The 144,179-nt window shown below is 37.6% G+C and overlaps 3 protein-coding genes across 3 annotated transcripts in view; all 3 read left to right on the top strand.

The window, feature by feature from the left end:
- The first annotated feature begins 30,226 nt into the window (after positions 1-30,226).
- LOC140243723 (integrin beta-1-like) lies at positions 30,227-116,162 on the top strand. The gene is made up of 24 exons (XM_072323388.1): positions 30,227-30,335; positions 43,688-43,796; positions 46,420-46,499; positions 54,568-54,675; positions 60,502-60,589; positions 67,483-67,614; positions 70,966-71,062; positions 74,230-74,314; positions 83,996-84,082; positions 85,617-85,700; positions 86,937-87,017; positions 87,571-87,666; positions 88,620-88,709; positions 92,033-92,220; positions 98,487-98,571; positions 100,306-100,448; positions 100,822-100,894; positions 104,376-104,457; positions 106,289-106,422; positions 107,223-107,315; positions 108,872-108,998; positions 110,015-110,125; positions 113,556-113,722; positions 116,094-116,162. Exons 2-24 carry the CDS (start codon positions 43,718-43,720, stop codon positions 116,160-116,162), a joined length of 2,379 nt encoding a protein of 792 aa, XP_072179489.1. The 5' UTR covers positions 30,227-30,335; positions 43,688-43,717.
- Positions 116,163-130,793: 14,631 nt separating this feature from the next.
- On the top strand, positions 130,794-136,693 carry LOC140243454 (sulfotransferase 1E1-like). The gene is made up of 7 exons (XM_072323131.1): positions 130,794-130,965; positions 131,616-131,743; positions 132,609-132,725; positions 133,293-133,419; positions 134,683-134,777; positions 135,818-136,001; positions 136,581-136,693. Exons 1-7 carry the CDS (start codon positions 130,872-130,874, stop codon positions 136,691-136,693), a joined length of 858 nt encoding a protein of 285 aa, XP_072179232.1. The 5' UTR covers positions 130,794-130,871.
- A 4,794-nt stretch (positions 136,694-141,487) lies between these two features.
- Positions 141,488-144,179, top strand: part of LOC140243868 (inositol polyphosphate 1-phosphatase-like) — a 12,711-nt gene continuing 10,019 nt past the window's right edge. The window contains exons 1-3 of the mRNA XM_072323540.1: positions 141,488-141,518; positions 142,973-143,211; positions 144,010-144,179. The exon at positions 144,010-144,179 is cut by the window's right edge and continues 95 nt beyond it. Coding sequence (XP_072179641.1) covers positions 143,008-143,211; positions 144,010-144,179 — 374 coding nt within the window. The 5' untranslated portion in view covers positions 141,488-141,518; positions 142,973-143,007. The remainder of the gene's footprint in view (positions 141,519-142,972; positions 143,212-144,009) is intronic.

The raw sequence follows: 144,179 nt of genomic DNA, 5'->3' as shown, positions 1-144,179 counted from the left end.
TGCTACATTTCACTTACTGTTCATCAAAAACAATGTAATAAAATTTTGGCTAAGCGCTAGACCGTTGCAGTAATGTTCTTACCAACCATGTATACATGTTATAAGGCATATGTACATTATTATGTTGCTTGACTTTATCGGTGGACGGAAATATAGGACGGACGGACATAGTTTGTCCAAATGTGTTGATAGTTTTTGGAAGTGGGATTCGTCGGCTAGCTACCGGTGATACTCACCATAATCATATGCAAGACAAATTAGTCACCACTTTCGGAAGACTTAAGCCAGGCTGACACTTGCACGACTCTTGGCCACGATTTTGTCGTGGCAAGCCGTGACCAAAATTTTGAACAATTCAAAATTCTCGTCCCGACATGGCACGCAGGTCACGACGGATCTACGCACACTTCACGCCAGTTTACGACTAGTTTGCGCACTGGCGCGACTCGAGTCGTGCCAATGCGTGCCACAGAATCGTGCAAGTGTCAGCCTGGCTTAACAATTGCACGATTCTGTGGCACGCATAGGCACGACTCGAGTCGTGCCAGTGCGCAAACTAGTCGTAAACTGGCGTGAAGTGTGCGTAAACCCGTCGTGACTGCGTGCCATGTCGGGACGAGAATTTTGAAATGTTCAAAATTTTGGTCACGACAAAATTTCGCGACCGGGTCGTGAACTATGCGCAAACTGTTCGTGAACTCGTCGTGAACTCGTCGGGACGATGCGAGAGGATGCGTGCCAGTGCGTGGCAGTGGGCGCCATGCCACGACTGTCACGAACTGCCACGAATAGTTCACGAACAGCTCACGTCGAGTTCACGAGTAGTTCACGACATGTTCACGAATTGGTGCGCGTCGCAGCGTGGCCGTGCCTTCCCACTGACACGGTCACGTGTACTTCACGCATTGATGGCACGAGCAGTTCACGACTAGTTTACGCACTTCATGAACAGTTTGCGCATGGCACGAATAGTTCACGACGAGTTCATGAGCAGTTCACAAACAGTTCACGAGCAGTTCACGACTACTGCGCGACAGTGGCACTCGCGTCGGTGCGGGGGTATATATAGGGCAAGAAACGCAAGAAAGTCCCCTCACCCCCCCCCCCCCCCAAAAAAAAAAAAAAACGCAATCCTTCGTTTCTTTTCCGTTTCTCTTTCTTTTTGTTTCTCTTTTCATTTACTTCCGTTCTTTCGTTTCTTTTTTCTTTTTTTCTTGAGTGGGGGAGCAGACTTCTTTTCTTTTATTATTCGTTTTCATTTCTCCTTTTCTTTTCCGTTTCTTTTCTTCGTTTCTTCTTTTTTTGTTTCTTTTTCTCTTTTTCGTTTCTTTTTTCTTTTTTTCTTTTGTTTGTTTTTGTTCTTGTTTTTTTTTCGTTTCTTTCTCGTTTATTTTTTTTCATTTCGTTTCGTTTTCATTTCTCTTTAACTTTATTTTAAGGTTAAAAAGAAAAAACAAGTGTTTTGAAATAAGATAATTTATTAACATGAAAACAGCAAACAACAAAGATGTACATGTATCAAGCATGTTGTCTCTTCCACAGCCAATCCAAAAATGACCAGGGGTTGGGGAGGCCCCCTTTTTATATGGCGTGCCCAAGTCGGCACGACACCGTCCGAATTGCGCAAACTCGTCGTGCCATCAATGCGGGAAGTGCGTAAACTATGCGCAAACTATGCGCAAACTATGCGTGAACCAAAGAGGTTCTGTATGTACTAGTAATAGAGCGCGCGCTCGCATACAGAAGCGGGGCCAATTGAACGACCCGCCGCCATTTTCAAAGAGGTCGACTACCAGAAGCCTGAACCCGGAGGTGCCTATAGTAATACACGTAAAGTACAGTTTCGAAGATGGGATTGGGTTGGAAAAATCATTCTAATTTTGAGGAAAATCAATATTTGTCTATATGCCTCCGGATTTTATAAGAGAGATATATTCTCAACACAGTATACGTGTTTTGATGAAAAAAGGACTTGCTCTAATGTGTCAAATATGTGCCTTAACATGAAGCCAAAATTGCCAAACAGGCATTCATGCATTCATACTACATAAACAGATTGCAGAAAGGTACAGTGTATACTCTTTGGTATGGGAGTACTGATTTCACATAATATATGTCACTTAGAAACATTAGACACATATACAACACACACTCCCACACACATACAACACACATTCCACACACACCCACACACATACGCACACACATGCACACACCAAACCACATTTTTTTTTCAAATTCCAACACACACACACACACACACACAAAACACACACACACACAAAACACACTGTGTGTTGTGTGTGTGTGTGTGTGTGTGTATGTGTGTATGTGTGTTGAAAAAAAATGTGGTTTGGTGTGTACGTGTGTGTGTGTTTGTTGTGGGTGTGTGTGGGAGTGTGTGCTGTATGCGTGTGGGAGTGTGTGTTGTATGTGTTTCTGATGTTTCTAAGTGACGTACATGTATATTATGTGAAATCAGTACTCCCATACCAAAGAGTATACACTGTACCTTTCTGCAATCTTTATATGTAGTATGAATGCATGAATGCCTGTTTGGCAATTTTGGCTTCATGTTAAAGGGATCGTATAGTTTTGGTTGAGACCTAATTTCAGGTTTCCAACATTTTTTGGTGTGATAATGAGAAACCTCTTATGAAATATGAAAGAGCATGTAAATCTATGAGGAATTCAATGTTTATTTGATGAAAATTGGTTTTGAAATGGCTGATATCCAAAAAAGAGCGATTCTAATAAAGTGTGGGACCCACACTTTATTACGATCGCTTTGTTTTACTTTGTTTTTGGATGTTTCAGTCATTCCAAACCCGATTTTCATCAAATAAACTTTGAATTCCTCTTAAAATGGTATGCTCTGTACTTTATCATAAGTGTTTTCTTGGTATCTCGCAAAAAGTTAAAAGCCCAATTCTCATCTCCACCAATACTGTACCATCCCTTTAAGGCACATTTATAAAATGGGTTCAAGAATGTAGCCAATTGGAAGCGCTGAAATGAGTCACGTGTGAGTGCATTAATTTCTTAGTAAATGCACGGCCTGACCAGGGAGGTGGAAGAGTCTCTCTTCCACCTCCCTGCCCTGACGTACGTCACAATGTTTACACTAGCAGTGCGCACTCAATCAGTTGTTACAAGTGCGTCACGCGCTACTAAACGCGCTGTCAATCCTGTAAACAACTTCTAGTTCGGGCCGCGGGCTGCCACAACAGCCGGCGGCCTTTCTTGTGCATAACACGTGGCGTACGTATACTCTACGTACAGTACTTATGTGCGGGATTTCCGAGTGCGACGTGCGTAAATGTTTGGGACGAACATCTTCGGACATCTTGACTTTTGAGCGAGTGCTACATGTAGCTGACTGGTATTGACCCACAAAGGTACGTGAATAATGCTGTTAGTTTTCGACCCATTTTATAAAACAAATGATGCACAGGATTATTTCGTGGCGTTAGTGTGCGCCTCGTGCATGTCGCACCATTGTCAATACTCTCGAGCGCGCCGCACCTTCACTAACACACTCTATCCTGTGCATCATTTGTATAATTTGACACATTAGAGCAAGTCCTTTTTTCATCAAAACACGTATACTGTGTTGAGAATGTATCTCACTTATAAAATCCGGAGGCATATGGACAAATATTGATTTTCCTTAAAATTAGAATGATTTTTCTAACCCAACCCTATCTTCGAAGCTGTACTTTACGTGTATTACTATAGGCACTTCCGGGTTCGGGCTTCTGGTAGTCGACCTCTTTCGTGCGCGCGCGCCACTGTTCGTTGAACGCACTGAATGGTGAGCGCTTACTCTATTACATATAGAACCTCTTTGGCGTGAACTCGTCGTGCCAGTTCGTGTCAATTTGGACACTGATGGGCACGTATTCGTGAACTATTCGTGAACTCGTCGTGAACTATGCGTGAACTAGTCGTGAACAGTGCGGGAGCCTCCCAGTTCGTGCCCAAAAATGGCACGACTTGCCACGACAAAAAGTCGTGCAAGTGTCAGCCTAGCATTACGTGACTATTATTTACCGTTGCGAGGAGGTGAAGGCATGTAGTCATCACATTGATTGTGTAGGTCGGTTGTATCACAAAACATCCTACTTTCTATTCCCGGTTTCCCCTGTTCTCCGCACTCTCTATAGTGGTAACCTCTACACCCTCCTTATCTCCCAATTTCCCTTAGAGGTACCCACATGATACAAGCATGGTCTTTTGAGTGGATACCGCAACTTTTCTTCTTCTTTTTTTCGCAGTATGTAAGTTCGACTGTAGGTTTCTTTTTTGTACTGATCATGTAGACATGAACATGTTGTTATCCCTGGTTGGCTGTGTATATTCCCAACGAATCACATGTCAGATTTATCATATTTCTTTGTACATTATGTTGATAAAACGACTGTCTGTTCATACTGAGTTCAGGAGGGTTTAGAAGCGTGGCTGGAGCGCACGTAATGCCCTATTCATAAATGAGGGACTACTCTCAGTCCACCATTGTGAGCGATTGCTAATTCTCAATAACCGATCAATACATCAGATAATCGATTACAATTTGGAAATTACAGTGATTGTTCTTATAGCTAATCATAGAAGGTTTAATAAAAATATGCAAAGCTATTATGCTTTTCTTAAGATAAACCGTTCCTGAATTTCTTACAAATTTTATTTGTTGCTGGATATCACTTACTAGTCATCAAACACAATGTAATAGAATTTTGGCTAAGCGCTAGACCGTTGCATTGATGTCCTTACCAACCATGCATACATGTTATAAGGCATTTGTACATCAACATGTTTCTTCACTTTTATCAATTGACGGAACGGACAGACGCAGGCATCCCTATTAAGTGCCAAAATGTGTCTTATTTTAAACTTTTTAGAAGTGGGATTCATCGGCTAGCTACCGGTGATACTCACCATATTCGTGTGAAAGACATATCAGTGAAGAGTTAATGGAGAGCTATGTGATTAATTTTATCCATTGTGAGAAGGTGAAGCTATGAGTCATCACATTGATACCTATTGTGTTGGTCGGTTATATCAACAAAACATCCTACCACAATTATTTCGCAAATATAAGGAGATACCACTATTTTTCTAAATAAACAAAACCTGTATACGGTTTCTTCTAGAAACAATCTAATCATAACTTTTGTTCGCATTTTTTTTTTTACTTAACAATACTTAACATTGATTATACTGAAAAACATTTTCACATTGATTGTTTCTATCCCTAACTCACATTTAAGAACAATTTCAGTGAGTACACGGAGGGTATTTCATGATGGATCCACGTAACTTTCCACATTATTTGTAAATGTGGCTCCTTTTATATCATTCATAACACATACCATGCATTCTACAATAAAATAGTATGATGAATATCCCATGGTAAACATTCAGGGCAAGTCTCAACTTTTATAGATTGTATTCACACAGACACTTCTAATATGGCTTTATCCCTGTATGGAATACCTTTCTCACAATAAACCAATTAAAAGCAGTACGATTTATTTAAGTGTAAAGGCTTTACATAAAATTCCTTCCTGAAAAAATGTAATTTTTACCTGAAGTCACACGTATGAGTACGCAATGTTTCCTCCTCTCTTCTCTATCCTCTATGCATTTTCTCTTTCTCTTCTCCCTATTTTCTGTTCCCCCTTTTTTCACACTCTTGCTTTCTTTTTTTTTTTCCTATTCCCGACCTGCGAGTTCCCCATTACCGATTTGCCCAGTTTCCTGCACTCTTTGTAGTCGTAAGCTTTTCACCCTCCCCCCTTTTTTTCCCTTTCCCTCAGAGGTACCCACATGATACAAGCATAGTCTTTTGAGTGGGTACCTCCACTTTTTTTTTTCCCCGCAGAGTGTATAAATACGACTGTAGGTATCTTTTTTGTACTGATCATGTAGACATGAACATGTTGTTATCCCTGGCTGGCTGTGTATATTCTCAACGACTCGCATGTCAGATTTATCATATTTCTTTGTACATTGTGATGATAAAAAGTGAAAATAAAGTTTGAATTTAAATTTGAATTAGAATTTGAAATAGAGAGGATCTTTTTTTTATTATTATTTCTAAGGGGACATTTTTAGGATGGGTCGCGTTGCGCCAATACAGCTTTTTTATTTTTTTTTTCATTTATTTATTTTTTATTTTATTTTATTTCATTTATTTATTATTATTATTATTATTATTATTATTTATTTTTTTTTTTTTTTGGGGGGGGGGGGTTCCTTACTTTCATGGTGACCTTCGAGTGCGAGCGCGGAAACTCCTAACAAACAGTTAATGCATGCACAGAGTGCTCACCGCATTCCACTAGTTTTCCGGTGACCATTTGCACAGAATTTACAGCTTTTCAGGAGTGCTCCTGAACCTCGGGAGAAGCATGACAATGCTCGCTCCAAGGCTCGATTGTCTGTTCATACTGAGTTCAGAGGTTTAGAAGCGTGGCTGGAGCGCACGTAATGCCCTATATGTGAGGGACTGCTCTCAGTCCAACATTGTGAGCTATAGCTAATTCTCAATAACCGACCAATCAATAAATCAGATCATCGATTACAGTTTGGAAATTACAGTGATTTGTTGTTATAGCTAATCATAAGGTTTATGAAAATATGCAAGACTCCTATGCCTTTCTTCAGACAAACAGTTCAGGAATTTCTTACAAATTTTATTTGTTGCTACACTTCACTTACTGTTCATCAAAAACAATGTAATAGAATTTTGGCTAAGCGCTAGACCGGTGCATGAATGTCCTTACCAACCATGCATACATGTTATAAGCATATCTACACTATAATGTTTCTTACCCATCACAGGTCGACCTTTGAAACTAAATTATAGCCATAATCGCGTTTTTGGAAGTGAGATTCGTCGGCTAGCTACTGGTGTCTCTCACGATAATTGCATGGAAAATACTAATATCTTGTGGGTGGTATCAACAATACAAGGAAGAGAATATACGAGTCACCATATTTGCTGCGTATATGTGTAGGTCGGTTGTATACCAGAACGCAAAACATCCTACCATATTATAACACTTTCACAATAAAGCCTAAAATATAAGGAGATATCATTATTTCCTCAATAACCATATATGTAGATGGTTTCTCCTAAATTTAGAAGCAATTTCATCATAGAATTGTTCGCAGTTTTTATTCAACAATGCTTAACATTGATTATGCTGACAAACATTTTCACATTTATTTTTTTCTATCCCTAACTCACATTTCAGAACTATATTTTGAAGCTCTAAAGCACGGTTTTTGTTTCATCTGCAGAGGGTAAATAATGCATTTAATGAAAATATGAATACCATTGGGGCAACAATTCGACTTTCTACGTTCAATATTAACTTCTCATTAAATTAAAACAAACAAACAAACAAACAAACAGATAAAATCAGTGTGATTTCACCATAGCACTACGTGCAGCATAAAACAATCTGACATAAGAAGATTGTGACATCTGGGGGGCGTTTCATCAACGAGTTCGTCGGAGATTTCACCGACAAATTTGCTATCAGCCAATCAGACCAAGGATTTCATTAGCTTTTAACAGTTGTCAGTGTAAATCCTTGCGTCTGATTGGCTGATAGCAAATTCGTCGGTGAAAACCTCCGACGAACTCGTTGATGAAACGCCCCCCAGGACGAGAAAGGAAATAGGCCATTGATCTTTCGAGTCCAAACTCCATAGACAAAATAAAAAGAATTAGTCATTGAAAATAATATCACTTATCAATCAAATATAACATTCTGGAATAATTATAAACAGGCACAACGTACAATAACAGGTACTAAGTGTACTTGCAGGTGGGGGGTCAAAACAAAACAATGACAAAACGAAACAATATGGGCATTATGTAACAAACATACCGTACAATCTAATACACAATTTACACAATAGTTCTTGAAATCACCTGTAACTTTTTTTTTTTCTGAATGATGCAAGCGATGGACTTTGTGTTAAATCTATGTTTAAACTGTACCACAGTTTGGTCCCAAAAATCTTATGCTACTTCTTGATATCTTATATTAATGTAATATAACATACATATTGCATGAATTTCGAGTTAAATCATAAATATATTTTTAAAGCTGTTAAATACAAAATAACTGGTATAAATTTCAGGCAACTAACCTTTTGAGTGATTATACATAAAGCTTGTTACTTAACAATTATTTACTTTGAGAGGATGCAACTTCTTAACCCGTTGAGGACGAACTGATTTTGCTACAACACGCATTTCCCATAGACAACTTCCCGAGTATACTCGGGACTCGTCCTAAGTTGTTATTTTTGTTTAAAGAAATGTTTTATCATTCTTCAACATAATTTACAAATTAATCTACAATTTGTCACATTTGCTTCGATGACTCAATCCGATGAATTATTTCATGAAAACTTAAACTGTTAACGTCAACTACTTTCAGCAAAAAAAAAAAAATAAAATAAAATAAAAAAAATACTCACTCAACCTGTTTCCTAAAACAAAACTGTACAACGTACAGTAAGACTAGTGATCTATTCACAAAAAAAAAAACTACCCAGAATTCCACGTGATTTAGCATGTTCATTGAAAGAAATTTTATAACACAAAACTTTTCTCCGCCCCTTCATTAGAATAGAATACATGTATCATAAATACAGACATATTGTGTCCCACATCCCTCTCCCCATACCAAACCCCTTCCCCTATTCCGCTCACCCCCCCCCCCAAAAAAAAGGGGGGCAGGCATTTCAGTTTTCTACAGGAGAAACACGAACTACTTTCAAGTGAGTACAGTAGGGCATTTCATGATGGATCCACCTAACTTCCCACATTACACGTATTTGTAAATTTGGCTCCTTTTATATCATTCATAATACATACCATGCACTCTAAAATAAAGTAATATGATGACTATCCCATCGTAAACATTCAGGGCAAGTCTCAACTTTTATAGATTATATTCACACCCCCTTTTTTGCCTTGAACTTTCATGGTGACCTTCGAGTGCGCGTGCGGAAACTCCTAACAAACTGCATGCACAGAGTGTTCACCGCATTCCATTACTTTTCCGGTGACCGTTTGCACAGAATTTACAACTTCAGGAGCGCTCCTCGGGAGATGCATTACAATGCTCGATCCAAGGCTCGATTGTCTGTTCATCATACTGAGCTCAGAGGTTTAGAAGCGTGGCTGGAGCGCACGTAATGCCCTATTCATAAATGAGGTATAGCCCTCTACTCTCATTCCACCATTATGAGCGATTGCTAATACTCCATAACCGATCAATTAAACAGATAATCGATTACAATTTGGAACGTACAGTGATTGTTCTTATAGCTAATCAAAAGCTTTAGGAAAATATGCCAGACTATTTTGCTTGTCTTCCACTAAACATTTCATGAATTTCTTACAAATTTTATTCGTTGCAGCATTTCACCTACTGGTCATAAAAAACAATGTAATAGAATTTTGGCAAGGCGCTAGACTATTGCATTAACGTCCTTACCAACCATGCATACATTGTTTACGGCATATGTACATTATAATATTTCTTTCTTATTTTAAGCGACGGAATCTTATGGCGGACGGACAAAATTTTTAGCCATAACTTTTTGGAAGTGGGACTCATCGGCTAGCTACCGGTGACACTCACCAAAGTCATGTGAAAGAGACAGATCAGTACGTCTAGAAGTACGACTACGAAGAGCTACGTAATAATTAATAGCCAATACGAGTCATCGCATCTGACGCCCATTGTGTAGGTCAGTTGTATCACAAAACATCCTACAACAATAATTTCGCAATAAAGCATAAAATATACTGGTAAGGAGATATCCATTTTTCTCAATAACCATGCCTGTAGACGGTTTCATCTAGAAGCAATTCAACCATAACTCTTATACTTGTTAGCAATTTTTATATTTAACAATACTTAACATTGATTATACAGAAAAACATTTTCACATTGATTTTTTTCTGTCCCTAGCTCACATTTCAGAACTATTTGGAAACACTTTTTATTACAATTGCTCTGTTTTGGATATCTCAGCCATTTCAAAAGCAATGTTCATCAGATAAATTTTGAATCCTTCTTAAAAATACATGCTTTTTCATATTTCCTAAGACATTTTTTATGATCGCTAAAAAAAAAATGTTAGAAACCTGAAGTTAGTTCTCAATCAAAACTAAACCATCCCTTTAACTAATTCTATCCTGGTTCAGCTGAGGCTCCCTCTTGACTTCTATGCTGTCTTTTCTTACTGACCACTTTTCTCCACCTGGCTTGCCTGGAGTACCCTGGACAAAAAAGTTTTTTTTTTTCTCTCTCTCGTACTAATACATGAGCAACTACATGTAATTGAGATTTCCCTTTAACGGGTATATCAATCCACGGAATTTGTTCCCTGCTTATGTTTTTTTTTTTTTTAATCAGCATAATAAAAAGTTAAAGTGTACCTTTCTAATGTATGCCTTCCAACATATTCAGCTCCATAAACTACTAGCATAGGACCCGTTGTGTTATATCTCTCTTCCTCTGTCACCCAAATTAAACATGAATCATCATTGATCATTTCACATTTCTGTTATATACACTACTTATTGCACTAATTATCTCAAATTGAAATCCCTCAAGATGGAGCTCACAGTGTTGCGTCTACTAAAATGAATTACACACACACACACACACACACACACACACACACACATATATATATATATATATATATATATATATATATATATATATGTATGTCTATACATATATATGTGTGTATGTATATTCATTTATGTCTGTATTTATCTATATATTTATAATATCTAAAAAAATTAGCGAATATAATAAAATACAAAATATATTAAAAATTCTCTCATCGATAACTTGTCGCTTCATGTTTTGTATGTTGTACGAATGAATTGTCAGTGTATAAAATGAACTTGCTTTGTGTGTCAGTGGAATTATAATTATCATTAAGGAGGTTTCATACAGTACATCACAGTCTACTACACTTATAACGATGCATGGATTAATAACAGCGACAGCGCTCGCTGTACTTTTTTTTTTTAAAGGAATGGTCTTCATCAATGTAAGACAAAATACTTTTTGTTTTTCCATAACCTTTTATCGATTCCATATTCAAAACAAATTAATGACAATCAAATTACATATATACCAAATATGTAGAATGTAGCACAGTTATAATGAAATTAAATAAAGCTGTGTTTTCAGCAAACTGATATTCATAAAGAATGTACAATGCACCTCAAAACGTGCACTGCACATTTATAACCGTTGAAGTCAAATCAAGCTATACTTTCAGCAAGAGTACATTTAATAAAAAAAAAAGAACTTGACACGTCATAGACTATAACAAAGACCAAAAAAAAAAAAAAATGGAAACTACATTCCCCTCTTATCACCCCCACCCGCGGTTATAAACAAACACCCCCATACCGTTCAAACCCCACTACCCTTCCTATCCCATCCCCCTTCCCCGTGGACATCCGGCTCTGGGTTCTTCCATACCTATCTTTATAGCTAAAATTTCCCTCATTGATGCTAATCTCCTTTCCTCAAAGTATCCTCTTATGGAAAAAACAACAACAACAACAACGATATATTTATATATATATATATATATATATATATATATAGAGAGAGAGAGAGAGAGAGAGAGAGACTATTTTGTTTTTATTCAATCATATGACATTACTTGATACAAAATACTAAAATACGATATTTGTAATCGATTGTTACAATTTCCTAAATCATTTACAGTCTAAATTAAGTTCCAGTACCTTTGAGGTCAACATCATACAAAACGATATACCCGATTAGTTTTTCTGTTCCCCTGAGTGTCAAGAACGGTTACTTAATACACAAAGCGAAATTGTAAAAATCATACTACCTTAATCCTGATGAAAGAACTTGTAAACAAATTTATTCTGCACAATTTCAATGTTCATTAATAACTACATGTACTTAGTCTTTAAAAATGAAGTTTCAGAACATGAAGGTCGACGAATGTTATCGATCACACAAATAGATAATCGATTAAAATAAATTGGCTGGCGCTTAAATGATCTGTTGTAGAGCAAATCACACGCACACCAAAAAAATCATGTAAATGAGTAGGAATGGTGCTTGCTCCGTAAAAAATACTTCTTTTATCATTCTATGATAAACATTGTAATATAACTTTTAAATTACATTAAAAATAAGAACGCGTTATAGAATATCACCAAAACAGTGCAAATATTTTACTAACCATAACTACAAGCTGTTAATTGAAATATTTAGTTGTTTGCGCACTAGACTTACGTTACAACGGACGGTGAATGATCGCAATTTCACCTGAGTATCGCAAAAAAAGTTTTTAGATGTGAGTGAGCCGGCTAGCTACCGGCAGACCTCACAAATTTAAAATGGGTGTCGTATGGGTGAAGTGTGGCATCAAGGAAAGTTAGTAATCGGGGTTCGTGACGGTACACGGGCATGACGTGATCGGGGTTCGTGACGGTACACGGGCATGACGTGACGTGGGATGCGCTCTGTCTCTCAGGATCGCTTGTTGCGACACGGATTGTCGCCCCTACACGGATTGTCGCCTCCTGCTCGGGGCGACAATCCGTGACGGGCGTTGGCGGCACGGATTGTCGCCCCCTACACGGATTGTCGCCCGCCCTCGAAGCACATTTTGTTGGGTAATATCGTTCTGGACATAATCATTGAAATACTAACACATAACTTACATGGCTACATTCATGCAAACATGCCATGTAAAAAGTCATGGTGAGGTTTCAAGGAAGTGTGTATGTGCGCGTGCACATGATAATTTAGTGTCCGTTTGTGCGTGTGTGTGTGTGTGTGTGTGTGATGGAAGAATGTGTTTATTATGTCAGTTTTTTGCGTATGTGTTTAGCTGCGCGTGGGGAGGGATACCTAGTTAGCTGTTGCTGGCATAAACTTTGATATTCATTTTATCAGCAACTTTGAATTTGATGAGTTTGTTTGGCAGATTTGTATATGAATTCGGAGTGGAGCTTGCGTGCGGGCGGATGCTGCTTTTCTGCATACGGCCCATTATGTCTTATTTATCATTATTGGGAAATCGTTTCATCAGGAAGGATGTGGTATCGGTTCGGGTGTGCGTCGGTATGTGGGAAGGGGGTTACATTTCGTTATTGCAAAAGTTTGTTATTCTGAAGGCTCATTCATCCGAAGGCTCATTCGTCCGAAGGGTCATTATTCCGAAGGTTCGTTATTCCGAATTTCATTTTTGGATCAACGAACCACTAGGTATAGGGAATTGTGTGTTTCGGATAAATCAGGGAGGTGTTACAGAGATGGAGTGGCAACTCTTCGTAATTCATGCAAACACATGTTTGGGTTCAAGGCGTTACAATGGGATGTCTAGCATTCCATTACGCTTTGAAGTCATGCTCGGCACCGCTCTAGTTGCAAGACGAAGTTCGGAGACGAAGAACGCATTTCACTTTTCGTTGAATTACAAGCTTTATTTCACCGCAAAATTTCAAATGAAATACTCGAATTGATTTAGAATAGTTTAGGAAAGAATTCAATATTATTAACATGTATTTCTAGTTTCTTTTTAATTCGCAAATCGAAAGGAAATGAACATTAGGCCCTCTTAAAAACCTATTTTTTTTCTATAATGCGCACATTTCCGCATGTTAATTTTCTATCTGTTAATAAGGGGATATTTTGATCTTTCAAATAAAGTACTCCGTTAAAGCGTGTTCCAGCGTGTTTTTAAACTATTTGCTGTTAAAATTGTGAGTTTTACACTGCATTTTGATTCGCTGCTCCAATTCAAGGTACACAAATTCATTGTTGCCATCACATTGAAAGAGAGAGCGAATTGCAGTAGGAGCAAATATTTCTAGATGTGAGAGCGCTAGTCCCGATTATTGATGCTCTCTTTTGTCAAAGCACATGGGTAACACCTGTAGTTGAACGCATAACTTCTCGGCGGTGCCGCGCATGACTTCAAAGGAGAGCTTTAGTTGCCTCTCCTTCTCTAGCACCTCCCTGGAATAACGAACCTTCGTGAGCGTGTGTGTGTGTGTGTGTATGTATGTATGTATTTGGGTCGGTGAATGTGGGTGTGGGATGATTTAGGTTTTGTTTAATCAGGGGTTGGTGGTTTGGGATTGAATTTGAAGAAGGACTGTTATAAATGGTATGACGGATGTTGGTAGGATTTAATATTAGGATAGATGTAGGCCCTAGATTTGTTTCGGTTGGGGCGGGGAGGTGGTGGTCGGGTTTTTTATGACTGATTTCATTCTAGATTTGTGTAATGTATATTTGTGTGTGTTTTTTTTATGTATATATGCCCTTTATAAGTAAGAAGGTATTACATGATCCAAACCAATATATTCAAGGAATATAGGTTTGGTAGGGCCCTATACATGTCAAAACTTTCTCGTGACGAAATTATTAGTAGGGTTGGTCTATAATCGAGATTATTTGTGGTATAAATTGACAAATGGATTTGTTTGTGTTTCGAATTGCCATTTGTAACTTTTTTTGTTCATGTTGCACCCAGAATGGGTCGATTTATGAATGATTTGAATGAAATCAATAAATATCAAGGGGAAAAGTGTTGAGTTGGTTTATTTGCATTATGAGGTTTGTTTGAGTGTTTGTTGGTGTTTGTTTGTATTACGTATGTATTAGCCGTGTGCAATGGCAGTTCGTTTGTGCTAAAATCAAGTAACGATTGACAAATTTTTTACGGCGTGTGGAAATTATTCGCTCATGCATAAAGCATGCCAAACCTATTCTGGGACAAAGAATAGTGGTATGGACGTTCTAGTTTATAAGACTGATGGAAGAAAATGACTGCAGTGAAAAATGAACAAAGACAAATAACATTTGGGGAGGGTACCTCCCGCGTATGTATTTTCTCTTGGTCTCTCTCTCGCCTAGCCCGCCTCACCGCTGATATTGGTTGACACACCCATACTATTTTTAGATCAACGCTGGTGTGAATTCTTTAAACACGTGCTCATACCAGGGAGGTGCTAGAGAAGGAGAGGCAACTAAAGCTCTCCTTTGAAGTCATGCGCGGCACCGCCGAGAAGTTATGCGTTCAACTACAGGTGTTACCCATGTGCTTTGACAAAAGAGAGCATCAATAATCGGGACTAGCGCTCTCACATCTAGAAATATTTGCTCCTACTGCAATTCGCTCTCTCTTTCAATGTGATGGCAACAATGAATTTGTGTACCTTGAATTGGAGCAGCGAATCAAAATGCAGTGTAAAACTCACAATTTTAACAGCAAATAGTTTAAAAACACGCTGGAACACGCTTTAACGGAGTACTTTATTTGAAAGATCAAAATATCCCCTTATTAACAGATAGAAAATTAACATGCGGAAATGTGCGCATTATAGAAAAAAAAAATAGGTTTTTAAGAGGGCCTAATGTTCATTTCCTTTCGATTTGCGAATTAAAAAGAAACTAGAAATACATGTTAATAATATTGAATTCTTTCCTAAACTATTCTAAATCAATTCGAGTATTTCATTTGAAATTTTGCGGTGAAATAAAGCTTGTAATTCAACGAAAAGTGAAATGCGTTCTTCGTCTCCGAACTTCGTCTTGCAACTAGAGCGGTGCCGAGCATGACTTCAAAGCGTAATGGAATGCTAGACATCCCATTGTAACGCCTTGAACCCAAACATGTGTTTGCATGAATTACGAAGAGTTGCCACTCCATCTCTGTAACACCTCCCTGCTCATACACTGGGAAGGCGTTTGTATTGCCACAGTAGCGCCACTATATTCCACATACACACGTAAGCATACAGGCACACGTATACACACAGACAAACAAACCACTACCACTATACAACCACCACACATGCACAGTTTCTACATATTGTATTACTAAACTCCAAAACACACGCACATACACACACACACAACAAATCATACACATCACATATCATGCAGCTCACAATAAACACACACACACACACACACACACACACACATACGCATAACTTGCCAGTCATACCCATCCCACCAGAGCTTAACACCGGAGGAAGCACCCCGAGCCCGGGGCGACAATCCGTGACGGGGCGACAATCCGTGTCGCAACAGTTTTTTTGCCAACACGGATTGTCGCCTTCGAGGTCAAAAACTGGGAACTGCACAAGCGTCACGGATTGTCGCCAGGCGACAATCCGTGTAGGGGGTGACAATCCGTGCCGCCAACGCCCGTCACGGATTGTCGCCCCGAGCAGGAGGCGACAATCCGTGTAGGAGCGACAATCCGTGTCGCAACAATCGCTTATGTAAATTACGGACCATAGTATTTTTGCTAACACACGGGCATGACAGTGCAGACCACAAGAGTAAAGAAACCACAGTGGTGCAGACTCAATGGGGTGCGCCCTTCCTCTCAGGATCGCTTATACTAGGTGTTTCAAAAAACATATACCACTTTTGTTCATTAATAGTTCAAAAACTATTCATCCGATAAAACTGTCATTGATATGAGTGATAGCTGAATAGTGTACAATTTTGTTGGAGGTGATTTGAATGTGAAAGCATAAATCAGTTTCATTAAATCTAAGATTGATTTTGAAGTACGGTTTCAGATTCCAGAACACCTGGGTGTTGGACTCATCCTGGACTTCTGTAGATCCATTGCAAAGGGCGTCGACCGTTCCATGGGGTGGGGGTGGGGAGGGGGCAAAACTTGGAAGCATGAATCTCTCGTGGAGAGATCCGGGTTGGGAATGTACCGTACGTGGGGGGAAGGCCTAGGGGTGTTGCGACAAAGATTGTCGCCCCGTCAAAGAAACAGGCGACAATTTTTGACGAAGTTGGCGTCTTAAATTGTCGCCCCGTCATAAATTGTCGCCTGGCGACAATGGGCTGGCGGCAAAAATTGTCGCCCGCCCTCTAAGCTGGGTAATATCGTTCTTGACATACTAGTAGTCATTGAAATACCAACACATAACTTACATGGCTACATCCATACAAACATGTAAAAAGTCATGGTGAGGTTTCAAGGAAGTGTGTATGTGCGCGCGCACATGATAATTTAGTGTCCGTGTTGTGTGTGTGCGTGTGTATGTGTGTGTGTGTGTGTGTGTTAGTGTATGTGTGTGTGTGTGTGTGTGTGTGTGTGTGTTAGTGTTTGTGATGGAAGGATGTGTTTATTATGTCAGCGTATGTGTCTTGGCTGCACGTGGGGAGGGATAAGCTGTTGCTGGTATAAACGTTATATTGATTTTATCAGCAGCTTTGAGTTTGATGAGTTTGTTTGACGGATTTATATATGATTTCAGAGTGGTGCTTGCGTGCGGGCGGATGCTGCTTTTATGCATACGGTCCATTATGTCTTACGTATCAACATTGGGAAGTCGTGTCATCAGGAAGGAAGGTGGTATCGGTTCGGGTGTGTGTGTGTGTGTGTGGGTTATATTTCGTTATTCTGAAGGTTCGTTATTCCGAATTTCATTTTCGGATCAACGAACCTTCGGAATAACGCCACAAATGTTCTGATTAACGAACTCTTTTTCATTTTCGGATTAACGAACCTCTAGGTATAGGAAATTTGTGTGTTTCGGATTAATGGACCTTCGGAAAAACGAACCTTCGGAACGACACACGGACGCTCGTACACAACACACATACGTACGTAGCCCACGAACACCAAACCCCTCAGATATCTACACTCATGCAGGCACAAAACTGCGCCCACAAACACGCATCACCACACACCCTATACACTAGCCTTTTGTCAAGGCCCTCTCGCTGTATGGTGAAGAGAGCCCAGCTGAGTGGGGTGGCGCGCTCGGCTGGGCTCGCTTCGCTCGCCCATTACAGCGAGAGGACCTTGACAAAAGGCTACCTATACACATACGCCACTACCCACATTCACACGTACGCATACAGGCACACATATACACACAAACAAACCACTACCACTATACAACCACCACACATGCACAGTTTCCACATATTGTATTATTATACTCGAAATACACACACACGCACACACATACACACACACATACAAACACACACAGCTATACTCAAACGCATACACAAGTCATATATTATACGCACCTACAAATCATACACCGCACATACCATGCAGCCCCCAACACATACACACGCACACACACACATACGCATAACTTACCAGTCATACCCACCCCACCACAGCATAACACCGGAGCAACCACCCCGAGCCGGGGGCGACAATTTTTGACGGGACGACAATTTTTGACGGGGCGACAATTTATGTCGCAACAATTGTTTTTGCCATCATAAATTGTCGCCATCGAGGTCAAAAATTGGGAACTGCACAAGCATAAAAAAATTGTCGCCAGATGACAATTTGTGACGGGGCGACAATTTATGACGCCAACTCCGCCAAAAATTGTCACCCCGAGCCGGGGGCGACAATCTTTGACGGGGCGACAATCTTTGTCGCAACATAGGGGTACTAGTATTCCTCTGAAGTTCAAGCATCTGATGCACATGCACTCTTTGTGAAATGTTTCATTTTTTTTTAATAAACAAAAGGAAATGCATAAATATTCAAAGAATTGTAGTATCTCGGCTCTTGTTCTGCATGTGCGTCATCATCGTGTACTAAGTCTACGGAGGTGAACGCGTGGAAGGGGCATAATCCTCCTCCCACATGGTGGAGCTTTTGCATATGTAATGATCTATTTCGCACTTTTTCAAATGAAGTGGCAACAAATTTGGTAAAATTGCCAACTTTTTGTTCCTTCTGACCTGTCTTGTTCTATAATCAAAAGTTCAGTTGGCGATGTATTTCTTTTCCATATATATAAATATGTGTGTGTGTGCATATATATATATATATATATATATATCATCATCATCATCATTATCATTACTATTAGAAGTTTATATTATCATATTTGTTTTATCAGTGAAAACATGATTAAACAATTAAAGTTTTCCTTTATCTGATAAAATAAATAAATCCTAAATTGAATTTCTTCCCAGCTTAAATTGTGCACATCTACAAAATTTAAAAAAAAAAGTATTGCACCTTTCCCATACGTTCCGAGCAAATTCACATACTATGTATAGTCTCTTTCTCTTTATATCAAAGAAATACATAAGTTTCATCATACGCTCAAAATTTGTGCAAATTATAACATTGCATACACTATTCCATGCAGTAATCTGAAGTGAAAATCCGTCAAGGTAGAACCTAAATACTTCTTATGTCTATACTGAATATTTCGTGAAAAAAAGAAATGTCTGAAATAATACATTTCTCATTTCTGTTTACTGTCTACTGTCACAGAGAAGTATTTTTTTTTACACAAATTCACAATAGACATCACTAGAGGTAATTATCGATGATTTGAAGTCTTCTTCCATTTCTTATATCATGTTATCCTTAATTTTGTCCTTAGAATCTATATGCTCTATATTCCTTTTTCACCCAAAGAAAAGTGCTTCATTATAATTATTTTTCGAACATTAAAAAAATCGGAATATCCTCATCATAAAAGAATAAGCCAGAAGATTTAACTCACCGTTGATATCAATAATCTTTTCCTGTCTGAAACATTTTTTTTTCAACTGCAAATTTTCATTAAAACTCAATTTTTCCTTTAACTCTACTGATTATAATTATAAAGTTCCTGCAGTTCGGGGGGGGGGGGGTGGCAAGCTGGCCTTGGGGAGCAGGAGGTGGAACAAATTTGCATCAACCCTCTGCGTGCCACATTCATCAATAATTATTGTCTCCATGGTTTGTGTGTGAAAATACAACACTGTGCGTATGGTGGAATGTATGCATATGTAAAAATATTACTCGTTCGCACTGCTCTGATATATAGGTGTAGACCCGACATATTCACTGAGGATGGTACACATAGTATTCCGTGGGATAAGGATTCAGTTTTTATTTTTTGTGAGATATTTAGAAACCACTTTATGAAATGCTAAGCATACCATTCTTCGAGGAATTCATTAACGTTCATGTGATGAAATCAGTTTTTAAATGGCCGAGGTATCCAAAAACAACGTAAAACAAAGCGATCCTAATAAATGGGTGGGTCGAACCTTTTTCTGGGATTTCTTTGTTTAGAATATTTCACTTTTTCAGCCATTTCTAAATACATTTTCATCCAGTAGACTTTCAATACCTCTTGAAATGTCTCATGTTCCCACAAAGAAAAGGAAACCTGTCGACCTATCTAAAAGCAATACCGTAATATTCCTGTCGTAGGCTTAACTTCTGTGAAGGGGATCACAGGAGAGATGTTAGGGGGAAGTGTCGTTCAAGGCAGACATACTATTCTGACCATCATCGGTATAATTTTATTTGCGAGCTTTCTACAGGTAGCTAGCCTGAGCGCTCACATCCAAAGATTAACGAGAATTCACTCGTATCCGTCGTGCGTGCGTCGTCTGCAAGAATGCATGAAAGGTGGCGTGTGTACAAATCGAATGGAATATGAATATAATCTTATAAGATCTATGCATGGTTGGTAAGGATTTTTTTTTAATCGCACAAAGACGGTTTGATTTATATTTGTTTTCTACTTAAATAATTATGATGACCTGTCAATATATAGAAAATAATTAAATTCTATTTACAAAATTTCTTAGGGCATATTTTTTATAGATTTTTGCAAATTCATGATTTATAAAAAAGAGAGAGAGAGACTACACATATGTAATCGGTTTGGGAAAGCGCTAGCGTAAAGGGAATTGATCGATAGACATAATGATCGATTTTCATGAATCGATCTTCATTCGCTGCACTATGGCTAACCACGATGTAGTCTGGCGTCCAGACCCTCTGCTCGTACTATTTTGTTATACTGGATAATAATAATAATAATAATAGTGAGACTCTTATAAAGCGCACATTTCTACCTAAAAAGATACTCAAGATATTGACGCCTTTAACGAAAACTGGAGCAGGTTTAGGTGGATTGAGACTAATCACGACGGGATCTACAGGAACAGCTTCAATTCAAATAACCCGAGCATGTATAATCATTATCATGACTACAACTAAAACGCTGAATAATTATGTATCATTTATTTCATTTCATTTATTTTTTTCATTTTTGTGTGTATGTGATTTACACAAACAAGGGTAAGAGCTTTGCACACTTACGGTCGTTTGCACATTTTTTTTGTCTCCATGCATCAAAACCACGTGATGGAATGACCATTTAACTGTTTGCGTGAATGGGACACAATGTGACGCACGCCCATACTATGTGCATCTGTATATCGCAAAGTAATATATTTTATTCATTTATCATTATTACTTTTTTTGTGGGGGGGGGAATGAGTACACTGATAAATTGCTGGCGGATAATGATAATGACAATAACAATAATTACAATTTATATTGTGCCACTTTCATCAATGAAATGCTCAAGGGGGCACTAGTAGATGAAATCATAAAGACAAGATAAAGAAATGAGAAAAATTCTAATATCATGAAACAAATAAGTTTTCAAATCAACGAGTTTGAATCCGAATTTGGAAAGATCAGATATCAGAATGGATTATTAATTTCTGTAAAGTGTACATAACATGTATAAGGGGTGGTAATTTCCCCCTTCGGGTCACGGAGCGGTTGCGTATTGAGTTCGATCTGCGGTGGAATGCACGCCTTTTGACAATTTTTGTTTTGTTTTGTTTGTACATTTCTATCTGTGAAGATGGCTGGATAGCCAATATTCAGCTGTGTTAAGCTGGTCTTCCATGGGGTCTAGTTGGATGTGAGGTGAATGAAAAATATCGTTGCAAATTTACGCTACGCACGTCATGATTGTACCATAGACCTATCGATTGTACAGTGTACATAGATGTGCGAGGTGGCAAACAACTGAGCTTGAAGACATACGTGTTCATCGTCCAAAGTTTTTAATGATCAGTCTCTGAACTTATATTTTTACACTTTTCTTCCCCTTGAGTTGAGATTACTCTTGCTGTCTGAATTGCTGTATCTCCTTTCTTTCAATTGATATGATAACTATCAATGAATTTGTTATTGTTTATGCAGTGAGATCAAAACTTATATAGCAGTTGAATACGTATAGAACACCCTTAAAGTTACCAGTAACGCGGCAAGAAGTGAGAATAAATTTAATATTGTATAGGTCCTATATGCTATAATTGTGTAGACCTTGATCAATGCAGTACATGTATGCCATCTGCTCCAACACGTTGACCTGGTTGGAAGACACCTGCATGGGGGCCCGTTGCATAAAACTCCAACCGGACTTTTTTCCGGTTGAAATCACAAAATTCCGGTTGGAAGCTCCCAACCAGAGTTTTTATGCAACGGATGTTACATTCTCACGTTAGCAACCTTAAAAAATTCAGGTTGGGCAAATCCCAACCTGAATTCTTTAAGGTTGCTAAAAAAAGTTTTATGCAACGGGACCCTGGACGGTAGAGAGACTATAAGGAAAAAAACACATCGTGGCGGAGGTATAAAAAGCCCATACCACATGCCAGAGTAGAAGACCTTCGTTGCTGCCCCACATGCTAGGAGGCATAATGGGCAGTTAGTATCTCTTATTGGATTATGTTGAAAGTCAAAATGTCATAGATGAATGTCAAGAGTTAGGCCTATAATAGGCAGGTCAGCTTGTGTGGATATAGGCCTAGATATTATAGTGTGTATGCGCGAGGAGCCCAGGACAATTACCCCCAGACCCTTCCCCTTCCCCTAATCCTAATCCTGAACCTAATCCTAACTCTAAACCCAACCCTAATCTTCGCTGTAACTCTTTCACTAATCCGTATTTGCCCTATTGGGGGGGGGGGAGGAGGTAAATGTCCTTGGGGGTTATTGTCCTGATACATGTATCCTTATCCTTATCAATCGTAATGAAAGAGAGATACACAATAATCTTGTTCAAATTGATGCGTGCATCACTTTCCACCACATTGTTTCCGCCATTCCTTGGACATTTTTATTTGTATTTTTGTTTAACACAACAATAAAACTGATGAATACTTGGAACATTTTTGGCAAAGAAGCTTCTGACTCACTGTGAATCACAGCAAAGAAAGTTAGTGTACACGAAATTCCACCTACGCTTTCACCCAGACAAAAGCAAACTTTGTCGGAGTATCGATAGTTGCAGCGAGAAAGATATATCGTTTGTTGAATCGGCGATATGTCGCTCTTCAACAATTCTTCACAGCGGGAGCGACCCAACTTTAATACATAGAGCAAATACGGCCTATAGCGCAATCGAATGCGGCGTATAGATGTATTATAAAACTGTACTACATCAAGTCTGTGAAATTTCTTCAAACAATTGCTAAGTTCATCTGAAGGAAAAAAAAAAAGATGAAAGAATAGAGTGGGTGTAAATTGTGTTCATTAAAATCAAACTCGTTCTCGGGAGAACACTGTCACAGATCAGAGAAACATGACGCATAAATGCATTATCGTCATACATTAACTGTCCAACATTGGATAATTCGAATATTTTACTAAAGGCAAACAATGGGAGCATTACAGACGAGAGCTTTCTCTAACACTTCTCCACTACTAAAACTACATTGTCAAAACTGAGTTAATAAGATTAGACAAAATAATATCGAGGACGATCGATAAGTCATGATGTTTTAGGGATATGAAAATATTAGTCTACTATAATTACGCCTTTGCTTCCATTAGTTTTCAGATTCAGTTTGTTTCTTTTCTCCACTTGCATACACATGAAACCATTGTAATGACAAATAAAATAGTTCGCACAAAAATGTACATACACTGTATTTAAGAAATACTCAAGGTGGTCCACACCATGAACTTTGAGTATGTTGCAAATGTGCTGATACATGCGGAAATTATGAAGTTCATAAACGAGCGCATAAAGAGCGATATTTCGTGACTTATTTCTCGTTGTCCTGCTTTTTACGTTCAGGTTCTGTCTCATGTTTTATGCGCAAAATTTTCTACGTAGTTTTATGTTTCTTGAGTTTTGCACATGTTTTTCACATCCTGATCACACTTGCCAATATTTTAGGATGTTGCATACAAAGAATTTGAACATGTTGCACAGACATGCTCAAAATCCCTCGTGAACCCCTGAGTACTTAATTGAAAGACATAATAGACAAACGTACTTATATATAAAAACGTATATATATATATATATATATATATATATATATATATATATATATAGCAAGTGGATCAATCCTGTGTCATACATGCACCACAAATTGATGATATTGAATACCAGTCGTTTGAAAGGATGACATTTCATTTTACAGCATATGGTTAGTGCATCAATACTGCAGCCGCCATATTGGCTCTATGGTATAAAAGGTGATCATTCAGCAGAAAACTGTCTTCTCCTTTGCAAACCATAATATTAAGGGATACAAAGAAGTTGTTGAGTTCGCAAACCATAATATAAAGAAATACAAAGAAGATGTTGAGTCTTTGGAAATTTGTGGAAAGTTTCGGCTGTTTCCCCAGTACAAACTGTTACAATCAAATATATAAGAAATGTCGAGTCTGGTGAAACTTATGGAAAGTTTTGGGAAGGGTGCTAGTCCCATAGAGGAGGGAGAAGCACCACACATACATGGGATTTTCCATCATGACCAGCCAGGTGGTAGTGGACAGTCGCTAAGACAAAGTAGAGTGTAGTCTAGTGGTCAGCCTGATGGTCACTTTTGAACAGGCATGATCATGGCCTAAAGCCATGTAACCGACAACTGATTGGAGGATGGTTTGCATAAATTATTAAGGGGTGGAGCATGTAAATGCTATTATATTCATTATGTTGTTGCTAGGTGTTGCTAGGTGGTGCTAGACAAAATTTTCTATTGCACCATGTGCTGCACCCTCAGAATCATTATAAATAGAATGATTTTGTTCTTTGAAGTTAGTTGATTTCGAGCATTCATGTATTCATCGGTCACTCACTGAGTGGGAGATACCCACTCTCTTATACCGCACCGGGAGACTTGTGAACTTCATCTACAAGACAATAAACGACCATCTTTGTACATACTGTACATCACTGTCGACTGTCTGCTTTGGAGTTCTTCAAAGTGTCATCGTGTGGTTGTTGAGCGTGAAAGGTACGCCAGTGTGCTGAGAATGCGGCATTGCTGAAAACCATCCAGTTACAATATATTATTCAAAGGTGCAGGTGGAGGAGACCTGTCAGCGAAATGTGTATCTTGCATATTATAATATTTCAAACTGAACGAACAATAATATTGAAACATACAGAGAAATTGTTCTTGAAGCTTGAGAAATCTTAGAAGCCAGGAAAGGAGGACAACACAAAAGGGATATGATACATTAAGAGACAGAGAAAGAGAAACAGAGGGGAGGAGATCATAACCTAGAATGAGGAGAAGTTGAGAGAATTACAGACAGGGAGGGATGACAGTAATTATATTATCATGTATAAACGATTAAAAGATAAAACACCTGGAAACAAACTCACCTGAAGCGACATTTCGCCAATGTTCGATTGGCTTCATAGGGCAAATGAAGATTTCGATAGACAATGATCGTTGTTGGTCAATTCGTTTGTAGCTCCATGGGTAGAAGCAGGGAGCCCTTTGCGTAAGTCGGGACAGCGCGCGAAACGGGGAATTTCAACCTTTCTTGCCGAGAGCGGTAGTCCTGCACTCATTTCCAAATTCCAGATAACGATGTATTAGAATACCCCATTCAAACCACTCGAATTCTTTGTCCAAAATCATCACGTTCTTGGCATCAAACGATTGTATTCGAGTTAATAATGAATGTACTCAGCCAAAATATCAAGAACCTCGTGCCGCATGAACCGGAGCATAAACAGGAGAAGGAAGAATACTTGCTCTTACCTAATTTTTATGGCAGGTCATGGTGCTCCTTACACGGTGGCTGATTCCTCCAGTATGGTTAAACGATCGCACTCGTGCTCACCAAAGTTGCATAATCGCGATGTTGAAGGCCCCGCAGGGAAAAGGTGGTGGTGATGGGATGTGGAAGGCATTCGCTCTCCCTCGAGGAGCTACCCCTAGCAGTGTCAGTAAAATCGGTTATATCATGGACGAGTCCATGGTTACATAAACCGAGATTCTGTACGCAGAGTAGGGAAGCCTGGGGGAGGTTAGGAGAACCATGTAGCTACAGGCTTGTGCCGAAAGGGTGGGTTGGGTGGTGGCGCGTCGCGTTAATGGGAACACCACCCTTCGTCCAAAGCCCCCCGGTTTTGCCGAAAGGGTGCGTTGGGAGCGTTGGGTCGCGTCGCGTTGACTGGAACCCCACCCTTCGTCCAAAGCTCCCCCGGTTTTGCCGAAAGGGTGCGTTGGTACTTTTTCTCATGTAATATTAAAAGACGAGTTTTGAATTTATATTTAACCTTCAAACAACCATTTCAAAGAGGCTATCGTCCGGATCGGTTTACACTCTATTACCACTTGGTCTACAGCCAGCTGGTCTAATAGACTGTTTAATATCAGTTGGTCTAATAACCAGTTGCTCTAGTCATCATTTCGTCCAATTACTGTTTGGTCTAATTGTTATTTGGTTTAATTACTATTTGGTCTACAGTCAATTCGTCTAATAATAGCCATTTGGTCTATTTTTGGTCTAACACCAATTTATATCATCAAATACCGATTTGGTCTATTATGAGTTGGTCTAATTCCATTTCGTCTTATCATCAAATGGTCTAAAATAAAACCAAATTTGTCCAATATAAATTTGGTGTACACATCATTAATTTTGGTCCATTGCCCAGTTGGTCTAGCCTCTATCATCATTTAGTCTACACCCATTTAGTCTAATAATCATTGATCTTATTGTCATTTGGTCTAATAGCCAGCCTCCTGGTCTAATCAGGTACCATTTGGTCCAATCATCGTTTCGTCTATATGACCAACTGGGCTATTTTTTTGGGGGGGGGGGGTGGTGGGGGTGGGGACCCTTTTTCATTGATATGTACACCAAATTTATATTGGACAAATTTGGTTTTATTTTAGACCATTTGATGATTAGACGAAATGGAATTAGACCAACTCATAATAGACCAAAAATAGACCAAATGGCTATTATTAGACGAATTGACTGTAGACCAAATAGTAATTAAACCAAATAACAATTAGACCAAACAGTAATTGGATGAAATGATGACTAGAGCAACTGGTTATTAGACCAACTGATATTAAACAGTCTATTAGACCAACTGGCTGTAGACGAAGTGGTAATAGAGTGTAAACCGATCCGGACGATAGCCTCTTTGAAATGGTTGTTTGAAGGTTAAATATAAATTCAAAACTCGTCTTCTAATATTACATGAGAAAAAGTACCAACGCACCCTTTCGGCAAAACCGGGGGAGCTTTGGACGAAGGGTGGGGTTCCAGTCAACGCGACGCGACCCAACGCTCCCAACGCACCCTTTCGGCAAAACCGGGGGGGCTTTGGACGAAGGGTGGTGTTCCCATTAACGCGACGCGCCACCACCCAACCCACCCTTTCGGCACAAGCCGTAGCTACATGGGAGAACCATCTCACCTCCCTGACAGTATTATGGAGCGTCCGTGATAGAGTACAGGCACTGGTGGTACAGATAGATTCCTGCGATAGTGGTCCCCACGCTTTCTCCGACTTGCGCCCTCTTTCTCCAACCCGGAAGACCCACCAGTATCTGCCGGTAGTGCAATGGACTCACTGAGAGGACGGGCATTGTAGCACCACCCCACCCCCCCCCCCCCACCCCACCCCCTCCGATACGGAAGATAGTCTGTCTGAAAATAAGACAAAGAAATATATATTATGACAAGCACAACAGAGACAGTTTTTATCAAAATTAGAAATTATGAAATTCAAAGAGTCGCTAATTTTTGTACAACGTTTATTCTGAACAGTTGATCATGATGAATATGTAAATGAGTGAGCTGACCCTGTCATCACTATCACAATAACCATATTTCTCATTGATCATGTACCAAAGCCTCACAATGGCAAAAAATTAATTTCTTTTTCTTGAATAATAATATACAACATAGATGCTATTTGTGGTTCGTAACTTAAAACTGATAATCAGTCAAATACATCAGGATTTGAGAGTATGGGACATTAGTTGCGTTTGATTCAAAGACTAGAAAATTCATGATTTTTCTGGACATAATGATCGGCAACAGGGGATGGCAATTATTCATCAATTCACTATTTCACAGGAATTCACATATTCATATTGGCTGCTCGAGAACGGTTTCGTGAAAATTTGCGAAGCCTCACAAATTCATAACTTCCTTTATCTCTTCTGATTTTGATCAAAGACCAAGAAAATACACGTGTTAAGTATGAGTTATATGCGCTTCCCCGGGCGAGTTATGCCTCAATAAAATGGGGCAATATCAAGGTGGAGTATAACATGAAAAAAACGTTTTGGGAAGAAAAAAATTAACATTATTCATAACGCCTATACGTTTCTTAAAATACTACGACATATAATGGAGTCAATATGAAAATTAAAAAAAAATCTTTATCAAGTATCAAACCTAGAATTTGATTTAATATGATCGTTTCGTTTATTCCTTCGTTCCTTCCTTCAATTCCTTCCATTTTCATTTCCGAGAACATTAGAAAGTACAAAGTGAAGATGGCAGTATAGTTCGTACTTTGATGACGGTAACATACACTTACTAAAAAGCAAATGAATTATAAATAGACAGTTACCTGATTGACTTACCATCGCGTTTATTGCTTAGCCAAAATTAGGATATCATATTAAAATAATGTTCCACTGTGACTACTCTTGCTGTCTGGTCACAGGTGACTTTTCAATACATTTAGCACGAGTTTTGTCGATGCTCGACGTGCAAAACACCTTCGACATGATCGATCACAAGCTATCTAGTCCCTCTAATGCATGATTGTATTTTGGTGTCATGGGTTGAGAATTATAGTGGTTTAAAAGTTACCACTTGAACTGGAGAATACAAAAATCCACAATGGCTCTTTGAAGAAAGACCACACAGGGGTCTTGGTGGACCGCTGATTTGTATATATTATGTATATATAACGAAGAATCCAGAAATAAACTATAGTAATGCATTTTCTTTGCCAATAAAGAATGAGTTTATTGTAGTCGAATTTTCGGAGTTTCGGTGGAGGCCACCGAAAATTCGAGTACAATAAACTCATTCTTTATTGGCAAAGAAAATGCATTACTAATTTATTTCTGGATTCTTCGTTATATTGGAGCCAATACGTGAATTCTCAACATGTTTATATATGTTCATATATACATATGAGATTAAAACCTAAAATGGCATTAAAACGCTTTATCCTGGCGAGGAAAGTGCATGTTTTAGAAACAAGACAATATATATATATATATATATATATATATATATATATATATATATATATATATATATATATATATAAAATAACAATAATAGTAATGATATTAATAATAATAATAATAATTATTATTATTATTATTATTATTATTACTATTTTTATTATTATTTAGGTTAATGTTAATTATGTTCTCTCTTATGGAGACTACCTCTTACTGCAATGCTGATACTTCATAATGTACACTGTAATCTATACTGTGTAGGCCTACTTTATACTCTGATTAAAACCGACAGTTTTTGTTACTTTTTATATAAATAAAAATACATACATGAAAGCACGGTTGATAGGCAAAGCACTGAATCAGAAATTTAGTATTGACAAAATTACTGTTTTTAGTACTTGATAAAATAACAATCGCAAATTCATTGCATTCGAAGGAGAGAATTTGCAAACTAATTTTATCGGAGTCACTGTAAATCGACGACAGACTGCAGTGGAATGTTCACTTTAGAAAGAAAAACAGAATAACTGTTTAAAGAGCAAAGTAAAGTTTGTTTGTTTGTTCGATTGTTTGTTTGTTTGTTCTGAATGGGTCGGGCGCATGAGATTATGTTGGTTGGAAAAAAAAGTTGCAGAGTACTTTTGGATTAGCGCCACCTCTGGTAGCAAGTCCAATCAGTATCGCTGGAGTGTTCACTATCGAAGATTTCTGTATCGACCACACCGCAAAGAGGTATATCGGTCCGTGCGACAACGACCGGTAGAACCGGAAGATTGAGCTAGCGCAGGGAGCGGAAGTGCAGTCAGAAAACTTTGGGAGCCTGCTTATATTCTGCTGCCACTGTGGTTGTTGGCGAACTTTGTCTCCTGCGTCAAACGAAACGAATTTCAACGCCTCGCGAGAAAGGAACAATTTGTAATCTAGGAAGTATCACTAAATCTCCGTATCGTCTTTGCTGTAAGTACTTGTTTTTTGTCAAGTCTTGTACATAATGCTGAAAGTGAATACTAGAGTTAACAAGTGTCTGTAAACGTGTGAGACCTTTTTTTTTGGTTGGTTTGTACTGCTCGCTGGTTCTAGGGGTAGGGCTACTCTCCATTTGAGGGGAGCCAGTCCCAGCGGCTGCGCGGGTGTAGGTTCGGTCAGTCTGCGACTTGACTAGGTGACTGCAATTATTGCTAGCTCCGCGCTGGACCCTGGTGTAACTGTTGTTACTATATTTGTAGTAAAGTACTGCGTTTGTAGGTGTTTGTATGTTTTTTGTAGACTTTATACAGTTGTTTTCCGTCTTGTGAATCCGAGGTTGTAGTATTGCGAGTGTAGTGTTGCGAATATTAAATCTGGACAGAAGTAAAAATTTAGCTGTAACGCCTAACGGTTAGTGTACACAGTACAGTGTAGGTCTACGGTTAGACAAAAATGTGTAGGGGTTTCTAAATTTAGCATCAGTTTTTTACAGACAAACTTGTTACTAGAATTAAATACTATTGTTAGAAAATCTAGTTCTACTCGTATCTTATTTATCTAAGGATGCATATTCCTATCTTTTTCTGCAAACAATCTAACGTTAACGGTTACATTTTTTTTTTTTTTTTTTTTTTGGTCAAGATTTTCATTCAAATGTAAACTCTTGTCTCTTCTACACTTAGTCTTTGCACTGAATTCTTTTAAAGTAATGCTACACTACAGTACAGGTCTACCTTCTTTTTAAAGTTCCCCACTCTTTTGCAAACTGTGCCATCATCGGTGTATTCTGGTCATGGATATATAATAATGCTTGTAACGTAATAGTTGTAACTACGTTACATGGATTTCCTGAAATGTCATACATAGACCCTTCATTCTATGCAGCTACAACGTACATTGTCGGTCATGTCATGATGTACAGAAGTCTGGAGTTTAGCTTTAGATCCCATTCATCATGTTCCATCAGGTTGTTTTGAGACCATGATTAATAGGTATTTGTATGATAGACTCAATATGAATATAATTTCTGTTCTGTGACTTAAAATGTAGACTAGGCCTAATTATAATTCTATATCCAGAGAGGATGATGCTTATTGACCATTCAAATGTAGAAAACTTCTTCCATGAAATATATACGGTATGTCCACCTCCCTGGTATGTCGGTGCAGTATATGTTTCATAAATGTGTCTCTTTTTTATTGCATTTAATGACCCCAACATTTTTAAATTCTGTGGAATTTTAAGGAATAATTGGGTATGATAAATATGGTTACTCATAGATTTTTGTTCGATTGTCCAGCATTCTCACAGTATTTTTGTTCTTTACAACCTGCACACATTCTTAAAGTGGCATCTTATTTCATGTAACATAAATTTGCTTCATTCTCTTTTTTACATTTGTATGTCATACACCACTTTGACTTTTATATCATTGACCATGAAATGACAAGGTGTGCTCATATTTGTCCTGGATATTGTTCTTTCAATTCAATTTTTCAGATTGCATGCTTATATTACAGGAGGTACATAAGTCCATAGAGAGCCCTCATGATAATCCATTGAACAAAAAAAATGGCACTTTCTAGCGCAATCCCCGACCGTCGGGGTTCATTGTTGCAGAATTCAAAATGGCGCGTTGACCACTCAGCAAATTATGCGTGCGCATGCGTGGCTGGAAGTGCAGCAATCTATTGCGTGCGTGCGCTCTTTGGTAGCAGCACGGTCAACAGCGTGACCTTTAAAAGTGCATTCAGATCACGTGAACCGCCAATTATCAGATGTACTGTTCGCACATTCTGCATAAATCTTCATTTTCAGTAAGTTGTGAAATACATATATGTACATGTACATGTCAATATCGATAGCATAGATATGTAGTGTCATTAATGAAGATTACATTTAATGAGTTTGAGGTGACAAAAAATGATGTCAAGTATCAAAACTCAAAAGCGATCGTGTGTTGTGGGCCGTGCCGGTACAGCCCTGTCGCTAGTTATACAGCGACTAGGCTGTGTGTAGTTAGTGTAATGCATGTAGTTGTATGCATCTGTCGTTGATATGTCTGTTCCTTTGAGCCCTAGTTATATGAGAATGTTCACTTTCATAGGAATATTTGTAGCTCTCAAGGGAGGATGATTATGCTTTCTTTATTATAAATCACATTTACTAGTATATCATCTGTAAGAGATACATTGTAAGTGTCAATGCAGTTGCTTTTGCGAACAAGTATAGAAAAGTAGTGTCAGACTTAGCTGACTTTTATAGGATCAATATATTTTTTTTTGCTCCTCCGTGGCACTATAGAAACAAAATAAATATCTCTCATTACAAGTCCACTCCTACTTGTGATCATGTAATGCTGTAAACTTCAAACAAGGGGAAAACTGTGCTATGGAGCACTCATTGGAGGTAATTTTTTCCGCTGTAATATAAATGTAAAACAAAATGTGCAATGTATCGATGACATAGTCTGCCCAGTGATGATAAATGTACTCACAATGTGTGAGTCCTGTTTGATCGCACAATCCTAAATTAGCTTTGAGAGGCCAGCGGGTATGTTGTTCTGCTGACGTATAGTGACTTTGTCATTGCTGACAAATTAGGGAATCTTGCCAAGGATGAAGAGGCAAAGTACTCTATTTTGAACTTTTTTTTTTTTTTTTTTGGGGGGGGGGGGAGTTGGTAGGATTTTTTTCTCTCTTTTTAAATGTGAATAAAATCTTATCAAAATACAACAGTTACTAGCTTTGGTTAGAATGTAAAGTTGTATTCGATTGCAAAGCACTGAAATAAACCCTTCAAACTGCCTTCTCTACATAAAAAAAAAAAGTAACACTGCAACCAGGGATATTGTTTGTGGCCCGAATATGAGAGCTAGTTTTAGGCCTGCTCATTCTTTCTGTTGCTTAAAAAGAAACAAAAGTATTGTGTCTATCAAATGATAGATGACATCATTCTTCTTTTCTTTGCTTAACAGTCTAGAACATTCGGAGGAGATTGAAATACAATTTTCTCTCATGTATTTAAAATATATTTTAGATTTTTCTTTTTTCAAGTATACATGCACAAGTTCTACTACAATTTATGGAAGTGATTTTTGTTATTGCTTTTTTTTAATCTAACTTGTAGAAATAAAGTAAGTTTGTGGCATGTCTAGCTCAGACTATTTAAGTCACACTTGAACTCATACCAGACTCATCAAAGGCAGGATGAAGAGCTACAGCCTCACTTGAAATCATATCAGACTTTAGGTATGCTGGCTGCTCCTCGATCAGCGAACAATCAACAGTCTGTGAGAAGTAATTTAATCGGGTATTCTCGTGGGGGCCGACCTCACCGCTGACCTCAACACTCCAGAGAAGTCTGACCTCCCTGCTCAGACTGGAGAGGAGCACTTTTCAGAGCAAGACGACCAGGAAATGCCTGACATGATGGGCTGTGGTGTGAACCTCTCAAACCTACCAGCACAAATTTAGGCTTCATACATAGGCCTCCCTGTCAGTCAGTTTATGAAGGAAATAGAATCAGATTTTAAATTCATGGCCCCCAAATTATAAGCAGTTCTTCACATGATGATCTTCATTTTTCCCCTTCCTACTTTTTTCTTACTGTTTATAAGTTTTCAAATAATATCAGTACCCTTTTCTTTCTGGGTGATTGACAAACCAAACGTTGATTACTATTGTGGAGTGCTTTCATTTTATGCAAGTTTAGCTTGTTTGCATGCAACAATAACAAACACTTACTAATTGCCAAAGCATGGTTTTGAGTGGCTGCCTCAGCAGTGTTCTTGTGTACATAGCCTGTTTGTGTTTTTCACAATATCAAGGTCCAAGTGAATTAATTTCCGACAAAGTCAGTATGTAGGCCAATAACAATGGTGATAAATGGTTTTCTGGTTGATACCACAGGCAAAAGTCAGTCATGCTGGTCAAATCAAACATACAGAACAATTTGTAAGCAAACTGTGGCAAGGATTTTCGTGGTAAATGAGAGTTTTTTCCATTTAGATTTGTATACAGCTGCAATTGACTAAGTCATGGTATGCAGCCAACCATGAAACTGCAGTAATAAGCTGTAACAGTAAAAGAAACTAAAACTAGTCATCCGTCAAAAAAAAAAAAAAAAAAGGTAAACAAACTGTTTCACAATATAACTCACACACACACAAATAAATAAGCAGGCAATTTGCAAAGTGAAAGCAAAGTCAATCCCAAAAAGATGATGTCATAATGGATTGAATTGAGACAATGAGTGAAACATTTAGGCCTATTGGTTACTGTCTTGGAAGTACATAAGGCAAATGGAAGCACTTGTTTTCCTATAGGCCCTACACATTTGCCATTAAGTACCAGCTAGATCATTCCAAGTTTGAGACAGCCTGCATTGATTTCTATCCTGCAACCATGTCACATTTTGTGCATAATGCCTCTTACAGGATTGTACATTTACTGATATTTCAGCTTTGATATTAAATGTAGAGGGATTACAAACTTAATATCAGTTGGGTTCCACCTGATATAATTTTCAGCAGTAAACAATTTCTTTGGTTGCTGTTGTAAAGCAAATTGCCACCCCCCCCCCCCACAAAAAAAAAAAAAAAAAAAATGCAGTAAATCATCTTACTGACCCAAAGGGGAAAAAATTATAATTTATCAAAAATGCCTCAGTTTGTAAGAGTTATGATATTATAATATTGCTTGCATAGAGTTCACTGGCATTGTACCAAAAACAAAACAAACAAACAAGAAACAAACAAATCAAAATAGTGTATGAAGTGTGTTTGTGTGTCTGACTTTGTGTAAAGGATTCAGGTCTGTTTGCCTTTTAAGATGTGTATTCTATGATGTCTTTGTTATGTCCTCGGGAGCTATGATACAGTAACCAAAGAATGTGTTTTTCAATGTAAGGTGAATGAGTGACACATTATAGCACTCTGTGTGGGAAGTATATGTGACGTCTGTGTCACACACAAAGGAGACTGATCTTTGAAGATGCTATGATTGATGATGACTCATTGAATGGTGTCTTTAATGGGTCCTATCAAACTTTCTTTAATAGCGATCATCAAATATCTGAATGTTAGATAATTTGTAGCTGTTGTGTCACAGTGTTGACAGAACATTAATTTAGCACAGTATGGGTATTTTCTCTGTAAGAGGCACTCCGTCATAGCCAGTACTGGAGATGTTTCTGTAGTTTGATCTGATATCATGGAAAGGAAGGGGATATGTGAATTAACTGCTGAAGTATGCACCCGCAGACCCCTGCATGTACCCCATTGATAGGGGAAGAGAAAGTCCTGAATTTGCCATGATTGGCCAACCCTTGCTTCCGTGCATGTTATGTTTGTGACCATACATAGCGATCCTGGCATGTATTTGTACGTAAGATTAGCCTGGTGCAACACACCAAAAGAATCCCACTCCTTTCTATTGTGTTTTCATTAACTGGTGTTACACTCCATTGTGTGCACATGGGTTTGTTTATGAATGGTGTGAGTGCCCTTTTGAGTGAGGGTGTGAGCATAGAGTGAGGAGTGACAGATACTATTAGGGAGAGAGAGGGGGGAAAGGGTAGAATAAGTGGGAGAGAGAGTACCTTAGTATGTGTCCCAATATTTGGGATCTGTAATGGAAAGATAGTACTCCATAGCATTGTATTTTTTGAAATCTGTTATAGCCTGTAGTTTGATGTGTCAGTAATCACACTGACAGAATATTTGTGGGAAAGGAAGGTGGGTATTATGGATGCTTTTTGGGTGCAGGATATATACAAAAATATAAATTTGATTTTACTCTTGTGTTTTTTTTTTAAGAGTGTATTCCAGCTGTTATAGACGTACATTGTGCAAGCTATGAGAGCAAAAAGTGATGCTGAAAACACTGCATGATATAACAAAATCATGACCATTAACTGTATTTTTCACAGCTGAGAGATATAGGTTAACCAACATATAGGCCTATCATTCATTCTGTCTGTTCAGTTAGGGGAAAGAAATTCAAATCTATATCTTTAGACTGTTCAAATGTGAGCTAATCAAAACCAACTACACTGTGTGGATGATAGATTTGAAATCATGCCCATGCTTGGCCATAACTTGATCATATCAAGTCTTTGTTTAGGTTGGGACAGCACATAAGAAACTGGCAAAGCAGCCACGTGAATTGACCAAAATAGCAAGTGCTGCTGTAGGCTATGATGAACTCTCTCATGTGTTGAAGAACACCCCCCCCCCATATCCCACCGACATAAGCCCATTCTCACAGTGAAATGTGATGCCATTGAAAATTGTGTATGAGCTTTCCATTTACACTACAACAATATATCTGTAAGTATTGGCACTAGAGAAAGATCTTACAACTGTAGGTTTTTGTCACTGTAGGCCTACTTCGCGCGCACACAATTGACCTGGCAGTCTGCTCCACACAACTACAACTGGCTGTGACCACAACAATAACCTTAGCAGCTAGCAGCACATTTCATTGCTGCTGCAGGGGCTACATGGTACATCCAACCATCAGAAATGAAATGGAAGTCTTGTGACAGATTCCCCCCCCCCCCTCCTGTGTTGAGCATTTTTATTGCAAATACTGTAACAGCAAACTTGGTACAAAGTTTAATAGAAAAGTCACTCTTTGGTTTGCAGATATATAGGCCGTATTTAAACATTATGTTTTTTTCCCATTGGTTATAATGTCCTTTAGCAAAGTTGTCTGGCAACTTTCACCAAAATGTTACAATTTGTTATTGTCGGTGTGATCAGCCTTCTTGATAAACATGGCTCTAGAACACATTTTCTTTGGGTAGTAATACACACATTTACACGCAGTTTGTACATTTTACCACTTTTGTTATACTACTGCAGTTCGAATATGTCTCTACTAGTGGACCATTCCACTTCTGCTTATTCTACTACAACTATTACTACTGCTATTACTACTGTATACAACCATTGCTATTATTTTTATTATCACTGCTGCTATTTGTACTAGTATTGCTGCTGCTTCTGCTGCTATTCCTGCTTCTTCATATAATACTCATGCTCTTGCCAACAAAAACAAAAGAAATATAGAGGATCATTGTGAAAATTTGAAAAGAATCCAAAGGAGATAATAATGCTGGTAATTGTGTAAAAGTTCTATTGTCAGCAGGCATCAGAGTATTAAATCCTTATGTACCCAAGAATGTTCTTGGCAACGGTCAAAATTTTCCATGTTTGTCATTAAGATCTCCTTTACAATATTTACAATGTATAACTTACATACATACTGACATTGCCCAGAGAAGTACTTTATCAGAATGACTGTACTCACCTTGAGATACATAATTATTTTCCAGCAAGCCTGTGTCCAGTGAAAGCTTATTCAAAATCAAATTGTATACTAGTACTGACATATAGTAAATTTTTCATAAGATTTTGGAACCCAGTGACATATGGAAGTTACTGGTAAACATTTAATCATAAAACGATGAAAACAATGAAAAAAAGAACACTCAAATATAGACCTAATGGTACATATGTAATTACATGAATCTACAGGAATACCTTCACTTACCAGAATAGCTTGTCATGCAAGAAGTATAATTCTGTTTGCGTCATAAGTGTTTTCTGCATACCAGGGCATTTGTATATTCTACAGTATATATTTTAAATGCCACTACATTAGGTTATCCAGATAGGATATATCCTTGGAATGAAAACATGTGTGACTGACACATTACTTCCCAGTTCACAGTCCAGGAGGTGTTTCTTGGTATTTTTAATGACCCTTTGTAGGCCAACTTGGAGAATGAATCACTGGGGGCAAACCTTGCGACCTCAATGCCCTGAAGATACAATATTAAAGTCAAAGGTCTTGTGCACCACTGAGTGTGAAAGGAACTTTAATGCTAATTCTGCTTTCATTCTGGTTTTAGAGTGACAGACAAGAATTATCATTGAAAACCTGGTTGGCTTTTATCCGATTGAAAGCATGTTTTTGTAATGCTTTCCCTTCGTTGAACTTCAGATTTATGTACATAAAGTTTTGTTCTGCTGACTTCACTCGGTGTTGACTTTGTCTGGTTCTAAAGCTGCTCAAGCGCTGTGTCAGTCACCGTGTTTGTCCTGTCAAAATGCATGGTAGTGCCACAGACATACAATGTATTACTAGGCAGTATTACACATCACTATCCATGGCTGTGTGTAGTCAGTGAGTTATTTTCTGATGTTGCATACAACTTGCTGTTCATTTTTATATGTAGCTACGCATGTGTGTACCTTTGTTGTTGTTTTTTGTAGCAAAGTTGCTTCATTTAGCAGTATTGAATATTGTCTAAAAGATGCAGACTGTGTTCTAAGTGACTGTAATTGGTAATCAACTGAGAGAAATCAGTTCTTAGTAATTAATGCATTTATAAATCTGACGTAAACCGATTGGCTAGTTAAATTTACCCAGCGGAAGGGGTGTGAAGATGACCATATTCCATTTTACATTGTACTTTCTTGACAGAAGCAGTGCATCTTGGCACTGATCCAACTTTAATGCCATTTCTGTTGATACTGGTACTCTTTTTTTTTTCTTTTTTTTTTTCTAAACTCAGAAAGTTTCAAAGCTTGTCAATGAAGATTTAGGTGTCCAAACAAGTGAAAAGAAACAACAAAACAATATATCAAAGTGCAGCAAGCTGTAAGTATAGGTCACTTTGATAATTGTAGCAAGTAGGTCCTATTCAGTATTTTATTTCTTTGATTGAAGCAGTTCTCTCCTTTGCCTAACATGAAGTGTTAAACCAAGAGGCAGTTGTATAATAATGTTAAAGGGATGGTACAGTATTGGTGGAAATGAGAATTGGGCTTTTAACTTTTTGCAAGATACCAAGAAAACACTTATGATATAGTACAGAGCATACCATTTTAAAGGTCCAGTTTACCTTTGGGAGCAGTGATTTCAAAGTTTTCGAGATATCACATTTGATGCATATGTGTAGGTCTGTTGAATCACAAAACATCCTAATACCATATAAAATTTTTGCAATAAAGCCTAAAATATAAGGAGAAATCAGTGTTTTTCTCAATAAACCGTAACTGTACACGGTTTAATCTGTAAACATTTTTATTATAACTATTATTCACATTTTGTGTATTTAACAACACTTGACATCAATTATACGGATTCAAATTTTTACAGTGGTTGTTTCTACCCCCAAATCACATTTTAGAACTATTTTGAAGCATTAATGCTGGGTTTTTGTTTCATCTGCAAATGGTAAATTACGTATGCCTTTAAGAGGAATTCAAAGTTTATTTGATGAAAATCTGGTTTGGAATGACTGAAACATCCCAAAACAAAGTAAAACAAAGCGATCGTAACAAAGTGTGGGTCCCACACTTTATTAGAATCGCTCTTTTTTGGATATCTCAGCCATTTCAAAACTAATTTTCATCAAATAAACGTTGAATTCCTCATAGAATTACATGCTCTTTCAAGTTTCATAAGAGGTTTCTCATTATCTCACAAAAAAAAAATAAAAAAATTTAGAAACCTGAAATTACGTAGGTCTCAACCAAAACTACACGATCCCTTTAAACCATTTTTTTTTTTTGTATAAGGAGACAAGAATATCTTTCATAAAACAATATGAGAAAGTTTTAAATATTGATCATTTTGTTCCCCTTGATCAAACTTACGCAGAAGAAGAATGTTTGTGAGTAGTTTTCTGTAGAAAGTTGTCTAACATGTATCAGATGCATATGTAGGCCTACATCCTGTGATGAGTTTATGTGAATGAATGTACCAAATGTGGAACATCCCCCCAGACACAGAGCCAGGATTGAGTAAGCAATAGTTGCTTATGGTACGTAACTAACTCAGAATGTCGGGATCGGCACAGGGCCCACGTGTGTGTTGCACCATTGTACCTATTTGTAGGCGGGTGCCCCATCCAGCCCCCCTTTCATTGGAGATATCGTGTGACACAAACAGATTCATCGTTCAGGGAAACTGAAATTAGACGGGAATGAATCATGCCGATCGGATTTAAACTATCCAGACAATTGCATTATCCTTGTTGCTCATGGGGATGTGGTTGCGTCAAGTACTACAGGAGCAAGCCTGTTGTGTCATTCTAAGTACAGTTCCACACCATGGTCAAGATGACTTTTATGAATGGATTAGAGTCAAACATGAAACCAACAAAACTGTGGAGGTTTCATCAAAATCAGAAATAAGCTAGGAAGTTACAAAATTTTGAAGTTTCTTTACTGCTGTACATGTATTACTCCAATGGACAGAGATAACAATGTCAGTATTTCACTAGTTTCCCATTGAATTGTATGCAAATCTTCATTGAATTTCCTCTTTTTGACATCAAATCAGTATAGTATAAAAAATAAGATGTACATTGTTATGTACCTTTTACAGCAAATTACTGTTTTCATGTAATAACTCAGCAACAATGACTTCCAGGGGAAAGAGAAAGCAGGGTAAACCAAATCATTGACCGAGAAGTTGACTAAAATAATGGTTTGGTGTACGGGATGTGATGATATTGCCTTTTCAAATTTGCTTGTATTTGGTGAAAACGTATCAAACTTTGAATTTCCAGAACCCTTTTTAATATAGTTAAAAAAATGATTTTTATGAAACTGCTATCAGTTTATTTATCAGATTTTGTTTTATTCGTAAGAGTCAACTCTCATAACATGGCATGGAATTTCCTCTCTTAAACCAAGGACATTGAATCATTTTCTGGTAAAACTTGAGTGGGTTACATTGTATACACATGGGAGAAATAAATCTACCATCCAGTGTGCTGACTCATTTTTGTAGACACGTATGTGCTTTAAAGAGTGCATGACAAGAATGTGCTTTATGTTTGAATGATATAGGCCTACTACTCTGCCCGTGATAATTTAGGTGAAGTACAATGTATCACTCTCCTGAGTTTATGGGCATGATCTGAATTCATTTAAATCATGTATGAATAGATGGTTGGAATAAAAATCAAACAAAACCAAACAAATGAAAGTCACATAGAAAATTGTTATAATGTGCAAAAAAAGAAGAAGAAGAAGTTGTAGTTAAGGTCTTAGTTTAACACAGAGCTTCAAAGGAACTCTTCATCTCATACAATGATTGACACCCTATGTCTTATGACAATTCAGAGTCGGGTCTACTGTGTTATGTATCTTGCAATGAAGAACTTTGTCAACCATATCGTCGCCGGTCACACGAACCGACGAATCACTCGATTTTGGGTCAAATTTTTGATTTTGAGATTTTCAATCATTTCGATAGTAGACATTCCATACTACATATTCTGAAATTCTCAGTGTGTAATTCGGTGTAATTTTTATGTAGTTATCACTTTTGTAGAAGTATGTAATTCCATTTGTGAAAATTATTTGTTTTCCCCATAGATGCGTGTGTTAAACAATCAGGCGATTCGACGGTTCGGTGACCGCGCGTACTAGTACGCGCGGTCACCGAACTGACGAATCAGTGCGCATTGACTTGCGTGTAGTTTTTTGAGATTCAACAGTTCATTGACCGCGCGCACAGTGCGCGTACTATGTAATACATGCGTTGACAATAACAACGCTCAATGTACATGTACATATGGACACACGTGGAAAATGACAACGTTCTTTGCAGACCGAAAATACATGCATGCAGCTCTTTGACGATTTCCCGCTTATTTGTTAACAATACAATTCGATAAAAGCTTCACAAGTTAGAGCAAGAATTGAAGTCTGATGTACTGTAAAAGTGGATATTTTCGCGCGACTAATTTTTCGCGCTAGGCCGGGTCAGAAGAGTTTCGCGTGTTTTTAATTCCGCGGAATCAAGACATCACGCACAGGAACGTATGGCAAGCAAAAATATTCGCGTGTTTTTATTTTCGCGCTAGTTTCTGGTTGCGCGAAATGCGCGAAAATTTCAACACCGCGAAAATTTCCACTTTTACAGTACTACAAAAATAATTGGAAATTATAGACATGAAAGTGTAGCAACCATTAGTCAAAAATGGGTCAACTTCAAACGCGATTTTCTCGAATTGTCATTCTTACGCAAACCTGAGGGATTCATCGGTTCGTGTGACCGGCGATGATATGATTGTTGCAGTGACATAACTTCCAAGTAAACTGAAGTCAGTCTGAAATGTTGAGATGAAAAAAATATCAGAAAAGCACTATAATTCCTTGTCAGTTGTGGCACAGTTTTGATGCTCTAATGTACAAAAATGTATGTGTTATCATTTTCAGGCATTTTCTCATCTACTTTTTAACCTGCAAAACGGGTATAGCATGGAAAATAAAGAGCCATTTCTTGAGGGACTCTTCTGCCAGGGAAGAGGTTTCACTTTTGTTTTGTTTTGTTTTGTTTTGTTGTCTGAGGAGGAAATGGGGCAGAGAATGTAGTGCAAACAGGAAAGAGTGTGATTGCGTCTGTAAAAGATAATTCATGTAAAATATTGGTGAAATATATCATGAGGTAAAATATTGTAATATTCAGTTTGTGATCAAACGATAACATTGAGATGATGTATTGTAGATGATAGCTCTTTTGTTAGGTCTTTGAAGTTGTCATATCAGAGCAAAAACTGGTATTGAAAGGAACTTAAAGAATTTTTCCCTTTGTATTGCGCCAGAGATCTGGTATCATTAGGCTTCCTACAGTATGAGAGCTCATATTTACAGTATCTTACAGTTACATTGAGTGTTAGAATAGAGTGCAGTCCTGTCAAAGTACATGTACTTTTGAGTTGTGGAAACTGTTGGCGGAATATCTCACTACTTTCTCTTTTGACTTTTGGGAATTTCCAGTTACCTTCACTAATATTGACAATTGCAGCACATGTTCTAGGCTGTGAGCAAAGTTGACAGGAAACCTAGATTAAATGAAAGAATATCTATTTTTACAAGAATAGCCAAATGTTGCTTTTGAGCCTCCTTTCCTTTTGCACTCCTACAGTCCTGGGTAAATGCCAGATCTTATGCATTTTACTTGTTTTTTAAATGATCTGTCAGAATGTGTGTAATTGCTAAAACTCATTACCCCAGATCTGCCCTACTCCACCCATCCATCCCCACCCCCACCCATGCAGGGATTTAATCATAGTACTAGCTGTTTAATTCTCCTTCCACACATAGTGAAGTCTTCATGAGTACGTCCTAAGAGTTGCAGCATGACAGGGTTGGTGAGTCAGAAATTGGATGGGCACCCTGTAATTTCCATAGGCTTGTTGCTTCCCCGTCAAAGATGTCCGCTCGTTAAAAAAAAAAAAATCAGGCCTTTTTAACCCATCGTCTCACTTCCCCTCATATTTTTCTTGGCCTATGTGCTCACTCCTCACAGGTGCTCACTCCTCAAGACCCAGTCGCCGGCATGGGTGCCAATCGTCTCCTTCTTCTGGGGCTCGGACTTACGTTAGTTGTCTTTAGCAGAACGACCACCGCCCAGACATGTAAGTACACATTTTGTGAAAGCCTGATAGTCAGAGGGTTAAACTTTGTATAGTGCCATCATTCTGCAAGTTGTTATTCATCTCATGTACGTCAAAGTATCATCAAACTCATTTTTCCACTATGCCTGTGAGCAAGTCACTATTCCCGTGTTGATAGATTGATACATTCCACTTTGGGAACATGTACTAACAACTTATGTCATTTTATTCTTTTTTTTTTCTTCTTTTTTTTTTGGGGGGGGGGGGGAGGGGGATCCAATTCATTTGTACTACGATATGGTGTTCTGGCACGCAACACTTTCACTGCCATATTACATAAATGCCCATTGTTTTATTGATCACAGTTGCCTAAAAGAAGTAGACTTGAGAGTTGAGTAGCATTATCAAATTTACAAGTAAACAACAACAAAACCAAAACTTGCCAAATGCCATGCACACATAAGTAAACTATTGTATACAGACACGTTCATGGACACATGGGACTTTATAGCAATGTTACAGTATGCCATTAACTTTTGAGTTCATCTTCTAATTGTGGTCCCAACAACAATAACAATCTTGTCCTAAAGTTTGCATGGCACATAGGAAGATACAGTAATTTCTGTCATACTCTGATCACCACAGAAATAAACAACATTTCTGTTGTTTTTGTTGCTGCTGGTTTTTCCTGGTTATTTCTAAAATGAAATCTTGGAACATGAACCATGGGTATGTAAGTCTCACAGGAGTCTGTTGCTTCATCGCCAGGACTGATACCTTGTTACACATGAGCCAGGTGACACACGAGGATCCATGTTGGCAGAATACCGAATGTGACTCGACACTTCCTTTACCCTCCTGAGAGAATGTGGGGGGGGGGGGGGGGGGGAGGGAGGAATGGGACTTTATAATCCCATCCCTTCCCTCCCTCCCCCAAAAAGCAAACAAATAAGAAACCAATCCATGAGCAGATATGACCTTTGTTAAAGTCTGTTGTGATTTATGAAGCTTTGTACACTGCGATATTATTCATCGTCATCAGGAAAAAGTTTTGGTTGAGCAGTAAAACTAAAACAATGTTCTGTCCCAGTGGTGGGTGGTAACATGACAATAACAATATATTCTTGTTTCCATTTGCAAGAGATAAACCCAAGAAATACCAAAAAAATATTCAGCTGATTAACACTCATAAAGTGATTAGCACTCATTTCGATAACGTGATTTTAGGTGACATTGCCCACAATTAAAAACCACTCAACTGAACCGACAATTCATAGTAAAAACATTCTGCACAGTGTTTTCTAGTCAAGATTCATGGTAATTCTATTTCTATGATTTACAAAATGGCAGCACAAAGCCATCTTTACTAATGTCACTAATGCCATCAGCCAGTAACATTGTACATTGAGAAAATTCTTGAATGCTTCCTCCACTTTTTTTTTTTTCATCTATCTGCAACATCTCTTGTCTGCATTGCATTGCCAGTTCTCAACTATTGTGCCTGCCACATAGAGGTGTATTTAGTTAGAAGCGGATTACATCAGATGAATGCTGTGATGTTTAATAAGCTGCGGCAGACATTTATTTCTAGCAGTGATTCAGCAGACATGTGCGAATATATTTATAAACTGTGTGTAAGCTGGAAACGAGATTTTGCCTCCTGGCCTTGTGGGTATTCCTGCCTGTGCCGAGTGCTGCAGTCGCCCCACATACAGTAGGCTGCTAATGTGGCAATGCCGGCAACCTGTAGTCGATGAAAATCTCTGTATTATGGCGGGGTGGAAATGTTTCATATCCTTATCGCGGCAACGCCATGGATCATGATAGTAGATACTGCACACCAGGCTAAAGAGCACAGTTGGTGACCTGCCATCGAAACTGCTGTCTAATTTGCAATGGATAGCTTATGTATCCCTGTGTTCAAAGCATGAAGTTTGTACTGTCATCGTCTACTGCCAGGAGCAAGAATGTAACAATGCAATTTTTTATGTACTTTCAACTCTACAGAGGGTATTCTATTTATATCTCAAGCCTTTGGCTTTCTTTGTGAACTCCCTGACACAATTTACACCATATACATGTAGGTTTGTGTTTTTGTGATTATCAATAAAGTGAATTGAATTAAGAAAAAAAGTGAATTAAACTAAAAATTGAATTGAACAAATTTATATGAAATGACTGTTCAGAATTTATAACTACTTAGATAACATTTTTTTTTTTTTTTTTTTTGGTGATGGTCAGATTGATATCTGTTCAGTAGTGAATAGTCCAATACAGCAGATTGCTGTGTAGTTAGGGTGTTGATGTATGACTTCCATGAGTATCAGCATTAATTTTCTCTATTAAATCATTTTCTGTGTACTAGTATTAGACAAACAAATGCATAAAAAAGGACAGTGGAAGTCATGTGCTGAGAAATGTAAAGGTCATGTGTCACCAAAGAATGTATTACGCTGTCAAAGTTCCCATAGTGCACCTTATATTCTCATTATCACAGATCTGCTAGTAATTTAACAGGCAATTAAAAACTGTATCAGATTTTATGAACAGTGAGTACAGTGTGATGATTTTCAGTGTTTGCCTTCTTTGTTTAGAAATTAAATGTGCATCTTTAATTTCTATTTTCTTATATTTTCCACATCAGCTGCAAGTGTGTGCAATGATGCAACATCATGTGGAGAATGCATATCACTGGATGCAAGCTGTGGATGGTGTACAGCACAAGTAAGTAACGTCAAGGAGATTAGTTTTACAGGTGGAATTCTCATCAAATATGACGTGTGGATTCATCAATGAATGCAGAGAGATTAAGTGAAACACTAGACTATGAATGTTTTAGGAAAAACAGAAAGTTTATTAAAAATTATGATTTTTTTCATGAAAAAAAAAAATGTTCTTTTTTTTTCCCTGTGGCATCTCTACAGCAATAAGTGATGTCACAGACAGAACCACTTTATGGAATACAAAAAATGTAAAAGGAAAATTGTGTGTTTGATTATTGTGTGTAGAAAGTGTACATTCATCTTACCTGTTTTGGAGATAATACTCAAGCGAATGTCCTGCTCCATGTCTTCTTGAGGAGTTACGTCTCATGCTCTTTGTTATCTCAGACAACTCATTCATTAAATATTTCTGCAGTCATGAATCTGCATTTGTTTTAGGACATTTTCTGCAAGAAAGTAACCCTTGTTAGTTTAGTTGGTTTTTTTTAAATCTTTTTAAATATCTGCAAACTGTTTATTTCAAGCTGACACAATGTTTTGCAGCACAAAGCTGCACAGGTGAACAGAGAATGGGTGTTGCTTTGAACTTTGTATTCCCGGGCCCTGTTTTATGAAGAGTTAAAATTAATTGTAAAGTTAATTTCTATGGTAAGTCTATGGCAGCCTGTGTGGTAAGGAAATTTAAAATTGATTATATCTTTTGATAAACAGTTCCCTGGAGACATTCTATGAAAATGGTTGTCAGAACCAGCCCTCCCCCCCCCCCACACACACACACATACAATAGGAGGAAAACTCTTTTCATGACACATTAATGCGATTTGGTATAATGATATTGAGCATAAATAAGTGCTGTTTCAACCACCTATAGCATCAAAGCACACAATTGGTTTGTATTATTGCTTTGAATGACCAACATATTCTCAAGAACTTGTTTGGAATATGTATGTGGCAATATACCACAGTTGTTGGAAGGTGGACTTACAGGGAAAAAGAAAGAGGAAGATTTTTATATCATTCATCACCAGAAAACACCAGATCATTGAAAATCAGCTCAGTACAACTGGAGATCAATTTAGATGCAACAATCTTCTGTTGTGTCATATTACAGAACGAAGTACAAATGTAGCTGTCTTGAAGACACAATGTTTCTATTGCACAGTACTAGTACATACCTTGTAATGTTTATCTTGTTTGCTTTGTAGAAGAAGAATAACCACATTTCCCCCCTCACTCTGCACAAATGATTGAACTCTTCTCTAAGTTGTTATACTTTATGGCAAAAGCACCAATTATATCTGTTTTTAAATGAACTTCCCGTGAAGAGTCAGAGGTTTTTAGTTTGTTGATATATTATTCAAGTGAACTGAAAATGCTGATCCATGTACATGTTACATTGAAAGTTTGTGGTCTTGACAAGCATGAAGAACACAGCACAGCAAACAACCTAATTATCAAATAATTCCAGGACTACATTTTAACATATTTGCAGGACGCTGTATTTAGAGGAACTGACATTCCACTGGTCTTTTTCTACCAACATGATAAATGATGGAAGTAAACTGAATTGTTGCATTTTTCAGTCATGATGGTCATTTCCATCACAGGGTTGGTTTTCCATGAAATCAGCTGTGATTTCCAGCCAGACTATTCACAGTAGGTCTGTTATTTGTAATGCAAACACTACTTGAAACAGTCTTCTGAGAAATGGACTGTTGAGTTGCTCATTACACTGCCCACACAATCATGGTAGGAATTGGTATCATTGTCCCTCCCCTCCCCCCCCCCCCCCTTTTTTTTTTTTTTTTTTTTTTGCCAGTGGCTGGATGAAAAGGAGCTCTTAAAAAAACACAGAGCATACCAAACTGAAAGAAGTGTCAGAATTCCTGCCATTTCCCCCCTATTGTCCATAAGATGCTGGTACTAGTGGCAGTTTTTATCAAAAGCTGCATATGTGTCCCCACAGCAGTTTATCTTGAAAGGTTTTACATACAAAGTTCAAAATAGTGGGAACTGACCCTTGTACCTTACAGTTTAATACATACCTGGAATAACCCCTGTATTTCTAGGCAAACCCATCAAGCACCAAGTTTTATAATCCCACAAATATTAGTTCTGAACCTGTTTCTCTCCCCATAACTTTCAGAAATTTCAAGCTATTGCAGTGGTTTTATATTTTTTATTTATGGTTCGTACAGAAGTGAATGATTCTTCATAAAATGTTGCATGTAAGGTGTTGTTGTAATGAATATCAGTCTTGTGTTCGTGAGTCACAATGTGATCATTAATATGTTTGCCCTCTGATGCTAGTGTATGTGGAAGCGATTGAAAGGTTAATTGTTCACAAGGTCTTCACACTGTTGAATCAGCTGTAAAAAAAAAAAAAAAATAGAGAAGAAACAAGTGTTCTCAACACTTTGCTCATTGTAAATTTATCTGTCTTTAGTGCAGTAGCCACTGGTATGAACATCATCGGCATTGTGCATGAATGTTGGCATGGAAGTTATTATTGGGAATGGTGAGCATGTGAACATTACAGACTTGATTACTGAAGTACTGGTAACCAATATTTTTTTTCTGTCTGTACAATTTGGCATGTTGTGAAATTCCAGACTTAAAAGAGTCAAATCTCTTTCATGTAAAATCACTCATGTTTTTAATAAACTTGGTAGAAAAGTTAATAAGAAATTTAGAATATTTTAAGTATCCACCATACATCATTGATAAAGAACCAAAACACCTAGTTAATCACATTTTTTTTCACAAGTTGACTGACTGTCTCTCAGGCTTTATTAGCCTGTTTATCCTCACATACCATCACATTTCCCAAACCACCCCCTATTACATAATGCGCTTGGGGTGTATTTGGTTCTATACTACAGGACATGGACTTGTACAGTAGGTATACACATGATACCTTGTGTACTTCTACATTGCTGTACACTGTATGTTTGAAATTTGATCCCACACTTCCATAGCTTCTATTGAATTAACATAAAAATTTACTGTATAATTACATTATACCATAAGTTTGTCAGCATGTTTTTTTCATGCAATTGGACTGGTTTCTAGAAGACAATGTTGCGGATATGAGTTTGTACATTGGCAATCAGAAACAAAAGTGACTGAATGAAGAAAAAAAAAGAATAAAGTTTGCATTTTGTACACATTACATTTGTTTGTGGGAGGCAATGTTTTGTTCATTGTTAATGTTATATTGGTAAACATGAGTTGACTGGCATAATTACTCAAAATAAAACCATCATGAAACATTATATAGATGATGACTGGCGGGGAAGGGAACATACTGAATGTTCCACCCGGAAGGTTTGAAATGCTATTGAGGGAGGTTATAAGTCCCGAGATGAAGTCGGGGGACTTAGAGCCTCCCGAAATAGCATTTCAGACCCTGAGGATGGAAGGTTTGGTACATGTTCCTGACAACAAAAGTCATCATCTGTTATGGGTTTATAGTCAAATACCATCATTTGTTATGGATTGATATTATATTCAAAGTAATATGAGAAAACTTACCTTACATTTTGTGCATTTGTGCATGATACTATTCAAAGTTACTATATTTGTTATATAAGTGCTTTAAGTTTTTTCAAGAGACCTGCACAATGTATACTTACTGTTGAAATTCAATTCTCCCGTCTGTACATTGCTTTAAGTGTCTTTTTTATTCTTTTCTTTTATACACAGAAAAAACTTAAGGTACAGTGCACTCCTGTTACAACGAACACGGTTATAACGAAATTTCGTTATAACGAAGTAAAACTTCTGGTCCCAAAATTATCACCATTAAAGTCTATGGTACAAAATTCGCTTATAACGAACACGGTTATAGCGAAATTTCCGTTATAACGAAGTCTTTGCCGAGCGCCACAGACAAAGAAAAACAAGAGAAATGTGCTCCATTATAACGAAATGCGAATTGCTTTCGAAAATACGTAGCGGAACAAGCATTTACAGCGTCTCTGCATGGGCGAATGCTTCACATCACTACGTGTTCGCTCCTTGTGTCACGCACAGTTTCTGAAGGGAGCGTTTAATATAGTAATACAATAATCCCAAGGCACATTTTACATAGCTTTCCAGTGTATGCTAAGGATTCAGCAAACAGAATATGATATATATGCATGGTTTCCTTGTTTTCGTTATATATTGTATTGTTTGGTTATAACGAAATTTCATTATAACGAAAGAAAACTGCCGGTCCCAAGCATTTCGTTATAACTTGAGTGCACTGTTTAACAGATCATTCTATTATGATATATTTCTATGTGTATTTCTTATGTACATTTGCCAATAGGCCCTACATTGTGTGTCGTTAAGACCTCCCTTTTTTCAAGTGAATGTGTTACCATGTACAATGTATGACTGACATCGCAAATTATTCAGAATTCATTTTAGTAGACACATGTATAAGACATATTTCATAACTCTATCTGAAAACATCCATTTATGCATAGGGGGCCTGTCTTTTGCAAAATGAAGCTGACATACAAATTTAAGTCATGTTTACTCGCTTCACCTTTCCTTTTCTCCTAACACTTAAAATAAATTTACATTGTGTGTGCCATGTCGATTTTTATGTTGTCTTGATTTCTGATATCAGTTTGAATCACTTATGTTTACACCTTATAACCCAGATGTGTAGTTTCCACACCCATTTGCCTTCCTGAATTTTGAATAAATGAGGTGGATATAATAGTATTGATGATATTGTTCATCTTTGATGATTTCTATGGTAATTCTGAGCATTTGGTAGGACAATTGTTTGCAAACACTCGAGATGTTGCATCTCCTCTTGTAAGAAATTGGTTTGTGCTGCCACAGTGTTGACCTTTTAGAAGTGACAGCCTACCTTGTAATGCTCACTTTCATCACAACACTGGGGTTTATGTAGCTGTCCATTGGAGGGTAGAATCTTTCTTCCTCTTCATATTTCAGAAGCGAGATTGTAATGAGTCATTGAATGGAGGACAATTTCTCACCCTGGAAGCTACTGTATCAGTTGTCCTTCAGTGACACTTAGTATGTGTTTTTAATTTTTGTTCATTTTTAGTCATAAATGTCTAAAAACATGTTCTGAATGATCTCTCATGCAGTAAATATTCATGAACATGTGTATGTGTGAGGTTTGATTGGTCAGCTGAGTGTGTCAAAACCACAGTAACCTTGGAGAAGAGTTTCCAGTACAGCTGTACAGTCCACACAGATGTGAGTGTGGTACTCAACTACAATGTGTAGTATAAATAAAGATAGTTGGATCACTTTTCACCAGCAAGGACAATTTGTCTTTATTCAAGGAATGGAAACTGCATATTTTACAGTAAACTTCATCAAAGCCTTGTGTTTAATGGTGAGATAAATGATTTCTTGTCTCAAGTGCTCTTGAGTAATTAAGAGGGAAGGTTGACAGTATTCTTAAGTGTGTTTCTCCACATGACAAAACAGTCAATCTTAAGAGGGAAGGTTTACAGTATTCTTAAGTGTGTTTCTCCACATGAGAAAACAGTTAATCTTCATGCAGTACAAACTAAAACAGGAATCTCCTTTTCTGAAACTATTCCTAATAATGTGTAGCCTACATACCAACCGCAGGACTGTAGCTCTCATGCACCCAGTTCTAACAGTCTCCCTCTAAAGAACAAATTCCTACACTGAACACCAAAACGTAATTTGAAAATAAAGTGAAAAAAATAGTCTCCAAAAATTCCTGATATTCTAAACGTTTGATATGCCTAAGCCCAAAGTGTCGAGATTTTCCCTCAGGTTTACCCAGTCTACTGTATGTGTTGAAATCATGGTGTATGCACCAGATTGCACCATTTAACATGTAAAATTGTCAAAGCTCCCAGTCGTGAAGGGGGGGGGGGGGTGGTAAACTTCGATACCATCCCCCCTCCCCCATCGGTCTCTTTGCTCCCTGGCAGTGTCTCACTCCAAACTCTCACTCATGGTTGGCAGCCCTGCGACTGTAGCTAAACTGAAGGTTTGACGATGATTAGAGACCAAATCATCACAAAGAGCGAAACTTTGAAAAGCCTTGATCACTTTTGGATTGTAAGACAGAAGTGGTGCGGCTACAGTGTACATGGCATTCTTCCCCTTCACACTTTGTGTTCAATGTAGGCTCTGTTACATACTCGAATGTGTGGCTGTTCTACAAATTAGTGCCCTTTGTAACTGTCAGTAAACCCCACAGGAATCTGTGCAAAATGTGATTCTTGATTAACTGTTATGTGTGTTTTGATGATAAAAACTGCTTTCGTATTTAAGCTGTCAGACTTTTTTAACAATCTTGCGCTCACTTTCCAGTTGCTGTTGCATAGTGTTACTTTGTTCTTGCACAAAATATTATTATACAATGTAGTTTTAGTAAGGTAAAAGAGAAGGAGAAACGAGACAGGGAACAGGGTAAATACAGAGGTGAGAAAGTCCCTGCAAAGTGTTCCGTTTGCTCTGTCAGGGATGGTTTCTGAATGTATGACAGGGAGCTTTAAACTTCTTCTCATGTAAAGAAGTCCAGATATGATATCCCAGATGTGTAATGAAACGTCTTTCAAAATTTGATTTGGAAACGTTTCTCTCCCTCACCTTTCCTGGCTATAGCAAAAGCAGACAATGGTGTAGTAGCGTGCAAGAGTATTGAATGATGCATGGCCAGGTGGGAAAGATGACTTCCCAGATCTCGGTGACAAGCACCCATGTGTGAACACGAGGGAGGCAAAGCATGCACTTTTGGGCTCATAAGGGAGGTTTGTCTTAATCAGAGGTGATTACTTTCGCAGATTTCTTCACCCCGGCGATGCTGTAACGACAACGACGGGAGTAATGACGACAAATGCTCGCCGCGGCAGACCTCCCCTCGTAATCCAATGAGACGTTCGTCAGGGCGTCTTCCTTCACTTCACACGTGCCCGCTGTTTTCCTCATTACCAGAGAGGAGAGAGTCTTTGACTTGTATGCTGTGTTTTTTTTTTTTATTTTTTTCCTTTTTTGGATTAAAAAAAAAAAAAAATTTGAGCATGCAGCCATCACCATGCTTTCTTCACTGAACTTTCTGAATATATGTAATTTAACCTCGGCCTGCTGGATTTGTGCAGGTGCTTCTACGTTTTTTGGCGAATAACATCACTCAAGGTTCCATGAGTACAACTCTGTAGATTCCATCCCATACACTCTGGTACTTTCTACACCGGCGTATCGAAATGTTTGATTGTATAGTAGCTACAATTTTGCAACATCCTGATTTAAGTTTTATCTTTGTTCCCTTTTGATTCACATTGTAAATCAAATCTCATTAGGTAAATTTTGCTGAATGGTATTACATGTGTCAACTATTTGATTTGTAATTTCATTGTAAGTATCCCAGTAGCTTGTCAGAAGTTCTCTTTATATTTGTGTCACACCAGAAAAGCCATGCAGTGCATCTCATTTTAAAAGGGACTCACTGTGTTGTATTAATTATCGATGACAACGACTGCCCTGGCAATGATAAAAAGTCTCAAATGCTGATGTATGGTTGTCATGACAGCTGAGTTATAATAACAGATTGATCTGATATATTGTGGGAAGTGTTTATTGCCATTGGTTCTGACAGGTTTACACATTTTCCAGCCATACCCAAAATTCAGAGAATTTGTAAGTGGAGAGTGGTCTTTCTTTGGATGCTATTCATCTTATCCCTGTGCTAATATTGTGTTATATCTGAGAGTTTCCTGTTTCTTGTCAAAATAAAAGTTACCATATATATATATATATATGTATATATATATATATATATATATATATATATATATATATATATATACATATACATATACATGTATATATATTGTGTGTGTGTGTGTGTGTGTGTGTGTGTGAAAATTCCACTTCTGTCACTGATGCAGGTACCTTTTAAGTGGATTCAGGTATTGACAGAATTTGTGTGCAAACTTTGCATTATTTTGATATTTGCTTTCCTTCCTTGGATGCACTCAAAATACTATGTCAGTGTTTGGAGACGATGACATTGTTGGGGGTTGTAAAATTTCTTTGGTCTTGCTTCCTTGCAGAACTATACGGACACGGCAGTTAATGCGCGGTGCGACCTGGTGACGAACCTGAGGCAGAAAAGTTGTGCTGAGATCAGCGACCCGGACAGCACCGTCACAGTACTTCAGGTAAGGGCCACAAAAGTTGCTGCCACATGGTACCTACTTGGAATCATTTAATTACCTTCTTTACCCCTTAAAAAAAGACACCCCCCCCCCCCCAAAAAAAAAAAAAAAAAAAAAAAAAAAACGCCCCCAAAATTATGATAGAAATGAAACAATAGAAAGAAGTTCTTAAAAATGTATAGAGTTTAAAGCAATTCTTATGTTTCTGAATGTCCACAAGATGCTTTATGCTATGTACAAGACAAGTCTACACACTGTACCAGTAATTGCTATGGTACAGATCAACTTCACTTCTGTGCTTTTGTGATTGATATTGTCAACCGCAAAACAGTTTTACAGCTGTAAAAGTGTGTCAGCTTGTATTATTGCAGTTTGATGTAAAGCCAGAACTTTGTTCTTTCTTTAAAGAAGAAAAGAAAATAGATTATCTCATTAATGGTTGGATATTTTGCTCTGTAGTGGTATACAAATTGATTACCACTACCCTCTATCTATGGTGGCCATGTACATGTATATTACATCTTAATGTAAATGTAATAGTAATGAATTTCTAGTAGTAATACCAGTAATAGCATCAGTAGTAGTAGTAGTAGTAGGCCTACTTATAGTAAAAGAAGACAGTAGTAGTTGTAGACAGTAGTAGTTGTAGACAGTAGTAGTAGTAGTAGTAGTAGTAGTAGTAGTAGTAGTAGTAGTAGTAGTAGCAGTAGTAGTAGTGGTGGTAGAAGCAAGGAGGTATCATACCTCCTTGGTAGAAGCAGCAGCAGTAGCACCAGTAGTAGTAGTGATGGTAGTAATAGTCCTAAATGGTCGTGTAGCAACATCTATCGAGTACAGTTTGTATGTGCAATACTGCTGACTGCAATATATTTCTGTATGAGCCTGCATTATGAGAAACAAGAATCACTTTATAGGCAAGTGACTTATTGTGTTGTATCATGCATGTTAATAGCATGAAATGAAACTTATCCTAGTTGCTATTCAACAAACCTTATTTTTTCCTGGTATACTTAGTTGTACTTCATAATGCATACCTACAGTGAATGACAGCTTTAGTGTTACAGCCAAGAAATGGCGTGAAATTAAAGAAAAACCAGTGTTTCTACAAAACATGAGTATAAATGTACATATATTCTCTGTATCTGTTTTTATGCCTCTGCCTGAAGGATGCCGGGGGCATTATGTTTGATCTATCCTTCTATCCATATGTATCTAATTATATATTTAAGTGTAGCAAAAAAAAAAAAAAAAAAAGCTGCTGAAAACTGCTTATCCAATAGTGGCGTGCCAGTGGAGTAAATATGATGGGTCATTTTGCCTCCAACGAAGATTGTACTAGGATCGAAAGCTCAGGCCCCTTTTGACTCCTAATTATATGTTTGTATGTAGACATACAACGTACAGTATAGGTACATGTACACACACATAAAATGAAAATTAACATCCCCTTCTGAGTTGGCAGAGTTTTTACTCACGCACAGGCAGAGTCCTTCAAACATTTTGAAAGCCTTTTGTATGCATTTATGTGTAGAAAGAGTTTTACGAGTGACTCACTTTAACTGAGATCAAAATTGTTTGAATGAAGAATTGTTGTCCCCTGAATCTGTTAGTTGGACCTGCAGGCATAATCCCTTCACCAAGCATTTGAAAGAAAGCAAGTGTTCATTGTGTTTACACACAGCCTTTAGTTTGGAGGCTAGACATTCTGAATTGTTCTGTGCAACTTAACTTGCCCCGTCACACCACATGCTCATTTCAGAACTAGATTTTGCTTTTTTGAAACCAAAGTGCAATTATGAGTCATAGGTGTGCACAAAGGTAAATGGAGTGTAAATAGATAAGCGGGTTTGAGGAGCAGAAGGGTGTTAACTAAACATATTTTGCCTGTTGTTAATGTCCTTCTTGCTTCTGAACTCATGGTGTGATCCCACACACAGGATTTTGACAGATTGTGAGGGAACTACACTGGCAGTGATCACTTCCTGCCTGAAGGAAGTGTGGAACACAACAGACACAATGAACCGCTTATGTCAAAGCTTCTGTATGGTTTGGGAGACTTCTAAAAAAAAAAAAAAAAAAAAAAAAAAACCTTCAGAACCCAATGCCCACTGTATATTTCAATATATTTGATGCAATTGTAGACATATGCATCTAGGTGCATGATTGTATTTTCTTACCAGTGTAACTCAAGAATGTCTGATATTTGTGCAATTGTAGGTGGTATTATGCATGTACAATTTGTATGTAGATAGATAGATAAAGAGCAAGATAGATTGAAAGATATTAGAATGAATAGATGATATTTGAAATTTTTAGTTCCAACATTGTTTTATTGTTCTGGGTTCATCATGTGAAAAATAATCATGGGGCGATTAACAATTAAATGGCTGTAATATTGTTTATATTTAAGTAAAAAAAAAAATGGCTAGTCCCATAAACCTCTTTTCCTGTTGGGAGTCTTCACTGAACAAATGTGACCCGCTACAACAAAATGATCCTAAAGTCGGGCGAGGTCGATTATTTGAAAATTGCATGACACAATTCCCTAATCTTTCTGCTTTAAATTGATATATAACACGTCTTATCAAAACAATCGGCTGCCGAGATATCGATGTTCAAAAGAGAGCATGTCAAGACGTCTGGGAAATCACTGTTTCGAGAAAAGCGCCCTAAAAGTTCTCCTTGCGACGCAATCACAATCAAGAGACACGCAAGTCAGTATTTACCTCCGGACAATAGAAGTTAAGCCCTAGCAACCCCCGAAATGCTCGTTCAAACACAGCGTCGGCGGTCTCCTCACCGACCAATCAGTGACCAGGATGTCAGGAGAAGCGGCTAGGCATAGCGCAACCCGCCCGCACGCACCAGTCGACTGGGCAGTGTGTGAGCTTCACGCTTCAGTTAGCGGCAAGCAGCAAACTGACCAATGAGATCACTCTGGTTGTTGTTAGGGGCGGAGCCTATGTGTGGCGCTCAATCCAAATGTTCGAACCAATTTCTGCTTCGTTGAAACGCCAAAAAAACATGGCCCAGAAAAACGCTATTTTTTGGTCTTTCCTTTCATCATTTTGCTTCAAAATTTCGACAGATGATAGAAAACATATCAGACTCTAATAATATGTCAAATTCAGGAAATCGTAAGTTTTGACCAATTTTGATGCTCTAACTTCAAACTCGATTTTCACGGCTTCGACCGTGCGCGACTTTAGGACCATTTTGTTGTAGCGGGTCACAAATATATGTCTTTAATAAGAGAATATATGTGCCACTGTTATGTAGTGGTAGAAATGGTATTTATTTGTCATGTTGTCAAGGTGCTGTCAATTGGGCTATCCATGAATACCATCATAATCTTCCGGTATAGATATTTTATAAGATGATCTGATTATGAATATGAGTGCACTGCTCATTGTTTTCCGAATTGCAATGTTTACAACAAAAGACTTCCCGTGTGAATCTTGACAAAAGAATCATTGTTGATAGTGGTTGAGAGCAGCAGTATAGCAGTGGGATATGAAACCTTATTCCTGGTAGACTCTCATTTTCTATAAAAGAAAAAAAAAAACAGTTCAACAAGAGACACAAAGTGGACTAGAACACTGGTTCGCAAGTAGTTCCAGTAGAACTGATTAACTATATAAACAATAGTCAGTCATATAGTACAGGTAAGTATCCCAAAGCATCTTACGGACTGTCTTGAATGAGTGAATGTGGCTAGCTATATGGGCAATCACTGGAATAACCTAGCCTGCAACAAGGAAATGAAAGCTACAAGCATAGATAGAAACAAGGTCAATTATAACAGAATGTTACACTGAGAGGGAGGAGAAGATAGAGGGTGAAAGGAAGAGAGAGGGAGAGAGGGAGAGGGAGAGATGGAGAGAGAGAGAGAAAAAAAAAAGAAGAAGCAAGAGGTCTGGGGGGCGTTTCATGAAGGAACTTGTCGGATAAAATGTCCGACAAGTCAATTATATCCGACAAGTTCAGAGAAATCAGCCAATCAGACTAAAGAATTTCTCAAAACTTGTCGGATATAATTGACTTGTCAGATATTTTATCCGACAAGTTCCTTCATGAAACGCCCCCAGATCTCCTGAGTGACATGGGGCCCCATAATTTGTTGGGAGTATGAGAGTGCAAGACCATCTTTTAACCTCAATTAACTCTATGGCTTTTCAATTCAAGTATGTTTGTGTTTTTTCTGTTTGCCTGAACAGAGGACCTTCCTTTATATCAGTTTGATTTTTTTTCCCCTGCAAAATTATTCTCAAGTATGTTGCTGGTATCTGGTTCTAACAAGTCATTGACCGCAGGTATAAAAACTTTTGAAGATTTTTTTTTTTTTTCTCTGTCAATTTCCTGTGATGCAGAAGGTCAGACGACGACCAAAAATGTGATAGAGCAACATGAGAGAAATCAGATAAGGAGACAATTGATTTTTATTTTAAAGGATGGTGAGGATGATTTAAAGGGCTTGTGAACTGTAATAATTTTTCAGGATCATTTTTTTTTTTAATTAGGGCATTCTGTTTTATTGAAACTGCCAAAAAAGCAAGCAAAAAAAAAAAAAAAACAACCCCAAAACAACAACAACAACAACTGCCATTCTGTATCCTGAACAATCACATCAAGAAGTAACATGCCAAGTTTCATTGGAGTAGGGAAATGGATAGTTGCACAAAGAGATATAGAGAAGATTCTAATAAAGGTCCCCTGACATGCCATTCCATGAGTATTTTTTTATATATATATATATATATTTTTTTTAGTGTGAATAGATCTTTACATCACAAACTCAGGAAATGTTAGATCTACACTGTACTATTTACATGTATCAAATGTTTTTAATCATTTGATCAGCTGAAATGAGCATACATGTAGTGATAACCAACTGTTTGCCTCTTGTTTCTAATCACTTGCTAGACAGGCTTTCTACAGCACAATGCCACTGCTTTTCTCGCAATAAATTCAATCCTGGAACATATTCCACACTTTAGCAATGACTATCGTGATTGAAACATTCTGGAGTGCTTTTCTACGAGTCCTGTCTTGCTGTCGTGAGTTTGTACAATTGTACATTACATCAGTCAAGGTATCCATGCAGAACATTTAATAGATATTGTAATGCTTACCAGTAACATAAGCTGACTTTACTGTTGAATGTGCAGGTCAATGGAACACATGTTACATGAGGACATCACAACCTTACATTTTATCTACATTGCATTATGCATGTATCACATGTACATTTGTATCTAAGGCAGTTGCAACTAATGTCTGTTTTTTTTTTTTTTTTTGTAAACTCATGTGAACGGGCAAATCAAATATGTTTTTAGTTTTTTTCCCCATTTCATGACACTTCTTCTATCATGTTTGTTTGATTTTCCTGTGATTATCAACTTGAACATTGTTCAGCCAGTCAAGACCAATCAATAAAATGCCTGCTTCCTCAAGTGTTAACTGACAGACCATTTTGAACTTGAACTTGAACTAGGAAGCATGATTGAGCTAATCAACTTTATCAAGTTTACTCATGGGTTGATTTTGATTGTTTTTAAGCAACAAAATTCAGTAATGATCTCTGCTTTGATCTTATCATCAGTTTTAGCAGAAAGGCTCTGTCTTCTTTTATCCAGTGTTCTGCAGCATATCCTGAATAGTGACAGCACATAGATTGATAGACACTCGAGGTATTGCATTTTCTTTGATTATTACCAAAAGTGTACAATGAACCTATCATGGGCTGAAAGGTAAAAGGTTGTTTGTTCAATGGAGTTTCTCTCAGTTAAATGACATATAATATACATCTCTTCCATTGATGGTGTGTAGGATGCCCCATTGAGCAACGCGGGAGGAACAGCCCAGGGAGATGCTGTGCAGGTCAAGCCCCAGCAGATCAGCTTGAAACTCAGACCAGGTGGGTGCAGCAGATGTAATATCACACCCAAGTGGGCGTGTGATATTTCACATTCAGTTTGTATCTTATAGAAATGGCGAACAAGCATGTCCCTGCAAATGATGTACATTGTACAGTGTATTTAAATTCCAAACTCCAACCTCAGCTATCTGGTTATAATTTTCGTGGATATCTCTCTCTGTCTCTCTCATCTAGACATAGACTGGTACACAACTGCATGTTGCATTTTCAGAACAAGACTACGATACTCAAACTACTTAAAGTAATAAATTCTCTTGCAAAGGCTAGACAACAAGAAAGTTGAGACATATACACAAATAACAATCATGGTGATACAATGTATGTTTATACCGACCAAAAGTCTTTGGTGGAAGGAAAAGAGTGCTGCTTGTCTGATGGTGTGATTAGGGAGGCTGTAGATAAGAGACCTTTCAAGTATGAATATTTTACCTTGTATGCAAGTAAGAATGCAAAGATATCCATTTGATATTTACTTCTTCTTTTTTTACTATTATTTAATTTTATTTCAGCATGAGTTCAATTGAGACTCTTGCAGAAATGCATTTAAGTCATTGTAGTAATAGTCAATATTGTAAATTAACTATCACTTGTGTTTGCCCCAACATGACTTTACATGTTTGAGCATCTATCTTCCTTAAATGAAACCAAAACCCAAAGAACAATGTGGATTGAGTGAAAGCAGCAACATTAGTAGAACACATCAGTGAAAGTTTGAGGAAAATCAGACTTAATCGATGCAATTTAATCATTATCATTATTTTTTTTTCTTTATACAAATGTGGGATAGTATGGCAGTTTTGTCAAAGTCAAAGTCAAAGCGTGCTAAAATGTACATCAAGTGCAGTCAGCAATTGTTAGTACAACATATGCAATGCACTCTATTATAAGATGAGAATTAGGTCAAGAATATGTTTGCTTGTGTCTGCATATGTGCCATAAGGTATTGTATTGAATATTATGTTCCTATTTCGTGGTAGAGAAAAGCAGCCTAAAGTTATCATTGTTGAAATAAGTTCTTGAGGTGATATCAGTAAATAACTGTTTCTCATTAATACTAAATGCCTTTTTTCTTGCTCACAAGAGATATAGTAGTATTTGAAAATACCATACTAAGAAAAAAGAACAGAAAAAAAAAACGCCTTTTGTGCATTTTGAAAGGTTTCCCGAGATTTTAACATCATTCTGTATAATACTATTTTAAGGTTAAGTAGGCCTCTCATATACATGTAGATGTGAAACTATGAAGGAAATCTAAAGAAAACACCACCTTGGTGCATTGTATGTTTTGTGAGTTCCAAATGTGTTTAAGAGAGGAAATATGTCTACATAAATGTTGCAATTCACTTCCTTCCTGGCAGACCCTCGCCAAGGGTCTTATAAGCACTAAAGAAGGAAAAAAAGGAGGGGAGATTATTTTCTCTAGTCCCCTCTGAACATGACGTTGTCAAATCTGGAGCTGGGCTTTTTAGCCCCGGCTGATTCCTCCTCCCCACATGCTCAGAACTGACAGACTCGTAGGCCTATGGGGTTCTCCAAGCTGCGATAAAAATTAATATTTCCTGGCGTTCAGGGGTTTATAAATATCTAGCCTGCCCGCCTGCTAATAATCGCCGCCAGGAGTCAAAGGAAGCAGGGGCTGCCTTTTTTCACTCGGAGCAGGGGGAAGCTACAGGTGCTTAGGTCTCCGCCCCTTCTCGGGACTTAGCATCCCATTTTTGACGTAAACCAAACAAGAGTGCACAAACGTGTGTGTCTGAGAGTGATTGCCTGTGGGGAGCAATGATGAAGTGAATTTTATAGCTATTTCTGCAGTTTGTTTACTGCAGTTGATTATATACAGGCGAGTTTGACGTGGAGAACACTGCAAGTGGTTAGCATCTAGACACTGTGAGGGTCAACCCATGTCATTTGAGGTTTACAGCATATCCACCATGTTGGTTCAGTGGGTATAGGAAGCGGTCATTGCAGGCTCTGAAGTTCCTGAAATCTGAGCCTTGGTAGATAATGATGTGGAAGCTCACTTTGTCTGAGTCCGGACATTCAAGTCCAAAATCACAACAGTACTTGCAGTCAAATCCATGGTTCGAATCTCAATGGAATTCCATTTTCTCTGCTCATTTTTCCACTAATAAGTTATGTTCTGTCCATGGATTAGAACAAGTGTGAAATAGGCATACCCTCGTGCAATGTACTGACTTTTGTGCCCATGTATAATCATGTTGTTTCATTCCCTTCTAAGGTCCTTATACTGAAATTAACTGAAATGAAATAGTGACTGTGTATAGTGTCCTAAATGCTTGATGATATCTGTATATTTTTCGTGTTGAAGGGGAGATGTACAGCAACATTTACATTCATGAGCTGCATGTGAAGTGTAGGGCCTAGATAAATACTTGATATCATATAGAAATAATGTTAGACAGTTTGCATGCAAAGTTCCTGAATCTTCTGTTTTCATATAAATTACCAGGAAAATGAAACTAAAAGTACAAGGAAGACCCGAGAGTAACTTCACACATTCAAGTGGTTAGAAGCGAGTTGACTCTTGGTGAATGATACAGGTACACACGATAAAGTAGAGTCTACCTGGGAAAATCTGGCAGAGACTGTTTGTTTGTGTTTCTTGATTTAGCATTATGACACTGTACATGATAAACCTTGGACTGGAATCCTCAAGGCTCAAGTGATAAAAAAAGCATGCAGATATAGCAGTTGAGAGAAGTCATGTTCTGCCTTATCCTCATGTACACAAATTAAATCACATACCCCCAACACGAGAAGGTACAAATTTGTCGTTTCCCAACTCTGATAGCTTTTGTTATTTCACTATGATCTTTGGACAGAGGGTCAAAGGTACTTTGTGAATGCAAGTAGCAAGGGGAAACTTGTGATGACTGAAATTCTTGAGTCTATACACCGACCTATTTTCTCAAGCAATTCCTTGAACTGCTTTACACAGTGCACCCATGGAATATTATGTGCTTTGTTCTCGTACATTGCAGGCCTGTTTGGTATACGTGGCATGCAAAGTGTCACTTACATAATACTCTGTTCATTGTTAATTGTGCAATCAATACATGAGGCTATGATTACTTCACAGGTAGTGCCCATTCAGGCCTTGTTTTTGTTCCAGCTCAATATCCGTGAATATTACTTCATGTCTACTCTTTTAATGCCTCCTTTTTCATTTATTTCATTGGCATCTAGGTGTGTAAGGTACTTATCTTTGTTATCTTATATGCTTGTGTGTGTGTGTATGTGTGTGTGTGTTTGTGTTTTAAAGGGGAAGAGAGAAAGAAAGCAATATATTGCAGTCAAATACCGGTGCACATGTAAGGGATGGTATGCCCATTAGTTTTGGTTGAGGTGGAAGATTGAGATTTTAACTTTTTGTGAGGTTATTAGAAACCACTTATGAAATATTAAAGAGCACACAATTCTATGAAGAGGAATTCAAAGTTTGTTTGATGAAAAGAGATTTTGAAATGGCTGAGATATGAAAAAAACAACAAAGCAAACAAAGTGGTCCTAATAAAGGTGGGTTCCACCTTCTATTAGGACCTCTTTGCTTTCGGATATCTCGGCCATTTCAAAATCAATTTTCACCAAATAAACTTAGAATGGTATGTTCTTTATTATCGCATAAGTAATTTCTAATTATCTTACCAAAAAAAAGTTGGAAACCTGAAGCCCCGGATATCTCAACCAAAAATATAAATGTGCTTGAATTGCTTAGTAGCCAGATCAGATTTCCTTACAGTCACCTCAGGTGACTTCTTCACATATGATGTAGGTTTCTACCTCATTAAATGTACAGTTCATAAAGAGATACATTTGTGTGCTATTTAATCATGTGCTAGCATATCAGTTGCGTACGTAACAATACATGACTCTTTTGTAGGCACTTTCACTGGTAGGTCATTAATTGCAGAGCATGAGTAATTGTGGAAGACATAACCTGTTACACACTGCCTTACTTTATTATGATGATGATCCAGTTTGAGGTGGTAGTGTGAGCAGTGACATTGGTAATGATGACAATGAAGCTCCAAAGAGATAGTCATGATAACAGTATTGGAAGGATAGTACAAATATGTGATGATAACAATTAATGATCGTGAAATTGATGATAGTGACAATAGTATAGGGGGTTATGGGAATGATAATGAAGATGATGATGGTAACACTAGTTATGACAATTGTAGTCTTATAATTATCTTCTACATTCTGCAAACTGCATTTGTTTTGTCACTTCAAAGCAGTCAAACCCAAATGCATTAGACTTAAATCATGGTACACGTACAAGTAGTGTAGTTTGTGCATCTGTAACAACCATGCAGCTGGGGGTTGCAAATTTTTACTGAGTGCACACAGAAGGCATGAAGAAAGTGCTTCATGAATTTAAACGTTGTACAATGTACATGTATTAGGGTGCTGTATATGCACACACACATTACATATATGGGAGAGGAAAATGTGGGGGAGGTGGGGAGACATAGCTGCCAAGTAGTATAATTTTATGATGTTTACTTTTTTTTCTGTCTGGGATTTGATTTTAGGATGCTTGGTACGTATACGTGTAAATATTTCTTTTTTTTCTTCAAATTATGGTTTTTGTTTATAGAAAAGTAGGAGATATGTTTGTTTGTTTTTCATGTGCATAAGAGTGGCTTTGGGCATTTAGTGTTGTTTTTGTTTGTTTTTTGTCTGCTTAGGTTTGCAGCCAGAGAAAGAGAGAGAGAGCTGAGGTGTGTCTGAATGTTGTTGTCATTGTTAAACTGGTTTGATACATCAGATATGTTTGCTCGCTATAGTACATGTACAATGTAGCTCCTTGGCCAGAGGGCCATGCATGGAGGTCACTGGTCTTTAAAACATGGGGGAGGTAACTGCTCCAACTTGGCCTAGCTAGTCAGGGATTGATGACAGACGGCTGAGAGTCGGACAGGTCATGCAGTTTATTGGGTCAATTTGCTGACATGGCATATATTGCACATTTTTTCCACTAACCCATTGATCTTTTCAGCACAATTCAATTGATGCTGACATGCAGAATTATAAGGAAATTGTGACTGACTTGGGGGTGGGGAGGGGAAGGGGGCTTATCATTTTTAAAATGAAAACAGCACTGTTTTTCTCAGTCATTAATTTCAAGTCACCATGCCAGATTTTCTGTTCTTTATCATAGTATACTCTTGGTAAATGTGTTCTTTGAAAGAACAGTTTGCAGTGACATGCTACATACTGTGTAACTTGGTTCTTCTGTTATGAATTCATACTTATGTGTGTATGTGCATGTGTGTGTTGTGTGTTTTGGTAAGCATGATACCATGTATACTATCTGACGGCAAAAATTAACCCCATTTGGTGTACATATGCATGGGGATGGGGGTGCAGGAAATGAAGACAAATATGAAATAATGTTATTCATCTTCCAAATACAAGAAAACAAACAGTTGGAAAAGAAAACACACAAAAAGAGAACGGGCATACAGGCCTTGTGCACAAATTAGGTTCAGTGTCCAAAACACGTTTTGCCTCCTTGCAACAAGAGGCAGTCAGGCAAACTGGGTTTGCGGCCACTGTATCAAATTTCCCTGGTGTATTAGACTTCCTGCTTTAATTCTTGCTAAAAGTCTTTAAAAAAAATAATGAAAGTTTCCTTTAAAAAATGGAACACAAAGGACTTCAGAGAATAAAATCTAGTTCGAGGCTGCTGATTGTGAAGGAAAATTAGAACTATAATTTGATGAATGTAATTGTGATATTGGTGTTGTCATCTCACAACTTTTCCTAGGTTGGTTTGCACTGCAAGTCATTTTGGAAATCATATGTTTTGTCAACAATGCCATTCTCACTGCAATCAAAATAACGCATTTAATATCACATCTTGATCCTGATCGCGACCGAAATGTTAAAATTTTTACAGCGAAAAAAGAAATAACACATGTTTTTGTGAGATCTGGGATGTGATCCAAATCGCACAAATTGGTGTGATTTTTTTCCCAAAGAAAAGATGCAGAGGTGTGCTGTGAGAGAGGTGACAACAAGAGATCTAAGAGATTTTATATCCCACAATGCACTGCTCATGTCGCTCATTACTTTTTTTTACCATGTTATTGTGCACTGTGGTATATTGGATAGGCCTTAAAGATGTAGACCAGTAAGCATACCGTTCATAACATGCATGGTACAGCCGTTCGCAAATAATCACAACCCAGAAAGTTTCGTTTTCTCTTTACAGTGAGAACGTTGACTCATAAAAGATGCAACCCCGATCGCAACCCAAATTTCCCAATTTTTGCAATGAATTCTGCACCTAAAACTCCTCTCTCCCAAGAAGTCATCGTTGCAAGGTTATCTGAAGATTATGATTCTGTGATGCTAAGGATACAGCATATTATCTCTTATTCTGACTTGTATCTTTGCTGTGGTGAACACATATGCCACGACTTTTATATTATTCTATTATGCAAGGACATAATATTAAAACAGCATTCAACGAAACTAATATCTGGATCAAGGAACAATTTGATTCCTCATTCAATGTCAATATGGCAGTTATAAAAAACTGGTGTCCAATGGAGGCTATAATGCGTGGATACTAGTTGTCATTGACAAATCACGTTTCTTGGAATTTTACACGGCAATCAGCTGCAGGCTGCTCGAGGCTATATTTGATGAGAGGAAAAAAGCATGGCAGGAAATGATGTCATTTTGCACATGAATACCCACGCCATGGCTTGAAGTCTGATTTCTCCTTACACTTCTCAAACATGTATATGTAATGTCTCCATGTCAAATGTCTGGAGGTACTGATTTTTTTTCTTCCCCATTAAATAAAAAAAGTGTAAAAATTCTCTGTCTCACAGGAAAGCCGACAGAAGTCACGCTTCAAGTTCGGCAGGCCGAGGATTACCCCGTGGATCTTTACTACGTCATGGATCTTTCAAAGTCTATGGAAGATGATCTGACTAAACTCATGGATTTGGGTGACATTCTCGGTATGTATCTGATGGAAGATGAAAGGAAATGGAAAAGGATACAGACGTTCTCTTTTTTTTTCTAGTCGTTGTGGCTTCTAGACTCGAGGTTGACATGTTCATTTCTGTTGTCCCTATTACTTCTTCTTTTTCTTCTTTTTTTCTTCCCCTCTTCTTTTTGTTCTTCTTCCTGTTATTGTGTCTTTTTTCTCTCATCTCCCATCACCAGTATGTAAAATGTCTTGGCTAAAAGGATGAGACTCTCCACCCAAAATGCCCCCCCCCCCCCCCCCCCCCGCACACATAATAGTACACAGAGCGCAATAAAAAAGGGAATAGTCGTGAACAACAGCTTGAGAATGCTAATGTCACTATAAACATTACTAGGAACATAACCATTGATCTTGAGGCAAGGCTAACTATCTAATGCCCCCACCTTAACTCCCACTTCATTGTTTCTTTTTTATCCTTTTTTTTTTGGGGGGGGGGGGGGGTTATGTCCATATAATTTCAATTGTGATGTGGATAACACATGCTATTGTCTATCAGAGGAGACTTCTGTATATTGCAGGTAGGTGACTCAGAGAGCTCTGGATGCTGTAGGGTGTACATTACTGCAGTATATTAAATGCTTTTAGCAGTTTGTTGCATCAGAGTCTCAACTCTAAATGTTCAAAAAGCTGGAGAAAACCTGTTTTTGTTTTATTTTAAATCATCATATCTGCTTCAAGTTATCATGTTGTTACACAGACATTTTATTACTCATCATGAGATAGAAAAGTTTGATTAATCAGAGATTAATAAGAGAAGTCTTCATTCTGCGTTACTCTTCGGTATTCTGTGGAGAATGTCAGGCATGAATTGCAGTTGTTATATCTGCTTGGCATCATTTACTTAAGTACATTGTAGCAGTTTGGACTGTAAATTTTGTCAATTCATTGTCAATAAGGAACAATATCCAACTGCATTGTGGAATCACTCTTACTCTAGTCCCACTCATACACATACATGAGAGCTCACATGCCCCTGGGTAATAGTAAAGAATTTTACTTTTGTGAGCCCTGGCCCATGTGTCACTCCATTATATTTTATACTGTATACCCTTGTATGTATGTATGTATGTATGTTACATTACATTGTACTGTATAATTGTACGGCCAAATGAATAAATGAATAAATAAGTAAATGAATGAATGAATGAATAAATAGATAAATTAATAATAATAATAATAATAAGAAGAAGAATAAGAATAAGAATAAGAATAAGAATAAGAATAAGAATATTAACAGTGATAATAATAATAATAATAATAATAATGTATACTGTCTGTCTTTAGCTGTTGGATTTGGGAACATTGCAATGATTTCACAGGAATTCACCTAAGTGTTGAGTGAGTGTTTGATCAAACTGCAATTACAGACTTCCTCAGAGCTGTGTATGAGTGAACATACTCCGAAGTTACATTCTGTGCATGAGCAGATAAAGGTTACCTGAGAAAAAACAACATAGTCAGAGATGGAGTTCAATGATGCAGTGTTATAGACAGTGCCCGAACAGTTTCTTTACATTGCAGTGATAGAACATTGTTAAACATTCAAGGGAGCTTGTTTGCATAAATGCAAGTATGATTATGTACACTGGCATTATCCAGAATTTGCAAGTGTTTTATTTTGATGGTTTAAAATTCGGGGTCATCTGAACCATCGCTTTACTGAGAACTGGTCTGTTTAGGACAGAAGAAAAAACAGATTTTATAGATAACTTCATTTCACTATGTAATTCATTATTTCGCTTGTTGTGGTGATTCTGCCATTAGTGCACAGAGGTGTCGAATAGATACCCAGTCAGTCCCAAGCTATGATTCATGTAGACCATGGTGATAATACCAGTCAGTTTGCCCTTTGCAGCCTGTTACCTCCATGAGATTTTGTCAATGCCAGCCACTGAATATCATATTATCTCCTCTCCTTCCTGGTGTGTTTGAAGCTAGGAAGGTACAGTATACCAGTAGACAGCATGTACCCTGATCCACTGTGATTGATAAATTGACAGTTTCGCTGGAATAGTAGAGTAGGACTGGCTAAGGGATTACTACTCGATGGGTATTACTTTCACTCCTTTGAACACTATGGCTGTGGATCGCCTTTTTTTTTGGGGGGGGGGGAAGAGTACCTTTGTATATGTTCTTCGAAATTGATATGATATCCAATTTTATTCTATCTTGTGCAATGAATGAAAGGGTGATTTTTTTTTTTTTTTTTTAATTGTTGTTCTTCAATGTCTTGGTAATAAATGGGGAAGTCTGAGTTGGAATATACAATTTGTATATGCCTACAGGCACATGTAATATGCATACATCGTTATAGGTTACAGGGCTGGTTTAGTCTTGGTTGAGATGGGGTTTTGGATTTTAACTTTTTACAAGATAATTAGAAACCACTTATATGAAATATAAAAGAGCATACAATTCTAAGAGAAATTCAAAGTTTATTTGACGAAAATCATTTTTGAAATGGTGGAGGTATCCACAAAGTAAAACAAAGTGGTCCTAACAAATGTTGGGACCCACCTGATATTAGGACCAAGCTTTGTTTTATGATACCTCAACCATTTAAAAACTGATTGTCATCAAATAGATTTTTGATTCCTCTAAGAATTGTATGCTCTGTTATATAAGTGGTATCTAATTATCTTGCAAAAAATTAAAACCTGAATCCCAGTCTCAACCAAAACTATACCATCTCTTTAAGGTAAAGGTAGATAAACGTACAATACATATGATAATAGTATACATGTGCATTATATACATACACTATGTATGTATCCATTTTATTGTCTCTTCCTGTGCACAAACACCATAGAATGATGGTTGGATTTCATACAATGTGTTTATTGCAGCTGTTACTGTGCAGACTTGTGTAATGCTATATCGTGGTGTGTATATCATGTACATCATCATTACTTTGCATTCTATTGCGGAAGGGAGTTAATAAATGATGTTAACTATGTGTATACATATGTCCAAATAAGTGTGTGCTGAACATATATGAAGATGAGGGATTGCATGCAAACATGCTCTTATAAAATGTGGCCATAAAGCCAGAGACTTTACAGTGTCCTGTGACGAAGTTCTAAACGCCCACGCACGAGTAAAAGTGATGGGCTGCGGTGCTGTTATTTGATGGATGATCAGAGTGATCTCCAGACATGGAAACTCTCATGGGGCTTACCCTTTGTCTTTCAACTCCAACCTGAGACAAATGGGTTGTAATTGCACCTTTGGAACATCTTCTTCCTGTATTTTGATGTTGTTGTTTTCATTTCTTTCTTCTTCTTCTTTTTTCCCCCCTCTATTTTGTTGTTGTTGTCAGCAAGTGAAATGAAGAACATCACCAGTGACTTCAGGCTTGGGTTTGGATCATTTGTCGACAAGACTGTGATGCCATATGTTAGCACAGTGCCAGAAAAGTAAGATATTGTAGATTGGCCATATTTGTATACATGTTGATATGCATTTTCGTCTGTGTGTGTATGTTTGCATTGGTATGCATAGTCAAACCTTCCTCAATGGCAACTTACCTGTTGCGACCAGCAACCAAAGATTTGGTTTCCACAGGATGACTGCAGTGTGTGCAAAATGACCACTATATTCAATGGTGGTCAATATCATTCTATGGCTTATGTCATTGCAGATAACTACTGCATCAAAAATACAAAGTTACCTCATGTCCACCTATCTTTATTCCATAACAACCGCATTATGATTTTCCATGGACGGCAATTGTAGACGGATTATATACAAACCTCCTACCCTTCTTCGTTCTTCAGGATCTCTCTTTTCATCTAATCCTTTTACAATCTGATACTGGAGTATTTGCAGTCTGACTAAAATGTACTACAATCTGAGAGCAATATTTACTTTTGATCGTTTCATGCGATACAGAAAAAGTTTATTTCTGTATTCTTCATCAAATCATAATGGGACTAAAATACACAATTCAAGAAATCAGACAGTGAAGTGATGGGTAGCAGTGCAGCATGCTCACAAAAGCTCACCCAGTTTCTGCCCCCAAAAAAAATTATCTTAAAATTTCTTGTGAAGAATATAATTAACATGATTTCATTTACAAGAATATCCCCAAAGATTGTGATGGCAAAGATGTAAAAGTGTCTCAGTAAGTGATTGCCTGTGTGATTTGAATCCTGTATGTATCCTTTTGTTTCAGCTTGACAAGAGTTAAGATTTTATCACTGAGACATGATATTTAATTGCATCATTGGTTTTATTTGCAACATAGGGATGTCATTATATTTAAAAAGTTTACAGAACAGCCTGTATGTCTGTTCCAAACACGACTTAGAGTCCACAAATGCATAGTCAATTTCACTAAGCCATAGAAAGCTGAGTGAAGCTTATTGTTTTTCTAAGAGTAGAGTTTGAAGCTGCGAGAAGCCTCCAGTTGTGTATAAGGCTTTATTAAGTATCAAATGTTTTGCCTTCCTGTTATATAAACCATGGATATTGATATGGTTGAATGTGGGACATCTGCCAAACCGGCAATAAGTGCTTTGAAACATATGGGAGCTTGTCTTCCATACCTGTAGATCACTTCCCTTCTCAAACAAGCATTGGTTCGCAGTCTCTAAAGATGTAAACTACAGTTTGTTTTTTTTAAATCAAAATAACTTGAAGATGGGCAAGTCATGGTTTTGCAGTATCTGTGAGAAAGGGGTTGACCTATTTCTGCTCGTTTTTAAAGTTAATTTATGTTGTCTCTCTCCTTTTTATCACCTTCCATTTAAATCTTTCTTTCTTGAAAGTGTCTGACAAGGATAGCTTCCCATATTTCTTATCTTTCCTTCCAAATGTGTGTCCTCAAATGGGAGGTTAAACCAATATGTGGCTCTGTGACGAGCAATGAGGAAATCGACGCAAATGTTAAGTGTGGGTATCCGGTCTAGGGATTGGGGGGGGGGGGGGTGGAGAAAGCTTCGAGTGAATACTGCATCTGAAATAGTTGAGACAGAAGATTTAGAGAAAATCTTTCTAAAGAAAAATAAAATGTACAGATGGAAGAGTAATGTAGGAATTAGTCAAGAAGAGACTGAAAAGAGTGACAAGAGGCTGAGTGTTGGAAAGAAGGAAGAGAGAGTGTTTAAAGAAACAGGAGAAAATTTTAAAGGTATTGTTTACCATTTGCAGATGAAACAAAAATCCAGCTCTAGTGCTTCAAAATAGTTTTATAATGCGAGTTAGGGATAGAAACAACCAATGTAAAAATGTTAGTGAGAATTATCAATGTTAGGTATGTAAAATATAATAGTAGTACACAAAATGTGAGCAATAGAATTAATAATATTGTTTCTAGAGTAAGCCATCTACAGTTATGGGTTATGGAGGGAAGTAGCCATATATCCTTATATTTCAGGCTTTATTGCAACATTTTCATATGGTTTGTAGGTTGTTTTGTGATAGAACTGACCTCCACATATGCATCAAGTGTGATAACTCAAACTTTTTTAGAATCACTGCTCCCAATTTTAAACAGTACCTTTAACTTGTTAAATACGAGTCCCGAGTATACTTGGGTAATTGTCTATGGAAAATGCATGTTGTTGCAAATCAGCCCATCAATGGGTTAAGGGCTGTATTCTGACAATTTGTTTGGCTTAAAATGTTCACCCTGTGATATAATGAGTGCGTTCAAATTTTATGCTGACCCCTTGTTTACCTCAAGTGACTAGCAATAGTCAGCAAGTGGTATTCATCTATGGAGTCCCTGGGGAATTTTGCTGCAGAGAGTAATATTTTGACACCATTTAATCGGCTTCTCTGTTTTTACTTCATATTTCATATTGGAAAAAGATTGGAAGAAAGTGGTTTAAATTTGTTACTTTTGCTAAAAATAAAAAAGCAGATGACAGAGGTATATATGGCAAAGGCAAACAATTATGTACACTGTGTCAATGACAGAGAGCTCAAATAAAATGTGTGTGTGGTTTTTTTTTTTTTTATGAAACAATGAACAGCACAAATTATGAAGTGGTGATAGGAATACTTGCTTTGGATTACTTGTAGCACTTTTTCTTGTTCATGTAGACAGACAAGTTTCGTTGTTGTTGTTGTTATGTATCAGTAATTATTGAGTATAATGCTGCACTTGTGATGTAAACACCCATTATTGATGAAGACATTGGTGTGTAATATCTCTCTGCTTTATTATCAGCTCTGGAATTATGACATGAGTCTGTTTTGTAGTTGTCTATGCCTTCTGTCTCTTGCTTATTCCACGTATGACAGTTTAGGTATTGTTTGTTACATTGTTTATTGACATCATTAAAAGAATGTATATTGGACAACAAGATATGCCACTAAACGACACAAGAAGTGGTTTCTGGAACCCAGCCCATTTTGCCATATAATAAGACATCTTATTAAGAACTGTAGGTCCAGTTCACTCAGCATCATTATTCAATGGTGTACCTCATCTCAGCATAAAACTACATTTTAGGGTCATGCCGGTAATGTGATACATGATCCATATATTGTAGAGTCATGTGGTAGCTTTTATTGGATCTTTCAACAAAAAGAAATCAATTTTGTTCAGACAGTCATCCGTTCTTCTTTATTGCAGACTGGTGGCCCCTTGCACAGGCTGTGAAGCTCCGTATGGATTTAAGAATGTCCTGCCCCTCAATGGAAACACGGACCTGTTTTCGGTAAGAAAGATTTTGTGACCTTTTTCATCCGAAATCTCATCCTTTTGACATGATTACAGGGGCTGATTCTTTCTGAATCCTCTCCATATTATAGAGCTATGATAGAAACACAGAAAAAAAAGCATTTTGGACAACATTGTACAAAATCGCCATTTTGGCTGCTTCATCACTGTTGATATACTGTAAAACACGATATATTCACGGCTTGAAAATTTCGCAAATTGGAGCCGACGGCCTTTCTTGCGGCACAAAATTTTCGCGAAATGCCACTGGCATCCAATGCATATTGTGTAGACAAGAACTTTTGCGTGCAATTTAATTTCACGAATGTTGGCGCTTGCGAGATTTGCGAAATTAAAATGCATGCGAACATTCCTCATTTTACAGTATAAGAAATATAATGACGCGCACACGTACACACACATACACATGCACATACATGCACATACATGCACTCAAAAGCATTTACCAAAATGTTTTAGACATTTGCCACTCAGTACATGTTACAAAATGCTTATTGGAGAGAGAAAAGTGCTTGAACTTTTCCCCATACCCTTCTTGTCAGATATGCTGTCCCTCTTGCGTGTCATCATAACATTTTACTGGCATAAATGATGGCAGAAATAGATATCATAAGTGTTGTCACATGGCATGAGACACGTGTAATAAGTGATATATGAAGTTCGCAATTTCTCATATGAAGTATGTGTGTGTGTGTGTGTGTGTAATAAAGGTGCAGCTATGTACTGAAATGTAAACTCAGTCAATGTCAATGCCCTATGCTTCATGCAGTTCTTGCGAGTGCTACTGTACATGTAATGCTTCCATTTTTGTGTACAGTCAATACCATAGTATGCATGATATTACCCTCACTTCAGTGTTTCTTTTTGGAGTGATTTTTACATAATATGTTTAATTTCTTGAAGAAGAACCACTTTGACAGAGGTCATCGAGGGCAGGCTGAAGTAAGAGGAAGTTGGTAAAAGTGGCTGAAATTAATGTTTATTGTGTAGAAGTGGTCAGGAAATTATGGGGCAGAAATAGCATGTATTCCTGCCAAAGTGAGACTTCACGATAATTTGTGAATTATTCAGTGGTGGTGCTTGTGTAAAGAGGTTGTTTACTGGGTAAGTAAGGTCAGCCTGGGAAGGGGGGGGGGAGGGGTAGTTGAAAGTTGTATGCTACATGTAGTGCCAATAAGGGCTTTAATAGGAGAACACAATTCACCCACTGCTCCATCAGGAAAGTGATTGGCAGTACTGAAAAACCAGAAACATTTGTGGCATGAAGCTTTCACAAATTTGAGCTGACATCCTTTTTCGCGGCATGAAACTTCCGCAGATCGCCAGTAGCATTCAATACTTTTTGTAGACAAACGCTTTCACGTGCATTTCACTTTCGCAAAAATATTATTCATCCGAAAAATTGTGGTTTGACAGTATTAAATGGTCTACTTAGATACTGGTTAGTGATTGGTCACATGCAGTCATGTGACTTTAACAATGAGGATCAAAATTTGTTGTGATGCCATCTCAGGTATTATAACTCCAGAATTTGACTCGCTATCCCCTGTAGGCCATGGGGTGAGCTGGTTTTTTCGCTTGTTTCGTTCCGACAACTGCGGCACTAAAATGTCTCCACAGCTACGTGTAAACAAATAACCAAAAAGGCTACAGGAAAAAGTTCGACACAAACCCTCCTGTAGTATTTTGGTAATTTACGGGGAAACAGTGAACTTTTTTGTCACTGAGGAGCTGAATATGTACACTTTGCCGTGTACGATATTCATTCGCGAACGATCATGTGATGTATGTTATCCAATCCGAATCGAGAATTTTTGTTTACGAGTCAAAATGGCCGCCCCCTGTGAGCCTGTCAACGCGTCTACGTCGTCTGCTCTGCCGAAACTTTTAAGATGCGTGTAATATTATGCATGTAACATCGATGAAGTTTGGAAATTTCACGGCTATGACAAACCTAAGATAGACGAAACCTATTTTGTGTGCCAAAGAGTGGATCAAATTGAGTGGGGGAGACCGTGGAATCGCAGACCAGAACGAAGTGACTCAGCTGCTCAGGGGGACTGACTGCAACCTACATAGGATAATTTACAGGTTAGTTTACGTGCATACAGTCGTAGCAGTCGACACTGCAGTGCAGTCTCTAGCTTATGCGTAATGTTAATGACCATGCATGATGACTACGGTAGTACAAGTACAACGTTAGCTATGTTATGAACGTTGCTTATGTATGTTATAATGGACGCTATTAAATTCAGTAGCTTAGCCGTTTGATAGCGTGTCTGTTACATTTTAGATAAATTATCTTGAATTTCACCTTGGCATGGCATAGCGCCGTTATAATGTAGCCTAGTAGTAGATGAACTGATACATGTTGTTCTATGTACAGCCCAGGTTAGGTTGATGTAGCTGATCGGTGATATTGTTTTGTAAAAATCTTGACACACAGGACTGGATTGAAAAAGGTCTAAAGTGCATGTAAATTTATATTTTCATAATCATGGCCATGGAGTATTAATATTAAAAATCCATCCTGTCTCTCTCACCCCGAAATCGGCGAATCCCCCCTCAAAACACACATTAAGCATCTCATTAAATTAACTTATCAATATTTGATATAAATAGGTCTAAAAAACCAACAATGACAACAACATAATTTCAACAATTAAACTCCCTAAAACATATGATTACCATTATGTTGAGCCAAATTATAAAGCAGTGGGTGGTGGTGATAGTGAAAGGCCAAGGATTACTAGTATTAATGATGATAAGGCAGTTGTATTCATAATTATGATAATTGATATTGCATGTGATCAGGTGCTGAAAGCTGTTGATGTAATTTAAAATCAGTAATTGCACTGCAAGTACAAGTTGAAGTAGTTGATGATGACAATGATCATGAAGTGTTAATGATTACCTGGCATAGCACTATAGGGCCTATTGGTAATTACAAGATTCAAATATTGGTAGTCAATAGTCTACCGTACATTTAATGATATATTGAGTGTAACGTTCAACCCCTCCCCCTAGCGTTTAGCCTTTTTTCCCCCCTAACAAAATCCAATGGCTAATCATTGCTGTTCATTTCTCCATTGTATTAAATAGGATTCCATGAAACGTGCTACAAGAGGTTTATAGATAGCAAACGCCTGAATCTCGCTAGGAAACGAAAGCTGAAGGAGGAGCCTGGTCTGTCAGCAGGAGCATCTGTTTCCTCCCCTAAGACGCTCACATCAAGATCAATATTTTCTTCTGGAAGCTCTTCAGGTTCAGCTGTGTTGCCTGTAAAATGCATCATTTGCAACAGAGTCAACCTGCTCATTACTTGCCAAGGGAAATAGGTCAATATGATTGATATTGAAGAATGAACACATTGTCATGTTACTATAAGTTGTCCTTGATAAAATGGAGCAATATATATCCACCACTGAAATATTCACACACATACACAAAGAACTTCAGTGCAAAGTTCAGAAACAACAGAATGTACTGTATATGCACAAATGCTTTGGTCAATGTGATTAATGTTCAAGAATTGACATCTTACCAAAGTTGTGCATGATAAAATGTCTTTGTAATACAGATTGCTTCCTGTATTTTGAATGCCAATGTTTATGCAACATGTTTTGACTCCTTGCCTCAGTATGTGATTGTTCACCCTTTAGCAAACATTTCTGCCCACTATTATGATTTGATTAGGGTTGAATTATTCTAAGAACAAAGATGTTTTCCTAAGTGTGGTTTTTTTCATAAAACTGAATGACTACGATTAAAATTTGTTTCTCCCACTCTGGGGGGAAAAGATATGTAACTATTATTAATACTGAAACAGAATGTTCATGTAGAAAGGTCAGTACAATGTAGGTGTGAGTACAAAATCAGTTTGCTAAAACTAATACCAGCCAAATGAAAATTGTGCATAAGTTGAGTCAGGTTTGCACAGATCCTCTGATATTGGAAGTTAATTGCAATATTATCATAATTTTTAATGCCAAACCTGTTTTATTCTCTCCAAGATTTTCAGGTACACATTGCCTCCAATACAGAATCCAACAGTTTTCACTCATGAATGGGTAAACTATAATATTGCCTTTATTTTATATATTGGCATTCTTCAAAACCTTTACACCCTTTCAAGGATATTTGGACCATGGAATGTTCCAGGAAATTTATTAAAACTAGAAAATTTGACTGATTATCATTTTGAGCTATCTTACATGAAAGGAGGTAGTGTCCCACCAACCTAATGATAGCAATGAAAACTTCAGGAAATTTTATGAAGATTAAATTTTCTAAAGTACTGTAATATTTCATGAACAACGTGATTGCTATGTGATCTGAATATATTAAAGCTTCTTAAGAAGAAGAAGAAGAAGAAAATAAAGACATGTTTACTGATAAACAATATGATCTGTTTAATAGTAATGTCTCATGTGTGTAAATGAGTTAGTATGTGTGCATGTGAGTGTATATAATATGTCAGCGTTTTTATGCACCTGTGTATGTGTAATGCACTGATCAATACATGTATTATATCATTGTGTGTGTTCATGTTTATGATAATCTTTTTTTATGATGCTGATGTGATAAATGGCCAAGGCATGTAGAATAATATTGTAATACACTTGGGTATCTTCATAACTATGTGTGTGTGTATGTGTGTGTGCATGTGAGGGTGTGTGTGTGTGTGTGTGTGTGTGTGTACAATAAGATTCTCCCACATGCACGCGGACACACACACAAACAAATGCTCTTAATTTTTTTTTTTTGCCTTGAATGATTAGTCATTTGATTAATAACATGTCTTTGAACAGAATACATATGTATAAGGCATTTGCCTTGACCTCTGACGGTCAGTCAGTGCTCTCTCTCTCATTCTCTCGAACCACCTTGTTCTTGTCCTCCTTTGCATAGCCAGCATCAGGAAAAGCTGAAACATGAGATATAATGCAACTATTAAACCAAAACTTCATTTTTTTTTTCTTGGTATATGGCTAAAAGCAGTGCTTTACAAATGACATGTGTATATGTATTTCAGCTTAGAAACACTATGGGAACTATACTGCGGCGAGCAGCCCCATACGCATAACTGCGGCCAGCAGCCCCATACGCATAGCGTCATGGGGCTGTGAACTGTAGCATACAGGATCATGACGGATATTGTATTGCGGACAAATATCAACTTAAAATCGGGAAAAAATTTCAATTTGAAGACTTATTAATAAATTTGAAGTATTGATAACAAAGTTCGTGCAAGGTTTGCTTCTGCAAATAGTTCCTTTCTGTTCAAATTGATGACTAAATGTGACTCGGTCGAGAGGAAACTGGGAGAGCTACACTGAATTGACGGCCAGCGCATGCGCACACAGACATCATATCCAGTCAATGGATTCGAAATTTGTGCGCAGTGATGTGTGCGCCTGCGCTGACCGTCAATTCAGCGTAGCTCTCCCAGATTCCTCTCGACCTAGTCATATTAAGTCATCAATTCGAACAGAAAATGACTATTTGTAGAACCAAACCTTGCACGTACCCTGTTGTCAATACTTCAACCTTACTTGTAAGTCTTCAAATTGAAAATTTTTTGCTCGATTTAAGGTTGACGTGTGTCCGCGATACTACCCTGTCATGATCCTAAATGCTACAATCCGCAGCCCCATTACGATATGTGTATTGGGCTGCTGGTCGTAGTTTATAAAATATGGATTTTCGCAAAAACTGCAGGATATTTCGAGGAGAACTTTTTACTGTATATTTAGGATGTACAAAACATCACATTTCCGCATTCAGAAAGTAGTGCCAGTGTTGCTGGAACGAAACCCATTTTCTAAGCCTCTTTTTCAGCTTCACCCCATGGCCTACTGGTGAGAATGAAGTGATTTATGTGATATTTATGTGGACCATATAATATAAAAAAATATTGCTAAGTGTCAACTGTTGTAATAAAAAACCTGACAGTCCCGAAGGCACACAGCACTGAGGGAAAATATTGCCCCAAGGGGAAAAGATCATTCCTGCGGGGATGTCAATTGTTACAAAGCATATTACACAGGTCTTAAAAGGCAATATCAAGCAAAACAATTGAGCCTATATCAAACAGCAAATCAGGTCATTCATATTGCTTGTTGTATGAGATACTAGCAAAATTTAATTCAGTTAGATATCTAGAAATTCCTGTCATCCAACAAAATGGTTTCAATCTGCTGTGATTATTTGATTTCAAAAGTCTTTGATGGTTCTTGATTGTTTGGATCCCATAGACCAGCATTATAGAAATAGAATCACACAGTCTTTGCTATGAGAGTACCATACATGCTGGAGAGTACTGAACATAGATAAAAACATGGGATTTGCACATGATATCTATAGATCTTTGTTCCATTGAAAAATATTTCCACAATTTTACTGCTCAAGTGTATTTCAAGATGTAAATAAATATAAAAAACAACAACAACAACTTTGGCTTCCTACCAGAAATCAAATGTCGTCTTCTTCTTCTTCTTCTTCTTCTTTTACTTATATGATGCTATTTAAAGCAAACATGAAAGGTAGAATATTTTATCTGGTAATATTCCAAAACAATAGTCATCCTTCAGCTTTCAGCTTTCACTTTCATGTATGCAACACCAAGTGAAAACCCCTTTGTTTATCTTGTGCATGAACAGAGCTACAGTATGTAATGTGATGGATAACAGTGTAGCATTCTTGTGTTAACTAGCTCTTTGGTTCATTTCTTCTACAAAAGTACTTTTGAAGGATAGATCTGATTTTACTTGTTGGCTTCAGGCGCCCAAAAGATAGTGGTTGTAAACACCACATCCTTTAATCAACAGATGTCTTCTCGTGAAAGTGTATGAACGTGCTAATCCATTGTCATCACTTTTTTCCCCATAAATCTGTGAGGGCACACTTGCAAAAGATTAGTACAGAATAAATTTCAATTACAAAGTGGTATGTGTAAAGTGATAATATGGTATGAACAAAGTTATCTGTTTATGTGAATGTAAGCCCTAGTGTTCGCTGATGTGATTTTGTACATGACATACATTGTATATTATATGTGATGTAGTTGTTTTTGTTTTGTTTTTTTGATAGATGATATCAAACTTAAATCTCTATGAGATATCCATGAAGGAAACAAAGCACTACTTTTTGAAAATTTTCCTTGTCTAACACCAAGGCATTGCCATTTGTAATATCAGTCATCCACTTATTGAAAGCTTTGAAGTTGTGGTTTATTACCATGTATAGAGGAGTTTAGTTAAATGTAAAACATAATTTCCATATGCCTGCAGAAACTATTAAATTTTGCTCTTGAATGGACACATATGCAGAAGAAACGTATGAACAACACTGTTACAACACAATTTCAGTTGGGTAACGACAAAAATGTGAAATATTAGTCCAAAAAGTACGCCAACAGTATTGCAATCCCTGAGCATATCCAATCGTGGTTGCTAAGTAGTGTTTTGTCATAGATTTCAAATCAGCACATAGCAGCTACTTGGTAGTATCCATCAGTCCGTTATCAATTGCGCAATTGCGCAATATTGGTTTTATTCGCAAGTATTTGACTCGCTCTGCCACGGAAAAACTTGTTCATGCACTTATTTCTTCATGCCTTGATTTTGGTAATGGTTTGTTTTTCAATCTACCAAACTCGCAAATTGCCCAATTACAAAAGCTACAAAATGCCGCTGCACGTATTGTTTCTTTGTCAAGTAAACGCAGTCATATCACACCTATCCTGAAGAGTCTTCATTGGTTGCCTGTACAGGAGCGTATTCGGTTTAAGATACTTCTTTTGGTTTATCATGTTATGGAGGGAACAGCTCCTGATTACAATGTTTGTTTGTTTCGTCAATACCAACCTTCACGAACTCTTCGATCCTCAACTTCAGGTCTCTTACATATTCCGTTTTCTAGGAAATCTTGGGGGAAACGTGCTTTCGCTCACGCTGGACCAACACTGTGGAATTCACTTCCTCGTGAGCTGAAAGACTCAAGCTCTATAACATCTTTCAGGAGTAATTTAAAATCTTATCTGTTTAGCAGTGCATTTTGAAGACCAGTGTCTTTTGAAGACAGACTTTCATGTCTTTTTTTTTTTCTGCTTCTTCATCTTCTTCTATTACTGTGATGTACTTGTATTTTCAATCTGTTTGCTTTGATGTACCTATTGTAAAGCGCCTTGAGCATTTAATCAAAGTGGAGAACGGCGCTATAGAAATTGTATGTATTATTATTATTATTATCAGTCTTCCTGTGTGAGAGTGAATTGCATGCAACTTGTGAAATACAAAATTGTGTACTGCCATTGCTTGAGCATGATAGATAATCATGTAGCAATCTACCTACCTATTACTGAACAGGGAGGGCACTTCAGGAATTACGATTTTGTTTTACAGTCAAAATTTTTTTACACTTCAACATTCTTATGTTCAACATTCTTATACTGCAGAAGAACTCTCATTATCCTGGCAAATTGTATCAGCCAGACAACTTTCTTGGTAGACCCCTAGTTGATGTATTGCAAGGAAATTCCAAATGGTAAAAGATGAATTTTGAGCCCTGCTGAGGATGATGATTTTACCTGTAACAATATGGTGAATACTTTCCCTGCTTTGTTTAATACCCATGAGATAACCTCATTGAGGAAAACCAGGGCAAAATGCAAATATCCTGGTATGACTTGAAGCTCTCGTACATAACGTGAATGATGGGGGCACACAGTGCATACACATACACTCAGCAGCTAACAAACTGAACTTTAGAATAGTCTAGTTGCCATTTGTCAGTAGATAACAATGTTGGGAGAAGAATTGGGTCAGGGTTCCATTCACATGGTTTTATTTAGGTTTTCACCCATGGTATAAATGGTACTTGAAGATTCTATATTTCATGTGAATACAAAAACTGAACAGGTGTTACTGGTAGTCACAGTGGAGAGGTCATGCAAAGTGCATTTGTTGCCTTAGCCAGAGCAGTACCAAATTTTGATGTCAGTGGAAGAATTAATTTGTTTGGCAATGATGGTAGCGTCCATGTATGTACAGTAGCAGTGATGATGATAAGCAAGAGGGCATTGACAAGAATGTCAGGGCCACTTCCGTTATAAAATATGAAATTTACCTTGTATGTGTCCATCACCAGATGTGTATTTATGGCTGTTTTGATGGAGCAATAATGCCTGAGCTTCAAATGCTTCAACTTTCCCAACAAGTGCATTCATCCCTGTGTGCACTACATATGTGTGTGTGTGTGTGTGTGTGTGTGTGTGTGTGTGTGTGTGTATGTATGTATGAGTGTGTGTGTATATATGTTGGTTTTGTTTTGGTAGATTGTATGAACTTAAAAAAAAAATTATTACCAGCTTTGAATCTGTGAATAATTACTCATTCAGCCAAGTACTCCTGAATAGATATTAAGTGTGTATTCTTTTGTCATTCTTAACATTCTCAAACATTCTCAACATTCTCAGTCATTTGACTGATAACTTTGTTGTTTCAGAGGTTGAATGTTACCTGTGGCCCAATTGCACTCAACCAGGAATCTTTGCACTTTAGACAGGTGTCCTTTAAAAACTCTCTCTTGATATCTGAAGTGCCCTGTACAGTTTCTCTATTACTATCTGTTCTTGATTTGTTGTGTGTCTTTCCAGCAAACTGTGATGCAACAGAGACCATCAGGAAACCTGGATGCCCCAGAAGGGGGCATGGATGCCCTCATGCAGATCACCGTGTGTCAGGTAAGAATGGCACCTCAAATACCCCCTTTCAGGTCATGGATGCAAAAGAGGCGAGTACAAAGTCATCAAAACCTGATTATGCGAACATGATTTGATCAAAATCGTACACAATCTTCAAACAGTAACATTGTGAACATCTTTGCTGGGTACATGAAGGTGATTCACAACTTGTGTGGCTGTGTGGGGTCAAAAGGTCACTGAATATCCTTCACTCCTACTGCGCACCATGTGTGTAGTCATATATATGTATGTGAGGAACCCTCACCCACCCACACACATCACAGGCTCCTCAGATCGCAAGTGCCAGCTACCTTTACGCGGGTATCCCAGCGAATATTATGTCATTGTAGAATGAGCGGTCTCAAAAGTAATGTAGACTTCTCAAGATTATATGAACAAGATTATTTTGGTCTTTATCCGCATCCAACTAACACTGATAATCTAAACAAAGAATTCTCAAAAAGGCATTAGCTGCACTAGACCTCGTTTGTCTTCCACTGTCTGCCACTCCCACATAGATGTCATGGACTCAGAATGGCTAATGGTAGATCATACATCATAATATTATATATGCCAATTCAGTGTTCAGGAAAAGAATAATTACTTTTGTCATTGGGTGTGCATTTGGACTCTAGTAATCATGATTTTTTTTTTCTTTCTTTTTTTCTTTTACAACCCACAACCTTCAAATCATTCAATATACTGCAGCTTATTGAGCTGTACTCACTGAAATTGCTTTGCACACATTGTAGATACTCTCCACAGTCTCTGTGACTTTTATGGTTTATTAATGTGTAACCTTCACTCACAGTTTTGCTTTCATCTCGTCCATGGCAAATCATTAGAGCTCTCCCATCAAACCATAAAGACTGTCAAGAGTGCAGATCCTCACTATATTCAAGATGGATTTGATAAATGCAATATTATAAAAACATCTCTATTTTTGTGGAATTAAAGTTTTGCACTGAGCTGCTCAAAGATATATTTGCAATTTCCTAAATTCACACTGTGCAATTGCTTACTCATATGTTTCCTTCCAATTCATTAGAAAAAAAGGCAGAATTTGATTTGACATTTCACTGCATGAATAGTGATGTACTGCCTCATTGTCATGTTTTTAGACACACACTTAACAAGTGGTGTTTTGAGAGGAAAGAGACTTGCTAAAATCTTGTACAGTGTCCGTCAAATTTTGCAAGTATCGTTGGCTACAAATTTGCTCATAATAACACACTTGTACACACTTGTACACACTTGTACACACGAACACATGTGCTAGTGCTGTACTAAAACATTGATGAAACACACAATTCTACCTGTTCAAAATATGCATTATAAAAAAAAATCATGGGAATATTTGTGCTGATTTTAGAAGTAGTGGTAGCCAAAAGTAGCACAAAACTTGTGAAAATTAATGTACCGCAAATATTTCCGCATGTACGGTATGACCAAGCAAACAGATTGGAGCTTTTGTCAAAATCAGTTCTAAAATGCAAAGGTGTTGATGTGCTGTCTTTACATCTGTCTCTGGTAGAATGACATTGGTTGGAGAGCCAATGCTAGACATCTGGTGATCTACACGACTGACTCCTCATTCCACTACGCTGGTGATGGAAAGGTAAGTGGTCCGAGTGATCGGATCAGAGTTTCAATACTTTGACAGTACAGAATGCCAGGAAAGCTGAAAAATAAAGTGTTTCGTGGAGAGACTCCATGGGCAGTTTGGTTTGTACCAATGAGAGACATGCTGTCTTTAATAGCCCATCATGTCTATACAGTCATATATTCTGTTGTTTGATGCTGCATCTTTTATTCTAGTCATTTGTTATTGATAGCTAAGTATTTCATAATGTAGAATGAAAATTTGTCTGTTATTTGAGCCCTGCTTTCTTCACATTCCATTGTTTATTTCCATTGCAGACTTATCATATCAAAAGCCTCTAAATCACTACATTTATAACAGATCCTTAAATTGTTAACACATTTTTTGAAGATTAGAGATAATGTTTCTGTCTTGACTAGCTATTTTTTTCTGATTTTACACAGATTTCAATGAATTTAACCAGTTCTATCTATAGTTCTGCGATATCTGATATGCAGTAAACTTCAGGAGTTGCCAATTTACTGAGGACAGGGTGATACAAAATTCAAAACGATCCCTTGACTTGATGGATAAAAGTGATATATTGGTATTCAACAATGCAGTCTGCTTTTTGGCTGTGTAGTGATGGAAATTTGACCAAACTTGAAATGAGTGTAGCAAAAAAACTTGAAATGATTCTATATGTTGGACCACATGCATCCAACAAATACTATGTAGTGCACCAATGAAGCTCCATTGAGAATATGTGCACTGAAAGTGTGCTGATTCTTCTTTTCTTTGTATCTTTCTTTTGTTTTGACCATCTTGCAATATGTGACCTTCTTGTCAATTTGATCTGACTTTGGCACAAGATCAACACACTGCCTGGTCAGCAGGAATCATCAATGTCTGTTTTGGTTTTAGTGTAGTAGCCATCCTGTGGAAGCGTATGGGGAAGTGCCCAGTAGAAATTTATTTGCTCAGCATGGCTGCAGTTTTTTGCTCTAAGATAGCTGTTGCAGAAGAGTCTTTAAAAAGTTATTAGATACTGCCTCGAATAGAATATAAAATCAAGTAATTTTGAGGCATCTGTTTTAGCATCTGTGCTGAGATGCAGTGACACTTTCATTTGCATTTTCTCTTCATAATGGTTAAAGTCAAATTCAATGTGGAGATTACACCCATTTTGGACACTAGGTAGGATCTATTAGAGTTAACTTTTACAAAGGGTATAAGAAGCTTATGGAGTTGTTCTTATATCTTGATATTCAGCTTGGAGGAATCATCACCCCAAATGATGGCCAGTGTCATCTGGACCCCATCTCGCAGAACTACACCATGTCACATTATCTGGTGAGTCCTCTCCTAACACCGTTTCCTAGAGTGTAAGCCCAAACAGGGGGCCACTTTATTTACTCTTAGTATTCTACATTTTACCAGAAAAGATCCTATAGATGGGATTAAGTCTAGGATGCTTTGATTGGTTGAATGTGAGAAAGAAACACAAAGAAGAAGTCTATATATTCATGTATATTTCATTTTATGATAATAATTCATACTGTGTTGGAAATATAACCACAGTTAAAGTTAGATTCCACAAGAGCTGTCTACTTCTTCTCATCTGCATTTCAGGCTACTTGTGTGGCTTTTAAAAATTCATGTTTTATATTCAAATATTTGTCTGATATATGAGTCAATGAATTTAATGTGAAAAATTGCATTCTGCATGTCTGGGTCTCAATGAGATGTAACAGTACCCATCCCATTTCAACCAAAATCACATTCCGTTATTTGCTCTCAAACCAAACATTCATATGGTGTGAGACTGTACAGACTGACTCAAATCATGCATCTTTATGCAATATTTTGTCTTCTCCTTTTGTGATATTTCACTCCAACATCCCAGGACTATCCTTCAATCAGTCACCTGAACGCCAAGATGAGAGAAAACAGCATCATCCCCATCTTTGCCGTCACCGAGCAGGAGTACACCGTCTACAGTGTTAGTAGAATGTTCAGGCTCACCCCTCCTACGCTGGTTTCTCATAGATTGATATCAGGAGTGTTGGCGTGGGTTAAATTAGCAGCGTTCACATACCTCAATGTTATAACACTTAAAAAGTACAATTCCATGCACTTCTCAAGATTGCTATATTGATGAGAATAAACAAAGATGTATAGATGAGGTCTCATCAAAATTGGACCACAATTAACCTGTTAAAGACTACTCCTAAGTATACTCGGGCAGGTGTTTATAGGGAACACTCGTTATAGCTTAACCAGTTCATCAATGGGTTAAAGAAGTAAATGGAAATTGAAAGTGACCCATGTTTGCACAAATCAGTGATATTTAGAACAACCAAACACCGGTACTCAAAGTGGCCGAGGTGAACGATGTCATCACTTCACAAATGTCCCATTAAACTGCACACAAATCTTCACTAAAGATGTGTCCTACACATCAAGGTCTTGAAGTAATGTAGCTACAATGGCTTTTTTTTTTTTCAGATGAAAAACTGGTTTCAGTCGTGAAATCATAGACCAGAAAACATTATTTCTGTGATATTTTTGTGTACATATAAAAGGGACATTTTCAAAGAGATGACACCAACAACTATTACCCTTTGTGTTTATGTGGTGAAAAAAAAAGAAAACTTGTAAAACTTCAAAATTCCACAAGTATATAATATCTTATGTCCAATTTATAAAGAACTTCTGTAGTTTTGTCCATTCGATTTTACTTTATATCTATTGAAGTAAACTTGTACATGGTGTATATTAGATAGTACTTTGAATATCAGTGATACATATTTCTTGTTTTTCTATGACTCATGTCCTGTAACCCAAGTGCCTTGACATTGCTAATTGCCAGAATGTTACCGTAGCACACCAGGTAGGGTTTCTTTCCTTGTGTCCTTTGTACAGACTTATTTCCTTCTGTTCCTTTCTATTCAGAATCTGACTCAATACATCGAGGGGGCTACAGCCGGCATTCTCGCCATCGACTCGAAGAACATTGTGGAGCTTGTAAAAGATAACTATAATGTAAGTGTGCTGCATGAGTTTGATACACTGTAAGTTGTGCTTTGTTTCTCAATTGTAACATAAGTCTGTTAACATCTTCACTAATGTTGTTGAAATTTAACATGGTTCGCTTAAATGTAAAAAGAAATGATTAAGTGAAAATATTTTTGAATGGAAATAAATGATAGGCTTTGTCATTGACTGTGAGAGATATACATGTATCTTAGGATCCTACCTCTTTCTCTTCATTTCATTCAGGTTTCATCATTTTTACAAACAAATTAGGAAGTGTCCAAGTGCAAAGGGGGTTTTGTTTGTTTTGTTTTGTTTTGTTTTGTTTTGTTTTGTTTTGTTTTGTTTTGTTTTGTTTTGTCTTGTTTTGTTTTGTTTTGTTTCCATAGTATACATATCTTGACTATTTATTCCCATTAAATCAAAGGCATTGCAAGGTAGCAAAGGTTTGGCTGATGAGATATTCTAACAGACTTACCAAGTGTATGGACAGTAACATACACTAGCTACACTTTGGAAGTACTATGTCTTGTCAAATCGAATAAGCACATGAAACATTACCACAACTCTAGCCATTGTCAGGTCTACTTTAAACACAACCTAATCCTCTTTACCAATCTCTACCAATGAAAGACCAGGAAGTGCAGATTTGTAGCCATGTTTGTGCTTTGTGCATATGCAATGTAAAGACAAGAGAAAACAATACTCTGGGTGTGTATTGTGTTTGCATTCTTGCCAAAAGTTGTACTTGCCAAGTGAACAGCTGTGGGGGGAAAAAAAATCTTACTTGGCTCGTAAGGCAGTGAGACCTCATTTCAAGATATTCATGATGCAATAGTTACTCTGTAATATTCATCACGCAAGGTTTATGCTTCACTCTGATAGAGAAAGTTATGACTTTAACCCTTAATGAGTTTTATTTGCCTATGGGACACAGCTGAATTGCCTTGTTTGCTAATTGTCCCAAATATCCAAAAATGAATAGTCCAAGAATAGACATTAAGTAGTCCCCTTATTCAAATTGTAAGCCGTGGCCTTCAATAGGATACTGAACAGGCAATCAGGATTGCATTGCATTCGAGAAAAGGCAACCTTGGAGATAAATCAGATGCAACTGAAGTAAACCTTGCGAGGACATGTGACATGCATGTCCTTGCATGGACATATGAAGGGTTAAAGAACTCTTGAATTGCAATTATAATGGGGCGATTCTCTGAGATGTTCATAATACCAGATTGAACAGTACATTACTAATGTTGGGTGAATACAATGCGTTTGTCATTGGAAAGAGTTACTGAGGACACCAGTTGAGAAACATACCGGTATCCAGTTGTGAAATCCAATAAACTCAGATCATTTGGGAGTGTTAGATGCTTAGGGCGGATGTGGTGTAACTGTTTCAAGTGGCTTGATGGTGTCCGTGAACTTGTATCAAAGGTCACATGATAAGGGCTTGTCACACGAGAAGGAAGATGAAGGGCTATGGGACGAGAAAGTATCTTTTCCTATACACAATGTGCACCGTTGTAGTATCAAAGGAACTCACAAAGTTGGTTCTCTGAAGATACCATGACAGACTGGCCAGAATGTGTTGCACTTTGAATCACTATGAAGATGACAGTTTCTTTGAAATGTAGCATATTAAAACAAAGAAGTGGTGATGAATTATTAATAACACTTATTATTATTATTTAAACATAAATGCTCATTCACAAAACAATCATTGTTCATTGTTTATCTGTTAAAGGGGATGGCTAGTAACTGATCAGTGGGAATCAGTGGGAATGCTGGAGGATGATTGTTCCAATCCTTGTGGGATTCATTTAAGAGTACATTATATATCTATTGTTGTGTGAAAATTATTTGCTTCAGAATGGTCTCATATTCAAGTAATGTGCAGTTTAATGTTTCCAGGTTAGCATGCCTGTACAGTGACGGGGCATTAAACTGCACATTACTTGAATATGAGTCCGTTCTGAAGCAAATAATTTTCACACAACAATAGATATTTTTATAATGTACTGTACTCTTAAATGAATCCCACAAGAATTGGAACAATCATCCCCCAGCATTCCCAGCGATTCCCACTGATCAGTTACTAGCCATCCCCTTTAAGTCACGTTTTGGGTCATGTGTACATGTCATTTTGTTTCATTGGATATTTTGGTATGGGCATGGTCGGCTTTGGAAAGCGGAGCGTAACTCCTCATACACCGTAGTGGTGGTAGTATTGAAACTAAACTCCATATGTGTCCTTCAAAGCCCCCATTAATGACTTTAATAGTTCTTTTGTTTCCAGTCTGACTGTGAGACTTACTCGCCCCAAAGTGCTCTCATGTCTGAGTAATCATGCAATAATGGTTTCGTACCAGAGCTGCCGCCGTACGGCGGCGAGGTAGTACACGTATTGTACGAAACCATTATTGCATGATAACTGCGACCAGCAGCGTGCAGCCCCATACGCATAGCTAACTGCGACCAGCAGCCCCATACGCATAACGTAATGGGGCTTCGCATTGTAGCATTCAGGATCATGACAGATTTAGTATCGCGGGTAAATATCAACTTAAAATCCAAAAATTTCTTCAATTTGAAGACTTACAGGTTAAGTTGAAGTATTAAAAACAGGCTTCGGGCAACGGTTGGTTCTGCCAATAGTCCCTTTCTGTTCGAATTGATGACTGAATGTGACTCGGTCGAGAGGACCTTGGGAGAGCTACATACACTGAATACTACGGCCAGCGCCGTAGTATTCAGTGAATGCTACAATGCGAAGCCCCATTACGCTATGCGTATGGGGCTGCTGGTCGCAGTTAATTGCATGATTACTAAGACATGAGAGCACTTTGGGGCGAGTAAGTCTCACAGTGTTAGTTATATGAAAGGTACTTTAACCTGAAACACAAACTAAGATAAGGAAATTCAGGGAAACTTTTGAGGTACCAAAACTTTATATTATCTTTAATGGCCAGCAATACCAGTCTGTGAGTTACTACAACAGTCTCAAATACAGGCCATTACAATAGAATGAAAGAGAATGATCACATTATCCATATTTTATTACAGTCACTTTCCAGACATTGGACCCCTTTTTTACAAGCTCTGCTTCTTTTGGGGTCCCAAACCATTCATTATTCTTAATGCTGTATCCTTTTGTAAAATGTCAAATGTTTAATGAATTGGTTAAATAAACTTGAACTTGAACATGAACTTGAACATTGAATACTAATTGTCAAATAACGCACAGTAGGGGATACACCTAATGAAGAGAAGAGTACAGTACAAGTTAGGACAGGTTTTGATGCTCTTGAGTATCGCAATTCACCCGGCAGAAAATCACATCACGCGTCGAAGTGGTGGACGACGCGCCCGAGAACATCACCATCCACTACGTCGCCCACTGTCCAGGTGGAGTGGTCAAGCAGGGGTCGCAAGTGTGCGAGAGCCTGAAGCTGGGTGACACGGTCAACTTCACGATGACCATCACGGCCACAGGCTGTCCAGCTAACAAGAACCAACAGTAAGTTCAGAGTACCTGTATATCAAAGTGCAATGTGGACCAATAAAATGTTAGTAGTTGGGCACCAGCATGATGGTGAATGCCCCTGTTTTTGTCACATTGAATAATTTAGTCATTTCGTGAATATTGTTGCTCACTTTTTATTTATGACTGTAGGATATTTCAGTTAAACAATGAATTAATTGGCATGCAAGTTATTGGTTCATTGAGGAAATGTTCCTAGAAGCCCATAACTTGAAATGGGGGGGGGGGGAATTACCACCATTAACAATATTATTTTTGTCAGTGTGATTGTCGTTCTGTTTCTCCTTGTTCTTCTTCTCTGTATTTTAATCATTATTACGACTATTACTATCAGTACAATTATCAGTAGTAGTAGTAGTAGTAATAGTAGTGGTAGTATACTGTATTACTAAGGTGCTATCATTCTTGTATCAGTATCAATTATCAGCAACCAGATGTAATATTGCAAACAAATAATATATGATTCCAGCAAGACAACATTACAAAAGATCCACTTTTCTCAGACTGAGGTATGTGCAATGATAGCTTCTTGCATGCATTTTACAAACTATGCCAGGATCAAGAATTAAAAAAAAAGAAGAAATCAAATCCCTATGTTAAGTAGATCTTTCTCCACCCCACCCCTCCCCATTGATTACTTGTATGTGCAGGTTGGCCAGCAGTTTGGCGATAGTGTAACATGACGAGTATTTTTTTCTGTAAATCTCAATTTTGTTACATTCAGTTCTCACCTCTGGATAGACATTGCATATAGTGTGCCGGTATTAACTTAATCTGAATGTGTTTATGCCTAGCTTTATGAAACGAAAGACCAAACATATCTCAAGTGCAAGTGCCCCTTTAATTTGTTGTTGTATCATTTTGTGGTGCAGGATCAAGCACAGTTTTGTTTACTTTTCCATTGATCAAATACATGACTCACTTGAGGTTTGATTGGAAAATGGTATAAAGTTACTGAAGTGCTTGGGGGAAGTATCCTGGTGTAGAGGGGGGGGGGGGGGGGGCTCTGAGTATATCATGTTGTGCTCTTTGGCTTTTTTACTTTTAAATTCAATGTTATCTGCATCCATTGTGGCACTCTGTACAGATTCTACAGGATTAGAATCTTGTTTTTAATGGATGAGAGGAAACAAAACAGCTTCAACTATAAAGCCGGAAGTTCCTGTTGGTTTTGTTTTGTTGACGTGTATTGATGTAACCACACCATATTTGATTATTTGGATGAGGAAATTGGGCTGAAGTGGAGTTAGTGTTTCTTCACACAATTCTTTCCACTTCATTGTTCAAACAAAGTGAAATGCTAGTTGTTTTGAAAAATGTACATAAATAGAATATTTGAAACAAAAAAAGTAAACTTTTGAACATGACCTAAACTTGCTTGAAATTCCATCTGCACACTGCGCTTAGAACTGGGAAAATTTGCTTCCAAATTTCCCAGTGTTGGATTGTTGGAAGTGTTTTCATGATCCCCCAATTCGTTCTTTGATGTTCATACATATCAACTTAGAAAATAAACTGCTAATTAAATGATACTGCATATTGTAGAGATGATGAAAATGTTTTGTATCAGCATGAAATACCACAGTTAGCCACGTTGAGCCTACTACTATATACAGCATATATTTCACGAAGTTTTGTTTTTCGAGAATTTTGCGCGTCTTGTGCTCTCCACAAATTTAACAACCTGCAAAAATGTTAACAATGATCCTGACTTGAATGCGACATGCATACATTCATATCTCTCTTCATTTCTCAACTCCACGATCGTGAATGTAATCACTCGCGAAATCGTTGGCAAATACTGATTCACAAAAAACATGCTTGCTAATCATATGGTGTATGCAATATCGTTGAGGACCACATTGAATTGTATTAGAGATTAAGCATTTCTATTATATGCTAAACTCCTTTTTCTTATCCCTTTCACAGGGAAAAAGACAAAACTTGTTAATTTATCAGCAAGGACTGTGCGAAGACATTCCAAACAGCATGTTTAGTTACAGTATGACCTCAACAGATAATCCACCAATAAATCGTCACCCAGCTGTCAAGGCTGTGCAGGCTTGTGTAGACAGTGCAGTGTACAGTGCACTTGGGGGTTATACCAGCATCAGAAACTGTTACTGATCCCGGGATGTGAAACAAGGGGGATAATTTACAGGAAGAAGGTATTTTGTTTTTGCCAGTAGTGTGTGTCTCCCAACATAACAGGCAAAGAGATTAGGGGAAAGACATATTCATTGAGTTTACTCTGTTTTTCCCCTGTGCATATGAAAAAGAAACAATGGAGGATGTATCAAAGATGCGTAGGAAATAACCATAAAGTGTAGTTGTACTGTGATATGTTTTTTTTTTTTTTTTTTTTTGTACAATAGGGATATTGTTGTGAACATGCCAGTGTTCTGTTTGTTTGTTTTTTTTTTCTTTTTCACATTGTATACATATGCCTCACCATATTATGGAAAGAGCAGCATATTACCATGGTAAAGGCCTAATCTGTGTTGCTTTACTAAAAATGACTTGGGATGGAATAGATGTTATGAAAGGTTTTGTCATTGTTATATCATGGATGCAAAAACCCAAGAGAAACCAGTGGCTCTTTGATGGTGGGCCAGATTTAGCGTGATTCACTCCCTCACTGGCTGGCTGGTCGCATGCTGAATTTGTTAAATCCCCTGGAAAATGGATTGTGTAATTGCAGCATTCTACAAGGCTGCATATCTGCCACAGACCGACTGTGACATACAGGAAACGACGACTTTCCAATCCTGCATTGAATCGGCAACAGTTGCGGTTTCTGTCGAAAGACTGAATCAGGAAATTAGCTTTATGAGGCGAGGGTACAAATATTAGAGATTCTATTGTCCACAATCAATCCTCAATCATGGGTAGGGCAGAGAAATTATCTCAATTTCCAGTGAAATTTGACTTTGCGGAATGAGCAGTGTTTGCAAAATATTTGTCATGATTACATGGTCTCTGAGATATAAAGCTTTGTAGGTGGATACAATGGTATGTGACTGTTCAAATGTTATCGTGGCATTGTGTGCCCACATATAACCACAGTGCAATGGGTATTCCAGGATGGTCTTGAATCTTGGTTGCTGTGCAAACAAAAACAAAAGCAGATCAGGGACGCACATATAATTTATTCAGATATCCTAACAGCGCCTTAGTAACAACAAAAACAGCAACAAAAGATACTACCACAGACCTCATAATTTTTTTTTTTGTGCTGTTGCACTTTACAAATGAAATAAAACCACACACACACACACACACAAAATAGTTGACCTTCTCATTCTTTTTAGTTTTATATTGTGTCATTAGGTGATATGAAGGTACCACTATAAATGAGATTCATTGTGTTGTACAGTAAACTATCATTATAAAGTTATTAAGTTCTCTGTTACAACAATGTAGCTTTTTATTATCCCAGATGAATTTTCAGTTAAAAAGTTGACAATCTCAATATTTAAAGCCAAAACATTCCTATACCCCCCAAGAAAAATATAATGCATCTATTCTAGAGAAGAATAAGGCAGTTGGATAGATTCTGTTTTGATCTCTGGGGTTTTGTTGTTGTTGTTGCTGTTGTTGTTTTTATTGTTGGATTTTTTTTTTTTTTTTTGGGGGGGGGGGGTTTGCTCTCATCAGCTGAGATGTTTTCAGAATATCTCTCACGTGGCCTTCCGTAATTCATTCATGCACCTGCACTGAATGAGAAAGTCACAAAATTGTAGTATGTGCATGCCCATCGTTATAACCTGTGGTGGAATTGGTGGTGGATATATGGAGGTGACATCTGTGTGTTAGAAGCTACTCCCAATGAACTATTAATAGGATGTGGGCAGAGGATTAAGCAAACATCCTGCTCCAAGGTGAGGATTGGTCACGAACACTGGATCATTCCTTAATGCCTGACCCCACTGAACTTCCTTGGAAGGATGGCAGTGTTCTCTCCCCCACCCCCCCCCCCCCATATTTTTTGCTTTTACTTTGTTTCATACATGCCTTTGTGTACAAGGGGACACAGATCTTGGTGTGGTACCAGTAGCCAGGCAAGCTATCCTCCAATACTCTGCACTCAGATGTGGAATCTGTTTGTTCTTAGATTTTCCTGCTCATGTTATGGGTAGCTTGGCCATGGTGCCAACAGGCCTGCTTGCCTTCTAGCATGGGGCAAGCACAACTCATTGATTAGAACTTTTTGAATAAGGCCCATTGCCTTCTCACAAACCCCTTCACTTATATCTTTGGTTGTTTGTGTGCTTGTCATGTTATACTTGTCATACCATTGTCACATTTTTATGTATGCATGTTTTATTAAGTTAAAATAAAATAAATGAAATGAAATGAAATGACTTGTCTGCTGTTACACACTATGTATAGCAGACTCCCATGGAAACATGTGTGAGGTGGTTGATGTACTCCTCTGTCAAAGAAGATTGACTTCAAGTCATTTGCAGTCCAAAATTTATGTAGTTTCTCACTCGTTTCATTTGGGGCTGTGGCGGCATATACCTGGTATCTTTTTGTCATTGTCTTTTAAACAGTATTGTGTTATTGCTTCTTTGTGAATGTCAAAAACATTTGGCCACTTTAAACATGTCATATACCTGCCTATAAGGTCATGCATTTGTTCAGCAAATGCTGAAAACTCAATCTGAGAGAGCTGTAGCTATGAAGTTTCACCTTTGATGATCATTTGTTTTAAAAGAAATACGAGCCAGGTCTCTTCATGTCCATCTCTTGTGTCACCCTTTGAAATTGAGTTGCATCCATTGCTGGATGGTGGTGATGTATGGGGTAATCCTTGCTGTGGCACAAAGGATGAAATGTAGTAATGAGATAGAGATAATGAAGTAGGCTCTCATCTTTTTACTTAGTCGTTGTGTGTAATTCAACTTCCTCAATTTGTAGGGTACCTCCCACTGATATATCATTTGTCAACAGTTGAAAGAGTCATACGCATTTGTCATTAGTAGATTGATCTGTCAAGTGTGCATTTATTTGATGTCAGTCAAGGGAGTTGTCTTGGGGTTCCTTTAGAAGTTGTTAAAAAGGTTTCACTTTGAGTTACAGAGGCAAGGTTTTTGTTGTTGTTGTCATTTTTCACATGGTGAAACCACCCACCTGGGATTTATATGGTACATTGTTACTCTCATACTTCAATTCTTACAGTCTGTAAATAGGTTTGACTCAAATCAATGTGCCAAGTCTTACTTCAGTTTCCAGGACATACAGTCCAAATATCGTTTTGTGACCATCATGTCTTAACATCCTCAGAGAGGCAAAATGCTTTGACGGATTACTTTGAGCACCACACAGTCCTGACTTAAATTTCTGTAGAGTTGTATACCCATAATGTACAAGTATAATGTAGTCAGTGACATGTGGACAAACATTCTGGAATATGGTTGACCTGTCCAACCTCTGAAGTTTCACCCACTGACATTAATAAGGAATATGGTTAGAAATTTGTATTTTGGCAAGCATGGGAAGAAGATTCACAAATATCAGATGCAACTCGAGTATCAACTTCAACACTTGAATGATTTATTGGGACAACTTACAAGGAGAGTATAAACTTATTGAAAATTTCATATTCAGGCACTATTACATAAATGCATGTGCGTGCAGAAGTCATGCATGGGTGTACACATCAGTTCACACTGTTGATCGAACAGTGTGGTTACTGCACTTACAGGAGCTTCAGTAGCTGTGAATAGATCGTTAAAAGACTAGGATGTCTGAATACCAGAGCTGCCAAATAATCGCACTGACTCTGCAGGGGGCTCCCTGTAACATTACATATCCTGTCCTGACAAGAGAAGCTAGAAGCCTCCTTGATTTGAGGAATTGAATTTGGCCAAGTACCCCTTTGTCTGCCAGGGACTTTGACAGTGTGTACAACACTATAGGGGTTTCTCTGCATCATTAAGCACTCAAAGCATGCAAAGGGTTAAGGTGCACGTGACAGTATCTCCCTGATTGCTGTATGGAGGCTGCCTGATTTGAAGATTGATTGTGTGGTAGTCCTGAAACAATCATGTGTTAATATAGTGCAAGTGCAGGTAGAGTGTGATTTCAAGGATGGCGGAATTAAAGACCTCTTTTTTCTTTTTTTTTGCCAGCCATGAAACAGAAGCAGAGCCTAGTGCAAACAGGATGTTGGTGTCGAGTTAAGGTCGAGTTTGTCTTATCTGTGTCGCTTCTCTCTCTCTCGCCATTGTGCACAGGTTTACCGTTCGCCCCATTGGCTTCAACGAGGACCTCAAGGTTCTGGTGGAATTTGTGTGCGACTGCGAGTGTGAAGCCCAGCGGGTAAGAGAGTGACAGCCATCTTTTAACGGGGAATGAAACCCAAACATACATGTGGATTGCATGAATGAAGCAATGTAATAATAGAATGCATTAGTGAAATTTGTGGTAGACCGGATGAGAAAATTACTACAGATTGTGATGTCATATATGAAAAAATGATAATAAGAAAATATCAAGAGACGTACACAAAATTTTTACACAAAATTTAGTTTTTGTAATAAGCATTCATTACCTTCCTGACATATGTTAAGGGTAATATTATTCCCTCTGCTATCTTTATAAAGACATATTAGTCAAGTGCTCTTTCACTCTGCAAAAAAAAAAAAAAAAAAAAAAAAAAAAATATGTTGCAATTTCTTTATGTTTTCTTTATATCATTGTCCATGCATGACGTCACAAACTGTTGTCTTCTCATCCAGTGATGGCAGCGTTGAAACTTCAAAAATTCATAACTTCTGAACGAATTGTCCAATTTCCCTCAAGCTTTCACTAATACGCTCTTCTGGAATATTGCAGCATTCACTCAATACACACATATACTGTATATCGTGGGCTGAGAACCAGAAGGGCTTTATCACAATTTTGGGAGGTATTGAGTTATTGGTATCATGCCGCAGAGCTCGATCTCTTCTACATTATGGTGTCAATTTTTTGATTATTTTAATTTTCAGTAAAATATTAAAAACTGAAACCACAAGGGCAGTATTTTACCTTATATATTTAACAATCATGCTTAGCCCTTTTTTTGGGTGAAACTCTTCATATAAACTCCTCATTTATTGGAACCCTACTCTGGTTGTGTATCACTTTTTATTTTGTTTGCAGAAAAATAAAAAAGGTTTTGATAGATTGCTTTAAGTATTCCTGATCCTTAAACGGACAACACATTTAAGGAAATGAATTCTAATATTTCTTTTACAAAATGACAAAGTTTTATAGTTCTGTTTTCTCTTAGATATGGAGTATTGTCAGTTCAGTACTCTCAGTTTGATGCAGCGATGAACACACTGGAAGGAAAGTTTTCTTTGTGTTATTGTCACGGAAGTAATGGCCACATTAATACTACATCATGCAGTCAGCTCAAATGTAGTCCCATCAATGCATATCTGTGTGTTTGCTTGTATGGGTATGTTTTGGAGCTGATGAGGTATATCCAAATTTCCAGAGAATTCATAGTATCAAGTCATTGGAATAATGAACTTATGTAGCAGAGATGCCAAGTCTCCCTAATTCTGCAGGAGGCTTCTCAAAAACTTTGTAAAAGTTTAGAATGTAACATCCAAAAGACTGATTTAATAGTCATGGATAGATATTGGCCTGCAATACAACATTTAGTCCGGTGTGTTGTAGCCTGCTACTTAGAACTTGTACTGCACTTACGAGTGAATCCACTGACTAGATGCCATCGACTTAGGTCCTTTTCTGTCCAGGGGGTGTTTCACAAAGAATTTATGTCAATCTTAAAAGTTCAGATCGAATTAAAATTATGGCACACCACTGATTTCCCTGTTCAGTTTTATCAGCCTTTCAAAATCCACTTCAAATTGTTATCAAAATTTACAGAAAAATTCCTTTGTCACCCGTTCTATTTTGTATATTAGTAGATGCATGAAAAATCCCAAAATTTTCATTTTCACTAGGAAGTTAGAACACCATTGAAGACAGACGCAGAATACCATAATTTTAACGACCTTATTTCTTTGTGAAACACCCCCCTTATCCCGCTTCCATCAGGTGGAAAACAGCCGAGACTGCAGCAACGGGAATGGGACCCTGGAGTGCGGCAGCTGCATCTGCAACCCGGGACATTACGGGAGTAAGTGTGAGTGCAGCAGCGACGACCCAACGCTAGAGGACAATGACGCGCCGTGCATTTCGTAAGTTTGCGTCCTTTTCCCTCGGGTCATGCACTGAGGCCAACGTGATGTTGTGGTCATGATTGAAAATTCTGAATAATATATGCCTGTGATGCCTGCTGAAGATAGTTCAAATTTCTTGACATTGAAGACTGTACAGTATATGCCGTATATTTTGCAAGGTTTTTAATTTCACTGATATCTAACTTTTAACTGGCCTCAAATTTCCCTTAAATGGCTGTCTTGTATGGATGTAACTGCCTTAATGTAGTATGTGTAGTAATTGTCCGGAGACAGGATGGAATCGAAAGTCGGAAGCATAAATTCCTAACTACGCTTCCCTCATTTGATTTTATTTTGATTTGTTTTGCTGTTGTTCTTGTTTGTTTGTCAGGCCCAATACATCCATCGTCTGTTCAGGAAGAGGATCATGTGTCTGTGGTCAGTGCATTTGCTTCCCACGGCCTGTGAGTATAGCATCTTTTCATCAAGACTATTTCCTCAGACTTTTCATCAACTGAAATTCAAGGGTTATATGTGTTGATGTACGCCTAACTCCTTGAAAATATTTATTAAAAAAAAAAGAAATTACCCTGTTTTCTTGCACTAGATTTCCAGACAGCACAGCATTTGAGATTCTTACTTTAGTATGAAATCATGCAGTATTCACTTTTACGAGGTGCACACTCACTCATGTGCAATGAGGTATGTACTGTTCAAGTGCTCAAACCATTTTGTGAAAAGACTTTTGAGTTGTGGTATTTTACAACTTCAGTCCTCAAAGGTACCAAAACAGATAATGTAAACGATTCAGTGCGAAAATACATGATGGAAAGTAAAAGTAAAAGTTAACCATTTCAGGACTTGAAGCAGGAAAGGCCATAACCCAGTTTTGGTTTTGTGATTGTACATGCATGATGAGAAAATTGTGTGATTATTGTCTTCAACAAACTATTCCACTTTTTATTTCTTTTGTAGACTTTCCACGGTAGGAAAGTTTAGGTGGTATCTTTCATGGAGACACAATTTCATTGAATGTGCACCATTCAGTTTACTGGCTGATGTCTTAAAGCCAAAATATAGTGCCTGCAGAACTGTTGAATATTGCTGCAAAATGTACATGTACATGGTACATTTATATGTCGAAGAACACTGTATTAACGTGCGAAGTATTAGCCAAAAGGTTTGCAGGAAGTCCACAATCTCAGAGCTTATCCAGTCATGGCTGCTACGTAAATTTTCACAGTAGATTATTAATAATCGACAAATTGGGCCACAGCGATAGCCATCAATCTTCCACGCAAGAGTGAATAACATGCAGCTTGTTGGAAAATACGATTGCAAGGGCATGATCAGTGATCAAAAATTTGATATATTACATATACTCTTGAAAAAATTCTATACCTTTGATCTCAAAATACTCCAGTATGACTCATCATCATGGCAAATTGTATCAGTCATGTAAAAATTTCAAACTAGACCCTTTCAACGAATTGCAAGCAATTTCCAAATAGTGGAAGATGAATTTTGAGCCCTTGTGATCTGACAACTCTGTTTTCGCTTTAAATTTAATTTCCAAGTTGTATGATCTGTAACAGAAGAAGAAGAAAAAAAAAAAAGCTGCTGAAAACGGCTTATCCAATAGTGACGAGTTAATGGAGTAAAATTGAGTCAAAAGGGGCCCGAGCTTTTGATCCTAGCAGAATCTTTATCAGAGGCAAAATGACAAACAGGCAGGGAAAGCAATCACATATAAGGACTACACACAACAAGGACATTCAGGGGAGGGCTAGTGACACAGAACACACAAAACAAAAGGGATGGGTTGGAAGTCATGGGCAAGGAACCCAACAAGAAAGGGAGGGGGATTAAAGCAGGAGCGTGGACAGACAAAAGGCAGAGGAGGGTCAGTTATGATCCCAGTGACCATTGGGGGGGGGAACCTGTGAAAGATAAAGATGAATAGGGAGGTAACATCAAACAAGATAAGGAACAACAGAAGGATATAAAGAATAAGAAAAGAGTGAAATAGCAACAGCATGGGGGGGGGGGGGGAGTGCACTGAAGAGGCAGCGAGCCCTAACCTAGTGTACCAAGAAGATCTAGAGGCAACAAAATGAAAGTGAGAGTCAACCAACAAATGCAAGTTACAAAACACTTCAAAGTATTTACATGTATACAACAGTAATGAATATTCAAGAACTCCATAGAGTGAGCCAGAGAAGAAAGGGTGGAGCTAAGTTTGATCACAAGGAGTGAGGGCATCTACATACTAGTGTCACTTTAATATTGAGACATGTCAGTCAGTATAAATAAATGTGTTCACAAAGCCATATTCATTGACATCATTCTTTGCAGTTTGTGTATCGTGTTTTCAGAGGATCTGCTGTGGCTTCACTCTTTTTATGCCATCGTATAAACCCCCTGTGTACCACGTTATTCTGAGACTGCAACATAGTTATGCTTTGGGAAAGGTTCTGTTTTTCGAGTCTATGAAACTTTTATAGACTTTTGTTACCCTGGACATGTAAGGCGCAACGTTGGAGAGGAAATGCCACGCTTTGTGTTTTATGTAAATTCTACAACAGATCTGTGATTGCTATGACCGGTAGCTACATGATTGTAAAGGCATGATTTTTGCACACACAACAGTGACAGAAACGTAGAATTTACTTGCAACTCCAGTAGGAACACGCATTGATAGTCAATCACCACATATAATACAAGCTACATGTGACAGAAATGGAATCGCAAGAAACACATTCATTGTACTGCGGCATTTGGCGATTTATCGATCGGTTTGGGCAGGTTTGTGTGTTTGAGCAGAATATGTGAAGTTCGCACGCCATCGATTGAGTTGGGCATGCGAATGTGGCACATAAAGAGTTAGTATCCTAGTCATTTAGAGGGGACTTTAAGCCATTAGTTTCTTGGTTGTTTGCTTACAAGCATTCATTCCTTCCTCATGACCTCATGACAGCAGCATGTGAAGCAATCCATAGTACTATTAGTTATCCCCTGCTTGTTCACGAAATACGGGCAAATATCTACGGTCTGGTGCCATATTCCATGAGGCCGAAGGCCGAATGGAATATGGCACCAGACCGTAGATATTTCCCGTATTTCGTAAGTACAAGCAGGGGGTAACGATTTTATCTTTTAGTGTAAGTGCTAACCTTCTTCTCGCTGATTTCCCCTCGTGAATGATGTTGAAATCGCCGGCTGTCAGCCATGACCATAGGCCTACGTTTCCCGAGCTGATTACTAGACTGCATGCATGCGATGCGCGCATACAATTTACGTACACGTACACGCCATAAGATACTGCAGTGCAGTAGCCAGATAGATATAAGTTGCTGTTGTTTATCAAGCGTCTAGTGGTCTCAGGTTATGTGCGCAATACGCTTGAGGAACGCGCGCTGTCCATTTGTTTTGTACAGGATTAGCGCGCACTTTCCTATAAGCGTCTTTGGTACACGCGTAGCTGGCTGTGTAATACAGTATCATGATGTCATATCCACGTAATACGAGATATATTAAGTGGTTGATTGACCAATGAGATTACAGAATTCATGATCACTAAAAGATAAAATTCCATACCATTCCATAGAACATTGTAGGATCTAAAATGGCAGGGCTCAAAAAGATGTGAAAATTAAATGTATTACGCATGCCATAAAAAAAAAAAAAAAAAAAAACTTACGATAACTTGTATCTCACTTCATTGATCTTCTGCTTCACAGCTTTCTGATTAAAAACTCATGTTGTCTTTGTTGTTGTTTTGTGAGTATGCCTCAGCATTTTTGAGGCATCTACAACCAGTATTAAAGCTTTTGTGTGAAAAACATTGTTTTAGATGATACTTGAGATAAAAAGGAAAAATGGGGTAAGTGTCAAGTTTGAAATAAGTTGAATATACATATGTATTTCCAATGTGTGTGTTAACAGAACCCCAGCGAAATTGTGTCCGGACCGTTCTGCGAGTGTGACAACTTCAACTGTGATAGATACCAGACAGAGCTGTGTGGTGGTAAGTGAAGTTAGCAGTTAACTGTCTGATCTTAAAGGGTGTGTACAGTTCTGGTCGAGGTGAGAATTTAGCATTTAACATTTTGCGAGATATTCAGAAACCACTCTATGAGATGTCAAAGAGCATGCAATTCTAATGGGTATCAAAAGTCTATTTGATGAAAATCGGTTATAAAATGGCTGAGATATCAAAAAACAAGGTGAAACAAAGAGATCCTAATAAAAGGCGTGGCCTGTCGCCTTTTATTATTATAACTTTTTTGGATATCTCAGCCATTTGAAAACCAATTTTCATCAAATAAACATTGAATCCTTCTTAAAATTACATGCTCTTTCATATTTCATAAGAGGTTTCTCATTATCTCGCTTAGGAATGTTCAAAACATGAATCCCCACCTCAACCAGTACTGTACAGTCCCTTTGAGTGAACCTACACTCTTGTGTTCGTTCAGATTGCCTGTAATTAATGGAGTGGAATCACACAACAAAGTGGTAGGCCGAATTTCATAAATATCGGATGTAGAATGATACAGTTTTGGGTTGTTGTTCTTTAAGTTTCAGGAATTTTTTCTTTTGTCTGAATAGTGAGTGACCTTCATTGTAACCCCATGTTGACAATATAGGTGATGCTGTTTGCACCTCACTAGTCTCCAGTTAACCCGCACTCAAATTTTCACAAAATTTGCCTCTTATTTTGAAAAGAGCTAAATCAGCGAGAGTAACCTGTATCTTTTGCATAAGATTACTGTAATGTTGTGATAATCTCGCATTGAAACTTATCTATGTGGTTCATTAGTTTATGACTTATCGATCCTTGTACTGGTATAATTTTAGTTGGTCAAGACAAATATATCCGTTCTCCGTGTAATTATATGCCTATGAACTCGGGAACCTACAGTTTTACAAGCTTTAAAGCTTTTATGTAGGCCCCATCATATTTCTTATACTTGTGACATCTTCATACGATATGACCATGCACATTTGTATCAAGTATTTTTTTTTCTTCTTCTTCTTCAATCAAAAGACATGATTGTATATATTTTGTATTCTAGTTTTATTGTCAATTATTTTGTAATCTCATCATTGAGAAAATGGAAATGGAAATGGAAATATGAAATAGATTTGAATTGAATTGAATTGAATTGAATTGAATTGAATTGAAAACATTAAGGAATGAGGGGTTGTACTCGCTAAATCATCAACCAATAATGTCCCAATCTCCCTTACACTTATCTGCATGCAAACCAGAAAACGATTATTTTTTCTCAAAACACTGCTTTTATGTTTTTGTGGTAGGTTTGGGGAATAATGTGGGACAGAGTTTACAATTGTACACCTATGGAAAGCGCAAACTCTGGAGAATCAATTAAAAAAGAAACTCAGGAAACTGTGTTCATAGTGGGAATGAGTCACATGTAATTAGTCAATGTGACATTGACTAATCATAAAGTAAGTGTTGCTTTTGTTTTCATTTTTTGTGGACTGTAGCTACTATGATTTCACCCTAAGTTATGTGTCCTCCCAAGAGATATTCAGTTGCTGCCAGGTAGGGCTAGCCTCTGGCAAGCTTTGTGGTTGTTAAGGGCAACTTTTATAAACAAGGCATGCATTAAATCTAAATTTATTACAAAACAGGGTTATTAATGGAACAAAATACAGTCGTGTTCTGTCTTCGTGTTTTCAAATACTTGTGTTTTCAGTGTTCCATATGAGAGTGTCTGGAAATCACAGAGTGTGCATAGTGAGTCATCGACGGCAGCATTTTTCCTTTTTGTGTTACCTCTTAAGTCAGCTTTGTTCAATTTTGTTCTCACTTTTTCCCTTCTACACAGGTCCGGAACGTGGAACCTGTGTGTGTGATGAGAAGACAAGACGAAGCAAGTGTAAATGCAAGCCAGGCTACAAGGGGGATGCCTGCGAGTGTTCTACAGATATCTCAACATGCCAGACGAACACAAATCCACCAGTAAGACCAAATATATTTGCAAGATGCCAAGCCGAGTTCACCGCTACTCTCTTTCAGAGCCTCCTGAGGGATTTAATCTCCAAACAACATTGTTAACTGTTATGAAAGCAAATGCAGTAATTATTTGAGAAGGTTTCACTGATCTTGGTTAAATAGGGTATTGAGTCGTACAATGATTGTAACTATAAGTGATTTTGATGTAGCATGTTAGCAACTCCAGTGATTGAAACTTGCAGTGGTAGAAACCAGTAATCAATGCAGCCGTGACATCCACTGACTGAAACCTGTGATGATCGCATCTTAGAATGACTGTAGTTTACACAGAGTGCTCCAAAGTTGTAAAATATGTGAAACAGAGTCCACAGCAGTGAACATTTAGCTTGGACTTTTTAGTTGTTGCAACTTTCTAGTTTTTTCCTTTCCTCATATGATAGTAGATGACAGGGTGGCACAACCATCAATACACAGCACATACTAAGCAGAATATGCCTTTAAATGATGTCCATTTGTAAAAGAAAAGGATGTGCAAGCTTTTTGACTGGAATACAAAGGCCCTCCTGGTTTCAAAATTATCGTAACCTACTGGGATGCATGTAAAATACAAGTATCTCCCTGACAGTGCCTTTGAACCAACCCAAATTTACTGTGTGAATGCTGGAAACCCTATGAATATGTCGACAATTCTGACTGCTTGTGTAGCTTTTCTCTTCTTTCTTGCAGTATACATGTATGTATGAATGTATGTACACATATATTTCAGTGTATCTATTTGTATCTATATTTTTCTTTTCCATTTGCAGACCATATGCAACAACCAGGGAGAATGCATATGTGGCCAGTGTAAATGTAATACAACATCTCTCTACAGGGGGCCGCTTTGTGAGGACTGCCCGGTGAGATTTTTGCCGTAAACTGGTCCCCTTGGCAGATAAAATCCACAGTTGTATACTTAGAGTAATAGGAGATGGATAATACAGATTAATTCAAAAAGATTGTAATATGAATACCTTTGAATGTATTCTTTTTAGCTGATTGTGTGAGTCATTAATTTGTACTCTTCACACTTTTTCTTCCAACACAGTTTTGAAAGCTGTGATGTTCTTGATCTAGATGATTGAGGCTAGTAGATGCAAGAAAATCAATATCTTTCATGCAGGCATGACCCGTAGAGCATAATTCTTGTGAAGAGTGATTGACATATCATCTATCAAATCACAAAGCTGTAGAAATGAATGGCTCTGACTGTCTTGTTTCAGCCACTCCAGTAAGTCATGAGTACATTCCATGCCGTCATTCATGTATGCTGTGCTTCCTACATTGACATAGTTTTGAATATGTGGGACCAAAGAAAATTGTGGTGTTCTTGACATTGATGCAGATGGATAGTACATGAATATGCTAGGTGTAATGTGGATGTCATCACTGGTGACTAGAATCAGCAATGGTAATTAGATAATATGTCCAAATCTAGAGTTCATCCTGTTTCTTATTGCAACAACTTCTCATGCAAAGAGAGAGTTACTACTTAGTTTTACCTCTAACCTGTAGACGCCACATTAGATATCATCCTGTCCCAATGAGGCAGGGTAGGTGGTTGCCTGTGAAGCTGGAAATGAAGACAAAAGGAGCACTGCATTCTAGATCTCACCCGATTTTAGGCAATAATGCAGTATACAAAAGTGAAACTGCAGTTGCATCTCGGGATGATGAAGTAGCTTTTCTAGGAAATTGATTTTCCCCTCTGCCAAAGTTGGATTGTCAGTATCTTCTGAAAGCATGTGGGTGAAGTGGTCCATACCTATTTTATCGGTCGAATGGCTCACACTGCTGGGTTGGAAGCCTGTATCCCATGTTTGTACCTATTGACCTGAAAAGGGAGTTGGGGTACGCTTATCTCGGGGTTTTTAGACCAGTATTTTTTTCTTATGAATGTAATGGATGTCTATTACATAAGTGACTGATTTTGCATAGGCATCCATTCATGCATAAATTCAAGATCATTACTTACACAAAGTGGCATTACATGATGATTGCCCTAATGCAGAGACTCCAACTCTCCCGTTTTCGACGGGAGATCTCCCGCCGAAAACCCATTTTTGCAAAATCTCCCGTTCTCCCGTTTGAGATTTAATTTCTCCCGCCCTGGCTCTTTGTCTCCCGTTGGAAGGGATTTCTTACTTATTTCTATCGTATGTTGAAAAAATAAGCCTTAGATAGCACAAGAGAGCATCTAGAACCCTAGGAACTTCGCACTTCGCACACATCAAGTTGGAGTCTCCCGTTTGCTAGGGGTTTCAGGCGGGAGAATCTCCAGATCAGAAGGTGCTTTGGGTTGGAGTCTCTGCTAATGGTATTACTGTATTAGCGCCCTCAACTGAAGTGTAACACTCATAATTGTTCTGATGGTGAATTTAACTTGTGGCCACTGCTTTTGTGTCCCATCGGTCAGACGTGCAGCGGTCAGTGCAAGAGGAACGAGAAGTGTGTGCAGTGCAAGGCTTTCGGCACTGGACTGAGCAAAGCAGAGTGTGACCAGTGTCCCTACCCGGTCGTCATTGTGGATACCCTCAAGATTAGTACGTTGCCCCTCTATATTTTTCTGTGTGTTTTTTGCCCATATATTCCTTATCACAAGATCAAATAGCATTTCTTCCATTGCCCCCCCCCTTCCCGGCTTTCATGTTCACACCTTGTAGGCTGCTCAATTTGTAGGAAAAATTGGATGCATTTTTAAGCTCAGTGTAAAATACAAAGTGGCATGCCCCTAATGCTGATATGTGAAATGCAAGTCTACTTAACATGTATCCCTGCTTCCTACTTCTGTTGAAATCGTCCAAGTGGATAAAAATCCATATTAATTTTTTGTGTGCCACAGTGTAAGCCTCTGTGTTATTGTGATGGCATTGGTGTTGTTATTGTTATCATTATCATTATTGTTGGTGATTTAGTTACAGTTCGACCTCGATTATCCGGCCTCCTTTTATCCGGAAATCTCTATTATCCGGACGCGTTCACACAGTGAAGGACTTTTTTTTTCATCCAAAATTTGAGAAAAAAAAAAAAGGACTTTAACATGTTTTCATGGATCTATTTCACTAATTTCATAAGATGTGCATGATAGATTTCTCAATATCTAATGAGGTATTACAAAACATGTATGATTTTCACATAAAGATATACATTATTTTTGTGAAGAAGGGACTACAATTTTGCGCAGGCTAGCATAGATTACACCACCGTTGCGGGGTACGCTACCTGCCTAGCTGCCAGTGCACTGGGACGGCAGCTTGGACGGCAGCTATATACATGTACATTAACATTGTGTCTCCCATATCCGGCCAATTCGCTTATCCGGATGAGCGCCGGTCCCGACATAGCCGGATAATCGAGGTCCAACTGTATTATTATCATTCTCTCATTGCTTACTACTTAAACTGCGACTACCACTACAGCGTGCATTTTATTACTGTTGTTGTGCTGTCATTAATCTCTTTTATGACTTAGAATAAACTTCAAAAAGAGGATCAGAATTAATTCTTGCCCATGCTGCTTTCAGTGCTGTGACCTTGGATATTTTGTATCTGTCTTGCAGCTAATGTGTCCGACAAGTGCCTGATTGAGGACACGGATGACTGCTCCATCATCTTCACCTATGACACCCTGGACAACGGTACCCTCGTCCTGTACGTCCAGCGAGAAAAAGGTGAGAAAACAACACAGTCACAGGTGGACGTCATGAGCAGACCAGATTTTGTCTGCCCACTCTTAGACCTTGGATATGGACTTTTTTTAAATAGATTTTCTGTGGTTAAAAAGGGCTGAAATGTTCTCTGCACAACCATGTTGTAAGTGTAAGCATGAGGTTGTGCTTTTATGCTCTCCTTTATCCTCCTGGACAAGAAAATGACATCTCATTTCTCATTCAAATTCGTAAATTTAATATTATTCATTCATTGATTGAGTGTCAACGTGCAATGACTTCTAAGCTAGTGAGGTCTTAATCACACATCCTATATTGTATCTGTTGTCAGGTTGTTTCGATGGTGATTTGAGATGCTGTAAGTTACATTTTTATTTGATCTTTAAAGGTCTGCGTGGTGGTGAGAATAACAAAGGGAGAGGTTTGTCGTACACCATGCGTACCGCAAATTGCATTTGTTGTATTGCAAATAAAGCATTCCATGCAGGGTGAGCATATTACCTGGTTTTGGTTGTTTGGTGGGTTTTTTTTTTTCAATATAATCATATTGGGGCAAATTATTTGTTTAATAGGGTTCCATATCTCTCTCTCTGCTTTTCTCTTGTTTTAAAACAACACCAATATCATCATATTTGAATGTCCTGCACAAGACAAGCAGCTTGTGAATTCTCATACAGTTGGTGAAATACATAACCTCAGTCATGTAACATCCCTCTCCTTTGCTGAAAAGCTCAATCTGGAGTGCACTGCTTTCTCTATTTGTGACCGTGCATCACAAAACAAACAAAAAGTCACACCTCTTGATTTTACATGAGGACTCAAAAAAGGTGAAATGGTTCAACCAAGTCAATCTTGAGTTTTTCATATTTTCTGAAAGAGCTATCCTACATTATTCTTCAGTTTGGGATCTTAACATGAATGGGAAAGTGTGCTTTTAGCAGTTTTTCTACAACCCTTTTTGGGGGAAGAGTAGAATGATCAGGTATGTCTTAGAGGCCACTTTTCATTTCTTGAAATCCTTTGCACACTCTTCACTTTCAAGTCTAATAACTTTTGAAATGATGATGCTACCTCTGTGAAAGTTAGCATTAATCATGGGCAGAATGTGTTAGTTGAACATGTACAATTTCAGCTTAATCTGATAATCCCTTCATTGTTGTTGCTCTGGTGGTTTACATCCTGTGTTTCGTCCCTTTCATGGCACAGCTAGCATGGCTTGGTAAAGATTAAGCGTTTGAATAGACCGTGTACTCCAGAGCCTCTTTTCTCAGTTCACACTTTTCCGGAGTGTGTGCTTTCTTTCCAGTATTTAGGTAGGTAAGGGGAATCCATTTGAATTGAGTGCGACATCATTTCGACATCAAGCTTAAAGTCTGCTCATTCAGAATCTGCCCTAAACTGAAAATCCATCTCTGGCAACTTTTTGTTGGTTTTGTGGTGCAGGGTCACATTTGTACTATGCATATCAAAAAAAAAAAAAAAAAAAAAAAAAAAAAAGGAAAAAAGGTAATCCAACTTTGAAGGGCTACTATTTCATAGTTTTCAGCTATGGAGAGCAGGGTCACATTTGTACTATGCATATCAAAAAAAAAAAAAAAAAGGAAAAAAGGTAATCCAACTTTGAAGAGCTACTATTTCATAGTTTTCAGCTATGGAGAGCACAATATTGGTTGTGAGGAAAAGGGAACTCTTCATCTTTCCATTGATAACTAATTATGTTGACAAATGTCATGCATGATTGAACACATGAACTTTTTTTGACAGCAATGACAAATTTTGCTTTTACCAAGTTTTTGAGTGTGACATGAAGGAACAATGAATGTCTCACTGAAAGGATGAGATCTGTCAATGAAAGTGGCCAAGTAGGCCATCCTGTAGAAATACAAGTTTGTGTTTAGAGTTTCTTCTAACATTTTATGATCTATAGCCTTTAACATGGCCACCTGTCCAATAACTTGGTCACTCCCACAAAGGCTTACCCACATAGTCCATTTTTATTTGTTCATATTCAACTCATACAATGTATCTCGCAGCGACAAAACCATGTCTTAAATACGAAGAGAGAAAAATGGATAATGAGTTAGCCTTTGTGGGAGTGACCAAATTATCGACACCTTGGCCATGTTGAAAGTTATGGACCATAAAAGGTTAGAAGAAACCCTAAACACAAACCTGCAGTCTTGCAGGCTGGTCTCTTACTTTGACCACTTTCATAGACCGATCTCATCCATTCAGTGAGACATTCATTGTTCCTTCATGATAACACTCAAATTTGGAAAAAAGTGCCATTTGTCATTGTTGTCTTTAAAGTTCATGCACTCAGTCATGCATGACATCTGTCGACATAATTAGGTATCAATGGAAAGAGGAAGAGTTCCGTTTCCTCCCAACCAACATTGCACTCTCCACAGTAGCCTTCCAAAGTTAGATTACCTTTTTTTTTATACACACTGTATTACCGCACGCATCACACATGGGCCTACTATAATAGTCTAAGGCTTGAAAAGTGACTGGGGCTCAATATACTTTAAAACGAGGAATGTTCGTGTGCATTATAATTTCACGAATTTCGCGAGCACGGAGATTCGCGAAAGTTCGTTTCTACACTATATGCATTGAATGCCAGTAGCAGTTCACGAAAATTTCATGCGGCAAAAAAGGCCGTCGGCTCCAATTCGCGAAAAATTCATGCTGCGAATATATCACGTTTTACAGTAATTTGTTCCTGCTTTCATTCTTTAAAAGAAAATCTTCTTCTTCTCGAGTCACTACGCAGAATGGAACGTTAGATTCTTCCAATCCAATGTTGGATGCACTGCCGGCCACAGGGCATTAAAGCTGCCAGATCATTTTTTGTGCAAGGCTCTGGTAGAAGTGGACAAACAAGGAGATGTTGCATAGTCTGCTCCTCTCCACACAGCTAGGCAGGTGGTGTCATCATTCTCACTATTTCCCCACTTTGCTAAAAGAAAATGAAACGGAGGGAAATTTCATAGAGGATTTGTGTACAAGTGGATGAGAAACTTGTGAAGTCATGACATCAACTCATCTCATTTCCAAGTGTGACTGTGAAAAATATCCCTCTTTATTGGAAAATAGAGGAAACTTTAAAATGCTGTAACTTTCCTTTTTGCACTCTGATTGTGTATATCATTGCCTGCCTGGCAGGAGGGTCCTTGCAAGCTTTAGAGCATGCTGGCCACAGGGCCGTATTATAGCAAGCTTTAGAACATGCAAAGCTTTGGGCCCTTCTGCTGAGCAGGGAACAATATGTGACTTCCACTCTTCTGTTCAATGTGGAGACAGATTTTCATTAGAAGTAAAGAAAAGGATTTTTAGCTCTTTTAGGAAGTGTTTCATCTGTGTCATGCTGATACCTTTATTATCTCACTCTTCTCTCTCTCTCTTTCTGTCTTTTTCTTTGTCCACCCAGTGTGCTTTCAACCTGTAAACATTATCCACGTCATCATCGGGATCGTAGTGGGCATCATCATCGTGGGGCTGGCCCTACTGTTAGTCTGGAGGCTGCTGGTCTTCATCCAGGACAGGAGAGAGTATGCACTGTTTGAAAAGGAGCGCAATGCAACGCACTGGGGAAATGTGAGTAGGCTGTGGCTGTTCGCGGTCATTCAGTCGTTTTCTCGTCACATCATTATTACCTCCGCCGAGGGAGGAAGTTATGTTTTCATTACTGTTTGTTTGTTTGTCTGTGTGCAAAATAACTAAAAAAGTAGTGAACAGATTTAGATGAAACTTACAGGGAAGGTCGAGAATGGCATGAGTATCAGATGATTAAATTTTGGTAGTGATCCTGGAATTTTTGTGGATTTTATGAAGGATTTTCAATATTTTGGCAGGTAGGGTCAATGAACTTGGAGTTCAATCTGCAAATTTTTTAGGTTTTCATATGCCCACTAAAGTGCATGCTCTACTTTTTGCTAGGGGAGGCGCACCATGCAGCTGGAAGTTGATGACGTAACAAAAGGCTTCTATATTTGGAAATCAAGTGACTTTCAGCATGCATACGTATGAATGGAAATCACTGATCTCTGTGGAATAACAAGATCAGTGGTGGAAATTAGCTGCTTGGCGGAGGTCTGCACTTTCAGAGTGCTTGTCTAGTTTTATTGTAATTCGTTGGCCATTAGTTACCTCGACAGAAGTAGGGGTGCTCTTAAGAGCTGTTCTTCTGTCAACACTGATAAACAGGAAAAACTAAATGAACAACTATTGTAATAGTGGAAATAAGCCAGTTCGTAGTTCTACTTTGTGCATGAGCAGAAAAGGTCATTTGTTCCAAGATGCTTGATGGTTTTTGAAATTCACGCAGATAAGCATCTGTCATATAATGATTATTCATGCAATCCTTGTAAATGATACTTGCCAGTACATCCACCTGACAGCAAACCTGGTATTTGGCAATACGAATAAAAACATGTTTTAATGCATTCAATACAAAACAAAGAAATGGATGCTTCCCCCGAGGGTTGTTTGACGGGCCATTCTGGGTCCCGTTGCATAAAACTTTCTTAGCAACCTTAAAAAATTCAGGTTGGGATTTGCCCAACCTGAATTTTTAAAGGTTGCTAACCTAAGAATGTAAAATCCGTTGCATAAAAACTCTGGTTGGGAGCTTCCAACCGGAATTTTGTGATTTCAACCGGAAAAAAAATCCGGTTGGAGTTCTATGCAACGGGCCCCTGGTCACCTGGTCTCACTATGCAAGATCATTTTTTGTTTAACACAAATTGTTATGCCGGGCAAACTCACCGGTACGCATTATGCTGCTTTGAATATGAGTGAAGTGCCAAACCAACTGAGAAAAAAAGAAAGGTCTTTTGTACCAACGTGCACATGAGCTAATTACGAACTGGCTTATTGTCACGCATGTCACATGACCTGAAACTGGCATGAAAATAAAAACGCATGCAAATATATTTACTTTTTATATGTAACACTATTAAACGTTTTGACTTCACGGAACTCAAACTCGCAAAAGTTGTCTTACCCCACCGAGGATGAAAAATAGTGAATTATGAATGCGAATCATAAAATACATCTAGAGGGAGTTGTCAGATGGCAATCAAGACCCACAGAGATGGAATGAGAAAGTATTACCGGTAGCTCCTTGAAAGAAACAAACTTGATATATATCTCCTGCTTTGGAGATGGTAATGCTTTCTTTTTTTTTCCACAGAACATGAACATTTAGAAATGTCACACTGCAATGCACTGGCACAAATTGGGGACACACAGATATATTTAGGGGATATTTAGATAAATAGAGAAATGCTTTAACTTTTTTGAAAGTGTGAAAAAGTTCACTGAAATCATCCCAGATTTTAAAAAAATAAAAAAATAAAAAAATAAAAATCATTGCTTAAAGGTCCTGTTTACCTCTGGAAACAGTGATTTTAAAAAGTGTTCAAGATATCACCTTTGATGCATATGTGTAGGTCTGTTGTGACACAAAACATCATACCATATAAATTTTTTGCAATAAAGCCTAAGATATAAGGAGATATCAGTATATTTTTTGTTCAACCATAACTGTAGACGATTTAGTCGGGCAATATTTTATTATAACTATTGTTCATATTTTGTCTATTTAACAATATCTAGCATTGATTATACGAATTCATTTTTTTACAATGGTTGTTTCTATCCCAAACTCACATTTTGGAACTATTTTAAAGCACTAATGCTGGATTTTTGTTTCATCTGCAAATGGTAAATTATGCCTTTAAAAATTTTGATCTTTTACAGTAGGGCCTACATAACATTTACATATGTGGCAGGAGGCAACATTTTGGCGTGTTGTTAATTTTGCATATGTTAGTCAACTCGTGAAGTTAACAAAAATTGGGCATCTCAAAATACATGGCAGGCACTGTAAACCCAGCCATTTCCTCCTTTATTTTCTCACTTCCTTATTCTTTAATTTCTTGTTTTTCTCTGATTTGTTTTGCAGAATGAAAATCCCATTTACAAGCCTTCAACGTCAACATTCAAGAACCCCACATACCAAAATTGTAAGTAGTCCGGCGAGGACTGTGGGTTTCTTTCTTCCTCAAATCCAAGATGTGTCCAGTGGTAGTGACAAACACGTGTGTGTGAGCGAGGTTTGTGTGTGCCTCTCAGATGTGTTTGTGTGTGTGTGTGTGTGTGTTAGACTGCTGTTACAGTGCTTAGACTCAGTAACAGACAAAATGTGATCTTATATCCTGGCCTCGATGAAAACAAATTATACTGCCTGTAGAGAAATACTGTATGTGTCTTGATGACGACAGCTTCCATAGACTATTCCAGCAGGGTTTCCATCTTCCCAATGTTATAACTTTCCAACATCGTCAACTTTGGTTGTGTGTACTAGAGTCATCAGATTGAGAGCCAAGATTGTGACAAAAACAAGGTTATTGGATACCTTGTAGTTATGACCATTCTCTCCAACATGACACTAATTTATAGTACCTTTTACATTTATGAAGCATAAGTGATTGTGAGTGAATAAGGGCCTAACTGCATTACTTTTTATTCATCAATTCATTTATCTACATCTTTGCTAATGTAAATATATTCTTCATTCATTCATTTTTTGTTTTTTTAATTATCCCGGGAGTCCTAATTCATGTTGGTAGAGTTCTGAACAAAACTACGGCTAAAGCCACATATGCAATTCAGTCCCGTGTAAGATTTCAGCAAACAATAATTTCATGTTAGATGTATGCAAACAACTCAAACTAGCAATACATGTATCATTTTAAGAGTGTTTTTGTGTGTTGTGGACGTATTTAAAGTTTATGTAAAAGATGCTATTAATCAAGCTAATTTTTTTATATCATCTAAAGAAAATGAAAATTGTTCCCTAATTTGAGGATTACCTATTTTTTCTTTCGACATGTTCCTCACGGAACCTTTCCAGTTCATGAAATCTCATTCTTGAGAAAGACTTGAGGCCAACAATAAAAGGGATGACACATTCGAATACAGATATTGCAAGGACATAATCATATTCAGCTGAAATGTGATGTTGTTCCTCGAAATTTCCCATGACCAAATGCTAGTTTCTTTAACTTAACACCTAAATTGGCCCTGCTCATGACGTGAGGGAGTAAATTTGATCTGAGGAGCTCAGAAAAAAAGGTGGCATTTTGGTTCTAGTTTTATGGTCTTATCCCCAAAGGTTGTGCCTTGAAATCGCTCACTCTTTAATAGTAGCATTTTTGGATAGCAAAGCATTTTGGTGCGCATGGTATGTTAACAATCTTTTATTCCCCCTGAATAGGAAAGACCTTTCTTACTCTTTCTTGTTCTTGTATCATGATTCTTCAACATTTCCCACCCCACCCCCTTGTTCTTTACTAACCCCTGTCAGATGTCATTAGACGTGAATTGCTTGGCTGATTTTTATAGTCGACTACTCCAGTTGACCACATTTGCACTTGTCAGAAGTAATGTTCAGTTATCCATTATCACATCTTTCATTCTATTTGATTTTGTTATTTTACATTGTCTCTTTTTCATGTGTCTGTTTAATTGTAATTCATTTCATGTGTCCTTTCAAACTAGAACAACATATGATCTTGAAAAAGGAGTACATCCAGTTTTTCTCTCTTCACAGATATATATATATATATATGTAAAAAATGGGCTAGTTTTCTGAAAAATGCTTTACAGAATTTCATCTAATTTGTTGTTGTTTTTTTCATAGATTTAAAAAGAAAACAAACAAAATTGGGCTAGTATTATGAAAAATTATATGAATACAAGCTAATCCCATCACAGTTTGTAACATCAGAAGTTATGCTTTTCTTTTCTCTCTCTCTCTCTCCCGTGAAACAAAGTTGGAGAGATAAAATGGGTTTCATGTTTGATGCAGCCAATATTTTTCGGACTAAGTGGACTAAAGGGCGCTAAACTGATTTTAGAAATGATGAAGGTAGAGACAAGTAGCACTGTGGTGGACGTGATTTTGTTTGCTTGGGCTGGCTCACTAAGACGCAACAGTATTGTTTCACTTTCAGAATGACGACTGGTGGAAGTTTCCTACTCTCAGTTCCCCACCTGTGGAATGCGCTGACATTCTTTTCCTGACTGACTAAAAAATGAAAAATAAAAAAACTGCAACTTTGCTTCTCTGCATGAAATAGTAGTCTCCGCCCCAGGCTGATTTCGAATGCTTCGCTCTCTTGGAGATGCCAACAGCTTTGCCGTGTAGTCAGAGGGCAGAATGGGGATTTTTTTTTTTTTAACGCATCAAACTGAAAAAGACGAGACGAGAATGCCAGAGGTCGTGCAACGTCGAATGTGAAACTCAGTTTCCACACGAGGCGTAGATTTATGAATATCTCCGTCACTTTCATTGTCTGACGGATCCGCACAGGCGAGATTTGATCCGTAAGATGAGGTCTTAACTAAGTTTCTCTGCTATGTCCACATTTTCATCGTGCATATTTTAGTTTGTATTACCACATCTTTGTAGCTCATTTCTGTAACGTCATTGTGATGTATCAAACTGTCTCCCTCTCTCCCCCCGCACCTTGTCAGATCCTAACCCATCCTCTGTCATCCTGGTAGTTCACAGTTTACAGTTCACAGACTCATAAGAGTAGGAAGCATGCCTCTTAGGCCTTAGAGAGTTAAGTCACCTGACTTGGATTGTTCCTTTAAACCATGGCAATGCCCTACCCATCTGCTCCTTATGTATATACATCATAAATGAATACTGGTGTATGAACTCTAGTAGTGAATTATCTACAGATATTTATGTGATTAGATGTAATATTTTCTGTGTTATTGTATATGAATGAACATTTTCAGATATATAATTTGTGAATCTTGTTAGTTGAACCAAAGTTGCATGATTAAGAGACAGAACTCAGTTGAGTTTTGTGTATTGGTATTTCTTCTTCTTTTGCATTTGCTTTTTATAGTCGAGTGAATATGAGAATTATGTTTATTACACTTTTTTAATTCTGTGTGTACAAAAGGAAAAGAATTTTTAAAATGTTGATGAAATATGGAGTATGCTGATGTCAGTGATACTGTAACAAGCCCGCAGCAAACTAGATTGGTAAAACGCAAGCTAGATTGGTAAAAGCAGCATTATGCAGCAAAGTGTTGGAGCTACTGCTGTATTGTAGTTTGTTCCTGTTGAGTGTAGTGTGCATTGTGTGTATGATCACTGGGAGTTTGATCTCCCATCTGAAAGCCTATGGTCATAAACACATTCTGCGACCAGCTCTCTCTCAAGGCTTTTTCTTTTTTTCTTTCTTTCTTTTCCATGCGTGACCTTCTACATAGTTTTGTTTGTATGTAATTTGAGGAGAGGCATTTTATTTCATAAGTGCTCGGAATTGTTCAATTAGCTGTCCTCGAGTGCTTGTCTTTGAAATGAAAGACATGTCATTTACTTCAAGAGTCTCTTTTGTTTATGAGGAAGTTATCATTCATGTTGTCTCAAGTGCATGAGTTACATCCATCACCTCAAGTTTCTAACTCCCAAAACAGAAAGCTTGTATGTGTTTCTATTATTCATTTTTATAAAGAGATTACACAGTGATGAGTTGTGGGTTGAAGCATATTTTAAATATTTACAGTCATAGCTCGTTTTCTGAGCAAACTGTTATATCCAGTCATTCAATAGGGATAAATTGTGCTTGAAATAAATTGGTTTGAGAACAACGGCTCTTGAATGTCCTTTGAGTTCCATTTCAAAATCTGTACTCTTTTATTCTTGAGATGTTAATGAGTGTGTGATTATTACCAATTGTATTACGATTGCCAGCCCATTACAGTCATCACAGTTTTGGTGTACGTCAGAAAGTTCTTGTGTAATTTTCCCCCCAAAACGGAAAATATTCCTGCTTGAAATGAATGAGGTGATGTATTTTTTTTTTAACCTAGATCTTATATTTTTGCACTCTAGAAAACATATTGTGCACCTGTACTGTCCCTTTAAATCTAATGGAATTAATGGCAAAGTTCTTGGTGTATACAGGGTACGTATTATACCATCTTTCCATTTTCAACTTATTGTCTGTTGAGAATTACTGTTCAGTATTTTGATGCAGAATGTCAGTGACAGAAAAATTATGATGTAACTTTTTTTTTTTTAAATTGTATCAAATTTGTGAATATAGTGTGGTAACATTCAGCACTGCTTGTGAGAGTAGGTCAAAGGTTAGAGGCAGAGCGTAGTCCACTAAAACCATGACATGTAGGAGGCCAATTTTTTTTCATCACTGTTAAGTGTTTGTAAAGTGATATATGTTCACATTTCCATGAACTCCATGCCAATGTCCTAGCTGCCCATCCTGTTTAGATTGTATCTGGAGAGAGAACAGGAAAGGCAGTGAATGTCATAGGTCAATCAAGTGCTTCCTCTTTCTTTCATGTATCTTTGGTATTTAAAAAAGGATCAAAGCAAAAAACAACTTATGACCATAGCAGTATAAGTGTTCGCATCTGGTAGATGTGACTATGGAACCTGTGCCTACAGACAGTCATACAGTATTTGAACAGTGGTTAGAGAAAGACAGTTGGATTGCAGGATATCTACTGTATTTTTATCAATCAATTAATCATTTTTATTTTTTTTTGTGTGTGTGCATGTCATGATTGCCTTTAAGATCAATGAAAGGAGGTTGTAAGTGGAGATGTGTCTGGCACTTGTTGCCATGAAAATAAGTGTAATAAGGTACTGGGTAAGTTCAGCAATAATTCATTGGGTATGAAAATCTTGAAGGTGATGTTATGATGCTGTTTTTATATTGTGACTGTAGAGGGCGCTTTTTTTTTTACCACCAACCATTCATGAATCAAGTCAGTGTTGAGGATTATGTTATGAAGTAAAAATGAGTTATGGAAAAAAAAAATACTGTAATTGATTAAATAAAAAAGGAAGTAAGGTGTGAAGTCTGCTGATTATTGTTGATATGGATGTTGGTGTATATTTCTTTTGTTATTATTGTTGAGAGAAATAAAAAAAAAAAGAAACAAAAATCCATTAATGGATGGCCAAGCACTGTTTGCCATTGCTATTGACTGCATATACATGTATTTTCAACTGAATGCAAAAGATTTGTCCACCAGCTTTAAACTCTTGTATTGCTAGCTAGTCTTATAGTCCTGCAGCAGTATATTCTTTCTTTATTAAAAGAAATAGAAAAGAAAAACAAAATACACCAGTGCAGATTCAGTGAAAAAGATCAAGAGTACCAAACTGCACCTTCTTAAGTTTATCTTCTCCTATTCTCCCTTTTTCCTTCGTACTGAAATTACTGAACAGTAAAAGAACAACAAAATGGACATTATTCTTTTTTTAAAGACACATTGATTGAAGACAGCATTCACGCTACTTTGATTGATCACTTCCATTCTGCAGTGTAATGAAGGAAACTTCCAGAAAGTGCACGCTCTCTTAGCATCCAACAATCTTGTTATGAAATGTGGCTGTTTTATTTTGTGTTTTTTTTTTTTTTTTGCTTTTTATTTTCATTTGCAAATGTTTCCTTGTCTACTTTGTAAGATTTTGAATGAAGTAAATCATCAGTTCATGTAGAAACAGAAGATAAGTGAGATTATAGGTAAGAGGTTTGCGTAAACGGGTGACTCGCATCATAGCAAACTTCTCTAGACTGGCAGTTTTCTTCTTTTTTTTTTTTCAAAATTTCAGTACATTCTTCTTTCATTGTGGCAAAATTTTGTTATAGAGAACAAAGGAAGTACATAGAGATATGTCGATGATTAAAAAAAGAAAATGTTTCTTGCCTTTTTTCTGAATGCTTAAAGGCCTCCACCAAACAATGTAAGATTAAGAAGTTTGTCTTCCAAGTAGAAAACATGGTAATATCATGAAGCAATAGTATCAAGTACTGTATATATAACCACTACAAGTATTGCTCATTCTTGATACTGGTACATTGATTTTGTCTCCTTTTTTTTTTGGGGGGGGGGGAATGTTTTGTTTTGGACTCTGCAGTATCAATAGTATATCTTTAGACTATACCATGTTTGTCTTAATTCATGCATAAAGAGTTTGTGATGACACTGATGAATCATAGTAATAAGCTAAGATACAAGATACCCACAATGCCCTTGGAAGTGAGGGCTGCTACCTCGAAGGTCACATGATCACACACTTGATTGCGCATGTGATGAGCGAGCGAGAATCCTGCAGCATAGTTTCGAAGAGGAATCTCTCTCGGTATTTGTATGTTTATACAAATGTACATAGATATGAATGAGGAGGGAGCAGCCAGCAGTAAAATTATGTGACTTTCAAATTTATGCAAATGATGAATCAAGTTTGAGTGAAGTAAAGTAGATCTACACCTATGCATTAATTGGAACCAGTAAAAAAAATAAATAAATCAAGAAAATATCAAACAACAATTAATGTTCCTGCAAAGCAATTGTCCGTGTAACTTTCTATACGTGTACCTTTCTGTATTTTTTGTATGTATATCTGTTTGCCATGTAGATGCAGTGTGCAGTTTTCAGAGACATTATCATGGAGTTACATGTATATTGTACAATTTCCTGCCATTGTAGACGGGAAAGGGAAGTTTTGAGCTGTATATAGAGAATCAAGTGGGCGTGATTTTATTTACATGGTATACCGGGTATGCATATTATGACGAAGAATAATCAGCCAAACTGAAGTGGTGTACGCATTTTGTAGAATCATTGTGGCTTTTCTCTGAAACTGACTATTAGAACATGGAAATGCGAGATGATTTCTTTTTCTTTCTTTTTTTTTGGTCTGATTTTATTTCAAATTTCAGATTAAACTATCCTATTGATCGTTGTGCAGATAATGGTACACGATTGCCAATATCTAATGTAGAATTGTTAAGCTGTGCTCATGCCACAGTCATTAGTTTTCTGCACAAGTTTCTGTTGTCATCAAGAATCTCTACTAGTATCTACTTTTCAGTGTGTTTTTCACCTTATGACTGTGGCTGGACCAAATACTTGCTGTTTCTTGGATGCTGTCTAAAATTTCCATCTGAAAACATATGGATAACATTTCTTTAATGTACCCATTTTTGTTTAGTTTTTTTTTTTTCTTCTTTTTTGCATATCTATACATGTATGTATATGCATATGGTTTCTTATTCTAAGCATCATTAACTTTGACCACTTCCAGGGAAATATTAGTCCAGATATAGGAATTAGAATCTGTAAAACATTATACAGTCTCCAGTGTATACCTCCTTCGGTGTAATTTACTCTGCGGACACCAGTAAATTAATTGATTCAGGTGTTTTTTCCCCTTTCTTCACTCTCTTAGACAAATTGTGCAACTTTCCCTTTCTGACATGACACTATGATTATAAAAGCAGTGATCATTCCGATTATCGGTCATTCTCATCACAATGTCTTGTCCTTGACGTTTTTATGCAATGCAGCTAACTCTATATTGGTGCTATCAGTGGACATTTCCCCCTTGTGAGTGTGGTCATTTTTAGCCTTTTATAGATTATGTCCAATCTATCTTGATTGAGTGCCCAAAGTTTTTGTGTCCTGTACTTCCATATGAGCACAATCCATGTTAGTTGTACCCTTGTGTACCCAACCCAAGTCATAGTAAAGCAGAACTGTACAAGATAATTGATGAACCTTGCCCGTGTTAGTAAAAATGTAACTGTAAAATCCTTGGTATGACGACGATGATGATGGTTATGATGATGATGATGATTAATGTTTTATTATATAATTGAAACTAAGCCACTTCCATGTCATCATTCCAATTTTATTTTGAAGATTAGGTGTGGCCTCTCTCTGTGTTGAGTACAGAATTTGGCCGAGAACGTGTAAGTAAGAAAGGGTCAATAAAAATTTGTCTTTTTGGTAGAAAATGTGCTGGAGTGACTGTTTGTGTATTCCTTGTGTTGTAGTTGTCATATGACGAGAAGAAAAAAAGTATAAATTTCTAACTTTGAGAGAGAGAGAGAGAGAGAGAGAGATGGGGGGGGGGCGTGACAGATTTGTGAATGTTGAGCAAAAGGGGATTGACAACCGACATTTATTGTCACTACATACGTGCGTGTGTGCAACGGTGAGAAATACAGCTTGACAATATGCTGCCGTGGAGGAGTATCGTAAGAGGAAATGATAGATCGGCAATCTCTGTGAATGAGAAGGAATATATTATATCTCTTGTGTGATTGATGCATGCATAGGTCGATTGACTTATGGATAGGTTAATAGATCGATTGGAAGAGAGATGCCTGTAGGTGTACTATATGAACAAAAAGTCTTTGAGACCTGCATACAAATTTGAAATGTCAAAAGAGTTCCTGTTTTTGGAAGGATAATTAATTTTAGTAAGTTACAATTTTCACGCATAAAGAGGGGCAGATGAAGGATGGAAAAGACTCTGTCTGAGAAGAAAACATGGGTTATAGGAGTAGAATTAGGAATGTTAACATCCAACGGAGTCTTTGCCATGTATTCCGGAAGTGGCGTTCTTGTAAAATAGTACAAGGTGTCATTTCACTCATTGGCTCTAAAGACTCACCCATTCATGGACGACATGACCGAGAATAATTACGTCGGCCATGTAAGGGTACACCATTTACTAATCCCCCCTCCCACTACTATTCTCGAAATACAGTGTAGTTTGTTACAGGTATACACATTTATGGCCTATTCTTCCGGTTGTAGCGAGAAGGCGACACGCAAACCCAGTACATGTACCATGTACCCACCCGCACATTGAAAGTTTAAGACCCGCATTCTGCTGGTAGATCAGTGCTATTTGTATGAATGCTCGTTCCCCACGTTGTGATGTGAAACAATATTAACCAATTTTCACAGCTTGACGCCATTTTTGTTGAAAGTAGAACTGAAAAATGAAGAAATAGCATCTTACAACCCATGTCTTTGGCGTCTGAGAGTGGTTACACAAAATCACGGGGGTTTTTTTCCGAAACAACAACAACAAAAAAAAATACCTCCTCAAAAAGAATATATATATATATATATATATATATATATATATATATATAGAAAAGAGAATTATTGCGGTGATATAAGCTATGACCGTTACTGTGATATCTTCAAGGCTCAGTCGTTTTCCGAGGGGCTGAAAAAAAAAAGCTGCTTTCATTATCCCCTTCAAGTTTGCCATCTAGACTACCTCACTAAGAACAAGTGCATCAATCCCTCTTTAATATTTGTCTTTATATAATTGATTGCGGAGAAGATTTCCTCTTTGCTCCCTAAGGTCTATGATTACAATCATCACGAGTTGAACATATTACACTTTGATTAAAGTAAAATGACAGCAAGTAAAAATGTTCCTGTACGGACCAAGATTCACAATGACTATATATACTGACTCTTAGATTATAAAAATCAAAGGCAGGTCTCATTCCAACAACCCCACAACACCCCCACCCCCACCCACCACCCCTCCCTCCCCTAACAAGGATAGCTGTTAAGTTATGATATTACACGTTTCAGTCCCACTCTATTAGCGTTACACGAAGCCATGGTTTAGGCTCAGCTAAAGTGTTTAACTGATATTTTCCTGTCTAGGCAAATTTAGAGGAATGTATAGTCCGCGCAATGTTCAGATTACTTTCAAGGTATGACATCTAACACTTTGATATTGTGAAAGTCTCATTAAAATTTGAAGAGAAATAAGAAAGTTACAAAATATTGAAGTTCAATGTGGTTTTCTCAAGGCATTGATATTGGGCAAAAATCACATGCAAACCAGACATGGTGATGATGCTTTACAACCCTTCTCTCTCTGAAATATCCGTAAGATAATAATGATTTAAAAAAAATACCAAACAATCATTTACCAACTAAAACTTAGGAAGTAATCATTGCAGATTCTTGATTTGGGTTACGGAAGTTACCAAAAGTGGAAATTTTCGCGCATTTCGCGCCACACGAAACCACGCAGCATCGAAAATAAAAGCACGCGAATATTTTGCTACTTATTATTATGTAACATTATTTTACTTTTTGATTCCGCGACGCGAAATTCATCTTACCCGGCCGATAGCGAAACTTTACCTTTGGGGAAGTTTCCACTTTTCTAGTACTTGATATTATCAAAAAACAAAAAACAAAAAAAAAATAAAAATTCACGGAAGAGTTGATTGCAAGCGAATTAGAGCCTCGTCCAATCTTATCAAACCTCTCCAATTCTATCGAACTTCAGAAATGTTTGATGCCAGCAAAGTATACGCAAGAATCTCTAAATTTAAGACTTATAGAAAACACCGACTCCAGGTAAATCAAATCTCAATGATATCAATAACTGTCGTGAAACAAAGATGTTAGAAGACACATCAAAGGCATGATGTACGATGCTAGTGAAGACGAACTTACACAAATACAGTTTTAGAAATCAAAATCATGACCTGACTGATATGTCTTTATTAGTCAAAAATGTCTCTCGAATTAGTATCTCGCGTTACCAACATCAAGTTTCATTGGTTTTGGGAAAACACGATCCTCAGCTTTTCGTCTGATCGACTCCACACCATGTGTCTCTTCCAATATGGATTTATATACAAGAAATACTACATTTCACAGCTAAACTGAAGTTAACAACGAACCGTCCCCCCCCCCCCAAAAAAAAAAAAAAAGCACAACGCAACAAACTACAGCGTCAGATCAGGGAGGTGAGACGAAAGAGAAACACCAATTACAGTATATAGAGGGGTGAAAAAAGCTTTCATTATGGGCAGTTGTCATTGATCTAGTAATATAATTATTTCTCTACTGTACTATCTGTACTATCCATTCATTTCAGAATTTCTTACTGAAAAATGAATTTCGCGTTTCACAGTAATATTTTACAAGTCACTGTCAACTACCAAACCGGTATAAACTTTTGACGATTGATTCCTGTTCCGCGTTCTAATAGAAAATACAATTAAAACAATTTTACTACATGTTTGTTTAAGTGTACATCATCACCTGAATACGAGATGCACTACACATGTACTTCCATTTGCAACTCAAATACAATGTACACGCAGAAATATTTGATAACAATAGGTACAGTGCAGACGAAGAAAGCAGTATAATTACATGCACATTCCACTGCACCAAGACGACGAAGTCGACACAGAAAGCGGCACCCGCGTCTTTTCTATTTCAAGCTTGTTTTCATGTCAACGCGGAGATGATTTAGCAGACAAAAACCCTTGCTTACATCTCTAATTAATTTCTACTGGTACCTGGGCGGGTATAAGCTTACAGGACACATAGGATTGATAAGAAAGCGTCTTCACATACCACACCACATCTCAGATCAGACAGACGTTCACTGGCGTAGCTACGGACGAGAGCACGAGGAACATTGGCAAGGTATGATCAAGCGTTTTTTCGTTAACAGTTAATGGGGTATTTTTCAGGGTTTTTTCGGACCCTTTTCCTCCTAACTCTTGTTTTCTTCTTTATCGTTTTCGTCCGTTTCGTGACTTTGTGCGTCAGGTTTCTATACCTATTTGACATTAATCATAGGAAAAGATTCACGCTTGTACCTTTCGGCTTATTCACTGTGCATAATTTTTCTTTATTTTTCATTCTTTTTTTTTTCTTGTTGTATGTAATAACTGCTTGATTATTTCGAGTTATTTGCAGAGTACAGACCTCGGAAGACTAGGAACAAAAGTCAAGTATCCAATTGACCTCACAAATCAAATGATTCGTAAAGAAAAAAAAAGTTGTGAAACAACAGGTGAACAAACACAAACACAAAGTTTGTAAAAAGTTGTTTAACAATCCGGGCATTCACACGTACAGAGTTTGCTTAATTTGAAACAATTTTGTAATCAAGCAAACTCAAAGCAAGTTTGTAATTACGCAAATTTGCCGTGTGAATGGAAACTGGAATCGCCGAGGGTATAGTTTGAAACTTAATTGCAAACAAGTTTGTAATCAAGTTCGTAATTCAGCAACTTGGTACGTGTGAACAGGCCCCACGTTTTGTGGCTGATATTATTGCGTCGGCCTTATGCCAAAAGGCCCTTAACGGTGTACAAAGTCTATGTGTTAAGGGCATTTTGGCATAAGGCCGACGATAATTTGTCGATGCGCATTTTTAAACACTTCAGATTTTTTTTTAATGCTCGACAATACCATATTATAGTCGTACCAGTCATACTCTGGTGAAATCTCTTCCCGTTGATTTGTACACATAATGTTATTCACGTCATTACGTGCACTTTTGATTAATTAGCAATCGCAGCAATTTTCCCTATTGATAATCGTTAGTTTAGTGCAACGTAACAATAATTTGATGAAAACGAAAAACATTATTCCTTTTGATTTCATTTAGAACAGAAATTGAATGAAGGATTGTATGAAGGTCAATAGGAGACTTGCTGTAAGGCCATGACATCATCACCTCATCTGATTACCATATTACGTCATTAAGACTATTTACCACTGTTTCGGAAACTTCAAAATCGAATAATTTTCGTGTCTATTTTCAGATTGTGATGACACTTTTTCCATTCCGTTGGTTCAAAGGATTGGTATAGTTATTGGTTGAGATGAGGATTGAGCCTTTAACTTTTTGCGAGATATACTAAGAAACCACTTGTGAAATATTACAGAGAATACTATTATTAGAGGTGTACAAAGTTTATTAATTTGATGAAAATCTGTTTTGAAATGCCAGAGATATCCAAAAACAAAGTAAAACAAAATGGTTCTACCTTTTATTATGCTCCGTTTGTTTTGAATATATCAGCCAATTCAAAACCAATATTTATCAAAATCGTAATCAATAAACTTTGAATCACTCTTAGAATTACGTGCTTTTTCATATTTCATAAAAGGCTTCACAATATCTCACAAAAAAAAGTTGGAAACTTGAAGCCCCATCTCAACCAAAACTATATCATCCCTTTAACGTGCATGGAGAGCCTACTCAGACCATGAATTCCAACACTTCTGTCCCTAAGGCTACTATATATATATATATATATATATATATATATATATATATATATTATGATAAATCACATCTTTACCCTAAAATCCGCTTCTCAATTATCAAGGAACAGTAATCTCTTTACTACTACACTCTGCTATATGCTATCATGTCTTATTTACACTTCTCTGTAGTGGAACTTATGCTGCATACTCGCTCCATTAGTGGCTATACCATTAAGATGCCACTTTAGTAAGTAAACACAATCATCTCTTTTAACAATCTTTCTTAATTATTGAATGCATTCACAGCTCACAAATAAATCAGGAGGAAACCACCAAATCCGCCACAAGGACACAATGTCTGGTAAGTTTAAAGTGATACTAGCAGGCGTATTTTTATATCATTGAACATTGTTGAAAAGGAAATTTTGATCATGTCATGTGTTAACTGCTTGATGTCGATATTCTCCGGCCTACGACCCTCAACTGATATTTAGAACGCGTCTGAAGAATTATATTAGACAGGATTATTATTGGCACACATTGTATTGTCTCATTAACTATGCACACGGGGAAAGACTGCAGTTTTAATCGCAATTAATAATTGTCACGTTGTCTTGAGACATGAAATGTATAGTGACGATATACATGTACTGGTAGTTTCAAATTCAGTCGGTCCTATGCAATTGTTATACAGTCGGCGTAAAGTTGTTATGTGATCTCCTCATGTGGGTTCAACGTATAGTGCAGTTATTTTTTTTTCTATATTTTCCCGCATCCTGTACTTTGGTTTTATCGCAGTCAAATTCTATTTCATCATTTACTGTATATTCTCTTTTAGGGACATCACTTTAAATCTTATTTTGTTTTCCCCTAAATATGCATTTCTCATTCTTTCTCTTACCTTTTCAGGATTTACGTTCTGTAGTCTCCCATTCAGACTTTTCTCGTCTTTCATTCCTTCTCCACCAAAGTGTTGTACTGTAATTTCTCATTTCTCTAACTCTCAGTTTGTTTTCGTTGCTCTTTTCCTTACCCTCTTATCTCCCTAATACCATCTTGTTCTTCCCTTCCGTGTAAATGCTTTCTACTTATTCTTACGCTCGTCACGCCTTGTGCATTATCCCGCTATTCCTCCTTTCATCCGTCTGTCATTCTTTTTACCCTTCCTCATTTTTTTTTTCAATTCTCTTACTCTTATGTCACTTTGTTAATTTCCTTCAATTCCTAATTTTTAATCATTCCCTCCCTCCTTCATTGAAATATTTGTTCTCTCTGCCCTTCCCACGACTGTCGTCGCATTTGGTTGTTTTTGTTTTTTAATTTCGCAAAAATATATTTGCAACCAGTGCATCTTTCACGTTATAAAGTTATCATCAAATTTTGCTGCTAAATGCAATTTAATGCTAAAGTGTATCTTACTATAATGGACATCGCGACCCAATATTTCAATGTTCAACAACCCCGAAAGTAGGATGCTATTACTCTTTGAGAGAAAGGAATGAACAAAAACAAATATGAAAGATAATGGTCAAGAAGTGTTTTGATCTACTTGTTTCGAACAGTTACTGAGTAACAACTTGTGCATGTTTTATTTGGCATATTATTTCAAAGAAGTCTGATAGTGATAGAAAAATACATTCGATTTACGTCAAGTCAGATCAAATCAACTACCACTAGATAGATAAGCCCCCAGCCATGACATCTGATTTTAAAATTCAGGAATCCAATTGAATTTTTCTCTAATTTTTCTCCATCGAAAGGTACTTCCAAGTTCGACAACCTGCCCGACTTCGCCAAGGAGTCATGCTACGAGATCGACGGCTGGATCATGCCCAAGTTCATGCCGAAGCGATACCTCGACGACCTGAAGGCCTTCCAAGTCCGGGAAGATGACACCTTTCTGATCACGTTTCCTAAGTCGGGTGAGCCTTTTCATTAGAAGCGTATGTCGAAGCATTATACGTTTATAAATCATTCTATTTTTTCAAGACGAGCTTAAACCATTCATAGTGCATAGCAGCGAGGCAGGGTTAAAATGCTGATCTCTGTAGGTAAGTATCTAGATATCTTATGGACCATAATCGCTTGAGACCAATGGGGTAAAAGATCAATGCACTGTATTGTGTAAACGCGCGAGTGAGTGCGCCAATAACAGGGGCGGATCCAGGAATTCCGTAAGAGGGGAAATCAAAAGGGGGTGTACGCACCCCTCCCCATTTTTTTTTTATTTTTATTGTTTTAACAAACAAAAAATATAGGGGGTGCCCGGTGAGCTCCCCCCTGGATCCGCCACTGAATTACCCACCGAAGAAGAAGTGTATTTCCACAACGAGCTACTTGCTCGCTCGTTCCCACCTTGCCCGACATCAGTTTCCGCATATCTAGATATACTGTACTCTCAACCATGAGGACTCTTCTGTTACGTTTACTCCATTTCCAAACTGCACTTGTGATCCAGAGTTCGTGGCAATTCTTCCTGCTGCCACTTTTATTGCTCAATCGCTCAGTCATCGTAGGGGCCTATGTCCATTCTTCTAATATTCATCTTTCTGTTTCCGCTTCCGGGTCACAGGAACGACGTGGATGCAGAACATCCTGTCTCTTATTTTCGCCAATGGTGACATCGTGGCGGTCAGAGAGAAGCACCTCCTCAAGCGTGTTCCATTCCTTGAGATGTCACAGAGTATGGATGTCAAACAGGTAGAACAACAGGTGACATGTTTACGATATGCAAACCGACGATCGTGCGGAAGCCTCAACATGCGGCGAGAAGGTGGCTTGTCATACAAACGCCAAGGGCCTTAAAGGAATAGCGCGGTTTTGGCTGAGATGGTGATTCAGGTCTTGACGTTTGGCGAGATAATTAGAAACCACTTTCATGGAATGTTATAGTGCATACTATTCAAAGTTTATTTGATGAAAATCAATATTCAAATGGCCAACACATCGAAAGACAAAGTAAAACAAAGTGGTCCCAATGAAAAGTGTATGGGTCCCACCACACTGTTCCATAAAATATCCCTCAACCAAAACTAAATTATCCCCTTAACTTTGTCTCAAACAAGGCGAATCTATGCTTTTGGGCAAGTCGCCACCCCGTGTGCTTGTCTTCTTGCCCTTGACAAGGCGCCTTGGCTGGTTTCAACAAGACACCTTCTTGCCGCTCGTTAAATTTTTCATACAAATTTTATCAAATTGTCAACTTTAATCATAATTGATTATTCTAATTACTCGCCAGTCCTTGTGTTTGTGTGTGTATATGACACTGACGCGTCGACTGAAAATATATGAAAAGTGTGTCTCACATGCATATATTGTGAACATTCTCATGTTTTCGATCTAGTAAATTACATGAAAACGTTTACAGAGTATAATCATATCATAATGTTCTCATGTCGTACAAGATGTCGTTGAGCTCGGTCACGTAGAATCAAAGTTGTTTCTGTTGTTGTTGCTTTGTAATGTTGTGATTCTTGGTAACATCTTTACAACTTGATTTCATGACATGTTTGTTTGCTAATTTTGTTCTTGTTTTTGTTTGTTTGTGTGTTTGTTGCGCAAACAGGCTGATAAAGACAAAGGCATCTACGAGATTGCGAACAAGATGGAATCACCGCGTCTGATGAAGACCCAACTGCCTCCTCCCTTTCTTCCCACACAGATGCACGAAAAGAAACCAAAGGTACGTCACATTGTATCCATCGCAACGTTACGAAACAGACGACGAGTCTCTCTCAGTTTGGCGGAAAACTATCCACACTTTGATCCTGTTGCCAATCAGTAGATGATATTATAATGTTTGTACCCCGAGGGTTTGTACCTCGGGTTTTCTACAGCCCTTTTCATAAATGCACTTGGTAAATGCTCACCCAAAGACATATCAATATTGCTGTGATTATATTGACAGCAATAAAAGTATTTGTAGTGATTGTGACATCAGTGATTGTGATGATAATGATGAAATGAGGATATTATTATCATAATCACTACTGTTAGCATTATCAGAAGAAATAACATGCATGATCTGAGCTATTTTTTTAAAATTTGTCTGTTTTATTTTGTTTTGTTTATGACGTCATTGTGGAAAAATAAGAGCTGCATTGATTTCGCTTGTACATGCAAATGTCATATTGTACTTTATACTTCTGTTGGAAATGAAATGAAATGAAATGAAATGAAATGAAATGAAATGACGTCTGTCTGACTGTCTGTCTGACTGTCTGTCTGTCTGTCTGTTTATTTCCATCAGGTGATCTACGTAGCCAGGAATCCCAAGGATGCTGCCGTGTCGTACTTCCATTTCTGTAACGTGTCACCCAACCTCCCCCAGTACAGACAGTGGAGTGATTTCTACACAGACTTCTGCAACGACTCGAGTGAGTTTTACAGTTTACAGACGCGAACTGCAACATTACAGGTGGATAGATAGATAGATAGATAGATAGATAATGACAGACAGATAGACGGGGGGGGGGGAGAGAAGGAAGGCTCAGTCAGTTATCATTTTAGAGCAATTATGGCAGAGTGGTATATATCCAAAGTTATTTGTAATCTTCTAAAAGAAACTCACATTCTAAGTTAACTCCTCTCACCATAACTAAGAAACAAAATGATTGACGAATCCCATCCGAGTATTTATGTCGATGATATTTATCATGGCTATTACTCTAAACACATAACAATCGGTGCTTATTAACGTCGGTGAAAAATAAAACCTACCAAAGAATCAATTTTAATAAAGAAAATTTATCTCCTTTTATTATGAATGAATGCACCTGGCTTCCCCCTTTTCTCTAAATTATCATATTGATCATTACTTTTCCAAAGTAATAACGCTATCTCTCGTACGACAAAGATATGAAACACTTAACAGGGGTATAACAGCCGAACATTAGTTACATTCAACAAGAAATCAGTTACAAGTTTCCAAGTTTATAAAAACACCTGGGTCCCGTTGCATAAAACTTTTTTTAGCAACCTTAGAAAATTCTGGTTGGGATTTGCCCAACCTGAATTTTTTAAGGTTGCTAATCTAAGAATGTAAAATCCGTTGCATAAAAACTCTGGTTGGGAGCTTCCAACTGGAATTTTGTGATTTCAACCGGAAAAAAATCCGGTTGGAGTTTTATGCAACGGGCCCCTGATGTGTGCTTTTCTAAGTAGATAACAAGTGTGACAGAGGTTTGCAGAAATTCTATGATAATCAGGAACTCAATCGTTCGTTTGTTTGTTCTATTTCTGTGTTGTTCTTGAAAAACATGGACACAATATAACGATGAAATAACATACAAAATTAATTCATGTTCACAAACATAGTTATAAAACCATGATGACCTGGACTTGTTTTGTAAATGCATTGGAAGAAGTGAAAGGTACTCTATAGAGGCTTTAAGATATCACTAGAGAACGAGTCTTGTCAATGGAGGATAAACGAAAAAATGTAGGAGACTGCCATCACTATTTGACTTAAATGGTGGCCTCAAAACAAATGAAAATATATAATAGAATTCATAAGGTCAAAAAGTAAAAAAAAAAAGGGCAATTGTGTGTGTGATAGTTCTTGTCATATAAATAGTTTTGCTTAATACCTCTGCAATAGATTAATTATCAATTCCTGTAATTCGAAACTTGTTTTGCAGTTCCACGCGGCTCGTGGTTCGAGAACGTCCTCTACTGGTGGCGCAAGAGACACGAGCCCAATGTCTTCTTCATCACCTACGAAGAGATGAAAAGGGTAAGTTTGGTGCTAGCTGAAACCATGACAGGTTAAGTAACATAACGACCTTAAAATCATAGATAAAAACACGATATCCAACGTATTTAAGAAGTAGGCCTAATGCGTGTTCAACTAAACCTCCTTTCGTATATACCGGTATACAGGATTGGACCACGAATGCAAAGCGTGCGCGTCACCAGCATTCGCCAACGTCTTGATTTCGCATACATGTGGTTAATTATTGATCTGTTAAAAAAATCCCATCCTAAGAATTAAAACTATAGGTGGTATCCGGTCATCATTTTGCTTTCTTAAGTCGTAAAGTTTAGGGCTTGAACTGAAATCGTTGCATATCAATGTAACATTGAATGCAGTATATTATAATCAAAGTGTGACAACATAACTTGGTCTGATTGCAGTCACGCATTCCCCATCTCAACAAAACATCTAGAATTGTTTATACCTGCACAGTGAAATATAATAAACATTATTGAAGTCTCTACTATCGTATCTGCTAAGTGGTTTTTTGGAATCATAAAAGCAGCCCTGAATCGATGGTAATATAGTATTGCTTCAGTACTTTTTTGAGTTTTTGAAACGGGGATTTGGCGCACATTGATATTTCAACATAACGGCCGTGAAACCAACAAGATCTCGATCTTTATGTGAGGTAGAGTATTTTGGGACCTCTTTGCTGCTTAGAATTAGGCCTTACAATGCACATTGATTGATTGATTGATTGATTGATTGATTGATTGATTGATTGATTGATTGATAATGGTTTATTAAAACAAACATGCAAAGTAGTAGCCCGAAGGCTAGATTTTAACGCATCACATTGAAAAACATATCAATTACATCAAACAGCATTGTATGCACATTTAGCAATAACAAATACCGATTACATTCACATAACAAATATAGAGCATCATATAAAAACAATAAACAAGGTATACCAATTATTACACAAAATATATTACTTTACTTTATCACATCATTAAAGAACACCTTACCTTTACAATCTTTGACTACTAGTATATCATTCCCTTATATTTCAGGACCTTCGAGGCTGTATCGTCAGAGTATGCGATTTCTTGGGCAGGAACCTGTCGGACGACGTCATCGATGTCATTACCCAGCATTCCACCTTCGATGCCATGAAGAAGGACCCGAAGTCCAACCCGGACACGATGCCGGTCTTCAAGGAAGCCGTGAAACAAAAGAGGTCCTTCCTCAGAAAAGGTAAAGGCGGAAGGTCTCTGCATGGTTGATGGCTGATAACATTTCATCTGACACAACTTCTCAGTTGTTTCTCTCTTTTGTACGTTTCATCAGTAGATACGTGTGTTAGAAATGAAAAAAAAAAGTGAGACACCCAGACATGAATGTGTTGCATGCTCAAACAAACAATGTTATTCAAAATTTTGAATTTGAAAGGGAATATGAATTCATTAGATTTAATATTCAAAACAGTATTTGAAAAGTATAATCCATGTTTTAGAAGTGTTATGTTTTAATTGATGAAATTATGTTATTCTTATACTGGTCATTATACTGCTAGCTGGCTCCTACCAAGACGGCATTAAATTTTGATCAATTTTCCCTGTTTTTTAAAGATTTGGGCAGGAAATTGGTAGGCTCGAAACGGTTAATTTTATTCATAAGTATGAACATGTACGTGAATCCATTTCGTAAAATTTTGTGATGAACCAACACGTACAAGCGTATCTTGTAAAATGAGATCTGTCAATATTGAGTTCACAATATGCAAGCATTCATCAAAGTCATGCTTTCAATATCATATTCTTGTTTTTTTCCTAGGTGAAGTCGGTGACTGGAAGAATCACTTCACAGTGGCGCAAAACGATGCCTTCGATGAGCTATACCGGGAAAAGACTGCGGGATCGGGAATAACGTTCGAGTTTGAGCAGTGAAGACCACAGTAATAATCGCAAACAAACATGAGACTTTCATACACAGTACAACGACAACGCGAACAACCTAAGCACTACCAATTTCTCATGTTTCTTTTGCCATCCCAAATACTGTTCCCCATATTATGAGTCTCGTTAGCAGTCTCGTCGCTGATTCGATGCTTAGCATCACACATAACTGCCCCCGTCGGTGTTCTGTTTTATCTATTTTTTTTTATTATTATTCACCAGCACTGGAAGTACAATTGTACTAGTTATATCGTACAGTCCTAAATGGATACATCTATCTTTCATTGTTAATACATAATACATTATTTCATATCAGAGTAAACATTGGTTTAGGATTTCTATGAAGAGCTGATAACTGCAACATAGCAGTTACAGTTTATCAAGAATCCAGCTCTTGAAGCATCCCTGTAGAAAGGGAGACGGAATCACATAGGAGTTAATTGTTTATATACTATTTTTGTGTGATATTTGGACAACATTTCTATTTTTTATATGAACATGAAATGGTTTCCGAGATCTAAAGCTTGATTACTATTGCACAGGTATAGTTTTTTTTTTCCTAAAGCATAGTATATGAGCCATATCATAATCTCTTTACAACAGTAGGCCAAATGTTTGTTTGTTCGTTTGTTTGTTTGTTTGTTTGTTTGCATGTTTGTAAATATTCTAAGTATATTTGTCACCAGTGGAGTTTAGTTATGGAAGGCAATAGCTTTCATGTTGAATAATATTCTTAATTCGATTGGCAGTCACAGAAGTACGCGCAGAATCCCATTTTAAATATAAAACATAGGAGAAATATTTCGACACTTTGTATATGCTTTTCAGTTGGAAAGGCACTGTTTGAAACTTAAGCAACCGATATGAATAAATTTTGCAAGGTTTTCCTTTGCAAACGCATTTCTGTCGCATCAGATTTCTCGCAGTTTTATTCTTTTCTGCTGGTATGTTTAGTTGAAATAATGTATCCTTGACTTCAAGTTTGCTTTCTGGTGCACAGTAATGTTGACATACATCTACTTCCCGCGTATATCGATATAGAACCATTACTGAACTCTCTCGTATTCATCTATCATACGTTGACAAACCTTTTCTGCTCCTCATGTACGTCATCACTCACCGCTCACGCTCCAAGTTAACATCATTTTTACTGGAGTGTCTACAAACAACGAAAACGAGGGGTCATTAAAGGGATGATATAGTTTTGGTTGAGATATGGATTCAGATTTTAACTTCATGTGAGATAATTAGGAACAACTTATGAAATATTACAGTGCAAACAATTCTGACAGGAATTCAAAGTTTTATTTTTATTGAAAACGGTTTTGAGATGGCTGAGATATCAAAAAACAACAACATAAAACAAAGTTGTTCTAAAAAAGGGTAGTTCCCACCTTTTATTAGAACCTCTTTGTGTTTTTGTTTTGTGTGTATGTGTGTGTGTGTGTGTGTGTGTGTGTGTGTGTGTTTGTTTGTTTTTTGGATAGCCCAGCCATTTCAAAACTAATTTTTATCAAACAAACTCTGAATTCCTCTTGGAATTGTATGCTCTTTTATACATTTCATAGGAAGTTTCTTATCAGCTCCCAAAAAGTTGGAAACTATCCGTAGCCCCATCTCAACCAAAACTATACAGGCCCTTTAATCTCCAATGCTCTCTCCACATCATTATTTGCATGTTCGATTTGACTTACATGGACTGAGTAAAATCGAATGGATAGAAGAGGTTAACATACGCATACTCATCAAGTTTCATCAAAATAGGACCTGAAACATGAAGCTCTCTTTTAGCATCACGAACAATCCTCACACATGCAGCACATCTATAGCCTAATGTTTACAAGGATTTTACGAACTTGTTCTTGCTGGAAAAGGATATTGATTTTCGAAACATTTATTAGTAAATGATTCCCTTTCACAATAACCATGGAGCTCCATGCACTACACACGGCTTTAACAATTTCGTCAACGTGCCATAAGTCACCGTGAGGGGGTTCAAGGACTACGGTAGTTGCATAGTGTATAATTGTATTATCTTCTCTTATTTGCTATTCATGATTTGAGGTTGTACAGTTCTATACCTGCGCACTATAAATAGCTGAACAGAAATTCAAACAAATCAAATAAAAACACAAATAAGCAAGCGCATACTCTAGACATTGTTAAAGTTTCGTTTGTTATTTCCTTCTGTAAATTCCAATTTTGGTAACAAAATAGTTCCCTATTCACTCTCCCATTTTTTTAAAGCGCTATAATTGCTTGTTGTTATTGTGTCTATACAAACAGCAACAACAACAACAACAACAACAAGAACAACAACAACACAACTGATGGCAAAGATTATCTCCCATTCATATAGAAATAATCCTTAGACCTATTCTGAAAGTATGCCAAAACAAAAAGATATTAATTTTCAAACTTTGTTAGCAAAATTATCTTTCTCTTTTATCGACAGCACACCTGTACCCGAATGGGTTTAGAGTCGACCACTTTTAATCCTAAAAGGTAAGGCAAATTCTGTCCTAAGACCTATCTGGAAGTCATTCTTAACTTAAAATGGCCGGAGGAAGTTGGAGTTGTTAGTAAGCAAGCAAATAACGAATCAAAATCACGACGTTATTATAATAGTAGTCTCAAGATTACTGTTTGAAGTCAACCTTTGTGCCTCTTCTCTGTATAAGACATTGAAATCATCTCATGTAATATTTGTATCCCAGACATCTTTCGTTATCATTATAATATCATGTACAATGTATAAGTATACTTTTAGAGATTTTGCTCTAGTTAAGTTGTAAACTACAAATTTAACCGGGTCTGTGCAACTCCAAGTAGATCTATACATGACATCGATTTTTTAATGAAAACGCATCTTAAGAGTAGCTAAAAAGCGTATCTCAAGAAACAGTCATAGCCGGTGAAGATATAAACTAATGATTATGAATTGAAATGGACAATTCTTGATCAGACCTTTTATCATTTAAGTTGTGACTTAATCGTGGGAAACTGTGATTTTTTTCTTTTAATTTCAGGGCGGTCAACCATTCATTCATTAATATGTTCTCACATAATTACTATAGTATAATGCATAATCGTATTTAACATTTCGACTCTCAATTACATTCCTATACAGTTGGAATAGACATTTACCAATAAAAGGAAAGAATGCAAGAGAATATTAAGTACAGGGGTGAAGGTTGAGTTTTGAATTTTCTTCAATTTGTCTTCATCTAACAAGGAAAGAAAAGAAAGAAAAAGGAAAGAAACCACTCATACTAACCAGCAATAAAGTATGTGCGCCTTTTTTGTAAATATTTGTTTTTTTGTTTGGTTGGTTTTATTTCTGCATTTTTCATCATTTCCATTCAAAGTAACATCATGAATATTTTTTTAATATTTTCAATACAAAAAAACATCATCAGTAATATTTTTCAACATTGCGAGCGAAAGTACAGTGCAAACATAACGTACAAATCAATTATCAACGATGATGATAAACGACGCCATTATAATAGGGAATGTTTATAAGGTGAAAAATGCATCAGACCACATATCGTAAGCGTGTGCTTGAAATGATAGTGGCCTATTACAATTGTGTTGTAATCAATTGAATAGGATTGTTAGGATTTAGTATCCGTGCAATATATACTTGTAAATGACGTTCTGTCGTAATCATTTGTGTATGACATATTCATGTTTGTTTGTTTGTGTGTGTGTCTATGCAGGTGATGCAACTTTTTCCTCATTACGAGTATTCAACTTGAATGATGAATTATTTTCGCGTGAAAAATCATCACCATAGTCTCTTTACATCAACATTTTCTCAAGCGCTTTTAGAGTTTTCATCCCCCCCCCCTCCATATCCAACGTCTTTAAGCGTAGGGCTAAAAGTGTTTAGATTTCATAATTTTTGTAAACTTCATCAACTCTCTTCGTTTCTCTAGCTGTCTGTCTTTATCTCACTCTGTCAGCTTTTTTTATTATTATCTTTCTATCCCTCTCCCCCTCCTTCTTTCTCCCTCTCCCTCTTCATCCCTCCTGAACCCTCTCTCCCACAATTATGACTCATGTGCAATCGAATAGATGAATAAAAAGTTGGTTAGTATGACCGTGTATATAAGAACTAGCTTAGTTGTGTAGCATTCCCATACCGTCTTCACACACAATTTTCAACAACCCGCTGCTATCTAATTAAGATTCTCATAAATATGTCCTGTAGCGATGCCGGTAAATTATTGTGCGAGTAAAGAAAGGGTGATTGCTGTTTTTCTACAGCATGCCTTCAGGTATATTCGCTGTTACTTATGAAGGACATGGTGCGGAATTCTTATTCGTGTTGAACGATACTGTAAAAGCGAACATTAATATATTTTTTAATTCAGTCATTTCAATTCATTTTAATATTTCTCAAATCTGGCTTGAAGATCTAAGTAAGGCACAATGAATCTTGCCACAAAGTAAAGGGCGGATAAAGGGAAGAGAGAGAGAGAGAGAGAGAGAGAGAGAGAGAGATAGAAAGAAAACAGAAAGACATAAAAAAAGAAGGAAGGAAGAAAGAAAGGATAGCCAGCAGAGGCAGCCCAGCTGCTATGGAGGCATTGTTGAAAACAGTAAATGGGTGTGTCTACAAGGTAAATCGCGAGATGGCGTTATTTTGCTTGCCAGGAACGGCACCTCGCCTTGTGCACCTCGCTCGCTCGTAGACCGTAACCTGCCGCACAGGACTGGTACACAGCACAACAAGTGAGCCGTTACAGATCCGTCGTTCGAGGTCCAGAGCGAGAGTTGTGTTGATCGCTGCTGCTCCGCCGCAAGAAAAGTAAGCATTCTTATCATCTGGTTTTACTGACGTATGTGAGTTGTATTTTGTTATGAGCTGGTTTCCGGAAAAACAGGATAACTGAAGCGGAGATACACACAGAAGTGGCAGTTCTTAATGCTCTGTCCCATGTATTGATATCCGTGTAAGCTTCTAAACTAATCTACGGTGATGGACCACGCCCACACCAATCTGCCAATATTTTATACTTGATGCTTGATACTTTAATCCCTCTTGCAACTCCAAGAAGCTATCCTGGGATGATTAGGTCGAGTAGTCTAAACTCAAAATGATACTGTATCACACAAATAACTCTCTCACTGATGAAAGGGGTATTGCCTTGGCTTTAACAGAAGAGTGGAACTTCACTGGACATGGTCAGTAATAAGTGTCAGTAAATTTATAGTAAACACTAACACAGTCACAAGTCCCTCAAGAATTTTTTTTGTAGTTGTAACTTGTAGTAGTTCTAGTAGAGGCCCGAGAAGTAGGTGAGTATTATTTAGAGTCATAATTTGCTGTAGCATTGAAGAGTTACACCTTCTGTGAAGAATTTTCTCAGAGGAAAGTATAAAAGACCCAAAGCTCTTGTTTTAATGTCAGCTCTTACCTTTGTTTCTTGCTTTGTATGCTTCACTCATTTGAAGTGCATATAGACGTGGTCTAGTCACATGATGATGTTGTTATTGTTTTGGTGTTAATGGCGTGTATCACTCAAAATTGAGTATTTACGCCACCAAGCCACAGTTTCAGCTAGTCTTCAGCCACCATTTTAGCTAGTCTTATTTTCAGATGTTTGAATTCATCTGTAACTTTACAAAATTCTAAAAAACTTGCACCAATTTAGGTTAGACCTCCCATGCCAAAATTTGACCGCATGCAAAAGCATAGGTTTCTACATGTAGCCAGCGGTCAAATCTCGGACAGCGTTATGGTTAAGTACGAGCAGTGTGCTTATACATGAATAAAGGAGTGTGACCCTTGCCAAGCCAAATGCATGTACCAAGCCCAGCCCATTTTGGCTGCATGTTTCACACTTGCTCGCAAAGATAAGATAGTATACAGCTGCCTCGACTGCATTGAGGCGAAATATCAATATTTTGTTCAAATTATGTAGGGCAATTTGTCAATCAGTTGCAGTGTATATTTTGGTTGTGGCGATATGAATAAAATCAGTGTAAACTTGAATAAATAAAGAAATTTTAGGGAATTATTAAAGCATAAATTGTACAGATATTTCTGAGGTATATCAAAAGACTTAGGGGAATGTATTAAGTGTCATGACGTATGTGAGTGAAAAATGAACACAATTTTGTGGTTTGTACAAAGATTTGATAAGTGACTACTGAAGGGTACTGCACAATGATTTTCACTGTGAAACTTTTAGTGAATGTGTCGTGACTTGCGCATGCACAGACAGAACTGAACGTTGGATTTTTTGTGGAACCTTGCAGACATTTCCAAGGCACTGCCAGTGTAGAAGGGCATCATGGCAGAGCTCTTGAGGACCCTGGTGAGGTTGGGAGAGAAGGCCGCCAACTTGGCGCGGATCATCAGGGCTGAGAGGGCGCTGTTTGAGCTGCTTGTTGAAGAGAAGACGGGAGAGGCCAAGAACAAGCGCTTCATTCACGATTTCAAGACGCTGGCAGATGTCCTTATTCAGGAGATGATTAGATATGATGTTGGCAATGAGGTAGGCTGAATGGATATTTTCATCAGCTTCTTTTTAAGATTTATTCTCTGATGATCTTGTTGATACTATTTGTCTGTGATATTTTTGGCAAAGGGGGAGAAAGAGCTGGAGAAGATGTGCATTGTTAAAATGAACGTTGTCATTATCTCTTAAAACTTATTGCTTGGCAGGAGGACAGGGGACACAACTTTGGGGAGGTCCTAGAGCAATCTACCAAGGGGCTCAAGCACCATAGTACTAAAAACATTTGTTTCCAAATCAAGTAGTTTGCTGTGCTTGTGTAGTGCATATATGGCTTCATTGGGCAAAGAGAATGTTGTTCATTAGTGCTCTAGGGGTAATAAGATAAGGAAAAAAATGAAACCTCTCATCATTCTCTTTTAACCCACTGAAGAGTTGAGTCCTGAATATACTTGCACAGGTGTCTATTGGAAAATGCATGTTGTACCAAAATAAGTCTGTCCTCAACAGGTTAATAGTGTTTGTAGTAAGGCAGAGATCTTCGTGATGAATAGGGATAATCAAAGTGTGTATGTTATCCTCGTGGGACTGTAGGCAGTGGTACTGAGGGCCAGATCAGTGTTAATTTCAACCAGCATCCTCTCTCATCATCTTCATTATCATCATCATCATCATAATCACTATTGTCACCACCATCATCATCATCATTGTCACCATCATTATCATCATCATCATCATCAAGAATCTTGTCTGTATAGATATTTGTTATCACAGTATGTTGTGTGGATTAAAAGACAATATCTTCTTTTTTTTATTGTATTTCATCCTGCTTTGCAGTTTGCAGGTCTCAAGGAGTTTGTGTTTGGGGAGGAGAGCAATAAATTCACCAACACATCGGGGGAAAGCATAACAGTCGCTGTGCAACCCTCTGTGGATGAAACAAAGAATCTACTGACCAAAGTTCTGGATGGCAATCAGGTTGCAGCATCACTGCTTGCCCAGGCCGT

This window comes from Diadema setosum, chromosome 20 (genome assembly GCF_964275005.1).
Source record: "Diadema setosum chromosome 20, eeDiaSeto1, whole genome shotgun sequence".
In the NCBI taxonomy this organism is placed as follows: Eukaryota; Metazoa; Echinodermata; class Echinoidea; order Diadematoida; family Diadematidae; genus Diadema; species Diadema setosum.
Note: the sequence above shows the minus strand (reverse complement) of the source record. Positions and strands in the feature narration are given on the sequence as shown.

Excerpts from the sequence above, each read along its gene's own strand:
- LOC140243723 (XM_072323388.1), top strand. The coding sequence starts at position 43,718 with ATGGGTGCCAATCGTCTCCTTCTTCTGGGGCTCGGACTTACGTTAGTT. Across the intron at positions 100,895-104,375 it reads GCATTTGCTTCCCACGGCCT|AACCCCAGCGAAATTGTGTC; the intron begins GTGAGTATAGCA and ends GTGTGTTAACAG. Across the intron at positions 106,423-107,222 it reads AGACGAACACAAATCCACCA|ACCATATGCAACAACCAGGG; the intron begins GTAAGACCAAAT and ends TTCCATTTGCAG.
- LOC140243454 (XM_072323131.1), top strand. The coding sequence starts at position 130,872 with ATGCCCAAGTTCATGCCGAAGCGATACCTCGACGACCTGAAGGCCTTC. Across the intron at positions 131,744-132,608 it reads AGAGTATGGATGTCAAACAG|GCTGATAAAGACAAAGGCAT; the intron begins GTAGAACAACAG and ends TTGCGCAAACAG. Across the intron at positions 132,726-133,292 it reads TGCACGAAAAGAAACCAAAG|GTGATCTACGTAGCCAGGAA; the intron begins GTACGTCACATT and ends TATTTCCATCAG.